The sequence below is a fragment of the Nelumbo lutea genome, chromosome 6 (genome assembly GCF_056320005.1).
Source record: "Nelumbo lutea isolate HS-2025 chromosome 6, American lotus-T2T, whole genome shotgun sequence".
Taxonomy (NCBI): Eukaryota; Viridiplantae; Streptophyta; class Magnoliopsida; order Proteales; family Nelumbonaceae; genus Nelumbo; species Nelumbo lutea.
The window spans coordinates 34,946,974-35,091,152 of NC_142689.1; the positions used below are offsets into that span (position 1 = coordinate 34,946,974).

Genomic DNA, 144,179 nt, shown 5'->3' on the forward strand with positions numbered 1-144,179 from the left:
GTAATTCTCATATATAGAAGCAAAACAGAACCATCTTTTCTCATTCCTTTTAATAAAACATTGAGTGGATACTCTAATATTTAATCTTTGGGTCTACTTAATAATCTCTAACCTCTTAAATGAGAAACATAGTTACAGAGAATCAAATGTAAAACACAATTGCAGAGAATCAAATGAGAGAGGGAAAAACAAAGAATGCCATATATCCATCCATCTATCTATCTATCTATCTATATATATATTATTCCAATTATATTGTAAATTTTTAATTTAATTTTATTATTTCATATATAAACAATTGTATACATCAAAATTCATATAAAATAAAATTTTAAGATTTTTTAATTTATTGCCTATTTTGTTAATTTACTTTAATTTTTAATTATTATTTTGATTTAAAAAAGTTATGCCTTTAATAGCTTGGCCCACAACCTGGCTTGGGCCTACTTGGGCTTGTACCATGGGTCATGTCGAGCTTGACCTTTGAAAGGTTTTGTGCCAAGCAATTATGACCCATCTAGGCCTGCATGTTGGTACGACATGTCCCGCTAAAGGATGGACAGTTTACAAAATCGTGTCGTACTAGCATGACATGGCCCACTTTACACCTCTAGGCAAGGAAAAACTATCTATAGGGTAGGCCTTATTTAGATCCATGAAATCAATACAGATCCACCATTTCCCATTAGCCTTTCTTACCATTACCATGTTAACTAGACAGTCGAGGTAGTGTACTTCCTAGATGAAATCATGAAATCAACTTTGAGGAGTTTGTCCATTTCCTCACTGACATCGGCCACAACAACAACCTTGCTATAGCCACCCTTGCCTTCACTATCTTGAGACTAGGTTGCACTTGTGACATCACCCTCGACCTCACTTCTTCTTGTACCCTCATCCTCAACACCAGCAAAGGGATTGAGTTTTCTTGTATCAAACTCAAGAACGATATACTTGCTCTTGGAAAATAGAGAACCCGTCAATGTATGATTTGCCACTATAGTCTGCTAGGTCATGTTTGTAGTAGTCAGAGGCCTAGCACTCTACCACTACATTGGCCTTAGCCTTGGCTACCTCTACCTTCACCTAATTGTTGAGCTCCTTCATGCACTATATCCTATTCTTGGCCTTAGAGTGACTCACCTTGACCATTACTAGTCTTTCCTCTTGAGTCATGAGCATTTCCTTCAAGAACTAGAACTCCCCCTGAGCTTTCCTTAGTGACTCCTAGAGTCATGCGTTCTCTTCTTGGTTCTCTGCTTGGAGGGTCTTGACATGCTCTCTTTCTTCCACAAGTTATGCTATCTTGGCCTTCATTTCCTCGACTACCTATCTCAAGGTTAGAACCCAACCACAAATCTCAACAATTGCCAAGAAGACCTGCATCAAAGAACTACCAACCATATGACTATTATGAAATAGAAGTAAAGGTCAAGATGGTCATACGACTTGTCCTTGGGCATAATACAACCTTCCACTACCTCCTAAGTGACCTTCTTGTTGAAAATGGTGTCTAATCTTCACAAACCACTCAAGGTGGTATATCAAGTAGTTAGAGAGTGACAGCTACTCATAGACCAGACTATAAATACCCTCAATAGAGCCTAAGGGTGAGGTAGTAGGTATTGGGGAGTGCGTTGTGGGGTGGTCATGGATGATCTTCCTTCTTGGCCAATAATCTCCTCGAACTGGTTCTCCCTCCTCGATCTTCGTCGCACTGCTTTTTCTTCTGAAGCCTTTTTGCTGCAGTTTTTGTGGAGGCCCTCCTGCTTGGAATGGTCTTATTTAATTATTGGGAAATTTCACCCTTGATCACCTTCTTCTTATCGGCCTCGATCTTGGCTACCTTTTTCTTCATTTCCACGATGCTAGCAACATTCTAATGGCTTCCGCCTCATCCCTTTTTGCCACCTTGATCTTGGCAGCCTTCATTTTTTTCATGGTTACCACCCTTTTCTTCTCAAAAAGATACATGTCTTCACAAATTAAACAAGTCGATGCCAAAGAAGATCACTTAGTGGAAAGAGATAAAAAAACCAAGGCACAAATATACGTAGATTGGTAGGACTAAGCAACGGGGAATTGTTCAATGGTGCCCTTTCCTAGTTGGATTTGGTTGATGAGCTTTTTCTCCTAGGTATTCAATGTTGGGCATAGCTTCTCAAACATGAGATTAAGCTTTCCCTACTCTATCCTCACAGACCAGCCTTTGGCACATGATACAAAGAAATATCAACTCTTCAGCCGTGGATAGAAGATAGAGAGCCATCCAGGATCTTCTTCCTGGATCAAGCCTTGAAATACCACCATCTCTTGGTAATTAGGTGGGTTCTAAGACAAAGTAGCACCCTACAAAGATTGAGGCTCAGCCAAGCACCTCGCTAGTGAGCTGTAGAAATGATTTAAACAACAAGCATAATGGAATTTGGAGATAGCTAGCTGATCATGATCATATAACAGTTTAAGATCTCGGGAATCAATGGATGGAAATGTACCTTAACTCAACTTGACATTGATGCTCAAATACACATGTCTCCCCCTCATTACCCATCTAGGATCTCTCCTTGGCCTAAGGTAACCTAACTGTTAACCGGTTAGAGATATAATATTGTTGGCATATCCTCAATAAATCTATGGTGAGAAACATGATAAGTAACTCCTTATCGTACCTTAAAAGATATGACAAAGCCTTAAAAGCAATAGATATCTTAAATGGGATGCCTTTTAAGGTTGTATTTAAGGCTCTCTTTGAGCTATAGATGGGAAAAATACTAATTTGGGTCATATCCGTGTTTGGGATGTGCTATAGAAACAAGAACATATAGCCCATGTGAAAGAATGTATAATCCCAAAATGGTGAGTTGTTATTTCTTTGGCTATCTAAAATGATAAAAAGGTTAGAAGTTTTATTGCTTATCCAATAGTACCAAAGTTGTGAAAATCCTAATTGCTAGATTTATGGAGGATGGCTATATTGAACCATGACACGTGGCATTTGAGAAAACCAAATCATAGTACCACTTCTTTGGGATGATCTGATCATACCAACATTTGACACAAAAGGAAGTGATGAAAATAATCCAATGCTAGAAACAGGAACACTCCACATGGATGAAGTCCCTATTGAACTAGTGGTCATCCCCGCTCGAGGTAAGGAATTTTTGGACTTCCTAGCTTTCATATTGTTACTTTGCTCGGAGCAGTACTATTCTCTCAACTGCTCGACCCGACCACCCATTATTTTCAATGACTTAAGTGTCAAAGTGCCTATCCAGGGAATAACTCATCGGGCCTCTGACTTTGTTCTTAGTTTCAGATCTTGCTACGCGACTTCATCCTTCTACCTCGGCTTCGTCTAGTTGGTAGGATTATCTGACTGCGACTTCAGTTCAAGAAACACCTTAGATCAAACAACATCAATATTCTAAAGTTAGGGATAGTAAAATAGCCTCTTTGGGTTAGATTCCATGAAGAATGAGTTAAACTTAATGCATAAAAAAAAAGGCTGGGGACCGAGTTGACTATTAGAGGAAATCAAATCCATTGGTTACAAATTAGTATTCCAAACTAAACTTGACTGAAAAGGTTAAGTTGTAACTAAAGATTTTACTTAAAAGAATGGCATTAACTATAAAGAGTCCTCCCTTGTTTAAAAAAACATTCATTAAGAGTAATAATGACACAAGTAGCTCATTTTGATATGGAGTTGTATCAAATAGATATAAAAATTGCATTCATGGTTACTTGTCTAAGAATGCTTATATGGTTCAAACAAAAGGTTTTGAGATTGAAGGTAAGGAATATTTAATTTGCAAATTAATGATACCTAATTTTGATAGAATAATTACCTCATATGGTTAAAAAAAATAAAGTTAATAAAAGTCAATGGAAGTAAGTTAACCTTTTTAGTTTTGGGTGTCAATGACATTTAACTTGTTGGTAGTGATATTGGCCTATTACATGAGATCAAATAATTTTTGTCTCAAAACCTAGAAATGAAGAATCATAGTGAAATATCGTTTGCATTGGCATTGAGATTCATTGAGATAGGTCTCGTGGGTATTTTGACTTATCACAAAGAACCTACATTGATAGAATTCTAAAAAGATTTGGCATGCAAAACTATAAAAATGGAAAGATGCCAATGGTCAAAAGGTTATAATTTTGTTAAATTCCAATGTTCAAGAAATGACCTAGAGTGGGATGAAATGAAAAATGCTCTCTATGCATCAATTATTGGGAGCTTAGTGTATGCTCAAGTTTGTACATGACTAGATGTTGTATTTTCCATTGGAATGCTAGGTAGATACCAAAGTGATCTAGGCATGGATCATTGGCAAGTGTCAAAGAAAGTTATGAGATGTTTATAAGTGAACAAGGATTATAGTATCACATATAGGAGGATGGGAAAACTTGAAGTGGTGTTTTTACTAGGAGGGCTGCCCCACCAACAATATTCATTTACAAAAAAGAAAAAAAAACCAATTGTTCTAGGTTGTGGGTAGCTTGATTAACATTTCTTGACACATTCAAATCTTAGATTATTCACATAGTTGGTAGGATGATTGCAAGCAACTGATTTTAGTGGGATTAGGGGTGAGCAAAGATTAGTTCTACTCAAAACCAAATGGGACTGATCTTGAATTGGCCCTACCCAATCTGTTATCGGATAGGGTTTGGTTCTATATCCCTAGAACTGATCCTCACCTAGGTTGGTTCTAGGGCTTGGAGGTTTTCCCTACCCTAACCAACCCAAAGAGCTAGCCTTGTGCGGTTGGCCTCAACCTTGATTGACCTTGTAATCAAACTTGGATTAAAATAAATCCCCAAATACTTTTAAGTATGTGAAGATTTTAAACCAAGTGATAAGGTTACAAAGTTGATGGTCTCACTTGACCATTGGTAGGGGTGGCAATTTTCCACCCAATCCACCCAATATCTAACCCACCCATTTACTTGGCGGGTTGGAAATGGGTTGATCACCCATTGGGTCAATTTAAATGGGTTGGATCAGATTGGGTTGTGGATAACCATTGGGTTAACCACTAAAGATATAAGTATTAATTCCTTAGCCTTTTTTTTTTAATTTTCTTCATTTGAATGAAATAATTTATAATTAATGCATTAATTTTCAATTAATTATTGACTAAAATTAGTTTTGTCTCGAATCAACACACTTCACCCAAATCGACATAAATCCAAATCAACTTGACCCGAGTCTGGTCCAACTCAACTTGGTCTAAATATGAACAGGCCCGATCACCTTGATTTGGTTCATTTGGGTTAGTCAGCCCAATTCGAACCCAACCCAACCCAGGGCAGGCCAATCTGGGTCAACCTGAACCCAAAATAGGGCAGGACGGGATGGTTTAGCCCAGACTCTAGTCTGGTCCGAGCCAAAACCCACACCCGCTTGCCTTGACTTGGGTTGGAACATTCGGTCTGACGTGTATCTGTACAACCCAACCTGAACCCGAACCTGCCTGATTTACTTCCATTGACCCGCTTCAGGCTAGTTGGTTCGGTCCCAAACCCGTGCACAAATCTGATATGAACTAATCCAAGTCACTCTACCATTGACTGAACTAGTCTAATGTGGTCCAATTGAACTGATCCGAACCCAAATGGTTCAACCACTCTTGATGTGATTATTTGGTCTGACCGGTTTGAACCTATGTGGTTCGGTCAAACATGAAACCCGAACACAATCAAATGGCTTCGCTGCTTTTGTAAAAATAGCATGCATTTAATGTGATTTGAACCTTCACCACTTGTATAAATAACAACTACTATTACCACCAAACTATGACCAACTTATTTGTCAAGTGCAAGTAAGTTTTTTGTTTTAAGTACATAAATATAAGTTTTAGGGTTTGCGAGGGCTGGATTGGGTCAAAGTAGGTTTAGGTTGAACCCAACCCATTTAATTTTATATAACTGGGTCATTAATGGGTTGGCGGGTTAGATGGGTTGGGTTGAAGCTCAACCCAAACCAAACCCAATCCAACCCACCCAATTGCCACCGCTACCATTTAGATATTAATTAAACTCATAATTTATCTTCAATTTAAGCTTTGAATGTGTATAATCAGTAATGTAAAAAGTTATATTTACCATATAATGATAAGTTTTGATCGTGTATATTATCGATAATGGTACCGAGATACAATTTGTAATTATATAATTAAGTATTTATAATTCTTAATATTTAAATAAAAACATAACATAACATATAGTAATATATTAAATTCAACAACATATATGTAGGTATCTAATTTGATTCTTAATGTAATAATGGAATGTATATTTTTAAAGAAAATGTTTCATAGGTAGGCCTTGGAAGTTGGAACTGACTTTGAACTGCCAAGCCTAGAAATGATATTGAATCAGATTTTGACAAGATAAATTCTAGTTCCAAAAACCTAGAAACTTAAAAACTGACCCCTATTAGGGTAGGTTTCAGGCTCACCTTGGAACCAAACCAAATTGAACTGATTTATGCTCACCCCTAAGTGATATAGAGCCATTTCCCTTGCAATTAATAGCCATGCATCCACTGAACCAAATTGAACTGATTTATGCTCACCCCTAAGTGATATAGAGACATTTCCCTTGCAATTAATAGCCATGCATCCACTGTCTTTCAGTGTGTGCATGCATTTATCCACTTCTCTTTCTTGGGCATGGTTTTCAAAACCGGACTGAACCGGACAGTCGGACTGGAAAAACCAGTAATCAGACACTTGACCGGTTCCGTTTTTCTCCAAAACTGTTGATTTTGGTTAGCCAATTGCTGAACCAGCCAGTTAACCGTTCGAATTGTTTGAACCGTTCAAATGGTTTTGATTATTTTTTTAATTTTTTAAATTTTTTTAAAATTATTTTTTTTTGTCAGAATGGGCCGACCATTCGAGTTGAATGATTGGACCGTTCTAACCAGTAACCGGACCCTGACCGGTTCGGTCACCGATTCAGTTTTAAAAACCATATTCTTGGGTACTGAAAAAAATGATAGATAAAAAAAATATATTAACTAACAAATGAAAAACAAACCATATAAAGATCAATACAACTAAGGGCTGCCTCACTAACAACATTCATTTGCAGAAGATATTTAACTGATTAGATTAACATTTTTTGACACATTTGAACCTAGCAGATTCTAGCTAGAGTACTATTTGTAAAAGCTAAATAGATCCAAGAACACTTGAAGTAAATAAGACCAAGACCCTAACGTATTCACACGTTTTTAGCATCGGACAAAATAGAGAAAAACTTTGAAAGCAGCTTAACTAATAGAAGTCATAAACCACGGACTCTGCAGCTTTAAGTACTGCAACTGTGTACTCACACCATGCATCCCCCTTCGTATAAATTGCCGTCACCTCCTAACGGTGTTGATAAGATGTTGAAATCCTAAATAAAATAAAAAGATATATACAGAAAGAGATAACTAAGAAAAGTGGTTGTAAGCCTGTAACAACACCTAATAAAGAAACATAAAAATAGAGATTGAGAGATGCGTGATGAATAGGAAAATAGGAAGAACAAGAATTGAAAAAGAAAATTATTAATTGTATTTACTAAAATTCTAAAAACTTAGGCAGAATGATGATTTAGTTCAGGGTTAGAATTTTTATATCCAAAATACAGTTGGGGTGAGTGTCAACTTGGAATTGATGCCAATTTACCGGCCCAATATAAATTTCTGAATTCCATTGTAGATTTAAAATGCCCACCTGTAAATTGACATCAATTCAAAAATTTATATTGGGCCGGTCCGTATTTTTCCGATCATGTATCCATTAAATTTTTGGTACGTGGTCGTATTTTGTATACATATCAGTTTAATGGGTTTTTTCTTTTAATGGTTATCTAAATGAGAAGTAAAATACACAAACTCCGATCATTTGTTAGATTATGCTATTTTTTGGCAGAAGCGATGTACGACGTGGAGCTTATTAAGTGGTGGGTCCTATTGCCTTTGTAGACTTGAAACTTGTCAAAGAGTATGTGTGATGGAATGTTCTTTGGAATTAAGTTTTATCTCTTGGGCCGTGACAGAGACCGTGTGTTCGTGAATCCATGGACTGCTAGGGTAATATGGTTATCCCCCATCATACCTTTGTAATGTAATGCATGCCGATTGCCATTCCTCCACTGGTTCAATGCACGAGGCTGCATTTGGAAGGGTTTTGGCCTTATTCACAATAGAATGTAGCGTTTTGTTTTATGTGGACAATCCCCGTCCATAAAATAGTATGGATAGAGATGGGCTATACTCCAGTTTATTATTTACAGGTTTTTTTTGTGAATGGGCCACATTATAGTATAGTCTGTATGAACAGTTTGTAAAAAAGATTCGATATAATGCACCTGTGTTACCCTCATTTTATTTAATATTTTAATTTATATTGAAATTCTTTTTTTTAAATTGTTTATTACTGAAGATAATATTATAATGACAAATATATTTGTTTTACATTTATTAGTAATTATATATTGCCATTTTATTTTATTCATTATTATTTTATATTAATATTCCAAATCACTTTGGCTTATATTATGGTTTTTTCATTCACAATTGATTGTATAAATTATCCTACAAATTGTATGTAAAATGTATAAAATCAATAGGTATGGTGTGGATTGCACGACACTTCGTGTGTAGACAATTTCTATCTACATAGTTTTGTCCATGGTTCAAAACAAATATAGATAGTGGTGTGGTGTGGACCGGTTCCTTCCATAGGGTGTGGTGTGCATTTGTCCACACCCACTAATTTTTTATCCACATTACAAAACACCCCTTTAGAAGTCACAAGTACTTAAAATAAGCCAAAAAAAAAAAAACGTTCGGTGAAAAAATATTACTAAAAGGGTAAATTACTAAAACTTCCTCTGGAATTTTTTATTGTTGTTGAAACCTCATCTGAAGTTTGGTAATTACAGTCACCTTCCATAAACTTTTTAACATAGTTGCAAATAGACCTCCTTTGTTTGAATCTCTTAAAAAGAAACATGAGAATGCCCATAATACCCTACAATTTAAAGCTGTAACTTTAAATTCTCCTTTTATTGTTTGCTGCTTATAAAGTTTGTATTGCTTTTTTCATGCCCTTTGTTAGAAATTTATAACAGAGGGGGTCTACATGCAACTATGTCAAAAAGTACAGATAGGTGATTGTAAGTACCAAACTTCAGGGGATTTCAACAATAATTAGAAACTTTAAGGGAGGTTTCAGCAATTTAGCCTCACCAAAAATCTGCAAACCATGTTTAGAATATGTAAATATAATGGGCTTCTAGCATTTTACATTTTAGAGAAGCCCTTTTACAATGAAAATGCCTATGTCATACCAAATGCTCAAAAATGATTATCTAATAAGCACTTATTTAGAAAATTATTTAAAAGCCTTGGTGTCAAACAACAATTCAGGCGTTGGGGGACGGCATGTTGATACATGACTTTTGGCACCTTGACCATTCAAGTGTAGAAACTTAGGCCATATTTGGTTCATTGCTCCGGGGCTCATTCTCTTAATTCTTGCTCATTTTAGGCAATAATGGACAAGAATGAATAACATAGTGTTTGGTTACAAAATTCTTGCCAAGGGCCACATTCTTTTTAGAATGAAAAATGCCCCGTAGCACAAAAATTGACTAGCATGTAGCATGAAAAATAATCATGCCCCATCTTGCTCATTTCATTCTTTGAAGAAACTCTACCTATAAAGTTGTTGCCATAGATGTTTACTTTTGCAAAAGCACTTTTATGAAATCATTTTTATAAAAGTACTTTTACGAAAGAACTTCTATAAAAGTATTTTTACATGAAATCACTTTTGCGAAAGCACTTTTGTGGAAGAGTTTTACTAAAGTACTTTTCTAAATTACTTTTTATGAAGTAATTTTATGAAAGAACTTTTATGAAAGTATTTTTACGAAAGCACTTTTGCGAAAGTAAAAGTACTTTTATGGAAGTGTTTTTACGAAAGCACTTTTATGAAAACACTTTTATAAAAGTACTTTTATGAAAGCACTTTTATAAAAGTACAAAAGCACTTTTATAAAAGCATTTTATGAAAGTACTTTTTTAAAAGTATAAAAGTGCTTTTACAAAAATACTTTTATAAAAGCACTTTTACAAAACACCTATGCCAATTGATAAACATTGACTATTGGAGACCTAGGCTGGCAGTTTGTGAATGCTGGCACAATTTTTGTTTTTTTTTTTTTTTCTTTGAAGAATGAAAATGAGCAACATAGAACACTTGTCAGTTTGAAAAAAAATTATTTTTAGGAAAAAAACGTGGTTTCAAAACCGGACCGGACGATCAGACCGAAAAACTAGGAACCAGTCAGGTGACCGGTTCTGTTTTTCTCCAAAACCATATTTTTCCTAAAAACCATTGATTTTGGCCAGCAAACTGCTGACCCGGGTGGCTAACCATTCGAACAGTTTTGACCGTTTTTTATTTTTTTATTTTTTTTATTTTTTATCTAAATGGGTCGACCGTTCGACCCGAGAATCGGACCCTTGACCGAGTCATTCTCCAGATCAGCTTTAAAAACCTTGGAAAAAGGTGTTTGGTTCATAGCAATATTTTCTCATTTTGCCTATTCTTACCCATTCTTTTCCATTTAAAAATTTCATCTTGGGTAAGAATGAGAAGGAATGAGAATTAAACCAAGCATGGCCTTAGAATATAGTTAGCAAGGAATCTGTTTGGGTCATGGTTGAGCTAACTCTAGGTGCCACATGGCCGCCCCGTCACCTTCCAATCACCACAGCCACGTCGGCACCGCACTACCATCTCTGTGGCATACATCGACTCTGTGACCACGGCAATGTTGTGCTACTTTTGTGTCCCCCACCTTATCCTCCCAGCCACGTCGATTCCACATCATGCGGATAAGCACGACCAAGAACAGGAGCGGATGGGGACAACTCCGCTGGGGATTATGACTCATCCTGAAGACCTCGGTGGTTAACCTCATCCCGGCAACCCTAGAAGCCTAATCCAATCAAGACAGGGACCTCCAACCATAAAAAGGTATCTCCCGCTCAAGGTAAGGGATTCCAACTGCTAGCACTCATACTGTTACTCTGCTCAGACCAGCACTATTCTCTAACTATTTGGCCCGACCGTCCACTACTCCCTACTAACTTGAGCGTCGGAGTATCTACCCGGGGATAACTCCTCGGGCCTCAGACATCTTCTCGCTCGCAGATTTCATTGCACGGCTTCATCCTTCCACTTCGGCTCCGCTCTGTTGGTAAGGATTATCTGAATATGACCTCAATTCTTGCACTACCTAGGATCGAACAACATCAAAATCCATATATACAATGCATGGGAACTATGATGTATGATAGGAAGTTGTATCAAAAAGAATTATGCTGGAAAGGATTCATATAAGACTAACATTTGACATTAGATTATGATCAAAGTGTGAAGTCCCTGATTTAATTTTTTCAAATTAAATGTTGAATTGGAGACAAAGTAGGCAACCAAATTAATTTATCTAATAAACTTTACGAAGAAGTTTAAAAAAACACCAGAAATCATTATCATAGACTACCTCCAATCGTAAACTGCTAAGGAGGTATTCGTTTTTTTTAACTAAAACGATTGCCAAATAGGAAAGTAAGTTGTTAGGAGAGAAATGGAGAAATTGATAAAAGGATTGATATACATATGGTATGTAGAGTCCGGATCTTCTGCCCACGAGAATCCTGTCTACCTTTATCGCAGCTATACATGAAGAACATCTCATCATCTACGACCTGCCATCAAAAACCTGCTTTATTGGTTACCATTTTTACGATCCCGATTGATTGGTTATAAGATTTTCCCTATATCATATCTTTCCAATATTATATTCGAGAGATGACATATCACTGGTGATTTTTATCATTTTTTAATATATACTTCTTTTGATAAAACCTAAAGAGGCTACACAAGACGGGGTTGGGGGATAGCACGTCCCCAAAAATAGAAAAACGAATAGAAAGAAGATGAGAAGGAAGATAAACTATACTAAAGCTAATGGAATCATCCATTACAGAAAATAGAACTTCATCACTTTTTTAAAATCTGGTTGTTTTTTCCTCCACTCTGGCCTTTTCATGTATTATTATCTCATAAATGTTCTTATTTTATGCATGCTTTAACTTACAAAATTTATCTTTCCATGAAAAAAAAAGGAAAAATGAAGAAATATATTGAAACTCTTGAAGAAATATTTGAATTTGTAGACATAATGTAGGCCGATAAAACATCCTAAATTTAAAGGTACATCACTATCAGTCACTACTGGTAATCACTATTCGACCCGATAGTTGTATGTGATAATTAATGATGCATGGTGCAAGAGGCTCCCATATTTCACAATCACCAGAAATTTATCAGTTGTGACATAACCATCCAACTTGTTCAATTAAAATAATAATAAAAAAAAATGATAAAGAACGATTTTCAGTACATTAGGTACTGAAATGTTTTATTTTATTACCCAGAAACAACGAATGGAGATTTTGCTAAATTTTAAATTTCACTGTAATTTTATATAATTAAAAATGATAAATATCCTCATCCTAAAATACCAATATCTACTCGTGCATTGACATCAATTCTGAGCTGGCACCTACCTCAACTGCAACTGTGGGGCTAAAAATTCTTAGGGTGTGCTGATGAACAGTTGTTCTCTCAAAATATTATATCAAAAACTGAAATTATAAAGCAAAGTATAACTACAATGGCCTCTACAATTGAATTGAAAGCTTGGGTTGATGGTGGGGAAAGGGGGAGAAATATGTTTCACCGACACTTTGTTTCATTAAAAATATTAAAAGTCAAAGATTCAAAATTGAATTGAAAAGTCATACCTCAATTGACGAGTTATTTAATAACATTTAGAAACAAAAATATACAATTTTCAGAAGAAAAATACAATGTTATGCATTCTTGTGAAAAATTATACCTACTTTTCCTTTCCTTTTCCTACCTTTTCTTTTAAATCAAACATGGCCTAATAAATATATGCTCAAGCATGAGCTCCATTACAGAGAAACCCTCTATTTGGGCTTGTCTATCAGAATCGGCTTCTGCCTACATCAAGAGTTATATTTCCTACTAACTCTAAGGCCTCGAATGATTTCTTACCACTTCAAATAATTTTCCCATTAAACTTTTTAATTAACACAAAACGGAAGCACTATTTCATCAAAAACACAAAATATGAAAGCAGAAATATAGTATATGAAACAAATACTATAGTGCTTTTGTACTTTCATACAAACAAGGCCTAAATCTATGTACTTAACAATTAGAGATGGTCAATTGATATCCCAAAAAACTAGGTGTGTAATTATATTAAACCTAAGGAACTAGGTTAGAGAAGGAAATTTTAATCCAAACCCATTTGACCCACCTGTTTAACTAGTGGATCAATATCAATCAAGTGACACATTTGGTGGGTTGGGTCACGAATACCCATAAGGTCAATGTATATTAGTCTGGTAAATGATACCTAAAAATTTGAGGCTCTGACATCCGATCCAATTATCTCAAATTCAGATGATGTGTTTATATAATTGGATCGGATCCGGAGTTGACTCCATCTGATCCGATTAACACCGGAAGCTGATTATATTATAATATTTATTGATTTTAATATATAAATTTTATATAATTATATTTAAAATTATAAAATATATATATAATTTTATATGTTATATTATATATAAATTTATATATATAATAAATTTAATATGTATATTTACATTAATTTATTATATATAAAAGTTGAAGTATTTAACTTTCCATAATCAGAGTTGGATGAAATCCAAATCCAATTTGAGTCCATTAGGATTCAAATTCGAATCCAAGGTCTTTAAGTCTAATCAGATTTTAGATTGAACTAGGATGCAAATTTTCCATAATCAGATCGGAGTCAGATTTTGCTAAATTCGATCCGAATCCAATCCAATTACAACCCTAATGTATACATTAGGTTTGAGGAGGAAAATGGGAAAAGGGGTAAAAGGGGTTTATGTTAAGGGTTCTAAATTTGATTCTCTGTTTTGTTCTCTCCATCCCTTCTATAGATCATAAATAGATGAACTCTCTCTCTCTCTCTCCCCGCCATCTAGGTAGAACCGTAGAAGTAGAACAAGAAAGAACCCAATTCTATCAGCAAACTGTTACAATCCATTTATCCCATGTTGGTAATATGGGATGCTAATTTGAAGTATCCCACATCGGTAGTATGAGATGTTGTGGGGTATATATGTGCTTGAATTCCCTCCCTCTAACGGTTAGCTTTTAGGGGTCAACTCTCTTAAGGCACGTAACAGACTTGGTTCCTGCTTCACCATTTGCTTAATTAGTTTCAATGAAAACATTTAGGCTATGTTTGGTTTGAAGGAAAAAGTAGGGAAACAAAGGAAAGGTAAGAAAACCTATACAAGATTTGTGAAGGTTTCCTTAACTTTCCTTTCCTTTTCCTACTTTTTTTCCTTTAAACCAAACATAACTTATGGTAAGCTCCTGAAACGGAAAGATTACCACCATGCAAAAGGCCTATTAGCATCTCAGTTAGCTCTGGTTAATTGATTCAAATCAAAAGGCAACGGTAGTCCTAATTCATTAAGGGCCCTTGAAGTTTCAAAGCCGCTGAATGAGATCTTTGAACACTTGGATCAGGAAATCTGTTACTTCGATTCATCTAACAGAGAGATGGCGATCCATAAATCCTGGATCTGAAGCAACCTTCTCAACCAAATCATAAGGTCCCATATCTCCCAATAGGAAGGGAGATATATATACGGAAAACCATTTGGTATAATCGTCACCATGCTTGTAAGATGTCTGAGCACTTTGAAGCCATTGTAGGAGCAAACAATTTGATTAAACTCGCTAGTCACCGAGGGAACCTAGACCGTGCTTCCTGTATTTTTTGTAGTGTTTTCTATAATTTTCATTGTTTTTATGATTTCTGTTGTTTTGTTTTGCAATCTATACAATTTCCTTTGTTTTTATTATTTATTTGCAATTTCTTGATTTTGTATAATTTTTTTTTTGTTTTTCTACAAATTTAATATATATATATATATATATATATATTGAATTTTTTGCCGTTTTTTTGTATTTTCAGTGTTTTTATATAATTTCCATTGTTTTTTTATATTTTCTAGAATATTTATCTTTTTTCATGTTTTCAGTTGAAATATATATTTTTCTGGGTTAACCGGTCATATGAATGGGTTAGGGTGGATCAAGGTCAATGTGCATTGTGACCCACTAACACTCAATAAATATAGCTGGGAATGGGTCAGTTGGGTCAATATGGGTGGATTATTGTACAACCAGCACTCAACCCAATCCAACCCACCCATTTGTCACTCCTAACCTAGGCACTCCATGGTATGGCCAGTGGGTCTCAACTCTTCAAACTGCACCCTACTTTATCTCCATCCAACGAATTCATACAAATTCGAAGATGTTCTCAATACACAGCTACAAAAGGCTACAGCCTACAAGAGCGGTGTGAGGACCAAATCTCAATTCTCGAATTCCTTGAGATATATAGTTAGTACACAGTACCAATTACTTCCACGCTTCTACAGTTTTATTAGTGTTTGGCCTGAATAATCGAACCAGCAAGCAATGGTACAACTCATGTCTCAAATGTTGAAGCAAGATCATATTGTATTTATAGGGAGTTGTATGTAACAAAAGAGACCGGATCTGCTCCTCACTCACGGCGCCTCACATGCACATCCTATGCATTGAGAACATCTACTGCACTTATATGTTATTATTTACAGGAGATCGGAATGAGGTGCTTTGTGTGAGCCTGCAGATATCTTTTCTTAATGTCTCAACCTGACTCAGCATCTCCTAGGAATAACATGTAAGAGGATGAAATATTCTCCATGTATGACTGCGATATTATATTGATAGAATGGGTAGAATTGTCATAGATAAATAATCTGGACTCCTTCAACTTATGCCGTTTTCAGTTTTTTAACGAATTGAAATCAGCCCCCACAAGATAATTTCCCGACATGTATTGAGAACATCTCCTGGTGATGCCTCATTATTTATTGTATATCACGTGGAGATGTTCTCAATACACACACGACGGGGATGTGCTGATTTCAACTCCTTTCTTACGAGCTTTTTCTACTATTTTCGATATAGCAGTTTGATGAAATTTAAAAATAATTTATCGAATGCCAGAAAAAACTTTAATATAATCATCTTATTCTATATTTCCCCATTTTAATAAATGGATCACTTCCTGAAGTTAATATTCTTAAATTTCCATAAATATATCAATTTTATTTTACTACTTTTTTAATCATCATATTTATATAAAATCATCCCATGTATTTTAAAATTAGGACTCAAATTTTGCATCCATTTTGACACTTCTAATTAACGGTTGAATGGTTCAATCCTCCGATTCGGTCCAGTTTTGTATTAAAAAATAAAAAGAAAATTCGATTCAAGTTCAACTATGAATTTATGATTGCCAAATAAATAATCAAGAAAATTACGTAATTGCACATCACAAGGTGGGACCACCAGCAAAAATTGGATATTGTGACTGAGAGAATTCACGGCACCCATAGAAACATGTCATGGACGGCTTTGATTGTTGTGTCGGGATACGTGGCTCATCCTTGGCCGACCAATGTTCTAGGGAGAAAGAACGTGTGATTGAACGTGCAAGTCACGTGCATGCCACGGTTTACTGAGTCTGTGAGAAAGCTGATCTTGAAGTGCTCTCACCTCCTTCACTCTCTCTCTCTCTTGCTAAAAGCTAAAGTTCCACCTTCTTAATAACTAGAGGCAGAAGTAAGACAAAGAAAATAAAAAAAAAAAGGTAAAAGGATCTCTTTCCATGTTTTTAACACCGACTTTTCTCCTTCTACATCTCTCTGTTTTTTAAGTTATCCTCAGAAATCCTCGCCCACTTCATTCGTAGCCTGCAAAGGGTATGTTCTTGTTCTGTTTGCCCTTCACAAAGTTCAACTCCGTTTATTGCCTCCAAAATCTCATTGGTAGTCTAAGTTCTCTGGCCTTCTGGGTATCTGGATAGATGCTGAATTCCAGCTTCATGTATGGTTTTTAATGAAAAATTCTTAAATGGGTGTCGTTCAATTGGTTTTTATGAGATTCTAATTTTAATATACACCATATATGAAGTATGAGCCATGTATGCTTCTTGCTGTTATTACTGGAAATTCAGTAATGGGAATTAACTACTCTTTAGTCGTATATTATGTGACTCTTTTCAGACAAGGCTCCTTGGTCTGTCACTGGATGTTCTGTAATGGGTTTATCTCTTTTTCTCTATTTGTTCTTCGTTTTGGTGGGTATTCTGTAATGCACGTAGTTACTTATTAGATTTCTTAGAATGTTTTCTCAGACCCCTTCTTCTATCTCTAAGAGCTTGTCAGTTTTCGTTTTTTTTTTTTTTCTCTTGTTCTTTTTGATTTTTACAGAAGTGGAGGGAATGGAAGGCAGAGTTTTATTTAGCTGTGCTTGAAGCTGCAATTTTTCAAAAGCTTGGAGAAAGGATTTTAAGTTGTCAGATAAGCAATGCCAGTTCCTCTCGCACCGTACCCGACGGCTCCAGTACCATTTACGCCTCCTAACGGTAGTTCCCCTGATTGCCTACTAATTTAGCCTCAGAACAATATCTGATTTCCATCCGTTTTTTTGGTTAATTCTTGGAATAATCCATTATCTCGTCCAAATATTCATTTTCCCAATGTAAATCTTTTATGGAAACAAGATTTCTCTCTTAAGATTTGGAGATTATTTGTGTTGGTGGGTTGTTATTTGGGAACCTTTCAATTCATGGAATTCTCAGAAGGTATTTGGAGTAAAATCCAATACTGGTCTCTGTTGGAGAGATTTTCTGATGTCAAGATGGTTTAGTGGAATTTACATAGTTATTGATGAATTATATGATCTGAACTAAAATTGAAGTATGGTTGTCAGTGTCTGGATGGCAATGGTGATGGTTGGTCATGTTCTGATCTCTTTTCATATTCCTGGCATGACTTGGATTGGATAATCCCTGTGCTATCTGTCTGCTGAAAGGAATACAATTGTAGCTTTCCTGCTTTTGCACCCATTCAAGTTTTTAATAGAACTTTAGGAACAAAAGGTGGAAAACATGTAGATCCTAGTCTAATATATACAAATCTGTGGTCACTCCCAGGTACACAGAGCCAACTTGTTTGTTCTGGCTGTCGAAATCTCCTCGTCTATCCAATTGGAGCAACCTCTGTATGTTGTGCTGTTTGCAATGCAGTTACAGTTGTTCCACCTCCTGGTATGCTTCTTTATTTTTTCTTCCATTGTTTTCATCTGGCACTGCATATTTTACCCATATGGGTATTACAAGGATTTCATTTTTCATGTTTCTTTTGAAGCTCAGCTTCTAACAATTGGTGTGGACATAGTAGTAACTATCTTCTGTATTGTGTTGGACTCTGAATAGGCACTGAAATGGCTCAGCTAGTCTGTGGAGGCTGCCATACCTTGTTGATGTACATTCGTGGAGCAACCAGTGTACAATGTTCTTGTTGTCACACTATCAACCTAGCCTTGGAAGGTATAAGACTCATGATGGTAAATGAAACCTCTGTAGTCTCCCTGTTTAACCAAATACGCACAGAATGAGGATCAGCTTGAATTTTGAATTTTCTTTTTTTTTTTTTTTTTTTTTTTGGGGGGGGGGGGGGGGGGGGAGAGTTGTAGTTTCTTATTTATGTATTGAATTTAGACTGATATAGGGCACACTAAAAGAAGCTGAAAATCAGTGCTAGGGACATTATACTCATTCAATATGTATTTTCTTGCAGCCAACCAGGTTGCACATGTTAACTGTGGTAACTGCCGAATGCTCTTGATGTACCAATATGGAGCACGCTCTGTGAAATGTGCAGTTTGCAATTTTGTGACTTCAATTGGGGTTAGTAAATTACTAATTTTGTTTAATACATGTCTCCAGAATTTCTGTAATATGCTGATGGATTATTTTGTTGCTTAGACTCATTGTACATACTCCTGTTAAGAGGATAATGTGGTTTCCAGTAAAGAACTAAAATGGAAGAAAAAAAAAATTGAAAATCATAGAGGCTTGCGACAAGCAAATGTCTTTAAAACATGTATAAAGCAGAAATAAATCAAACTACAAGAGTTTTTTGCTTGGGTCTCTTACTTTTGTATTTGTTTCTAATACCAACACAAAAACACAAAACCACTGTACTTCCTTTATTCAACAGGGCACCAACGGGCACTATCACTCCACTTCTTCTAGTTTCATCTTTTCAGTCTTTTCAGTTTTTTCAGTGAAGTCCAAATTATTGAATATTATCATCTTTATATATCAAGTAAATTCTTGCATCCAAATATATAACACATTCATACTTGTACTGTTATGTGCTACAATCCCATGTTGAGGTACTCACTAGGTATGTGTGTCTTCATTTGATAGTAATCACTGTGACAAGGCTTTCAAATCCTCTCCACTTAGATTGGAGAAAATCCTGTCATTTTGAAAGGATATCTTTCAAAATGCAAGTGCACTGATGAAGTTGTTTTAGGAAATAGGAAATAGCCATGTTAATTGATGTCAAAACGAAAAAAGAAAAGGAAACAAAGAAAGAAAGAGCCTCCATGTAGTATGTTGGTAGGATTCCACTCCAGTCCAGCAAGGGAGGATTGTGCTTATGGCCTCAGATAGATAAGAACAAATTTTATCATAATATGTTGGTTCTGTAACCTTTCGTCAACTCCCAACAAATTTTCCCCTTTCTTTTTTCTTTTTCTCCTGTGTGAGTGTAATCTTTTGTTATACAATAACATGAACTGGTCTAACAAAGAATGAGAGTACATGGTCACAGCACTCCCTTGCAACCTTCAATGAAACACAGGCACACCAGAAATTGAAATAGAAATTCATTTCACATGATGTTCTTGAATATTTTTTCAACTGTTGGCATGTTCATGCTTCATTGGGGGATCATAAGTGAGTCCTGCTATCACAGTTGCAGCGGTTGTGAACTCCTTGGAAACATATGATCTTGTTTGTGTTTTTGACATATCTACCAATTAACAATGCAGGCTTCACCAAGCACTACCGAGCAGAAGTTCAATAACTAAGACTCGAGCAATAAAGCCAGTAAATACAGACCTCTATGAGTTCATTCTTTCTTCGCACGGCATCTCATGTAATTGCTCTTATCAGCAAGTGGGCAATGTTCCTCCAAGCTGAATGTATAGAGTTCTTTTTCTTATTTGGCCTTGTATTGAATAAGCAGTTTTGGCATGTGTGAGTATTATCCTATGAGATGACTGCTAGGTTGTGAGTGTATTGGAAATTTTGGATATTAGTACTTGGTTTTCTTCTAATTTTATGTCTGTTCTGTATCAGTAACAATGATCATACATGCACTTCCAATATTTTCTGTTCTGTAACTGTAGAATGATCCACATGATAATAATAATAATAATAACATTTCTCAGACGTATTAAGAAAGACCAAAGGATCATCAACCTGAATGATGTGAAGAAGCTGCATATCTTCGGAGCTTAAAGCTCCCTAAATCTAGAGGATTTGGAGATGAATGTAATGACTGAGAACCTTCTGGTTACAGGTTGGTTGTGATACAGTAATTAAATCTGAGTCAAATGCTTCTTTACAATATGGGAAAGATGGCAGAACTAGTTCAATCAGAAAAGGATAACATTTAATAGATGATTTTCAAGCTTAGTATGGTAACAGAAATTTGGACAAATAAACCATTTTTCTTGTTCTTCCTGACTACCTCCAAAGAATACTGTATTTGTTGGTTTTGCATGCGTTTGAATCAGGTGGAATTTTGATTAAGAAAATCTCATTTTCAGAACCCATGAAATGAGAAGGCACACTTCTCTTCTTGGAGTCATCGGATGTGAACAGAGACTCGATTTTTTTTATCATAACGATAAATATCTGATTATTCAAATATATACATACGAGTCCTCCATAGCCAATCATACTCTTGGCACAATCTGTCACATTAAAGAAGAATCTAATTGATAAATGGAGAAAAATCTAATAATCCTTGCCCTATGAGTACCAGAGACTCAGTATGTCCAACTGCAATAAGTGCTGACTTTTCAGAACTGTAGTTTTCACTTCGGTAGACCCTTTTGTCATTCTGGCTTTAATCAATTTGTGTATCTTTTATATTCATGACATGGATGCCTAGCGAAGTTTGTTTTCCCTGCAAAATTGACATCCCACATGGGTGTCTTGATATTTTCAATTGTGAAATAAGCAAAAGCATCCAGTCTTGAGTAAGACTAGTAAGATGGCATCACCCACAAAAAGAAAATAGGAAAACCACTAATAACTTGGATAAACAACTTACAACGTAAGTATGACGTCACACCACGAAAGGAAGAAGAATAAAGGTTGTGTTCGGACGGGGTGAAGCCAAAATGCAGGAAAAGGATCGTGTGGTGCACTCTGGCATTCTACCTTCCGGTTCCAAAAAGTAGGTGGGTGAAATGGGAGTGAGAAGAATATAATTTGGGAACATCTACCTGGTCATTTACCAACTGAGAGGTAGTCCAGTTGGTGCGCTCGATGAATTGTCTCATTAGTGGTGCGGTTTTGAATCCCGTTATTATCATTTCAGTAAGAAAAAAGATATTGATGTAATGTTGTACTCTTCACTTGAAAAGAGTAACAACCCCTATGAGGGTGAAGACAGTGATTAATACAAAAAATAAAGGGAGAATTCATAGGCCCAAAGTACAATTGGGGTGAGTGCCAAATCGGAATTGATGCAAGTCGATATGGGTGCATAGAATATGGCTTTTTAACTTTTTGAATGTTTATAAATTTACAAGAAATTCAGAAATCTGCATTAGGTCTGTTCGTACTTTGTACAGATGCATTATATGGTGGGAATTGAGACCAAATCTGGACTTGCATTTTGCATAACCACTGAGGTTAGTCATTCCCATTATCCATGGAATTGCGGAACCCAAACATGAAAACACAACCAACAAGGAAAAAGAAACGCAGGTATGGAATTATTGCCACCTTTCTACTGTTAAGAAGGAATAATATGACTGTCGAGAAATGGCCGTTTAAGTTAAATCTTAGATGGAGTTTTGCTCCTCGTATAAGCAATCAGCTGTTCGTCTTGATGATTCCCAGTCTTCATCTTGTATAAGCAATCATCCACGGCCGAAGTCTTCAAATCCGTTTTACATTTTGATAATGTTATTTTTTTACAGCAATTGCTCCATGTACGAAGGATAAGACCGGGTGTACAAAAGTGACCACAGTGCCCCCACATCGCAGCACAAACCCAGATTCTCATATTCAAGTGGCTCCCCTAAAAGACATTCAGATGGCTGATAGCTTAACGATCCCTACAGCACAGACGCACTTAACGCCTAAACGACGACGCACAATGACGACACACACGGAACCATCATCGCGGCACAAAATTGATGGCTGTTCAGCGATCCGGTGCATGATACGCCTACCGTGAAAGGTGTGGGCCCTATCACCGAGCCTCTTGAATATAGCTATCTCCAAATTTTGCTCGCATGACAAACCACCAAAATGCTATATAACGACAATTAGGAATGGCAACCGGGTGGGGTGGGGACGGAGAGCCTCTCTCCATCCCTGTTAACGGGACAAGGTTATTCCCATCTTCGTCTGTACGGAGATCCTCATTCCTCGTGATTTTTTATAATGTTAATCATTTTATTTTTGTTTTTTATTTTTTTAAAGAATAAAAAATAATTAAAATTTACAATCTTATTAGAAACGATTCAAACATATTCAACCATATTTTTTAAAATATTAATATATAGATATATGTGTGCATATATAACGTATACATACATATATATATATATATATATAGTGGTGATCCTATGGGGTGAGAATCGGAGTCCCTATGGGTGGAGAGTACTCTCCCCATCCCCAAATGGAAAAAAATTGTCATCCCTAACAACAATACAATGGGATTTGAGTGCTACAATGCAGCTATTCAACCCGTATAAAAAGTTAAAAACTATGACAAATTATCAGCATATTGACATTTGAACCAAAACAACTAAGGCATGAGAAATTTCAGAAGCAAGACTGTAGCCAAACCCCTGTTCATGTTCGAACTCGAAGAAAAAGGCAAGAGCTTATCCTGGAATATCCACAATAACACGTGCAAAACCCTACTTGGAAGCTTCCTGCGTAAAATATAACTTCCGTTCTAGGAAAAGTCTCCTTTTTCTAATATGTAACTTCCTATTCCATTAAAGGTTCTCCTTTATAAATAGAGGAGACCCGAAACCCTCTACATAGATCCAATACCGATCTCTTGCGAGAATCCTATCTGACTGTGCCTCAAATATTTCAACTTCTGCAAATCCTCTACATAAACCCAAAACCTTTTACATTCCAAGGTTCTAACTATTGACACAGGTCAATACAGCGGTGCTTTTTTTATGTTTTATTTTTTATTTTTTAAATCGGTTAAGATGAATCAGTTTAAGTCTTAATTATCCTTTAAACCATAGTCTAACCCGATACAACCCCTGTAGAAATATATCGGAAAGCTATCAACATGATACATATCGACTGATACAGACCAATACGTATTGATACTTTTAATGTTGTTACATTCTTCTTCAGCTTCTGCAAACTCCACCTTTCTTCCTCTCTCTTCCTAAGGCCATCCATCAAAGAGGAAGACTTATACTGCCTCCCCACCTATAATCATTGTAGGTCGGTGGCTGTGTAAGAAATTTGGAAAACAATGACTTCTACCGAGTATATAGAAATAGACTTTGCAGGATAACGGTTGGATGAACCAGCTGACCTGACTGCTAACTCGAGTATACTGACATGGTTCAAAGAATTGGTACATATCATATGATACGTATCGGTTTGCACCGAAATGTTAAATACTTAAATATATGGATTTAGGGGCGCTCCATACGTTTAAAGTTTAAACATTAAAACCTTTTGTGCATATTTTTTTTTGAAAGGCTTTGGAAGGAGTACAAATACAAATATGTAGAATGTAAAATCTTATATTTTGTATTATTTTATATGTATTTGCACTATTCATACTCCTTCCAAACTGAGCCAAAAGGTTGGAGTCATTGCATTAAAAAGAAAAAGAAGAGTATCGATGATTTTAGTGGCTCAATACAAGGTTCAAAATATCGATACAGCTTTTTAGTGTTTTTTTTTATTTTATTTTCGCAACTGGTTCAGGGGAACTGATTTAGGCCACCTCCACATTCTGAACCGGTCAGACCCCCGATACACCCACTGTAAGGACATCAGATGGATCCTGAAATGATACGTATTGGTCGATACATGTCGATACTTTGAACCTTGGCTCGATACTTTAAAATTTAAACCATAAACCTTTAGATTGATGGTTAGTTGGTTACTCAAAGGAAATCATAACCAAATGATATCAGTATTGCTTGAGCCTTGAGTGTGAAATCAATGTATATAGGTGAGTCCATGCTACAGTTGCTTTATTGAAGTGGGTCTATGGCTCTATGCCTCTTTTACGTATGTATCACAGCCTGAGGCAAGGTTCAAAATATCGATATGCCCGATATACCGGTAGGGGCTTATGGGGCAAATCAATACACATTTTGACCCCTTTTTTATTTTTTTTTCGCAACTGATTCAGGGGGGCCAATTTAGGTCTCCTCTACCCCCTGAACCGGTGAGACCTCCGATACACCCACTGTAGGGACGTACCGGAGGAGCCCTGAAATGATACGTATCAGCCAATACTTTGAACCTTGGCCTGAGGGTCAATTGACATCATATCAGCTTGCAAAATTCTTCCAACCGCAAAAAAAAAATAATAATAAATAAATAAATAAGTGAAATAGAAGTCGACCCTATTTTTTACTTGTCACAATATAATGCTAAAAAGTCTATTAAAGACGGAAAGTATGGCCCATCTTATGTCTTACGAAGAGCAATGTTCGTCAGCAAAGCAGCATAATGGAGGAAATAACTAAAAATCAGCTTAAGAAAAAGTCACAGAATGGAGGGATAGCTGATAGCATAGCAGTCGAATGGAGGACAATAACTTGTATCAAATCCCTTGGTAGAAACCTACATTCCCGATTCCTATTCGATTAACCTAATTTTAAAGTTATTTGAAGGAAAAAAAGAAAAAAACAATGCCAGATGTGTAAGATTAGTACCTTCTTCATTCATCTTTGAGACAACAGGAACATGGATGTGAAATTAAACCTATTCAACTGACAAGTTCAAGCACTAGGCTAGTGCACAATAAATGTCACAATCAGCAAGGTCATGGGCAGCATTTGCACATTGAATCTCAAACCAAGTACCCTGCTTAATGGGCAATAACTGGTGAATCTAGCTTAAAGCTTTGCCACGGCAGAAGCAGGCAGGTTGAACCTAGCCGAGAGCTTTAAATCTTCCCAGTCCTCATCCTCCACCTTGGAGAAGTACTGATTCACCATATCATCACTGATAAACTCCAATCGAGAGGGTTCCCACTGAAAGAATAAAATATTAAAGGATTTTATTATAAACAGGAGTAACATATTTTTCAATTTATTCAAAATTAACTATCGAAAAAAAAAAAACAGAAACAAAGAAAGACCTTGGGGTTTTTGTCCTTGTCCAACAGTATCGCCCTGCACCCCTGCATTTGAACCATGGTATCCATTTTTAGAATGATTTATGAGAAGGCAAGAGAAACAATTTGTATCAAACTCCACAAACCTCAAAAAAATCCTTGCTGACATCTCGCCTTAAAACATGACAGCAAATCCTATATTCTCGAATAAGGCACTGACCAACACCTTGCAACCTTCCTTCTCTAATCTGGAATTGCAGGAAAGGAAGTAACTTGAGACGAATATTAGCATATATAAAATGATCCTTTATGCTTTGAACTGTCAGAACTTTTAAATTTGCATCCAATAAGAAAATAACAATCAGACCATTCACATGAATTCATACATGAAACTGTTATAATATGGATTAAATGATTCTTCTGTTACTTTTAGCAAAACAGTACAGTTCTACTATGTTATATCTAATCAGATCAAACTGACATTTAAATTAAAATTGATGAAACTATCTAGAGGATATGCATGACAATACCGATCTCAGAGAAATTTTAAGACTTGTCGGAGATGCCTTCTTCAGTGACTGAATTGTTTCAGATAACCACTTATCAGCACCAGTTGCAGCCTCTTCCTCCTACAAAAACCACATGAATCCACTTTGGCAATATCAAGAAACTTAGATCGCACCAAGCAGTGAAAGTGCAGGAAACAAAAACAACGGAAGGATGAAACAATCAATTAACATGACAAATGTAAAGGATATCAACAAACCACTTCATTAACTTACAAGAGCAGATAAAATTTCTTCAACCGTCCTTCTAGAGAAGCACCTCTCAATAATATCTTGTCTGTGACCAGGAAAAAACTGGTATTAGCTTCCAGAAAATGCAGAGAAAGGTCAACATAAGAAGATTTTGAAAACCATAGTAAAGATATGTCATAATTGTTGAAAGAAAAGTTATAAGATGTCTGACAAAGCCAAATTATTCTCTCCCTCCCTCCCCTCTTTAAATTGTTAAAATCACCCCTTCCTTTTTCTATCAGTGACAGTATTAAACTTTATGAATTGAAGGAAAACAATACAGAACAATTAGTTATGTGCCCTACACCCCCATCAAGTGTAGCCAATGTGGAGATTCTGTGACTTGGATGTATCTTATTAGTATAGTCTCTGTTGTACATTACTTGTATTCTTTATTCTTTTTTCTCTTTCATCCCTGTTTGGGTATTCTAGTAATTATCGTGGTTTTGAAAACTGGACCGGACCGAACAGTTGGACTGGTTGAACCGGGAACCAGTCATGGGTCTGGGTCCAGCTTTGGACCCCAAAACCATCCAACCCAGGTTTGGACCAGACGGTTGGACCATTTGACCTGGGAACTGGTGGCCAAAGAAGTTCCATTTTCAGTCCGGTTTTCAAAACCATGGTAATTATACATTTCTTTAAAATAAAGAGGGACCCCAAAACCATCCAAACCGGGAACCAAACAGTTGCACTGGTTGAACTAAGAACCAGTCTTGGGTCTGGGTCTGGTTTTGGACCCCAAAACCATCCAACCCGGGTTTGGACCAGACAGTTGGACCATTTGACCTGGGAACTGATGGCCAAAGAAGTTCCATTTTTAGTCCGGTTTTCAAAACCATGGTAATTATACATTTCTTTAAAATAAAGAGGAACCCCAAAACCATACAACCCGGGAACCGAACAGTTGGACTGGTTGAACCGGGAACGGTCATGGGTCTGGGTCCGGTTTTGGAACCATCCATCCCGGGTTTGGACCAGACAGTTGGACCATTTGACCTGGGAACCGGTGGCCAAAGAAGTTCCATTTTCAGTCCAGTTTTCAAAACCATGGTAATTATACATTTCTTTAAAATAAAGAGGGCTCTGTAGGATGGGGTTCGACTCATTCTGGATACCCCTGAATCTGTTTTAAGTTCTTTTCTCACTTTGGTAAGGAGGGTTTGCATGGTATCAGAGCAGGTCCTCTACCAGCTTATAATCTCAGTTTTTCATTCAAGATTGAAGGGTAATCTCGAGAAACTCAACATTTCTGTTTGAGCTCTCATTTGGAGTTCCTTTATGGGATGCTTCAATCAGCACAAAGTATCTCAGTTTTGCTGGTTTGGAGTTCCTTTGGAGTCCTTAAGAAGAGACACCTAACAGGTTGGTCAATCTCTTATTTCTCTCACTCGGCTAATCCAATCAACCTATAACCCCAGATTAGGAAATAATAACAAAGTTACAGATGCGTATAAATTCAGACACCATGTAACCAAGAATTTTATACCAGATTTACCTGTGGTAAGAGCTTGTTGCTTTCAGAGAAGGCTGCTCTGAAAATTCATTAATAATTGCAGAAACAACAGCTGGATCAGATGTCTTCACCTTGAACAATGCTTTTTCTAGCAAAGGCAATCTCTGTTTACTGATAGAAGACAAGTTACAAAAGCATTTTTTTTACATGAACACATGAGAGAGAGAGGGAGAGAGAGAGAGAGGCATCACAAGGTTGGTACTTGGTAAGTATCCCTGTTCTAATAAGGGTACTAAAACAGAGGGAGGTCATCTACAATGGAAAGCAGAAACCAAGGACCAGGTTCAATAATTGAAAGTTGATTCATCAAAAAATAATTGAAAGTTGAAACCAACTCAAATTTCTGGTACAGATTACATGGGGCTTTGTGAGAAAAAGTCTATGAGCACTTTAACCATGTAGATTTCATAATATCAAGCTAAGCATATAATATATAAGATTAGGCATGTATTCCCAACTATTAAAAATATCACAATAAAAAGTTTAGCAGTATAACCACATAACTAGTGGATCATCTAAAAATGAGGAGAAAGAGAGAGGCACACACAGGAGCTAAGCATTCAGATATGGAGTCTTGATATTAGGGGTATTTCGGTCATTTTACATAGTAATGTGGATTTCAGCCTATTAGTTGGAACTTTATGCATTATTGTATTGGTCTCTCTCAGTTTGAACTTTATCTATTGTAAATAAACCCTATTCGATTCTAGGATGAAGTAGAGAAGAAGAAAGGAAAGAGAAAGAAGAAGAAGAGTTTGGTCTGACTAGAAGAGAGGAAAAATCACCTCTCCCTAGCCGACCCACTTGTATTTATTCCAAATAATAGAGTTACAAGAAAGACCATATTGTCCCTCATAAGAGATGGGACACAACTTAAACTTAGATAAAATAGACCTTTCACTCTCAACCAGATAAACCAAAATGGCCAAAATACCCCTGATTCGAGTATTCTAACACTCCCCCTCAAGCTGGAGACTATATGTCATATAGTCCCAGCTTGTTACAAATATAATCTACTCTGCCCCGAGACAATCCCTTTGTAAAGAGATCTATCTGCCCACTGATTTCCTGAGCTCACATGAGATGTGGTTATCACTCCACTTACCACTTTCTCTCTTACGAAGTGACAATCAACCTCAATATGCTTAGTTCTCTCATGGAAGACTGGGTTGGAAGAGATGTGAACAGCAACTTGGTTATCACAGAATAGTTTCATGGGCTTATCAACTGAGAATCCCATCTCTTGTAGCAAGTTCTTCAACCATACTAGTTCACATGTGGTATGAGCCATAGCCCTGTATTCAGCTTCTGCACTACTCCTTGCCACCACTGTTTGTTTCTTACTCTTCCAAGTTACAAGATTGCCACCAAGGAAGGTACAATACCCTGTAGTTGATCTCCTGTCTGATATAGAACCAGCCCAATCAGCATCTGTGTACCCTACTATCTCAAGGGTCCCTCCACTTCGGTATAGAAAAACACGACCTAGAGCACCCTTCAGGTACCTAACAATCCTCATAACAGCTTCCCAATGAGGAACCCGAGGATGTTGCATAAACTGACTCACCATACTCACAGCAAATGATATATCTGGTTGAGTAATGGTCAAGTAGTTCAAATTTCCCACCAACCTCTTGTATCTTCCAGGATCATCAACTCTTCACCTGCATCAACACTCAACTTGGCATTGAGTTCCATAGGAGTCTCTGCTGGTTTAGCACCTAACAGCCCTATTTCTTCAAGTAGGTCAAGAACATATTTTCTCTGACATAAGTTAATTCCATGCTTTGACCTTGCAACTTCTATTCCCAGGAAATACTTCAGCTTACCAAATCTTTCGTATTGAAGTGGTCCTGTAAGAATTTCTTCAACCTGTCGATTCCGTTATTGTCACTCCCAGTTATGACAATATCATCCACATACACCACTAGCAAGATTTTCCCATCTTTTGAGTCATGGCTGAACACAGAATGGTCTACCTGACACTTTCATCCCAAAGGCTTTCACCACTTCACTGAACCAGCCAAACCAAGCACGTGGAGATTGTTTTAGTCCATAAATTGCCTTTTTGAGTCTACAAACCTTACCATCCTCCTCCTGAGCAACAAACCCTGGTGGTTGCTCCATATACACCTCCTCAATGAGATCACCATGTAGGAAGGCATTTTTTATCTCAAGTTGTACAAGAGGCCAACCATACATAGTAACTAATGAAATCAACATCCGAACTGAACCAATCTTAGCCACAAGAGAAAATGTCTCCATATAGTCCACACCATACAGCTGAGAATAGCCCTTGGCCACTAACCTCACCTTCAATCGCTCCACACTGCCATCAAGAAGATACTTCACTGTGTAGACCCACTTACACCCAATAGCATGCTTACCAGGAGGAAGAGCAGTGAGTTCCCACGTGTGATTGTGTCGTAGAGCAAAGAGTTCCTCTTCCATGGCTTGCCGCCACCCTGGGGAGGTAAGGGCTTCCTAGACAGTCTTGGGAATGGAAATAGATGAGAGTAATGATATAAAGTTGCGATGAGAAGCAGAAAGGTGAGCAGTTGAAACATAATTGGAAATAGGATGAGAAGTACAAGTACGTTTACCTTTCCGCAGAGCAATAGGAAGATCAAGATCTAGGGGAGAAGAAGTAGTAGCAGGATCTATCAACGAGGGCTGAATTGGAGGAAGGTCCGATGCACTTCTGCGGGTATACACTTGTGTGATTGGCGGCCTCTCAGTAGTAACCGGCATGGGATGTGAATCTGCAGCAGGAATAGGAGCCACGGGAAAGAGATCCGCAACAGGGACGGGAAGAGGAACTATGGAGGAAGGAGAAGAACCCACAGCATTTGAGAAAAATGGGACTGATTCAAAGAAGGTGACATTAGAGCACACAAATGACTTATGGAATTTAGGGTTATAGCACTTATACCCTTTCTGAGTCCTCAAGTAGCCAAGGAAGATACACTTAGTGGCTCATGCATCTAACTTGTCTAAACCAGGCCCCAAGTGTTAAACAAAACAAACACAGCCAAAGACTCTTGGGGTGAGAGGAAATGGAGACAAGGTGGAAAACAACACCGAGAAGGGGGATTAACTTCCAAGGATGGACATGGGCATCCGATTGATCAAAAAACAGAATGTGAGGACAGCATCACTCCAAAAATGCTGTGGGACATTCATATTGATCATCAAGGACCAAGCAGTTTCAAGGAGATGTCGATTTTTTCGTTCAACCACATCGTTCTGTTGTGGGGTGTAGGCACAAGAAGTTTGATGAATTATCCCATGGTGCTCTAGGTATTGCTGAAATGGTGATGAGTTGTACTCTTTGGCATTATCGGAGCGAAGAATTTTAATATGAACACCAAATTGAGTGCGCATTTCAACATAAAATTTTTGAAAAATAGAGAACAATTCACTATGGTCTTTCATAAGATAAATCCATGTCATTCTTGAAAAGTCATCAACAAAAATTACAAAATACTTATAGCCATTGTATGACATCACTTTGATTGGACCCCATAAATCAGAATGAACTAAAGAAAAAGGATTTGAGACACGACTATCAACTCTTGGACTAAATGAGACTCTATGATATTTTCCCAATTGACATGACTCACAATCTAAAGATGAGAGATGACTCAGGAAAGGGACCAGCAACTTCAGAGCCTTGAGAGAAGGATGACCAAGTCTGCAATGCCATTGAAGAGGAGTAAGAGACGACTAAAAAGCTATTGAAGGGCCACCACCATCAAGGTAATACAATCCACCTGCTTCATGCCCTCCACCAATCTTCGTCCCCGTCTTGAGATCTTGAAACACACAAGAAGGATAAAAGGTTACAGAACAATTAAGAGACTTGGTTAATCTACTAACAGGCATAAGGTTAAAGGGGAACTTGGGAACATAAAAAATAGATGATAAAGACGAGGAGAGATCAATATCACCAACACCACAAATGGGAGATGTAGAACCATTAGCAAGAGTAACTGTTTGAGATGTGGATGAGCGAGAAAGGGAAGAAAATACATCAGGAGTCCCGGACATATGGTCCAAGGCTCCGGAGTCGATGATCCAATGTGAGGCTTTGGAAGCTAAGCAAGCCATACCTGAATGGGCAAGGGTAGCGGTGTTCTGCTGAGATGTTTGAAGGAACTGCTCATATACTGCACGTGGTACACTCACCATTTCCTTCCCAGAAGCACCAGTAAATGTGGAGGTGGGGTCAGTTTATTGGCTTTCAGTAATTGTACCACTACCCTTAGTCATAGCATGGTTAGCCCAAGTGTTGGGTGGACCACATAAATCATAGCAGAAATGAACTGTGTCCCTCTAAACCACAGTGTGTACGCTTTCACTGGGCATTACTTCTTCCTTTACCACGACCTCCCCCTGAGTCTCGGCCTCCACTCCGACCACCAGCGCGGTTAAACATGTGACCACCACGGTTGCTTGGAAGTCCACTACAACCACCACCACTTCTATTTCCACGGCCACCCCCTTTAGTCACTACCAGACCAGATCTGTCTAAGAGAGAATAATGCTCTATAGATTCAATAGATGTCCTCTTAAGACAGGCAAAAACTTCTTCAAGTGAGGGAAGAGCAGATCCCCCCAATATTTGTGCTCTGACAGGCTCATACTCAGCCTTCAAACCCACAAGAAACTTTGTCACATCAAGTTGTTCACGTTGCTGGTGTTGGATTTGAACATCCGATGTTAGAGGATGATACACATTGAGCTCATTTCGGATATTCCTCAGACTTGCATGGTATTCCTCCAAGCTTTGACTTCCTTATTTCAGATTAAAGTATTCTTGATACAACTGATACACCCTAGTTGTATTGTCTTGTTCGGAGTATAGCTTCTTAGCATGATCCTAGATTTCTTTAGTTGTATCTAGGAACATAAAGTTCACACTAATCTTTGATTCCATGTTGTTCCATAGCCATGTCATTATTTGTGCATCTTCCTGTTCCCAGTCACTAAACCCCGGAGAATCAGAGGAAGGTTTCTCCTCTCTTACATGTTTTACCTTCCTCTTGGCCTTTAAGAACACATCCACAGATTTTTCCCATGGTACATAGTTCTCACCATTCAGCTTGATGGATGTCATTTGAACACTTAAGTAGTCTGGAGAAAGCATGGCACCTGTTTTATTGTCATTCCCATCTCCAATCAAAGGCATCTTAATTATTTCACCATCAAATATGCAACACAACCTCACACACTTTCACAAGACTTATCTTACTTACAACACCACCAACTCCAACTTCTTCAAATGCACATTGCACATCAAATACTAAGACTGAAATCACTCAGTCATCACATCAAACACCTGTTCTACACACTGCAGAACTGTTTACACACAAGGTCTAAGAGTTCACTTTTAAATATTCAGAATCATAGATATACCAATCAACACGACACAACCACCACCACACCACTGCTGTCGTGAACTTCAGAAGTCGACAATTCTTCTTTTAGCACACATATGAGGTAAAACGAAGAACAAGACTGATATGCATATCAGTCACTCCAAACCTCCACAACAAACAAATTTTGAAGCAAAACACAGCATTCACAGTCCCTTACTTGGGCAAAAGACAGCAGTGTTCATACCTGTCCACATACAGTCCTCTTCGTAAACTGAATAGAGGGTGTTTAGTACACCACTTCAACGACCACCACCACAACGACCGGAGGCATTCTCACCTCCAAGACCACAAAACGACAGCTCCTTTTCAGCCCCTTGTCAAACTTCCACTCAGGTCAGCCGAAGAATGAAGATGGCTGTAATAGTTGGCGGCGAACCCAGAAAAAAGACAGCAGCAAGAAAGAATGAGAAAAAAAAAAGAGAGCAAGATTTTACTGCTCTGATACCATGTAAATAAACCCTATTCGATTCTAGGTTGAAGTAGAGAAGAAGAAAGGAAAGAGAAAGAAGAAGAAGAAGAGTTCGGCCAGACTAGAAGAGAGGAAAAATCACCTCCCTAGCCGACCCACTTGCATTTATTCCAAATAATAGAGTTACAAGAAAGACCATATTGTCCCTCATAAGAGATGGGACACATAACTTAAACTTAGATAAAATAGACCTTTCACTCTCAACCAGATAAACCAAAATGACCAAAACACCCCTGATTCGAGTATTCTAACATCTATTATTATATTAGTTTAATTGTACCCAAAATTTCAAAGTCATTGATTAAGTAATTAGAAACTTGACTCTTTGATGTGATTGGTTGATTTTATACCCAATTAAAGAAAGTGCACTCTATTACAAGATGGATATAAATGTAGTAAAGGAAAGAAAGGTTCAAATCATTAGGAAGTTAGGTTTTCTTTTTAGGCAGTGAAGACTTCACAAGAAAAAAGCTTATGAGCTTGAACAATGAGAAAGACAGTATAGTTAGTAAAACTGTTAAGAATGGCAGAAGAACTCAAATGCAAAATGATTGACAAATTTATCATCTTTCTCAAACAGGAGGGTAAAGCCAGACAAAACATCTTTCTGTAAGTTTTGTAGTTCAGAAACTTAATTAACAGGGTTTAATTGAATCAGAAGTATACCATGGCAGAGACAAAGTGAGTTGCCAGACCACAAGCAAGCATTTCTGCCCCATCCAACCTGGCTCCTGTAAGACCGACATATTCCCCTGGCAAGAGTGATGAAAAGAAAATGAATGAATAACATAAGCTCATCAAAGACAATTTAAGTTTCATTTAAATGATAAGGAACCACATGCTCTCTTCCCAGAGAAAAAGAAATCAAGCAAGCACCTTAGACAATGAATTTCCTGGTTTAAAATGTCCTTAATTTCCCTAATATTTCCATGACATATTTCCATTTCCATGGGTAGCGACACGAAATTTTACTGGAATCAGCATTTCCATTTCAACTCATGCTATCATGAAGCTCTAAATCTTAGGGTTTACAGGGCAACTTCAGAATCTATTCTTTTGTCTATAACCTTAGTTTCTTAGCTTTGTTTAATGATTTGGAACAAGATAATGATTTAAAAAGGTGTGCCTATGCTTCTTTTATCATTTCATAAAATATCATTCTATATTCTGCATATTTTACAATGTTTCCACCATGTCTATAATTTTTACAATATTTCCATACGATATTTCTGACATTTCCAACATGTTGAACCTTGATGAATTTTTACAATCTTGGTTATATTTGGATAACCAAGATTTCCACCGACATAGACATTTTAAACCTTGATGAATTCCATCATTTCATTTAAATGAAAGAACACAGCATATAATGTCATTTTAAACATAAATTGATAGAGACAGCCAAACCTCCTGTCTAAACCCGAAGCAATAATTGAAAACCAAACTAAAACCTAGGTATAAATCCCTAGAAAGAGGTGCACCTGAAATAGAGTACAAGGAAAGAACCCATTTTATTCTTCATTCAAAGGCTTAGCTTAATGGCCACCTAAAAATACTAAACAAACATCTAAAATCTCAGTGGCATCATGGCATCAGTCCGCAAGAAATTTCATGGCATCAGACATGGCAACATATGTAAAAATCCTGTACTGATACTGCAGTCCTTACCTCCCTGCATTTCAGCTGTGGTGGCCCACAACTACAATTTTAGAAAATAACTCTGATTTAGATTTGATTACAGCAGATTGGGTAACTGGGCACCTTGTGTTGGTGGTCTGTTGTCTGGTAGGAAAGGAAGCATCACTTGAGATTCTAGTGGTCCAATCAACAGCAATAGATATTATCAAAGCTGAGGTAATAGCTCTTTTGTCCTGAGGGATGCCATCTTGAGAAAACCTGCATTAATACTGACGAGAGGGAGTTCGATAAACACCATCAAATGGGGTAAAGGATCCAGTAAAGGGCCCTGGAGGAAACTTTAATGCTCAATGAAATCAGGCAGACTTCGGGTCATAGTGACATACAAAACCAATTTAAGATGGTTAACCAAAGAGCATAATGATCTAGCAGACGGCTTATCGAGACCAGGAGTTAGTTGGGATAGAGCTCATAGGAAGTCAGACTATTTATATAGCTGTCTTGCTTGTACATAAAATATATTGGGAGTCTGCCACAGTTATCCATACGGTTAACTTGCTATATAGCTATATGCCAAATATCAATGTAATCAAATGGTTTCAACCATGTTTATATAGCTGTCTTGCTTGTTTGGATGATATAAATGATCCAGAAAGAAGCTACACATCACATGGTTAAAAGTACCAGTCTAGTTTTACCGTCTATTTCCTTTCCCACTTCCTTGTTCTGGCAAGTATAGCAGATCGTCATGAAAAATTACAAAATGGTTTTCTTCACATGGAACTGAAAATAATGCAGGGGCTGAAGAGTCAAATTTGGAATTTTCTGAAATTTTCTGTATTTTTGTATATTTGAACAGCATGGGTATTTGCGTCATTTTAACTAGTCCTGTGGGGGCCTGAGTTATAACATCTTGTTCTCTAAATTAGTACGGATTGTCTTTCAAATTTCAGTTTGTTTGCATTAGTAGATAGAAAGTTATTGTGTTTCTTGATGCACAAGACAAGGAGTGGCATTTTTGTAATTATGGTGAACAGTATTCTAGGTCACACAAGTCACTCTATAAATGCATGTATTCTCTTCTTTTTGAAGCTAATGAACGAGTGAAGATTTCTTTAGAACTCTTTTGCTGTATGGAGTGATTCCTACCAGTGTTTTAAAAGGCATGGGAGGCATACGCCTAGAGGCACGCCTCCAGGCCAATGATTTAAAAGGCGTGCCTGAGCGCTCAGGCAAGGCACATTTTAGGGTAGGCGCCTCCTCGCCTAGGTCCTAGGCACAGCCCATTCAAAAGGCACACGCCTGGTGCGCCTAGGTGTGCGCCTGGAGGCACGCCTCCAGGCCAATGATTTAAAAGGCGTGCCTGAGCGCTCAGGCAAGGCACATTTTAGGGTAGGCGCCTCCTCGCCTAGGTCCTAGGCACAGCCCATTCAAAAGGCACACGCCTGGTGCGCCTAGGTGTGCGCCTGGTGCACCTTGCACCTTAGCCCAGGCATGCGCCTTTTGAAAACCTGACACCATAGTTGTCAAGGCGACCGCCTAGGCGACAAGACGCCCTTTGAGGCTCGCCTCGCCTAATCGCCTAATAGTTTTCTACTTCCTACTATAAAATACTTTTTTATTTTGAGATTATAATTATAAAATAGACATTATTAAACTAAAATAATCACTTTATGTGTTTATATACTAATTTCTTTTTATTACTTTCTTATTTATTAGGGTTTAATCAACACAAACATTGCTAAATGTTGTATTGAACTCACAAAGACTTAAAAACCTGAACCAATAAGTAAGGAAGAACTAAAAACTTATCTAATCACCACATTTTCCTCCTCCATATATTCTTCTTCTTCTACTACTACTACTACTACCACTACTTTTTATTTTCTTCTTTTCCTATAACAAAAATAAGGGTTCAGCCCCTATATTTTTTTAATTCTATTTTCCTTCCTTTTCTTCTCATGAATGTTGATTTTCTATACTTTAATATGAAATTTATACTTTTCTTATGAAAATCATGAATAATTATTAAAGAAATATGGTTATGGTACCTAGGGAACTACCCTAGGATCTATGTTTCTAACATAAAAAATCTATCGCCTAGGTGCCCACCTAGGCAACTAGGCACCCCCAGTCACCTAGCCTCACCTTGGCACCTTGAAAACTATGCTTGACGCTTTTTCCTTTTTTTGAGTCTAGCGGTTGGGCCGTGGGCTCCACCCCCGAACCCCCGTGCCACGCCACTTGAGGCCAGCCCAAACAAGTCCACGTTAGGGTCTTAAATTCTGAGTTGAAGCTTCGAGAACCCCAATTTGGTAATGTTGTCCATTCATTCATCCTAATAAAATTTCTTAAAAGCAATTAAAACTATAAAATCATTATCTTTTGTGTGAAAACTCAAAATTTAAGACCCTAACATGGACTTGTTTAGGCTTGCCTCGATGGGCATGGCACAGAGGTGGCTCGTAGAATTAGGAATGTAATATGTCACATTAGCGACTTGATTTAATTGAGAAAAAAAGAGATTATGGGTTTTATATGCTTGAAAATGTTTTATATGTTTGATTTCATTTTTAAATTCTCATTTGAATATGCTTTACATATTATGTTAATGTATTTTAATTTTAGATAATAGGTTTTTTAAAACATTTATTTTAAACTTTAAGTTTATATTTTTATTAATACTATGTTTTATAATTTTTTGAATTTTTTGGCATTATTTTTGAATTTTTTGACTTTTTTATTTTTTAGCTTTTTTATTAATTGTGCGCCTTACCTCAAAAAGGCACATGCCTCGCCTTGCACCTCAAGCACAAAATGGCCCTTGCGCCTTTCGTTTTTAAAACACTACTCCAGGCGAGGCGCTCCCAAAACGCCCCAAGGCGTATGCCAGAGGCGCTGACATCTCTGAGGCGTACGCCTCAAGTGCAAAAAATAAGACCCCCCTTCCTCTTCATCCTCCTCCCCTTTCAAGTAATGTTATGCATATTTATTCTTCTTAATATAAAAGATTTTTATTAAAAATAAAGAAAAAATGAGATCCCCCCTTCCTCTTCATCCTCCTCCCCTTCCTCCTCCTAACCCCCTATAGAGAACATTAATGTGGTCCCCACTATGTTTGTTATGTGGTCCCCACTACTGTTAGTTTATTTATGTTAGTGGTAGTTGGTAGTTATTTTCAGTTTGCTATATTTCTTATTTCTGTGCTTATGTAAGCAGTAGGGTTAATTCTGGTTTTTTCCCCCTATTTTAACTATTAATAAAGTAGCTGAGTGGGGCGACAATTCATGTCATAACCCATACCCTTTTTGACTTCCTCCCTTCGTCCTCTCCTTCTTTTCTTCTATTTCTTCTTCTTCTTCTCTCATTCTCAAACCTTTTTCTCTGGTTTATTGTACATTATAACTAGGACTGATTTCAGTCCTGCTAGACAACTTGGTATCAAAGCCAACTTAGGACTTCTCATGTGAGTCTAATCAGGCCGACTACATGAGAACTTCCAAGGGTTGGAAGTTCCAACAGAGATAAGACCATCGACTGATTCTTGGAGGTTGCTAGCAATGTACAGCTGATGCCCAAGGGATCGTAGAGCCTTGGAGGGTGTCCAATGATCAGGAAGAATCAGACGAAGGGAAGAAACCTCAAGATTAGGGTTCAGACTGTGGTTTGGAAGTGGCGGCCAGATTTTTTCTGAGTAAGTTGTTGTTTGTTCTTGAGATTGACCTTAATAAAATTTTTTGAATAATCTGGGAGGTGCAACTAGGAGTTTCCTATTTTTCTTCTGATTTTTAGGGTTTCTTTCTTGACCTACGACCAGTTCTAGGTTTAAAACCATAAGTTTATGACGGTTGAAAAAGTTTGGAGGTGATAAGGAGAGGGATATGAAGAAAGATAAGAGAGAGCTAGTATCTGAACATTGCAAGAAACCAAAACAAACTAAAGACACGTGTTGGAAGTTGCATCCACATCTAGTTCCGGCAAAGCTCAGAAACAAATGGGGAAATGCCAATGTGGCTGTTACTACTGATGGTGCACCTTCATCTAGCACAAGAGCCACATCCCTGGACACCTTAGCTGTTGTCTAGGCTGTTCTGAATCAATTGGAGAGTGAATTTGGCAACTTAGCACCATTATCTCAGCCATCAGTCACAACATCCGCTACTCCCACTTCAGCATTTGCTCATTCAGGTACACGGGCTTCAGCATATCATGCCTCAGCCCCAGGTAACGCTGAACCTTGTTGGATGATAGATTCAGGTGCATCCGACCACATGACTGGCTTGTCCTCCTGTTTACTACTTATCACTTACCCTCTGGTAGAGACAAAGTGTCTATTGTTGATGGCTCCCTTGTTCCCATTTCTGGCAAGGGAGACATCAAATGGTCTAATGTCATTTCTTTGTCTTCAGTTTTACATGTTCCTAAACTTAGTACTAATTTGCTTTCAGTTAGTAGCATCACTAAAACCCAAAATTTTTCAGTGACATTTTTTCCTGATCGATGTGTTTTTCAGAATTTGGAGACAAGGAAGGTGATTGGGATTGGTCATGAGACGAATGGAATCTACCTGCTTGGAGAGAGCTCACATGGGGAAGATAGTGAAGTTGGGAGGTCTTTTGTTTCTCAATCTACTAGTAAGGTTATGCTTTGGCATAACAGATTAGGTCATTTATCTTTTAGGTCTTTGAAAAGTTTGTTTCCTAGTTTATTTGAGTCGGTCCAGATGTCCAATTTGAAATATGAAAGTTGTGAGCTTGCAAAGCATTGTAGAACGACCTATTCCTTGAGTAATAAAAGTAGTATTCCTTTTGAAATTGTGCATATTGATATTTAGAGAACTTTATCATATCACTGCTATGGGGGGATGCGAATATTTCTTGTTGTTTGTTGATGACTATACTCGTTTTTCATGGGTTTATCTTATGCATTCTTGAGATGAGGTTCCTACCTTAATCCGGACCTTTCATCGATAATTTTAACTCAATTTGGGGTCGAAATCAAAATTTTCAAATCCGATAATGTGAAAGAGTATTTTGCAAAACCATTAGCCTCATATTGCCTTGACCATGGGATTATCCATCAGAATACTTGTCCCCATACACCTCAGCAAAATAGGGTTGTTGAGAGGAAGAATAGACACGTATTGGAAGTGGCTAGAAGCATCATGTTTAACTCCAATGTGCCTATAAGTTTTTGGGGAGATGCCATTCATACAGCTGTGTATCTCATCAACCGAGTTCCTTCACGGGTTCTAAACATTAAAGTTCCATTCACCCTTTTATATCCTAATAAAGAGTTGTTTACTATTCCCCTTAAGACCTTTGGGTCTACCTACTTTGTTCAGTTCCTTGGACCTCATCATTCCAAATTTGATCCTAAAGCCACAAAATGCATTTTCCTTGGTTATACACAAATTCAAAAGGGATATTGCTGCTATGAACTTACTTCTGGGAGGAGGTTTGTTTCTATGGATGTCACTTTTTTTAGGATGTACCCTATTATCCTAGGGTTTCTTCTCAAGGGGAAAGTAGTGAGACTATGAGGTGGGGGTTCATTCATCAAAAATCCCATTACATGTCCCAATCGCTGAAGGGGAGTGTAGTGACGAGGGTTGTCAAAGGTGTTGGGATTTGAGAGTATATCACAGACGGTGGAGGCAGGTTGATTTTGGTCATCAACAGTCCAAGCCAGCTCCAATTCCCTCTACGAATCCAAATCCAAGTACCACAGTTCCTTCTCCCTCCATTGTAGATGAGATACCTTCCACTGTTGAACCTTCACCTCCATTGGATGACCTTGACCTTTCCATTGCAATCCGTGAAGGGAAACGCCATTGTACCTCATCTACAACTCATTGTATTTCCCAGTTCTTGTCTTATGATCATTTGTCTCCATCTTACAAGTCCTTTTTGGCATCCTTTGTTGCTATTCCCATTCCCAGAATAGTGCAGGAAGCCTTGTCAATACCTGAGTGGAAAGATGCAATGGTCACATTCTTTTTATTAAGAAAGTGGTTTCCTCCTTAACACTTCTTGTTGTATATGTGGATGATATTGTGGTGACAGGGTGTGATACCCGTGAGATTGACTCTCTTAAGCAACTCCTTCACCAGGAACTTGAGGTCAAAGACTTGGGAGAGCTACGATATTTCTTGGATATTGAGGTAGCACGGTCTAAACATCGGGTTTTTGTTTCCCAAAGAAAGTATGTTCTTGATCTATTGGAAGAAACAAGGAAGCTAGGTGTTAAACTTGCTGAAACACCTATTGAACAAAACCATAAGATCAATGCAGAAGGTGGAGAGCCCCTTGAAGATAAAGTTATGTTCCAACGGTTGGTTGGAAAACTTCTCTATCTTTGTCTCACACGACCAAACATCTCTTATGCAGTCAGTGTTGTTAGCTAGTATATGCATTCTCCTAGAACTAACTACTCACCTACTTATAGTTGAAAGGATACTGCCATATTTGAAGAGATGTCCAAGCAGAGGTATACTATTCAAAGATAATGGTCACATGAAAATAGAAATTTACACAGTTGCTGATTGGGCTGGATGTGTTGATGATAGGAGGTCTACCTCTGGGTATTGTGCTTTTGTAGGGGATAATCTTGTTCTTGGAGGAGTAAGAAACAAAATGTTGTTGCTCACTCCAGTGCTGAAGCTGAATATAGATCCATGGAAAATAGTATGGCTAAAGTGTTATGGTTGAAATCCCTATATGAGGAGTTGGGTATTACTTATGACAAGCCCCTAATGTATTGTGATAATCAGGCTGCTATTAACATTGCCCATAACCTGGTACAGTATGACAGAACTAAGCATATTGAAGTGGACCGACACTTTATCAAAGAGAGAGTTGCCTCCCAAGAAGTGTGTCTTCCATGTATCACTTCCAACATGCAACTTGCAGATTTCTTTACTAAGGCAGTTCCAAAGACAAAGTTAGAGGCAGATCTATGCAAGTTGGGAATGACAAACATCTATTCCCAACTTGAGGGGGATGTAGAGAACATTAATGTGGTCCCCACTACTGTTTGTTTATTTATGTTAGTGGTAGTTGGTAGTTATTTTCAGTTTGCTATATTTCTTATTTCTGTGCTTATATAATAAGCAGTAGGGGTAATTCTGGTTTTTTCCCCTATTTTAACTATTAATACAAATAGCCGAGTGGGGCGACAATTCATGTCATAACCCACACTCTTTTTGACTTCATCCCTTCATCTTCTCCTTCTTTTCTTCTATTTCTTCTTCTTCTCTCATTCCCAAACCTTTTTCTCTTGTTTATTGTACATTATAACTAGGACTGATTACAGTCCTACTAGACAACTCCCCCCTCCTCTCAAGGAGGCTTACATCTCCTTGTGTTTGGGAGGCTTACGCCCCTTGCATTCTGAACTACGTCTCACGCCTCTAGGTAGTGGAATGCCTTGCGTCACACCTCCACGTTTTAAAACATTGATTGCTATGAAGCCTAGAGTGATTCTAGGACCCCCTTGGAGCTATTCCTTGGGATTTCTCTCTCTATTTTCTCTTCTTTTACCCTTTCTCCTCTCTCTCTCCCATTTCTGTCTTCTAATAGTTTGTTCCAGCCCTACTGCATCAGAAAGATGAGTTTAAATTTCATTGAGTGCACTGAGATAAAGTGGGTTTAATAACATTAAGGGTTGTTTACAAGTATGGCATTTAAAGGATATCAAAACTTCACTTTTGGAGAAATTACATTGGAATTTCAGCAAGGAACCAAATATATTCTGTAGAAGAATCATCAATGCCAAATATGGGACAAGAAGCTCAGGTTCGAATCTGTTAGCGTAGGGGTATTTCTGTCTTTATACCTTGATTAATGTTGCTGATCTGTAATGTTGTGATGGAACAAGTGCTCTTAACTTAAGTAAGGGCACATAGGTCTTTTCAGTTATGTTTTAATAATAATATAAATACTTACTGGCCGACTGGGCGAAATCAAGTTGACTCTTTCAGTTCGAACCAGAATTCTCTCTCTCTCTCTCTCTCTCTCTCTCTCTCTCTCTCTCTCTCTCTCTCTCTCTCTCACCTTTTCTTCTTCTACATAAATGAACTCAGTCAGGCCGAACTCTAAGGCAGACCTGAATTCTATCATGGTATCAAAGCTTATTGAAGCTGCCTAGATTTCTGCTTGCCTAGGATTCATTCTCTGCACACTCTATCTAGGGTTTTCCTTTTTTTTTCTGTGTTCGATTGGAGATAAGGGAAAGGGCTGAAAAGGAGTGATCGCCCCCTTCCCTTGGAGGTCTCTATGCCTTAAGTCAGGTCGTATGTGGTTGGTTGCTGTGATTTCTGAGATCGCCCTCTCCTAATAGAGGAAGAATAGAGGGCCGAACTGTGTAGGCAGTGGTTGTTGTGTGTGCAGCGGCTGTTGTGCATGGACTACTTTCCTGCTCGTATGGGTGTTACTTCAGCGATAAGGTAAGAGATTTCAGTGCATGATATCTGTTATGGATTAAATAGGAGGTGTGTTTCTGACCATATGCTAGGGTTTCGGCCAGTAAGTGCTAGGGTTTATGCTGGTTTCTTTGTGCATTTTGAAGGAAGAGATATGATCATATAGTGATGAGATTTCAGGTAGTTGTAGGAGTAGGGTTTGTGGTGTGAGCACACGTTTCAGCAACAAGTGCTGAAATCAGTGTGAACAGGTGTGATCTAGAGTTTGTGGTGTAAAGAGCACACATTCCAGCAACAATTAGTGCTGCAATCAATGTGACAGGTGTGACCTAGTGGTGTGTATTGTGCAGATCTCAGTGATAATAGAATTCAGGAAGTGTGCAGAATCGGTGATAACATAATGGGAGACAATAATGATTATAAACCTAGTGTGATGGTGCCTACAGACTACCTGAATGTTCAGATGACCTCCATTAAATTAAATGGAGAGAATTATGTGCCTTGGGCTAAATCCGTTGAAGTCTTTCTGAAGGCAAAGAACAAGGTAAAACACATCAGAGAGGAGAAACCCTCCTCTGACTCTCACGAGTATGAAGACTGGGAGCAAGAGGATGCTCAGATCATCACATGGTTGTGGAACAGTATGGAACCCAGGATTAGTGTGAACTTCATGTTCCTTGATACTGCCAAAGATGTGTGGGACCATGTGAAGAAATTGTATTTGGGGCAGGACAATACAACCAGAGTTTATCAGCTTTATCAAGAGCCCATGTATACTTGCCATTATTCTAGCCCATAGCTTATCCTTCTCCATAGGAAACCTCCACAACCACTTCCCAAACAGAGTCATATTCCTTCTCCTAATACTCCCAAGCCCCAAACCACCACACGACTTACTCCTACACACTATTTCCCAGCTAACTCTATGATCGCTCTTCTCCTCTCCCGACTCCCACAAGAAATCTTTCATTATCTTCTCTAATCTTTAGCAATCTTCACTGGGATTTTAAACACCGACATGAAAAAGATGGGTAAGTTAACAAGCGTGGCCTTAATTAGTGTAATTCTCCCACCAAGAGAGAGGTAGTTCTTTTTCCAGGATACCAATCTTTTTTCAAACCTTTCCATCATCGGGTTCCAAAAACTCTCTTGGGATTATCACCTAATGGTAATCCTAAGTAGTTCAAAGGCCACCCCGAAACTTCACACCCCAGCACTTCAGCACTCTCCCTGATCTCTCCCTCCTCCAAATTCACCCCCACTACACAGCTTTTCCCAAGGTTAACCTTCAAATTGGACATTTGCTCAAACAGTTGTATCACCGACTTTAAGTTCCTGATAAACCTCACAGTATCGCCTTCACAAAACAGAATCGTGTCATCAGCAAACTGTAAGTGAGTGAGGGGGTTTCCACCCTCCCAACCCTCTAGCCTCTAATGAGCCCCCTAGAATTTGCTCTGTGAATCAGTTTCCCCAAAACCTCCGCAATTAGAATGAACAAGAAAGGAGAAAGGGGGTCTCCTTGTCTTATACCCCTACTGGTTGGAAAGAAATATACCACTGTCCCATTCACTAGCACTGAATAATGACAATTCCGGACACAACCCATGATCCGCTTACACCATCTAGCCCCAAACCCGAATTTAGTTAAAACTTTCCTCAAGAAATCCCAGTCCACCAAGTCATAAGCCTTTTCCAAGTCCAGCTTACAGACCACTCCCTTCTTCTTATCCCTCTTAAAGTTCTCCACACTCTCATTAGCAATTAAAATCTGATCTGTAATTTGTCTTCCACTCACAAAAGCTCCTTGATAGTGTGCAATGATATCTGACAGTACCTTCTTCAGCCTCAAAGACAACACTTTTGTAATGATCTTATACAAGCTGTTTGTAGGTTGTCAAGACTACTATTCAGTCTTGATCACTAAGAGATTTCAGGTTCGATGAGAAGAGAATGTGAAGATGTAGAGGAAAGAGTGGTGGAAGAGCAATAGAACACAGAATTTTGGGAGAAGAACAAAATGTCAATATTCCGCCGCCGCCACTTTAAGTTAATATATATAGGTTATGCTAGTTACATGAAAGGACATATCTGCCCTTGGTGTTTACATCATAACTGCTAACAAATAACAAACAATATAAAACTGAAACTATAGATAACAGAACAGAAAAATAACCATAGCTGTGACTAGCTACATTCTACCCTACGGACAGAGTGGGATCACAGTTGTGGGGCCCACATCACTGTTCTCTACACTCCCCCTCAAGTTGGGAGTATATGTTCATCATTCCCAACTTGGATAGATCCGCCTCTAGCTTCTTTCTTGATACGGCTTTAGTAAAAATGTCTGCTAGTTGCATACTGGATGTGATGTAAGGGAGGCATACTTCTTGAGATGGGACCCTCTCTCGCACAAAATGACGGTCAACTTCAATGTGTTTGGTTCTGTCATGTTGTACTAGATTATGTGCTATATTAATGGCAGCTTGATTATCACAGTACAGCATCAGGGGCTTCTCATACTCAATACCCAACTCCTCAAGTAGAGATCTTAGCCATAGGATTTCAGCCACTCCATTGGCCATGGACTTGTATTCTGCTTCAGCACTTGACCGGGAGACAACACTTTGTTTCTTACTTCTCCAGGAGACAAGGTTTCCTCCCACAAGGGCACAATATCCCGAGGTAGACCTTCTGTCATCAACACTCCCAGCCCAATCTACATCAGCATAAACCTCCACCTTCATGTGATTGTTGTTCTTGAAAAGTATGCCCCTACCTGGGCATCTCTTCAAGTAAGCTAAGATTCTTTCTGCCGCAAGAAAATGTGTGGTTCTAAGAGAATGCATGTACTAGCTGGCAACACTAACAGCATAGGTAATATCTGGCCAAGTGAAGCAGAGATATAGGAGCTTTCCTACCAATTGCTGGAACATAACTTTGTCTTGCAGAAGCTCCCCACTCTCGGCACTAATCATGTGATTCTGTTCAATTGGTGTATCTGCAGGCTTGACACCTAACTTTCCAGTTTCTGCCAATAGGTCAAGGACATATTTCCTCTAAGATATAAAGATCCCCTGTTTGGATCTAGCAACCTCAATACCCAAAAAATACCGAAGTACGCCAAGGTCCTCCACCTCAAATTCTTGGTGAAGAAGCTGTTTAAGAGACTCAATCTCATGGCTATCATTCCCTGTGACCACAATATCATCAACATATACTGCCAACAGTGTCAAAGAGGACTCCACCCTCTTGATGAATAGGGTATGATCTGACTGGGCCTGTACATATCCAAACTTCACAAGTGCTAGTCTGAATCTATCGAACCAAGCCCTAGGTGACTGTTTCAAACCATACAAAGCCTTGTTGAGCCGATAGACCTTCTTACCTACTTCTACATCATAGAATCCAGGAGGCAAACGCATGTAAACTTCTTCCTGCAGATCTCCATTCAGAAAGGCAATTTTCACGTCCATTTGGTATAAAGGCCAGGTGTGACTTGCTGCAAAAGACAAGAGAACTCGAATAGTAGTCATCTTGGCTACCAGTGCAAATGTCTCCAAGTAATCTATGCCATAAGTCTGTGTAAACCCTCTTGCAACTAACCGAGCTTTGTACCTCTCAATAAATCCATCTGCATTATGCTTCACCATAAATACCCATCTGCATTCAACAGGTTTCTTTCCTTTTGGCAAATCAACTACCTCCCAGGTGTTGTTCTTCAACAGAGCATCCATCTCAACTTGCATTGCATCTTTCCATTCAGGGACGGATAGGGCTTCTTGCATTGTTCTTGGAATAGGGACATTGGAAATTGAGCTAAGGTAGGACCTGTAGGTAGGAGATAGACGATCATAGGATAAAAAGTGGGAAATACAGTGGGTTGTGGATGTGGTACAATGTCGTTTCCCTTTACGGACTGCAATTGGAAGGTCAAGATCATCTGTAGGGGAAGTCTCTGTGGGCTCTGGGACTGAAGTATCTGGACCTGGAGTTGCAAATGAGATTGGAGCTGGTCTGGACTGCTGATGATCAGGATCAACCTGCCTGCACCGCATGTGATAAACCCTCAACTCCTGATCCCGCTAACCACCCTCACCATTGCAGCTTTCCCTCAACTCCTGATCCCTCTGACCACCCTCACCATTGCGGTTCTCATCACCCAATGGAATAGGTAAAGGAATTGCCCCACTCTCACTGCTCTCCCCCTGAAGACAAGAACTCAAACCCCCACTCTCACTACTCTCCCCCTGAGGGGCAACCCGAGGATAATAGGGTGTCCCCTCAAAGAAAGTGACATCCATGGAGACAAACTTCCTCTCGGAGACAGGATCATAACAACAATAACCCTTTTGAGTTTGTGCATAACCAAGGAAGATGCATTTGGAGGCTTTGGGTTCGAACTTGGAGGGATGGGGTCCGAGAAGCTGAACAAAGCAAGTGCAACTGAATGTCTTAAGCGGAATAGAAAACAAGTCCTTACGTGGGTGTAGAAGCGAAAAAGGAGATCGCATATCAAGAACCCTGGAAGGGACCCGATTAATAAGGTATACCGCCGTGAGGATAGCATCCCCCCAGAAGCGAATAGGGACATTGGAAGTAAACATGAGGCTTCTAGCCACTTCCAAAATGTGCCTATTCTTCCTCTCGGCAACTCCATTCTGCTGAGGTGTATGAGGGCAAGAGCTCTGGTGGATAACCCCATGATGAAGAAGATAAGATGTCAATGATTTGGCAAAGTATTCCTTTGCATTATCAGATCGAAGAACTTTGATCTTGGCATCAAACTGGGTTAGAATCATTTGGTGAAAATTTTGGGTCAGGGAAGGTACCTCATCTCGTGAACGCATGAGATAAACCCAAGAAAAACGGGTATGGTCATCAACAAATAACAAAAAATATCTGTACCCACCCATGGAAGGGATATGATAAGGCCTCCAAACGTCAGTATGCACAATATCAAAAGAATTATCACTCTTTTTATTACTCAATAAATAAGGCTTTCTACAATGCTTAGCAAACTCACAACTTTCATATTGTAGTTGAGACAACTCAATAGACTCAAATAAAGTAGGAAACAGACTCTATAAAAATCGAAAAGACAAATGACCTAATCGGTTATGCCAAAGCATAACCGGACTCACTCTGAGAAACAAAAGATAACTTCTCTACTGACTCTCTTTGACGGAACCGCTACCCGAGCAGATAGATCCCATTCGTCTCACGGCCAGTCCCAATCACCTTCTACGTCTCCAAGTCCTGAAAAACACATCGGTCAGGGAAGAAGGTTATTGAGCAGTTCATATGCTTGGTAATACTACTGACTGAAAGAAGGTTAGTATCAAGCTTAGGCACATGCAAAACAGATGATAGGAACATAGTATCTGAAAGTTTGATGTCACCCTTCCCAGAAATAGGAACCAGGGAGCCATCAGCAATAGATACCTTATCTCTACCAGAAGTCAAATGGTAAGTAGTAAATAGTGAAGGCAAGCTAGTCATGTGATCAAATGCACCTGAGTCTATTACCCAACAAGGCTCAGTAGTACCTGAAGCTGAGGCATGATAGACTCAAGCTCGAGTACCTGAATGGGCGAAGGCAGATGTGACAAGCACTGATGGAGGTTGTGGTGGCTGAGCTGAATTTCCAACCTCCTTTTCTAGCTGTATTAGGCAGCCCGAACTGCAGCTAAGTTCTTCAAAGATGTTCCTTTTGTGCCAGATGAGGATGCTGAATCAGTGTTCATGGCTACATGAGCAGTGCCCTTCTTGTTTCTTAACTTCGCAGGAACCAAGTGAGGATGCAGTTTCCAACATGTCTCTTTTGAATGTTTGGGTTTCTTACAATGTTTACATACTACATCCTTCTTGTCTTCCTTCCTCCTGTCCTTCTCTGAATCACCCCCTGATTTGGGTGTAGCCGCTACAAAGGCTGATACGGGTTGCATCATAACCTTCCTTCTGGTTTCTTCACTGTGTACAAATGAGTAGGCCTGAGAGAGAGTCACACTGTCTCTAGTCAAAATTTGATGCCTCACAATATCATATTTTGGGTTCAGTCCCGCCAGGAACTCAAACACTCTGTTTGTCTCAATGTGCTTTCTATGGGTCTTAGCATCTTTGGGACTCTCCCACTCAAGAGTCTCTAAGTGATCAATCTCATGCCACAAGGACTTCAAGGTAGAGAAGTAGACTGATACCGGTTTCTCTCCTTGTTTAAGGGTGTTCACTTCACATTTCAATTCATATGCTCTAGCAACATTAAGGCGTTGGGAGTAAGTTTCTTTCATAACATCCCATATCTCCTTGGCTGTCTTTGCCCACAAATAGTTCCAACTAATATGAGGCTGCATAGAATTACACAGCCATGTCATAACCAAGTAGTTTTCTTGCATCCACTTGGTATATGTCGGGTTTCCCTTGGAAGGTTCTTTCATATCTCCCAGAAGGTACCCTAATTTACCTCTTCCACCAATAGCCATCATGGCTGATTGGGCCCATTCCAAATAGTTTGATCCATTAAACTTTACGGTCGTAATCTTACCACCCATCTAAGAAACACCACCATAACTGATATTCCCAAGACTGCCTTCTGCCTGAATCTTAGACTCCATTTCTGTCAAGTCTCAAAAGCAGTACTTGAGTCACCAATCACAATCAAAACAGTATAGGCCTGATCTGTATTGTCGGTGTATGTGCACAAAATCGAAGTAATTCTGATCCAAAACCAACTAGCCAACACAGCAGTAGCTGTCCGTAGATCTCTAACCCCCTTAGAACTCTGAGAACAGCTTTAAAACAAAACGGATATGCTAGGGAAGTTAGGGTTTTAATCAGTCTTGAAAGGAAGCAATTCAGTCGCACAGTCCAAACTGTATAGATGAGCTTGCAGTAATAAGAAACCCTAGAATCTGATCAGACCTACCAATCAACTTAAGAGTACCTCTAGGTAGATCACAAGGTTCAGTCAACCACTAGGGCTTGCCGCAGATCACTTTCAAACCCTAGAGTAGAGAGAACACAGTTCGGTTCAGGGTTTGCTGTAAAACCCTAGGAAATCGAAGAGAGAAAGAGCTAGAATGGTTCGGCCTTCCCCTCCAGATAGGTCCAACCTATCTTCTCTGAAAGAACTTCTACTAAAAAAGTAACAACTTACAAGGAAAAATAGTTCGCTGCCTTCTAGGGTTACCTAAACCCTAGTCTTCTCTGATCCTTCCTGACCACCAACACTCTGCAACCCTAGCAAGTTTCCAACAGCTGCTAGTACTCATGTGGTCGGCGAACTCCTCCTCTTCAACTTTCAGTCCTAGGAGATTCTCATGTGGTCGGCTGGTATTAGACTCACATGGAAAACCCTAACTTGGCTTTGATACCATGTAGGTTGTCAAGACTGCTATTCAGTCTTGATCACTAAGAAATTTCAGGTTCGATGAGAAGAGAATGTGAAGAAGATGTAGAGGAAAGAGTGGTGGAAGAGCAATAGAACACAGAATTTTAAGAGAAGAACAGAATGTCAATATTCTGCCGCGCCACTTTAAGTTAATATATATAGGTTATGCTAGTTACATGAAAGGACATATCTACCCTTGGTGTTTACATCATAACTGCTAACAAATAACAAACAATATAAAACTGAAACTAGAGATAACAGAATAGAAAAATAACCACAGCTGTGACTAGCTACATTCTACCCTACAAATAGAGTGGGACCACAGATGTGGGGCCCACATCACTATTCTCTACACTGTTAACCAAGCTTATTGGCCTAAAATCCTTCGGGTGAGATGCATCTTTCTTTTTTGGAATTAAGGCTATAAATGTAGAGTTCACACCCGAATTGACAATCCCTCTCCTGAAAAACTCCTCAAACACCCGCAAGAGATCATCTTTCAAGATATCCCAACAATCCTGATAAAAAGCCATTGTGAACCCATCCGGCCTTGGAGATTTTGTTCTATCCATAGAAAACACAGCCTCCTTGATCTCTTCTAGATTAAAGCTTCTTTCCAACCTTCTCATGTTCTCCACCCCTACATCTGGCCAATCCAAACCTTCTACCCACACCCTTCTACTCACAGGCCTTCTTAGAATAGATTTGAAGTGCTCCACATAGGCCCTGGCAATCTCCTCTTGCTGTACTAACTCAACTCCATCTACTATCAATTTGGAAATAAAGTTCTTCCTTCCCCTACCATCTGCTAGAGAGTGGAAATACCTAGTGTTTCTATCTCCCTCTTACAACCATTTACACCAAGATTTTTGCCTCCAGCTAATTTCCTCCTTGTGCAGACAGTCCTCTAACTGTCTTCTCAATTCTCTCCTGAGATCATTGTCTTCCTCTCAAAATTCCCCTCTTTCCTCTTTAAAGTCAAAGCTTTCAATCTTCTTCATCAAGTCTCCCTTTCTTTCTTCTATCCTCCCGAACTCCATCAAATTCCACTCCTTAATTCTTGCTTTCAAGAATTGTAGTTTCTTATGGAATCTCATCCCCTCCCACTCCACCAGTGGGTTACACTCATGCCACCACTCCCTCACTTTGTTAGGAAACCCTGGATGAAGTAACCACATATTTTCAAATCTAAAGGGGGCAGGACTTCCACACCTTCTTTCCTCCTTAAATAACACTATGGGCCAGTGATCCGAGGTCACCCTTGGGAGAGCTCTAGAAGCCAAGGTTCCCCAATGTTCTTCCCAATCCAAAGAGAACAAGAATCTATCCAGCTTAGAGCAAATGGGTCTAGATTGGAGATTTGACCATGTAAATGCCTTATGTGCTAAGGGAATCTCTTCAAGCTCAAAGGCATCCACAAAACTATCAAACTTCCTCATGCTTTTTGTCACCCTCTGGTTAACCTTATTGGACTCCTCCGAGAATCTAATCACATTGAAATCCCCACCCATGCACCAAGGCCCATCCCACAACCCTCTAACATCAACCAGTTCCTCCCACAGCTCCTTTCTCTCTCTGTAGTCATTTGGTCCGTAAACATTTGTGAGCACCCACATATAATCATCCTCTTGCTACTTAAACTTCATGGAAACCGAGTACTTTCCGATCAACTCCTCCAGACCTTCAACCACATCCCTCTTCCACATTGTTACAATCCCTCCACAAGCACCCCACAATGGAGCCACCACCCAGCTAATCCCCCTGGCTTTCCATACACTCCTTGCTCACTTGTCATTAAACTCCATTCTCTTAGACTCTTGCAACAGCACAATGTCTAGGTTATACCGTCTTATTACCTCTTTTATTGTTGCTCTCTTCTTCGCACTCTCAATTCCCCTCACATTTCAACTAAGAATCTTCATTCCGCTTCATTCTTTTTTAAACCCCTTGCCACCTACCCACTACTTCCCCCTTTCCTTCTATCTCCTTTTACCTCGAGCTTCTTGTCTCCTACATCTCTCTTTAATCTCTCTACTTCACTCAACCTCCTCTTCTTTGTTATGATCTGCTTCTTCCTCTTCTGTAAACTTTCTTTCAACTCATTCAAATCTTCCAGCCTACAACCCAACTTCCCTACAAATTCTGCTATCATGTCTTCTCTCACTGATTCCTCCACCCCTACCCTTCTTACAGAATCCCCTTCATCTCTATCCACCTACCCTTCCTTCCTCTCCTCTAGTCCCACCTCTGTTCTTTCCTCTCCAACCTTCCTCCCTTTCAAGTTACCTCCCTCCTTCCCTGCTCTCTCCCCGTAATCCTCTCCATCTCTACCCTCATTCCTTTCCCTCCTCTCCACTAACCCCTCCTCTCTTCCTTCCTCCCCTTCCCTCCTCCTGATCAGCTTCCCTTCCACTTCCTTAAACACTCTTTTAATGATTTCCCACACTTTTCCACTCCTATACCTTTCTTCCCGCACCTTCCCACATTCCTCCATTCCCCTCTCCCCCTCCTCAGAGAACCCACCCACTAGCTCGGCTGCATATTCATGGGCTACAAGACATGGAACAGAAACGGAATCTGAAACCAAAGACATAGGAGACACATTAGTAGCACAAACCGAAATCACATGGTTACCTGGGACTGATAGACAAGCTAGAAAAGGACTGCTCACGGCCTCCCTCTCTTGTTCCGGAGGTTGGTAAACATTTATCTCCCTGAGTTGGTTGGGAAGTACTTTTGTCCTTTGGTCAACCTGGTGATCCTTCCACTCTACCCCTGGTTCACCCCTAGATGGCATATTCCTGCTCTGCTTCCGGTTCTCCCAGTTTGCTCCTTCTGATAAACCTTGCACACTCTGTGGTCTTGGGAATGAGATAAGCCGATTGCAGTCTTCACCCTGAAATAAGCTTACAATATTCCACCCATCCATGTCACCTCTAGCACAGCTACCTTCATCGTTTACACTGCCCACACTAGTGCCATCAACAGAAAGGTCCTCCGATTCATCATTGCCTTCACTGCACTGCACCTATCCTTCAATCTTCACTTCAGTTCTTCCCCTAACGAAACTTGGCTTCGGCCTCTCTGAGGAGCCTCGCGAGGGGTTAAGGTCCTTCAGACTTCGTCGGAAAACCCATTGTAAAGCTCGCTTCTTCTCTGGTTTCCGGCGCTGCGCGCATTCCCCCCCTTGTCTCGCGATTGGGGACAATGATAGACCGTTAATGTTGTCTATCTTAGTCGAAACCCCAGTCACGTGTTTCATTAAAGGCTCACACACCTTTTTAACAAACTGGGTCGGGCCCGCTAACCTGTTTGGGCCTTTAATAACACCACTAGCAGTCTACATGGGCTTTTGCTTTGGCCCATTCTTAAACACCCGCGAGCTCACGTGACTTTTAAGAAGGTCATGCACGTCCAACCCCAAGCTCGATTTGGTTTTATCAGGTCTAGGTTCAGTTCTTCCTTGGACCAACCCCTTTTCCTTGTTCAAAAAAGTCAGATTGGCGCCGGTTACAACCTGTGCAAAGGACCTACCACCCTCCAGACTGTTCACTGCTTCCACACGCGAGAATCCCACCCCTTGAATGCTACTCTTTTGTTTCTTCAGCATTTGTTTTTCCATTTTAGTGAAAGTGCTTTTCTTGTTTGGATCCTCCAACCCTTTCTTGCCACGTAGTTCTTCTTCTTCAACCTTCTCATCTCCCTCCCTACGAGCCTCTTTCCAGAGCACCGATTCAATGGATGAAGCCAGCCACACTGAGTAGCAATGTCCTTCAACTAGCACCTCTATCTTCTGAGGAATCTCCTCATGTTTTACTCCATTCAATAAAATGGAAGCTGAACAAAGGTCTCCCCAAAAGGCACCTCCTAGTGATCCTCCACACATCAAAGCAATGGCTTCAGCAGTTTCTTGCTTCCACAAGTGAAAGGGAAGACCTAAGAGACGCACCAGCACTCCATCTTCAACAAAGAAATCTTTGGAGCTTGATCCCAGACACCATCTTGATACTGTGAAGTTTCCAAGTTTAGCTTGGATATTTAAAGCCTCAACTTCTACTCTGTTCTCAAGCAGATCCAGAAAAGCCTTGTCCTTCTCAAAAGGTGTTAAAATAAATGTGTTCTTCAACTTTAAACTTGCTGTTAACAGATCTGCAACTTTTCTCCAGTCAAGAATGTGAGCTGAAGCTTTAACTATCAGTTTACTTTCCCAATCACCTCTCTGTATGTTTACTCCCATTCTGTATTTACCTGCCCCAGATATCACTAAAAGAGTCTCTTGCTTAATATTGCTCACCGTACTATTAGAACTGCTTATCTTCCTTTTTACTATTGCTTCTCTTTTAGCACCCATACGTTGCAGCAGTTCACATAAGGCCCCATGAACTGCCTTCCAGCCCCGACTCTTCCTTCCTTCTGGGAAGCAGATCATCTGCTTTCTACCCATGCCAAAAAATTCTGTCAAAGAAATAAAATGACCTTTAAGGTTTCTCTTACACTCTACAACAAACCTTCTTCCAGTTTCTGAGAGAAGCTCTTTCCAACTATTTTGTTTGCCTTTGTTACTTGCACCTTCCACAAACTCCTTGAGCCCTTCAATTACCCCCAAACCTTCTAACAGCACCATCCCTCTCTTTGCTTCCCTGATTTTCAAGCTCAGCTGACCCTTTAATCTCAGTTCCTCAAATAGGAGCTCCTTTGATTCAATCTTCAAAGCTTTTTTCCAACGGCCTACCTCCACAAATTCTCCCATCTCAGTTCCTCACCCTCGAACCCTCGAACCCTCTCACCATCAAAACTTTCAACACAGCCTAATTGGAAAAGTGGATCTGGAGATTTGGAGTGGAAGAAAACTGCTGGTGGAGGAAACTCATTGCATCCAAATATGGTCTTCAACCGAGGGGATGGACAACTACTATCAACTTGCCTTCATACGGATGCTCACTATGGAAAGCTATAATGAAAACACTTCCTAGTGTCCTAAAAGGAGTGAGTTTCAAGTTAGGAGATGGGGAAAGAATCCGCTTCTGGAAAGATAAATGGCTTGATGATGTATCTTTGGAAGAGAAATTTCCTCTGTTATTCTCAGTGGCTGAGGATAAAGAGGCAATGGTTGCTGACTCTTTCAAGTTAGTCCGAGGGGATGGACAACTACTATCAACTTGCCTTCATACGGATGCTCACTATGGAAAGCTATAATGAAAACACTTCCTAGTGTCCTAAAAGAAGTGAGTTTCAAGTTAGGAGATGGGGAAAGAATCCGCTTCTGGAAGGATAAATGGCTTGATGATGTATCTTTGGAAGAGAAATTTCCTCTGTTATTCTCAGTGGCTGAGGATAAAGAGGCAATGGTTGCTGACTCTTTCAAGTTAGTCCGAGGGGATGGACAACTACTATCAACTTGCCTTCATACGGATGCTCACTATGGAAAGCTATAATGAAAACACTTCCTAGTGTCCTAAAAGAAGTGAGTTTCAAGTTAGGAGATGGGGAAAGAATCCGCTTCTGGAAGGATCAATGGCTTGATGATGTATCTTTGGAAGAAAATTTTCCTCTGTTATTCTCAGTGGCTGAAGATAAAGAGGCAATGGTTGCTGACTCTTTCAAGTTAGTCCGAGGTGAAGAAGATTGAGAGGTAGATAATAACAGGATGCATTTCATTAATAGAGCTGTATCTAGTTTGAGTTGTATTTTGCATACTTGTTCATCAACGAACATTGTATTTCTTTGTAAACATTCTTGAGGTTTGAGTAAGGAAATCAAGAATTCAAGAGCAGGTGGTTATTATCAGTGTGGCTAGCACTGTATTTCTAGCTGAGGTTGCTGCAAGTACTTGTACAGAAAGGAGCAAAGCAGTGGCTATGAGTTCAAGTGAAGGGAAAAGCAGCAGTGAAGGTTTGGCTAGTACCTAGGAAACTAGTGGCTATAAGTCATTGAGTAAAGACAACAGAGCAGTGGTCGCAACTCATCAAGTGAAGTCTGCAAAGTGGTGGCTGCATCTAGTCCTTGTGTAGAAAGGGTGGAGGCATGGTTTAAAATGTCCCTAATTTCTCTAATATTTCCATGACATATTTCCATTTCCATGGGTAGCGACACGAAATTTTACTGGAATCAGCATTTCCTCAATGAACACTACCAACACTATGTGGAGTACAAGAATAGTTTCCACGACATACTTCCATTTCCACTTCCATGGGTAGTAACATGAAATTTTACTGGAATTGACATATTTCACATTGAACACTACCAATACTATGTGGAGTACAAGAGATAGTATTATAACATAAGTTGGTGACAATATTGTAGGTATGTGAAGTAGCAAGTTATTGTCCACCTAACTTATATGATTACCACTTTGAGATAACTCAATATTCATTTCAAATATGAAGTTAAATATTAGTTTTTTGTTTGTGTAATAGACTATTTAGTTAATCTATTACAACCATTTACATTTTAAATTTTGCTTTAACTCATTCTATTATGAAACTCTAAATCTTAAGGTTTATAGGGCAACTTTAGAACATATTCTTTTGTCTATAACCTTAGTTTCTTAGCTTTTTTAATGATTTAAAATAAGATAATAATTTAAAAAGGTGTCCCTAATTCCCTATGCTTCTTTTATCATTACATAAAATACCATTGTATATTTTACACATTTTACAATGTTTCCATCATATCTATAACTTTTACGATATTTCCGACATTTCCGACATGTTTCTTATATTTGGATGACCAACATTTCCACCGACATCGACATTTCAAACCTTGGGTGGAGGCATGGTGTAAAGGTTTGGTTGGTACCTGTGAAACTAGTTGAAATAGTGAAAATTCTCAAAGAAGTGCTTTGAGTGGATGTAGGTCAGATTGACCGAACCACTATAAATCAGTTGTCTCTTGTGCTCTCTCTCTTTCCTTTAAGTTTATTATTGCTATTGGTTTGATACAAGGCACAAACACACACACACTCCTATAACAGCCAGCCCTTGGTTTCTTAGACTGCTACCATTGAAATTTAGCTTGACAAAACCTACTTCCAGGGGTTTCCAAGCTGCAACTAGTTTGTCCCTAACCGTAGAACTTTCTTGCTACAGATTCCCAATTTCTCCAAATATCATCAAATAAAAATTCTGAAAATAGGTCTAAAGATTTAGCCCAATGTATAGCCCTATTTACTATACATTCCCACAGTACCTCACTCCTCTCCTTAACATTGGCGATTCTGTTATTCCTCTCTTCCCATAGCGTCCAAATCAAGGCAACCTGAGCACATCTCTACATAACTTTACATCTCCGCTTCGGCCAACTGAAGGTCGTAGGGTCAAAAAGGCTTTTAATCTGTAGGGACACATTCCACTTGTTACCAAAAAGACCAAAAATATTTTCCCAAATACCACAACAAAAGGGCAAGAGATTAGAAGGTGGTAAAAATTTTCTCTATTTTCTTTGCTAAGGTACACCAATTTGGGGAGAAACACAAATAAGGTCTTCTTTTTTGCAGAGCATCCAAAATGTTAATTTTACCATGAAAGACCTTCCAACAAAAAGCACCAACCTTGGGAGGAGGAATGGATTTGGACCAAATTTCTTTCACATGACAAGGCATGGATAGGAGTTTAATACAAAGAAGAGAAGAAAGAGGAACATGAAAACACTCCCTTAGGATGAGGAGTCCAAATACAACCATCTAGATTAGAAAAGTCCAGAAAAATAGAATCAAGGAGTTGTAGGAGTGAGGCTGCCCTATCAAACTCATGGTCTCTCAAATCCCTCCTTAGGCCCAAATTCCAACTGAACCAGGTCAACAAGGAAGATGACACAAAGCAATGTACAGGTTCTTTTTCGAACAAAGGGAGTACAAGGAAGATAAGAGATCTTTAAGGGTTGAATTGCCAATCCAAAGGTCCTCGCAAAAGAGAACTTTGTCTCCAAAGCAAACGGTATACCCAATAAGGCTTAGAAACTGAGGAAACACACCACAAATAGCCTTCCAAGGAGAAGCCATAGTAGCCCTCAAAGATTCCCCATCATCCTAGCCATTGCCTGCACTTCCATGAATACTACCAACTACCTCTTGCCACAGTCTTCCCTCTCCAAAAGACCATCTCCAAAGCCATTTACCTAGTAAGGATAAATTCTTCTTCCCTAAATTACAATACCTAGCCACCTAGGCCCCCTTGTTCTTTGCTCTTACACACTAAATCCCATTTATCAAGTGGTCCTTCAATCCTTCCCCAAACTCCTATAAGAAATCTCTCATCAATTTTTCTATTTTTTGCACTTCCCTCTATGGCATCTTAAAGATTGATAGGTAATAAATTGGAAATTTTTCTAAGGTGAATTTTATAAAGGTGATACCTCCCCCAAGATACATATAATCTTTTCCAAGATGCCAATCTCTTAGTACAATTCTCTACAATCCAAAACACGCTTTTCTTCGGATAACCTCCTAGAGACAAACCTACCTCATTGGCCAACAAGTAATAGAGTAACCTTGGGACTCTGCTACTACAATCAATGCTTAAGGATTGAAGCGTTTATTTCTACTTAGATACAAAGCATTTATAGAAAACTCATATTTGAATATTTAGTTAGAAATTAATTATTTAACTAATCTATACCTATTCACTTGTGTGCATTGATTGATTCAATCATCTGTCTTGTTGGCTATTCAAAGCAAAGGTTCTACAATTGCACAAACTCTTAAAGTGTGAGTTTTTGAGTGAGGTGAACATTTAGGGAACATCCCCATTTAGTGAATCCAAAAATAAGGGAAAGAAAGGGTTTACCCAATTCCCCCCCCCCCGGTCTTGGTTTAAATATCCAAGCAACAGATAATTGGTGCTTTATTTTGGCTTTTTCAAGTCATTCTAATAGAACACAAAAAGTAGCAAAACCTTGAATTGAACTCCTTCCATAAAACACAAAAAGACATGGGTACCACAACTTTGAGATTTTGTTTAAGTTAATAATAACTAGAGTTGATTACCCACTATTGCTTCTAACTAGAGAAGGACTCTATAACTTTGCCCCTTTATTTGCATTTGAACCATAAATTTATTTGTGTTAGTAGTCAAGTTCCAGGTAATTAAAACCTTGAATTGAACTCCTTCCATAAAACACAAAAAGACATGGGTACCACAACTTTGAGATTTTGTTTAAGCTAATAATAACTAGAGTTGATTACCCACTATTGCTTCTAACTAGAGAAGGACTATATAACTTTGCCCCTTTATTTGCATTTGAACCATAAATTTATTTGTGTTAGTAGTCAAGTTCCAGGTAATTAAAATGGATAAACTCTACTTAACAAGGACTGAACTAGAGAACCATATGTTGTCGTAGAAAGCAACAAATTCTAATTTATTAAAAGAATAATTGGACAATAGCCATTCAAAAACCATATATGAGTGAAGTAGGGGTAAATGAGCTCTACCAAAGAAGCCAGGGAGTCTAGATAAGAAATAAGAAGCTCCTACATCTGGAAATAGTCCTAGTGCTGTTTCTGGCATGGCAAAGACCTGCGAAAAGTAAATTGCAAGAGGACACATAAGATGAAAGTCTGATCACCATATTTTAGCATTGTAATCTTGTAATCATTGAGGGAAAAAAAGTATATTAAAAAAACAACTGGTAGCACATGCATATCTTCATTATTTATGATAAGTAGGCAAACTAAATAACCTTATACTATTAGGATATGAATCCTGAATGGTATGCAAATAGGAAAAGATAATACTCAGAACCATACAAGATCTAATAAAATATCCATAAGAGTGAGTAGTATAGATAATAATGAATCCACCCATATATCAACTGCTGAAAAATATGAAATAATTCCGATGGCTAATCAGCTAAATCAAATCAAAGAGCCTCGTATTTGCATTCATACCCTCAATTTAGAAAAGCACTCTCATACATTTCTTCCTTATCATGTTACATTTATGTGTGATTTGAAGGAAAATACCTAAGGGCTTTCCCTTTCTCTTGATGGAAAAGAGGATATTAAAATATGAAATAAAATTTAGAGACAGAAGAGGAAAATTAATTTCTTCATAGACAAAAAGAACTGGAAAAAAAAAATAGATGAATGAACTATCTAATCTCAAAATACAGATACATTCTTAAGACCCAAAATCTACACATGCACTCCAACACCATCAAACCTAACCCAGCTTCAGTTCCATCAAGCTACAAGAAGCACCATGGCCCATGACAATTTCAGAGCATAACTGAAAATACTTATTGGAATAACTAGTCTTTTTATCCCACTTCACACCCTACCTTTCCTTTACCAGAGTGACTGCAGCTCACAGCCTCCAATTCTTCTTCCCTCCTAGACATTGAAAACCAAATTTTTCTTTCTCAAAAGCTTCACAATTGCAGATACCAAGTGATGTTTTGTATTACATCAACTCTCTTCTCTTCATACACTAAGTTTCCTCATCATCAGACACTGGCTCCCTCATTCACCTAAGTGGTATCAACAGCACAAATAATGTTCCTCCATTGCACTTTAGGTAAAGATCATATCTCTTGCTAAAAACATGAACATTGAAATCTTTAATCACTGTAGAAACCCAGGTTCCCCGATTCAGCTATCCCTTTCCCTTTTAAAATGCTTCCAGTTTGCATCAAATAACTCCTTGACATGTATTCTTCAGTAAACATTTGAATTGAGAACCACTTCAACCACACCTTTTAGCCATAAGAGGTCCATCAAGAATCTGTCAGCCATCAATAAAAGCCCCTTAACGAGGAGAGATGATATACAAAAACACCCTTCTTGACCTATTAGCCAACACCTTAGAAATAACAACTTTCTTATTGGTAACACTAAAAATTTTGTTGATTTGAGAAAAGAACAATACTTACAATGAAAGGACTGACATAGGCTAGCAGATGCTACCTAACCCCATATCTGTTCTTGACCATTTGAAGCTAGGTAGTAACTCCCCATTACAACTGTTCCCTGGTGACCCCTTGTCTAGCAAGTGCATCAGCCACTGCATTGGCTGCTCTACGAGTCCATAACCATGTAACTCCTAGATCTGGAACAACTTGTTTAGTTTGTCTCAGATTATGCAAAATGCTGCTAGGTTCCTTAAGTTTCATTCTTTAACCATCCTATAACTGTTTTGGAGCCACCTTCTACCACTATGATATGCAGGTTCAGTCTTTAAAATATCTTTAGTCCTTGGAGGACAGCATATAGTTCAGCCTACCTATTGGTCCTGAGTAAAGATCAATGAAGGAACCTGAACTATCCCTAAGAATTCCCCCTATTCCTAACAGTCCTTGATTTCCAACAGTACACCATCAAAATTAAGCATTCCCTTCTTCCCAAAGAAACCAAAGAATAGTTACCATAATGCACCACCACATAATTTTTCCTCTCTTCTTCAATTGATAAATGAATGTTTGAAAATAGTTTCTATGTCTCTGCAGGGACGACCACCTTCAGCCACAAAACAAGAAAAGAAACACTTCCAAATTTTGAAAGCAAAATTGCAAGAGATTAGTAGATTCCTCACTTGCATCAAAAAGAGAACATTTGTGTGGCGAAATGTACCAGCTAGGCCTCCTTTTTTGCAATAATTCATAAGAGTTGATCTTTAAATGGTATGCTTCCCAACAAAGGCCCTAATTTTGAGTTGGACAGGCCCTGGCCGAATGAGCTTGGCTGGAAAAACCTGTGAGGAGGGGCCAGTAGCTAGGGGACTTAAAAAGAAGCACAAGAAAAAGAGCCCAAAGCAGACGACACATAGGAGCCAATCAAGAATGAACACCATCCAAGAGAAATATGTGTATACTCAAAATCCCCAATGCCAATCCTTATGCCTAGATTCCAAGAATGTCCCTGTCCAAGGTAAAAGGCAAAAAAAGGGTTGGGTTTATGCTTGAAGTTGAAAATGGAATAGGAAAACAGTATTTCAAAGGTTTATCCCCCCTCCCCCATCAAAGATCTTCCCAAAATTTAACTTTGTTTCCATGGGAGGAGTTGTAGACCGCACCTGCAATAATCTGAAATAAATTAGAAAATAGAAGATAGGAGGAAGGAAAGGGAAGAAGGAAGAGAGTAGTTTGAACCTCTCTCCTATCTCCCAAAGTTATCTTTTATTCTTTAATTGTATGTGAGCACAATTACATGAATACCTTTAGTAGGGCAGTCAGCACTAAAAACAATAATAAAAAAGAAGAAAACAGGCCCACTACTCATAAACATAACTAAATAAAAGAAAAAAACTAAGGTCCATTCAGCCCATCATCTCTACACTCCCCCCCCCAAGTTGAGCATAGATATCAATCATGCCCAGCTTGCTTACATGGTGTTGTAACTTTGCCTTAGGGACACCCTTGGTCAAAACATTTGCTAACTGTTGCTTTGAGGCAATGAAAGGAAGACAAAGTTCTCCAAAAGACAGCCTTTCTCTTATAAAATGCCAGTCTACTTCAATATGCTTTGTCCTATCATGCTGAATTGGATTGTAAACTATGTTAATTGCAGCCTGGTTATCACAGTAGAACATTAAGGGCTTATCATATGCAATACCAATCTCCTCTAGAAGTGACCTGAGCCATAACAACTCTGAAAATCCATATTCCATTGCCTTGTACTCTGCCTCAACTGAAGATCTGGCTATTACCGATAGCTTCTTCTCCAAGAGACAATGTTCCCCACAACCAGAGCACAATAGCCCAATTCATCCTTAATGAAATAGAAAAATGACCAAACTACCCTTGTACTGTCGATTCTAACATTCATAATGTCATCTACCAAGAAAGTTGAAAAGCTTTCCAAGGACTTGGCTCAATGAGCCACTCTGATAACAATGCACTATATTACTGCTTTTAGAGTTCTTTTTCTTTGAAAATTCAAGCATTTCTTTCCTCCCAAACTGTCCATAAAATTGCTGCTCTAGTACATTTCCACAGAATCCTCTGCCTTATCTTTAGTCACTTAAAAACAGAAGGTGCAAAGAGATCTGACATGCTAGAAGGATTCAACCACCTACAACCAAAAAGAAAAAGAAGCCAATTCTAAATATAAAAAACAAAAGGGTAGGAGATTAACAAGTGATAGCACGTCTCATCATTAGTTTTGGAAAGTAAACACCAAGAATGAGAAAGGCAAAGATTAGGTCTTCTTTTTTGTAGGCCACAAGTGTTAGTTTTCTCATGGAAAGCCTCCCAACAGAAAGCACCAACTCTCGAAAGGATCAGTCCACACCAAATCTCTTTCATAGGGAAAGAACATGGAGTTACAAGCTATTGTTGAACAAGAAAAAGAGCAAGAGGATGGAGTCCAAATCCTAGAGTCAAGTTTGAGGGGTTTCAAAAACAACCCATCAAGAATTTGAAGAAATCTAAGCACGTTTGGAAATTCAGACTCCCTAATAACTCAATGAAGCCCCAAGTCCCAATCAAAACCAGAATGTGAAGTTGAAAAGGCAATGAAAATTGACACAAATTCCCCTTTGAAAGAAGACAAAGCATAAAGTGATCGAAATTGATCCTTCAAATGTGATTGTCCTACCAAAAAATGTTCCCAAAGTTTTACATGATTACCGAAAAAACATAATACCCAATACAAGGAAGGAAGCTCGAAAGAATGGCATGGATAGCCTTCCAAGGGGTAGCTCGATTTGCCTTGGCAAGCACTTCAGCATTCCACCCATTGTCCACAAACTGAAAGGAAATTATCCTTACCTTCTGCAAATGTACATACATACATAAATTCATGGATGCATAGTTGCACATTTACATACATGTGTACATATATATGATATTTATAAATACAAATGTCAAAACAAGTCAGATTCAAGTTGCTCAAGGCCTCAATCCTAACCCTAACCTTAACTTCAAACCAAACTTTCTTGGTTTGGATTCAGGCAAACCTGGCCCAAGTTGCAGCCCTATCCAATATCAAAAAACTCCTCTTAACCATAATATGCAGAGCTAACCACCTCAAAGCATATGGCAAGGTGTCGATCAAATCATCCCAATTGCTCATGATTGATGTTAAGAAGATAAAATTATATTAGAATAGGAGGTTCCATTAAAAACTCTTTAATCAACTCTAGATTAATCTATTTAATGATTCCAACAAAAATTTAGGCACATGGGGTCATCTTTAAAAATATTTCTAGAGCTTCTAAAGACATCATTAGAAGAGACCCACAAACAGAACTTAGAAGCCTATAAAGATATAGACATCCTTATCCATTCTCTCCACCTAATTTTGAGGGCAATTGTTTGACGTCATTTAAATAGTGATACACCTTTCTATGTATAAAATTATGCAATTTTGATTCAATGCGAATAAAGTGCATCTTCTCTTACCAAATTTCTGCTTTTAATCAGGTCATGGAATAAAACCTGTACACTTAGATCAGCACCAAACAAAGGAATATACAAAATCATTTAAAAACACAAAAAAAAAATGAAGAAATATAATATTGTTGAATCAACAAAGGAGTGGTTGGTTTGTCATACAATATTTATGTGTAACCAGGAAATGCTGCTGTTAGTATGCTAACAATAAAACTAAACTAGGAAATGCTCCACCAAGGATAGCACAGAGTGCAATAAGTTAGAAATATATTCAATCATATTTCTGAAGAAAATCACTAATATTACCAGTAACCTCAAAAATGCCTCCTCACATCATATATGTCTATGTATATGTGTATGTTTCCACCAAGTTTTCTGTAAAGAGACTGGGCCGACTGGGCCGAATGGACCCTAACAGCCTCTTATGTGATACAATTTATTTTATCTTTTATTTTATGTTGATGGGCCTCACTTAACGGGCCTGTTATTTGTTCTTATTTTATTTTCTTTATGTAACTGCCAAGCTGGCCGCCCTCTTAAGGGTATACTTGTCATCATCAATTTGTTTTAGAAATCAATAAAAAAATAGGGTTAGAGGAGAAGGAAGACTAATTCGACTTCTTCTTCCCTTACCTCTTCTCTTCGACATACACAGCTCTTGCACTATCATTCAGATCTGATTTGTACGGTTAATCACTGATTTTAAACCTGATATTAGAGGACTGATTCTCATCTTGGTATCAGAGCGGGTTCAGTTCCTCTTTCTTCTTTTTTTCTTTTGTTCCTGTACACTCTAAAATCAAGAGAGTGTATGGAGAGATAGGTTCTCTATAGTATAGAGAATCACTTGCCTGGTTGGTAGAAGGGTTTGGAGAGTTTTGTTCTGGCCAGATTTTGCCAAGAAGTGATGTTGTCTTGCTGCTGCCCGAAACCCTAGCCGACTAGAGATTTTCGACTTACCAGGAAAGGTGAAGCTTGGGTGTGGCGCTCTATGCTTGGAAGGTGTCTTGTGACTGCTAAAGGAGGGCAGTTCAAGTTTGGAAGAGTTTGGGTTACTCTGGTAGGTGCGGTTGTGTCTTCTCTCTCCCGCTCATCTGCTGGACGGATGAGCAAAACCCTAGCTTTTCAAGCACCCAAGTTCTGGTTTGACTTCAAGTAAGTTTACATAGTCAAAATTTTCTATTCTTTGATTTCCGTTTGATTAATGGAGACATATGGAAGTGAGCTCAAGCAGGTGCCAGCTTCTGGACCTGCTCTAGTAGATTCTGTTTTGACAAGTGTCACCACAATTAAGCTACCTGCTCTAGTAGATTCCGTTTTGACGAGTGCTACCACAATTAAGCTAGATGGGACAAACTATCTTGCTTGGGCACAATCTATAAAAATCTATGTTTGTAGTAGAGGAAAACTCAGGTATCTCACAGGCAACAAGGTGAAACCCGAAGAGGCAGACCCTGAATTTGAAAGATGGATGCAAGAGAACTATACTGTTATAGGATGGTTAGTCAACTCTATGCAACCTCATATAAGCCAGCACTATCTCTGGATGTCTTCGGCTAAGAAGATATGGAACAGTGTAACTGAGACCTGAGCATACAAATTGAAAAGTGATGTGAAGAACCTGAGATAGGGGAGAAGAGTGTGCCAATCTACTACTCCATACTAAAGTCCCTATGGCAGGAAATTGATTTTATGGAAACAGTGGTATGGGAGAGTAAAAAGGATGCTGAAATGTATAGAAAGCTAGTGGAGAGAAATAGGGTGTTTAAGTTTCTCACTGGACTCAACCCTGAGTTTGATATTATCAGACAGAACATTTTGGCCAGGGATGAGGTTACTCTTTCACAGGCATATGCTATGATAAGTAGTGAGGAGAGTAGGCGGCAGGTGCAATTGCAGAGTCCATCTATAGAACATTTTGCACATGCGGGAATGAAACCGAAGGGCCCTACTAAGAAAAGAGAGCAGTTGTGTGAATATTGCAAGAAACCACGGCATACAAAGGACACCTACTGGAAGCTTCATCCTGAACTTCTTTCCGATAGGTTTAAGAACAATAATAACCCTAAGAAGGGCAGTCAGGTGGGAAAATCCAAGACTGCTAATGTTGCTACAGTGCCTGAGGGGGGAAGTAAGGAAAGTGAAGAAAAATCAACTATTGAGCAATTGGCTGCAATGAAGCTGGATTTTGAGAAGTATGGGAGGCTCCTAAATCACTTGGAAGCTACGGTTTCTTCAACTCACCCTTCCAACAGTACATCATCTTCATCGACTTTTGCTCACTCAGGTACATATGCCTCAGCAAATCATGCTTCAGCTTCGGGTAATCATAAACTCCCTTGGATTATAGATTCCGATGCATCAGACCATATGACCAGCCTATCTAACCTTTTTTGTTCATACCATATCCTCTCTCGGAAAGAGAAAATATCCCTGGCCGATGGGTCACTTGCCCCCATCTCTAGTAAAGGAGATACAAAGACCACTGACACCATGTTCTTATCTTCTGTTCTCCATGTTCCTAAGCTTAACACAAACCTTTTATCTGTTAGTAGCTTAACAAAATCCATGAACTGCAGCATAACCTTCTTTCCCACTCATTGTGTTTTTCAGGACCTGTAGTCTCAGAGGACGATTGGGAGTGGCCATGAAGCGAACGGAATATACTTGCTGGACACACCAGATCAAGCCTTGGGATCACCTCATGGAGTTGCTTTAGAGTCAGTTGTGTCAGAGTCTATTAACAAAATTTTGTCATGTCATTTTCGGTTAGGTCATTTGTCTTTTTCTGCTTTAAGTCGTCTGTTCCTAGATATGTTTAAAGGAGCGTCTTTATCTAGTTTTCATTGTGAATCAGGTGAGCTAGCAAAGCATTGTAGACATTCCTATTCAATCAGTAATAAAAGATCTTTTTCTCCTTTCCATATTGTTCACTCTGATGTGTGGAGACCATATCACATGCCAACCATGGGGGGCTACAGGTATTTTATCCTTTTTATTGATGATTATTCTCGTTATACTTGGGTTTATCTCATGAAATCCCGGGATGAAATACCAATCATTGTGAAAAATTTTCATGAACTCATCATCACCCAGTTTAATACCCGTATCAAAATGTTTTGCTCTGACAATGCTAAGGAGTATTTTGAGAAAACCCTCTCCACCTACCTTGAAACTTTTGTGGTTATTCGTCAAAGTTCTTGTTCCTACACTCCACAACAAAATGGGGTGACGGAAAGAAAGAATAGACATGTGGTCGAGGTTGCCAGATCCCTTTTATTTGTATCCCATGTTCCTGTAAGGTTTTGGGGAGATGTTGTTCATACTGCTACCTACCTAATCAACCGTATGCCCTCCAGGGTCCTTGGCTTTAAAACCCCCTTTAGTCTTCTCTTCCCAGATGAGGATCTCTTTTCTCTCCCTCTTCGTGTATTTGGGAGTACTTGTTATGTGCATATTCATAGTCACCAAAGGCATAAATTTGAACCTAAAGCTCATAAGTGCGTGCTTCTAGGATATGCCTCTACACAAAAGGGTTATTGTTGTTTTGATCCAGTTCATGGCACCCGCTTTGTATCTCGGAATGTCACCTTTGCAGAGTTGACTCATTTCTTTAGTGTACCTCCTGAGGGGGAGAAATCTAATGAACCCTTTGCTATGTCTCCAGTTGTTCCTCTTCCCATCCCTTGTGAGTCTGATCATGGGGTGTCCACCTCTTCCACTGAACCCACCCCTGATCCTCCTCTTGCTTCTGCTCCTACTCTCCAAAGGTGTTACCAAAGGCGGAGATTCAAACATATGCAGGTTGTTTCCACTCCTTCAGAAGAGCATCTGGCCACTCCCACAGTTCCTGAGGAAACAGGTCAGCCCCCTATCAGCCCACCTTCGACCGTCCCTGACCTTGACCTTCCTATTGCTCTTCACAAGGGCAAGCGGAAGTGTACAGCCCATTGCATCTCCAAACATTTATCTTACAGCCTTCTCTCTCCTTCCTACTACTCCTTTCTTGCTTCTGTCTCTTCACATGTGATACCCAGGTCTGTAGCAGAAGCATTGTCTCAACCTGAATGGAGGGATGCTATGATGACTGAACTTGAAGCATTACATAAGAACCATACCTGGGATGTTGTGGACTTGCCGGAAGGGAAGGAAGCAGTGGGGTGTAAATGGGTGTTTACCATTAAATATCACTCTGATGGCTCAGTTGAGAGGTATAAGGCTAGGTTGGTTGCCAAGGGTTACACCCAAATGTATGGCATTGACTATCTTGAGACATTTGCTCCTGTAGTTAAGATGACTTCAGTTAGGGTCTTGCTTTCTTTAGCAGCTACCTTTGACTGGCCCCTACACCAGTTTGATGTTAAAAATGCTTTCTTGAATGGAGATCTGCATGAAGAAGTTTATATGTCTCTAACTCCAGGAGTGTATGGAAAAAAAATGAAAAGCAAGGTGTGTAAACTACACAAATCCCTTTATGGTCTCAAACAATCTCCTCAGGCTTGGTTTGAGAGATATCGGGCTGCTCTTGTCTCCTTTGGCTACATTCAAACACAATCTGATCATACATTGTTCTTGAAGAGAAATGACTCTCTGGTGACCTTCTTGATTGTTTATGTTGATGATATTGTGGTCACGGGTAATGACATTGAAGAGGCCAGTAAACTAAAAGCATTTCTCCACTCTGAATTTGAAATTAAAGATTTGGGAGATCTTCGATATTTCTTGGGCATTGAAGTTGCTCGATCTAAGGATAGTATATTCATATCTCAACGCAAATATATCCTTGATCTTCTTGCTGACACTGGTAAACTTGGAGCTAAACCCATCACCACTCCCATTGATCCTAATCACAAGCTTTCTGCCACAGATGGTGCACCGTTGTTTGATATGGGAGTGTTTCAGAGACTACTTGGGAAGTTGTTATACCTTTGCATGACTCGGCCAGATATTTCCTATGCAGTAAGTGTTCTCAGTCAGTTTAGGCATTCTCTCAGAGATACTCATCTAGCTCCTGCAGAAAAGGTTCTGTGCTACTTGAAAGGTACTCCAGAGAAAGGTATTCTATTTGCTAAGCATGGTCACATGAAGCTAGAAGCCTTTACTGATACAGATTGGGCAAGATGTATTGATGACAGAAGGTCCACCTCTGGTTATTGTGCTCTGGTTGCTGGGAATATAGTGTCTTGGAGGAGTAAGAAACAATCAGTAGTTGCTAGATCCTCAGTTGAAGCAAAATACAAGGCAATGGCTCATGGTGTGTCAGAATTACTATGGCTACGATCCCTTCTAGAGGAACTAGGGGTGGACTACGAGCAACCAATGATGCTCTATTGTGACAACCAAGCTGCTATCAATATTGCACATAATCCGATTCAGTATGACAGAACTAAGCACATTGAGGTTGATAGGCATTTCATAAGGGAAAGAGTCTCTTCAGGAGAAGTCTGTTTACCATTTATCACATCAGAAGAGCAATTGGCTGATATCTTAACCAAGGGAGTTCCCAAGGGGAAATTGACACACTATATAAGCAAGCTGGGCATGATTGACATCTATGCTCAGCTTGAGGGGGAGTGTAAAGAGACTGGGCCGAATGGGCCCTAATAGCCTCTTATGTGATATCCTTTATTTTATCTTTTATTTTATGTTGATGGGCCTCACTTAATGGGCCTGTTATTTGTTCTTATTTTATTTTCTTTATGTAACTGCCAAGTTGGCCGCCCTCTTAAGGGTATACTTGTCATCATCAATTTGTTTTAAAAATCAATAAAAAAATAGGGTTAGAGGAGAAGGAAGACTAATTCGACTTCTTCTTCTCTTCGACATACACAGCTCTTGCACTATCATTCAGATCTGATTTGTACTGTTAATCACTAATTTTAAACCTGATATTAGAGGACTGATTCTCATCTTTTTCATTGGGGACTTGGACAGTAAATGGCATTTCTAAAATTCGTTTTTAACAGGTCAGATGACATTTGAGAGTTTAGATAATGAAAATATGAAATTGAGGGGGAGAAGTACCGAATTCTCTGTGGCAACACGAAATCTACCATGTATGGAAGCTCCAGCCCCACCACCAAAGACAATTCCATTAAGAACTGAAACCTTCAATCAGGTTTAATCATTTATTAATTATTACAGGACTGAATATCATTTCCATATAAAAATCTGAAATTTACTCAACAAATAACCTCCTAATAAGAAAATTGTATGGAACTCAAGAGGAAAATTAATCCAAAAAAAATTGCAAAAGAGAATCACCTGGGCCTTTCTGTATGTTGCCATAATGTAATTTAATGTAAACTCATTCCAGAAAAACTTTGCACCTAATTTCCAATTACCTGAGAATGTAAATTCACTATGAAGTAATATCAGCTCTTTTTTGGTAGCTAGATATTTCATACTCCAGAAAAAAATCTAGCCTTTTCAATAAGGGGTGATTGATGAGAACCATGATATGAATTGAAAGTAAAAGAAAGAAAAACAACAATCTAAAATGAACCACATATACCATAACCAAGTATTGTATCACATGTCAATAACAACCCCTAGAAATAAGAGAAATCCTATCTAGTCAAACAAGAATTTTTACCTTCATTAATATCCCTAGCCACAGCCGCAACATCACCACCAGCACAAAATGCTCTTCCTTCTCCCTGAAAACTATTGAAACATATTACTTATTGAAATACAGCAGGAAAACAAGTTTACTAACAACTATTACATGTCAAATATTACATTATCAGCACCACCCAGCCTGGGGCCTGGACCTGCACATATACTAGGTGAGGTATATTGTAGGTCTGTATTCTGTACTGTAGTGGTAGCCTTGTAGGTTAAATAATAAATATATTTTTTTATAATAATAAGAAAATTAATTAAACAAAAAAAAAACAGATACAATCCAGATCCAATAGGAGCCAAGATGGCACTTAACAATACAAAGCAAAAAAGAAACTCTTGTCTAGAATACATTAACTAAACCAGAAATTGAGAACTGATTACACATGTTGAATTTCCAACACACTCCAAAAACTCTCCCCCAAATCTGATCTACTGACTTAATCAAAAACTGGGAGCACCCTAACCCAATCTTCCACTAGCTTTCCCACCATAGCCACCAGAGTTTCAGAGCTTTTAGCTTTTTCTTCGGTTCTATTTCTTTCATTCCACAGGAGCCAACATACACCAAAGGGGATGCAGCTCCTAACTATCCTTGCTTTCCTGCTTCCTTCAAAACATGGCCAGGAAGAAAATATTTCTGCTATAGACCTTGACTGAAACACTCTTTGCCCGAAAAGAGAGGTGTAGAGTTTCCAAATGGCTTGTGCAACCTTACAAGAGAAGAACAAATGGGAAACAGTCTCTTCATCCGAGTAGCACAAAACACAAACACTTGCCAAGGAGAAACACCTACGTTTTAGGTGGTCAGCTGTTTAGAACACTATCCAAGGCCACCAACCATTCAAAAGATTCCACTCTAGGTGGAACAGGGTTCCCCCAAACTCCCCCTACCTGATTTGAAACAAGCTGTTTCTTCACCATCGCCAAGTAGAATGATTTCACATTGAATACCCCGTTCCTGCACTCTTTCCACCACAGCCCATCCCTCAAGGAGGGTGATACCTCAACCTCCAGTAATTTTCCCAGTAGCTGAATGCAATCCTCCAATTCTAGATCCAACAATGGTCTTCTGAATTTGGGGCACCAAAGAATCTGATCTCCCCTCATTTCAAAGCACCTATCAACTGTTATGTGATGCTCAGTCAACCTGTACAACTTTGGGCATTCCTCACATAACTTCCCTACATCCCCACATCACACCATTCATCCTTCCAAAATCTTATCCTTGACCCATCCCCCAATTTGAACCTGACTGCAGCTTTGAATTCTTATCGAACTGCAATATCTCTTGAAAGCTGAAATGCTGTAGCCGAAGCAGTAGAAGAGAGGAGAAGACCAAGAGATGCTGAGAATGTCGAACTGTATGACCCAATCGACAGTACTATTATTTATATTAGAGTACAGTACAATGTTATAGGAAATGACTGGAATGCCCTTGATTAGTGATGGGACACCCAGACAATTTAAAACACTAAACAAACTTAGACCCATTAACACAGGCCCAGTACATAACAACTTAAACTCAAATACAGGCTAATAAGAACTCTAATCAGCCAAACCATCAATACATGAAAACCTTCAACCTCCCCCTCAAGCTAAGCATGGATGTCAATCATGTTTAGCTTGCCAAGAAGGTCCATGAACTTTGTTGCAGCCAACCCTTTAGTCAATACATCTGCAATTTGCATCTCAGATGGAGTATAAAGAATGCAGAGTTCTCCCGAGACTATACTCTCTCTAACAAAATGTCGATCAATCTCAATATGTTTTGTCATGTCATGTTGCACAGGGTTATTTGCAATGTTGATGGCAGCCTTGTTGTTACAATACGGTCTGAGAGGACCCTCAGCTTTAATGCCAAGCTCATTAAGAAGGGTCCTGAGCCATAGGAGTTCATCAACCCCATGAGCCATAGCTCGATATTCTACTTCCGCACTTGATCTAGCAACTACATTCTGCTTCATACTGTGCCGTGACCAAGTTTCCCCCCACAAGTGTACAATATCCTAAAGTTGATTTTTTGTCCCCAACAGAACCAGCCCAATTTGCATCAGTATAAGCTTCAATTTCAATTCTATTGTTTTTCCTGAATAGAATTCCCTTTCCTAGGCAAGTCTTCAAGTACCTGAGAATCCTTTCAACTGCTTTCATATGAGGGATCTTTGGAGAGTGCATGAATTGACTGACAACATGCATAGCATAAGCAATATCTGGCCGAGGAGAGATAAGTATATCAGCTTCCCTACCAATTTTTGGCATCTCTCTCTATCACAGTAGTCCTCTCCTACTGATTCCTATAGGCCATGGTTCTGTTCTATTGGAGTATCTACTGGCCTACACCCTATCATGCTTGTTTCCTCTAGGAGGTCAAGAACATACTTCCGTTGACATATGTAGATTCCTTCTCTTGACCTAGCAACTTCAATCCCAAGAAAATATCTCAAATGACCCAAGTCTTTGATCTCAAATTCCGAAGCTAAAAACCCCTTCAGTCTTTTTATCTCTTCCAAGTCATTCCCGGAAATCACCATATCATCCACATAAACAATGAGTGTCGTGAGTTTGCTATCCTGTCTCCTTATGAACAAGGTATGGTCTGCACCGCTCTGAGTGTACCCCACTTTCTTCATGGCCCCACAAAGCCTCTCAAACCATGCACGAGGAGACTGCTTCAAACCATATAATGCTTTCCTCGGTTTACACACCTTTCTACCAAAGTCATAGCCTGGTGGAGGTTCCATAAATACCTCTTCATGAAGGTCACCATTTAGGAAGGCATTCTTCACATCCAGCTGATGAAGTTCCCATGAAAAATTTGTTGCTAGTGACAATAGAACCCGAATTGTGTTGAGCTTTACTACTGTAGCAAAGGTTTCTTTGTAGTCAATTCCTTCTTTTTTAGTAAATCCCTTTGCCACAAGTCTGGCCTTGTACCTTTCAATGGACCCCACTTGCACCCAACAGTGCTCTTCCCCTCTGGCAAATCCACTAATTCCCAAGTTATTGCTTTCATTAGGGCTTTCATCTCTTCATACATAGCTTCTTTCCACCTTGGATCAGACACGGCCTCTAAGTACCTAGAAGGAACACGTACAGAGGAAAGAGCAAACACAAAAGAGTGATAGGCAGGGGATAAATGTGAGTAAGAAACAAAATCAGCAATGGGGTGCAGGGTGGTACAAGAACGGATAGGCTTACGAGAGCAATAGGAAGATTCAAATCAGAAATATATGAGTTGGAATTACCTTGGATTGCAAAGACAGATTGATCCGAGTCCAAATGGTTGTTGTCGTGAGGTTGAGGGCCCTTTTTCCTTTTGTTGTATGTGAGTATCTCTTTACGTTGCCTACTGGAGCCTTCAGGGACATCTACAGCATCAGGGGAGGTAACCGGCATAGTGGGAACCTCACTAGGTTGACCCAGGATGCCACAACTAGGTGTAGAAGAAGAGGATGGAAGGCCCAAGGCAGATAGGGGAACAAAAAAGGAGGGAGAACAAGAATCCTCTTCCATCCCACTAGTCTCCCCCTGAAGAGGATTCTGAGAAGACTGAAAATAGGGTTGAGACTCAAAAAAGACCACATCTCTGGTGACATACTTTCTCTTGGAGACAGGATCATAACACTTGTACCCCTTTTGTGTAGGAGAGTACCCCAAAAATATTCCCTTCGTAGCCTTAGGATCCAGCTTGGTCTTCTTTGGATCCTTCACATGTATGAAACATATACAACCAAAGACCCGTGGAGAAAGAGGAAAATCTGGAAGAGTGGGACACAAAACAGAGAAAGGGGTTTTCATACCCAACACCTTAGATGGCATCTGATTTATCAGATATGATGCAGTAAGTACAGCTTGAGACTAGTATTTCTTGGGAACTTTGTGCTGGAATAGTAAGGCTCGAGCTGTCTCCAATAGATGTCTATTCTTGCGCTCAGCAACCCCATTCTGCTGAGGGGTATTAGCACAGGATGATTGATGTAACATGCCAGCATCTTCCATGAATAAGTTCAAGGATTTTTCAAACTATTCAACAGCATTATCTAACCAGAATTTCTTAATCTTCTTATCAAACTGTGTTTTGATCATCTTGCAAAATGCCATATTTATCCATGGTACTTCATCCCATCCTTTTAACAGGTAGATCCATGTGCATCAAGAATAATGGTCAATAAAACTGATAAAGTAACGGAAGCCATCAATGGAAACAATGGGTGAAGGTCCCCAAACATCAGAATGAACCAAATCAAAATGAGCTCGAATTTCATTACCGAAAATTGGATAAATAGTTCTACATTGTTTTGACATTTGACATACTTCACAGATTAAACTCTGACTTGAAATGCCCTTAAACAATTCGGGAAACAACATTTCTAATGAAGAGAAAGACAAATGACCTAGCCTAGAATGCCACAGATGCAACCTAGCTATTGACTCCACACTCTCCGGACTACTAGCAGTAGATGCTTGTAAGGTTGAACCGATGTCTGCATCAAAATAGTAGAGGCCTCCATACTCATGACCGCTCTCAACCGTTCTCCTCGTCAATTTGTCCTGAAAGACACAATGAGTAGGAAAAAATGTTATACTACAGTTCAAATTTTTGGTAAGTTTTAAAACAGACAAGATTTGAGGTAAGACTGGAACATGTAGAATTGATTTAAGAGAGAGGTCCTTGCTTAGGTCAACCACCCCCTTTCCAGAAATGGTGGAGAAAGACCCGTCAGCATCTCTCATTTTATCCTGACCAGACAACAAATGATATGAAGAGAATAAGGAGGACATATGTGTCATGTGGTCAGTTGCACCGGAATCAATAACCCAAGAAGTAGAGTCAATAGAGCTAGTTGCACTAAAGGCAAAGACTGTACCTGATCTGGTAAGAGAGGTGTAAGCAAAAGAATTATTCCTTAGACGGGCTAATGCCCGGCTAAAGACCTCTACCTCACTAGCAGTGAAGCCCAAAGCACCAGCTCCAGAGGAATCAGCAACCTGCCCCATAGGAGAAGAAGACACTGTTGGTATATTCTGAGTTGTCACCATTGTTGCTGGTGACAAGATTCCCACTTGTCACATGACCCTTCTATTGCTTCTTGTCCTTTCTCAATGCAGCTGGCTTCAGGTGAGGATACACGACCCAACACTTTTCTTTTACATGTCTCTCACCACCACAATGAGTGCACTTAAGGTGCTTCTTGTCTGGATGTTTGTTTCCCTTAGTAGAGACCAGGGCTGAATGTTCTCCAAATTGTTCAGTTGGTTGAGTCTGAGAGTCAACTTGCATCTCCTTTCTCCTGACTTCTTCATTCCTCACCAGATAATAAACATGGTGTAACTCGGGCAGTTCATCTCTCCCTAGAATTTGTGACCTTATACCCTCATACACTGGGTCCAAGCCAGCCAAGAACTTAAAGGCTCTGCTCTCTTCAATCTGCTTATCATGCCTCTCCTTGTCCCTGCCATTTTCCCAATCCAATATCAAGTGATGGTGAAGTTCTTCCTAAAGACCTTCCAAAGTTGCAAAGTACGTTGCAACTGTCATATCCCCTTGCCTTAAAGCAGCAATGTCTTGATTCAATTTGTAGATTCTAGCATTGTTTTTCTTCTGTCCATAGGTCTTAGACACCTTTTCCCAAATCTTGGTTGCTGTAGGAAAGTGATGAACAGTCTTGGCAACCCGAGAAGTCATAGAGGCAAGCAACCAGGACATAACTGTGGCATTCTCCTTGCGCCACACAACATACTCTGCACTGCCAACCTCAAGTTCCTTCTTGTTCCCATCTAAGTAGCCTTGAGATCACGAGAAGTAATAAAAAGCATTGCAGAAACGGACCACTCCCTGAAGTTGTATTCATCCAGCAGTACACTTGTAATCTGCAAGCTGTGCAGATTAGGGTTTTCCAGATTTGAAGACCTTGCAGCAGGTCTGTTATCTCTAGAAGAAACCTCTCCGAATATTGAAGACATCTTAACTGCAGCCTCATTGTAGATGACACTGTTTAAGACTAGCTGAAGAGATCACAGTGTTGGAAAAGAGACTAGTTGCAGAATTGAAGAAGGTTCTGACAGCTCGCAACACTGTTTCAGACTTGCCGAGACTGTCACAGTTCTGAAGCAGTTCAGTTACAGCAGCAAATGAGGTGTTCTGGGCTGGTAACCGACCTGAAACTGAGGGCTCTCCACCACTGTGCTATGCAGACTTCACTTGATCTTCGAGTACTGCAACTGTAAAGAGAGTTCTCCCCCTTACGGCCAATACTAGGACTGCTAACTACTAGGTCTGTCCTATACAGACCTCTCTTAGTAGCCAAATAGCTACTAACTACCAGAAACAGTCTAGTAGGACATCAGCTTCTGGGTCTTACTTCCCTTGCGCCCTACAACCAAGGGAAACCCTAGGTTCGAACCTTGTGTTGTTCTCCTACAACCCTAGGATTTCACGGCAGCAACCCAGATAAAAAAAGAAAAGAAAGATAGCAAGAGAGAGGAGATGGCATCGGCTGTAACCAGGAAGGTGCTTAATGCTCTGATACCATGAAAGCTGAAATGCTGTAGCCGAAGCAGTAGAAGAGAGGAGAAGACCAAGAGATGCTGAGAATGTCGAATTGTATGACCCAGTCGACAGTACTATTATTTATATTAGAGTACAGTACAATGTTACAGGAAATGACTGGAATGCCCCTGATTAGTGATGGGACACCCAGACAATTTAAAATACTAAGCAAACTTAGGCCCATTAGCACAGGCGCAGTACATAACAACTTAAACTCAAATACAGGCTAATAAGAACTCTTACCAGCCAAACCATCAATATATAAAAACCTTCAACCTAACATCCCTTTCCAAACAAACACTCACCCCGTACGACCTGGAAACCTCCCTTGACTCCCACCCAAACCTCACTAGCCCATACTTCCCAACTACAAACCTCCTCCACAGAGACTCCCTCTCCCTCTCTAGCCCAAACCTCTATAACCACTTACCCAAGAGAGCCTTGTTGAAGATTTTGACCCTCCTAATACCCAAGCCACCACTTCTTTTTGTCCTACACACCTTGTCTCACCTCACCAGATGAAACTTCTTTTCTCCCCCAGTCCCTTCCCACAAAAAATCCCTCTGAAGTTTCTCAATTCTTTCCACAATCTTTCCTGGAATCTTCAGCAAAGATAGATACCAAGTCAGTAAACTAGTTAGCACACTTCTAACTAGTGCAATTCTTGCTTTCCAACCCTCCAATCTCTTCTCTGCTCTCCCAATTACTGGTCTCCAAACCTCGGTTGCTGAGACTTTCAACTCTACCAGAAAACCCAAGGAAAGGCAACTCCCCAACTTGGCATTACAAAACTGCAGCAAACTGACCCATCTCCTCCCTCCTTATTTCCCCCACCCCAACCAGCAAGCTCTTGGACAGATTTACCTTCAATCCTGTGAGCGTCTCTAAATTTGCCAAAATGGCTCTAAGGCTCAACACCTGAATGCCTGATCCACTAAAGCTTCCAAGAAAATTAGAGCATCGTCAGCACAATGGAGGTTTGAAATGCTAGGACCCTCCACCCCCACTTTGAAGCCTTCAATCCAACCCTGCTGAATGGCCTTAACCATGAGCAAGTTCAGCACTTCCAGGACTAACACAAACAACAGTGGTGAGATTGGATCCCCTTGTCAGAGACCTCTAGAAGCATGAAAGAATTTCGAAGAGACTGTATTAATAAGTAATGAGGAGACAGATGAGACACATGCAAACATCCAACTTCTCCACCTCTCCCCAAACCTCATTAACCTTTGCATATCTTCCAAAATAAAAATAAAATAAAACTACTCCACATGATTGTACGCTTTCTCAACGTCAATTTTACAAACCAGCCCCATTCACTGGCCACCAACACCCCATCCAAGATTTACCTACCTTCCACAAAAGCCATTTGGGCTTCTCCTATCACTTCATGAATTACTCCCTCTAGCCTCCAAGATAACACCTTGGACAGAAGTTTATAAGGGCTGCTAATCAGACTAATTGGTCTGAAATCTTTTATGTCCACTGCATCATCCTTCTTTTGAATTAGTGTAATGAAAGCTGCATTAAGTCTTTTGTCCAAGATTTTTGAATCACAGAACTCCTTTATCATCTGAGTGAAACCTTCCTCCAAAAAACTCCACCCAGCCTTAATAAAATTGAAGTTGAAGCTATCCAGCCCTGGTGCTTTTTCCCCATTTATCTTTTTAAGAGCTTCTCTGATTTCTACAATCCTAACCTCCATCTCCAACCAATTTGCAGAAAAATTACTTAATTTTTTTGGTTCCAACCCCCCAAGAGCCACCCAACTCTACCCTCTCTCCCTGTAAAGACCTTTGTAAAACACCATGATCTTCCTTCGAATCCCCTCCCAAAGTTTCCAGTAACTCATCTCCTACCTTGACTCTTGTGATCAGATTTCTTCTCTTTCTTGCACTTGCAAACACGTGAAAATATGTTGTATTCTTATCCCCTCTTTGAGCCAAAAGGCCCTCAGTTTCTGTCTCCAACTTATTTCTTCCTTTAGAATGATCCTTTCCAATTCCCCCTTCAGTCACTCTCTCTCCCTTTGGGCCTCCCTAGTAAATATCCCTTCTTCCAGCCTGTCTAGCATCCTTTTATTAATAATTACATAACAGAAACTAAAAGATAAAAGAGGTTTGAACTTCAAGTTTTCAAATCATCTTCCTAGGTCTAGGGATTTCTAGTTTCTACATTGTTTACTCTCTCAGCAACTCAATCTCTCTTCACCATTCTACTTTGGGGGTTTGTGGCATCTTTAACAATTCATCTTCGAACTTCAACATTGAAGCCTGAAGGTTCTTTTCTCCTCATTTCACTTCTTTGACCTTCCAAGTTCCAAGGAGAAGAACAGGAGGCACTCTTACAAAGACTATTGCTCCATGCCTGCACCGTAAGAACATCTTGGCTCAACAGTTTGGATCAGATGTTCAGTACTACAGTAATGAAAGTGAATTAAAGTACCTCAAATAAGACACTGATGTTGAAAATTAGAGCTTCTGGATTGGATTCGACAATGATCCATCTCCCATCATTCAGTAGCTGCAGTCCTCTAACTTGATCTTGATACAAAATTGTGAGAAAGTCATTGCCTGTATGTGGCATCAACCCAAAGATCTCAGCAGAGATCAGGCATGGAGGATATCTATTCAACCAAAGATAAAAAGTGCTAGGCAACCAATTTTCCACAAAGAAATTGGACTTAACACCCAAATTCTCTGCTAGCATTGCTGTTATACTTTGAACCATGCTGCATTTGCTTTCTCTACTTTTTTGGTAGATAAGGCTGTATTTGGTTTGATAGAAAAAAGCCACCACCAACACCATCCTCACCCACTATACAGAGAGTGAGAGAAGTTTGAGGGAAGCCTCTAGGTGTGAGTGTGAGATGAAGTACTTCATCTTCTTCGTTTCTGCAGACTAAATAGGGATGGCAATTTTGTAGGAATTTTTGGGTACCCAACCCCAATAGGACCCATTTATCAAAATCCTACAGGGTTTGGAATGGATTTGGGATTTTCGATTAAAACCCTTAAGGGTTTGAGACAGGTTTGGGTTTTATCCCTAGGGAAACCCTATTATATCTAACATAGGTACCCACTCTCATTACTTGATTATAAACCCGTGAATGTTTTGAAGGTAAATAAAATTCAAATTAAATAAGCAAAGGAAAAAGGATTACAAAAGGTGATAAGGCATCACCCTACCCCAAAAAACAACCAAACCACCCCAAAAGAAAAACAAAACAGACCCAACAGGACTCTCACAAGCAACCACAGGCAAAGCCCAAAAGAAAGCCCCTGACAAGCCCCCTAATACATAAAAACAAAACCCCTTCACTTCCCCTTCCCAAACAGAAAAACAAAATTCAATCACTTTAGCCCTTCATCAAATGAAACACTAACCCCTTTTTTTCTCTTCATGACTCTTTTTGTCTTCTTCACCCTCTTGTAAACTCCAACCCCAAATAAGCCTCTCCTCAATCTAGCAAAAACCTGTGTATATATTATTAAGTATAGGAAAATCTATGATGCCAGGAAGACATGATGTTGGAAGAGCTTTGACCAATCAAACCCCCCCCATCAATTTTAATAAAAAGCATCTAATTTGTCACCACGTTTATGATACCAGTTGATTGATTATAAGGTCTTCACCCTCTTGTTAACTCCAACCCCAGATAAGCCTCTCCTCAATCTAGCAAAAACCTGTGTATGTATTATAAAGTATGGGAAAATCTATGATGCCGGGAAGACATGATGTTGGAAGAGCTTTGACTCAAAACCCCCCATCAATTTTAATATAAAGCATATGATTTGTTACCACTTTTATGATACCAGTTGGTTGATTATAAGTTCTTCTGGTATCATAGTAAAACCCTAATAAATATATATCATATGTTTTATAAGAATTAAATATGGTTAAGAGATGATTCAAATACTTCCCCTTGTGTCTCATTATAGATATCTTCACCACTAGCTTACGACACCATTTTTGCTTAAGAGGGACATTACATTTCACTTACCTGATAATGGGTTTGGGACAGGACGGTTTTAATGGGTATAGGACAAAATGGGTTTGGGAAATTGGGAGGAAAAATTAAATAGGTTTGGGATCAAGGGTGCTTAGACGGGTTTGGGAATGGGAAGGGCAATTTTCACGGGTACTCTACCCATTGCCATCCTTAGACCTAAAACCTCTTCTCTGAAGGAGAGGGCTCAGCAATAACAAAAACAGAAACAGCAATTGGATACTCTTTTCCTTCTAGATGCTATCTATTGCAAGGAGTGTAGGAAGAAGAAGAGGGAGATTTAGACAAAGAAAGAACCAAGATCAGTGATAAAGATGGAACAAACCCATCTCTTTTCCCTCTTTTCTTATTGGAACAAGAACTCTTTTTGGAAGATGAAAAATTCCTCACTTTTTTCCCAGAGAAAATATGGGAGAAACCAAAAAGATGATGTTGGTTTGTAGCAGAATCGTGCAGACAGGCCCGGATGTCTGGCCCAGCCCAGCCTGGCCCTGTAGAGACAGGGATAATGAGGGCTAAATTGTAATTTTACTTTCTTGTTGTAACATTCATTTTCTATATTTTACTCTGTACATCACTTATTGTACTATAAGGACAAGTGTCCTTTTACATTTTTTTTTTTGATAAATGAATGATAATTTATTCATAATAATCATAATGAAATTACAAAACAGCCTGCCCAAGGAGAGACACGAACTGGTACCTCTCCTCAACAACAGCAATGTACTACATCAGACTAGGAGTTGAGAGTTTACAGAGCTGCCCAGAATAAATGTTCCCTTGAAACCCCTTGCTTAGCTAACCTATCCGCTATGGTATTAGCTGTTCTACCCACCCATTGATAATTAACAGTCATGTTCCTTGAAAACCAATTAGCTTTCCTCATAATATCCCTGTAGCGCCAAAAACCTGAAGCTGGATTTTTTAACCAACCCACAACGACTTTGGAGTCTCCTTCAATAAGCAAATTCTGAACTCCTAACTGGTCTACAATCTGAATACCTTGTACCACCGCTAGAAGCTCAGCTCTAATAGAGTCTCCTATACCCACGGGGCCTGAGAATAAAGCTAATAAATTACTATCTTTATCTCTCAGCACCCCTCCTATCCCTGATGGACCTGGATTCCCTTGGCTGCTACCATCAAATTCAGCTTTCTCCAGCCTTCAAAAGGAGGCACCCACACAGCTGGTATCCTGTTCTTCCTGTTACTGCTACTAGCCACAGCTGTCCAGTTCCTCCAAATGTCATCAAAGGAATATATTTTAAAGGAATCCAATGAACTCAGCCAATGGATTGCTCTTGTCAAAATGCAATCCTTTACATTCTGAAAATTTCTCTCCTTCTCCTGGAAAATCCTCACATTTCTTTCTTCCCAAATTGTCCACGAAGCAGCAGCTCTAATGCACCTCCACATTGTTTTACCAATTTTTGTGGGCCACACAAAAAGGAAGGGCCAAAGAGCTGATCTACGGCTGTGGTCAAATTCCACCTGCATCCAAACAAGGCAAAGATCCAACCCCAAATAGCAAGAAAAAGAACAGGTTAAAAGTGAGAGCAATCCTCACCACTAGCCCTGCAAAGTACACACCAATTAGGAGACAGACACATAGAAGGCCTTCTCTTCTGCAATAAGTCTGAAGTGTTAATTTTCCTATAGAACACCTCCTAGTAGAAAATAATAATTTTAGGAGGTACAGGTTTAGACCAAATCTCCTTATCTGGGAAACCCAATTGTCCCGAGGGAGAGCAAAGGGGCTTAAAGAAGGAGGCACACGTGAAGTAACCTGTTGGATTAGGGGACCAAAGTCTCACATCAGATCTGAGAGGGTCCAGAAAAACACTTCCAAGTAGTGACAAAGGGTCTAAAACACAAGAGAGTTCATGATCCCTCAAGCCCCTACGAAACCCAAAGTCCCAATTCAGAGGATGGAGAAATAGATGTTGGAAGAAAGTGAGAGATTGCTCTATCCTTGTAGCAAGAAAGGGAATAGAGAGAAGGGAAACTGTCCTTAAGGGCAGAATTGCCCACCCAGGTGTCTTCCCAAAACAAAACAGAAGTACCAGAATTGACATCATACCTGATACAGTTGAGGAAAATAGGGAGAATACTCTGAATTGCTTTCCAAGGAGTTGCCAGCGTGGCTCAACGTGATACACCAGCATCCCATCCATTTCCCAAGCTTCCATGTATACTATCTAGCACCTCATGCCATAGTCTCTCCAGTTCTAAGTTCCCCAGACCCAACCCACCCTCCTCTTTCCTCCTACACACTATTCCCCAATTTATTAAGTGATCCTTTTTTTTTCCTCCCCTAGCTCCTAAAGAAAATTTCTCATTAATTTCTTCAATTTCTTGGCCTCCCTAACAGGAATCCTGAACACAAAGCTTTCAATAATGTTACTCTATCCCCTAAGGAAATATAGTTCCTTTTCCACGAGGCTAACCTTTTCTCAAACTTTTCCAAAACCGGGGCCCAAAAGGTGCTCTCCTTAGGGTTGGCTCCTAGAGGTAGACCTAGATACCGTAAGGGCCAAGAGGATATGGGACAACCTAGACACTCAGCCACAAACTCAATAGTCCTCTCATCCAAATTCACACCCACCACACAGTTCTTTTCCATGTTTATTTTAAGATTTGGTACTCTCTCAAAGTGCTTTATCAAAGATTTGAGATTACTTACTGTTCCCCTACCCCTTCACAAAAGATTGTTAGGTCATCAGCAAATTGTAAGTGGGTCACCCTAATCCTGTTCCTTCCTATCCTCCAACCTCTCACTGCTCCTTCCACGTCTGCCTTAGAGATCAAACTACCGAAAACATCTGCAACTAGGGTAAAGAGGAAGGGGGAAAGGGGGTCACCTTGCCTTAACCCTTTAAAAGTTGGGAAGGAATCCTTGACTACCCCATTAACCAAGACTGAAAAATGGCAAGAACCTATGCAGCCCTTTATCCAATTACACCATCTAAATCCAAACCCACAACACCCTAGGACCTCTAATAAGAAACTCCAATCCGCATAATCATAGGTCTTTTCTAAATCCAGTTTACAAAAACCTTGCTTTCCGAACTTTCTCATATCCTCCACACACTCATTAGCTATTAGGATCTGATCCGTTATTTGTCTCCCTTGCACGAATGCTCCTTGGGCTTGACTAACGATGGAGGGAAACACTACTTTAATCCTCAAAGATAACACTTTAGCCAGGATTTTGTAAATACTAGTCACCAAACTGATCGGCCTAAAATATTTAGGATTTTTTTCTTCTTTCTTCTTAGGGACTAGGGCTATGAAAGTAGTGTTAACTCTAAGGCTTACTTTGTTAGTATCCTCAAATTCCTTGAACACAGCACAAAGGTCTTCTCTTACCACATTCCAGCAGTCTTGATAAAAAGCCATGGTGAAGCCATCTGGCCTAGGGGCTTTGGATCTGTCCATAGAAAACACTACATGCCTGATTTCCTCTTCTTCAAAGCTTCTCTAGCCAAATTCCTTGCTCTTCAGACAACCAGAGCCAATCTAGACCTTCCAGCCTTAGTCTATTATTCAATGGCTTCCCTGCAATTGATTTAAAGTGATCCACCAACACTTTCGCTATCTCATCTTGATATGTGACTTCCTCTCCATGCACTTCTAATTTGGCCACAGTTTTTTCTTCTCCTCCCATTAGCCGACGCATGGAAAAATTTTGTATTTCCGTCCCCTTCTTTGATCCATTTGTGTCTTGACTTTTGCCTCCAGGAATCTCCTCTCTAAGAAGAATTTCTTCCAATTCCTTTTTTAAGCTTATTCTCAAATTCCTTTCTTGCTCATTCATAGTTCTTTGGGATTCTTTGGAGTCTAGATCATCAATCCTAGACATCAAAATATTCTTTTGATCCTCTATCCTTCAAAAATGCTCCTGATTCCACTCTTTGATCCTGGCTGTCAATCTCTTCAACTTTTTGTGGAACCTTACCCCTTTCCACTTTACCCCTCTCAAGTCTTCATTCAACCACTCACCAACCTTTCGTTCAAAGTCCGGATGAGTCAGCCACATGGTAGTGTGGTCGACTCATTAGACACACCCCAAATCTGCTGTCTTTTCTCTAGTACGAACTGCACTGACATGGTATCAAAGCAGGTTCGATTCTCTTAGTTTTGATTTCACACTTTCTCCTATATTCAGCATCAGTTTGGATCTATCTCTGTACCTTTTCAGACTGGCATATGCTTCTTTCTGGACTGTTCTGTTCAAGACAAGAAATATAGATCTCCTGGACCAGGGTGCCACCCAGATTAGTATTTTGGGGTTTTCTTTCAAGTATCTGATCCATTTACTCTAAAACTCTAGATCTGGTGTTGCCCTAGATTGTTCCTTCAGCCTTAAAGTTTTGGTGAAGATTGGAGTTGATCTTCTAGGGTTTTGATCTCTCCCTTTGTTCAGTTCATCGGTGAACCTTACTTTTTTTGGACACTGAACAGATTTTTTCTGGTTTTCAGCCTATTAGAGATTGTTTTCTTCCTCTTATTTCTTATTATGGCATCTGAAAGAGGTGATGTACTTCCTATCAAGTTCGACAGAACCAACTATGCCTTATGGCAGTTCCATCTTCAGTTTTATGTTGAGGGAAAGGGGTTGTGGAGCTATATTGATGGCAGTGTTTTAAAAGGCATGGGAGGCATATGCCTAGAGGCGCACTGACACCTCTGAGGCATATGCCTCAAGTGCAAGAGGTTTCCGCCTCATACTTCTTCTTTTTTCATGAGGCATCCGCCTCATGCACACGTCATATAAAAAGACAGGAAAAAAAAAGGAAAAAAAAATTGAAGGAAACGAAACGAAAGGAAAAGAAAGGGAAGGGAAAGAAAAAGAAAGAAAGAGAAGAAAAAAAAAAAAAGAGAAAAAGAAAGAAAAAAAGGAAAGGGATGAAATGATAAGGGGAAAGAAAGTGGGCCAGGGCGGAGCCCCCGGACTCCCTTGGCAAGGGGGGGACCTTTGCTCCCAGCCCCTTTTCTATGCAGCCCAATTTGGTTTTTTGTGTTAAGCTCACTCATTCGCCAATGCTTTAACAAGACCCCCCTTTCAACTAGTGCTATGCATCTTCATTCTTCTTAATATAAAAGATTTTTATTAAAGAAAAGAAAAAGGGGATCCTCCTTCCTTCTCATCCCCCTCCTCTTAAGGAGGCTTATGCCTCTTACGTTTTGAATTACACCTCACGCCTCTAGGTAGTGGAACGCTTCACGTCATGCCTCCGCATTTTAAAACATTTATCAAACCACCACTATGCTTGAAGCAACTGATGCAAAAGGGCTGCAGACCTAGAAGATTAACAATGCCCAGATTGCACCCTAGATCCTAAGCTCAGTCACTACAGATGTTGCTATCTGTATGAGGGGTCTCCGAACAGCCAAGGAGATGTACGGATACCTAGAAAAGGTTTATTAACAGTCTAACATCTCACGGCAATATTAGATTGAAACTGAGATATTTTCCTACAATCAGGGTGAAAGGAAACTTCAAGAATACTATGCGGGATTTGTCAATCTTGGACAGAGTATGAGCTTATTCACATTAGTGAAATGTCCTCTACTTGATGCATCAAGACATTGAGGGAACACTTTGATAGAAGTAATGCATTTTTTATACATCTCCAACCTGAGTATGAGGTAATAAGATCAAACATTCTATATAGAGGCATTGTACCATCTCTTAATACTATTTTGGGTGAATTACATAGAGAGGAAACCAGGATAATCACTCAATCAACTTTGAATGCAAAGAATGATGGAGTAGAGGTTGTACTTTTAGCAACAAATAAGTCCATACCAAAGGACTTATCTGATGTGCAGTGTTACAAATGCAAAGAGTTTAGTCATGTGGTATCCCATTGTAGGAAGAAGAATACCTGTACTTGGTGCAAGAAATTTGGATGCATTATCACTGAATGCCCCAAGACCACCTAAAGGAAATCAATCTGGTGGCAGAAAGAATCATCACAAGGCTTATCCAACTTTGGTTGAGGGATCAAATGATGCTTCATCTTCCACATCTCAGATCAAGAATGGGACTACAAATTTTATGATTGAAGAGAAAATTCAGCAACTGATGTCCTCGGCAATTTCTTCTGCATTCTCTGCTTTCAGCTTGTCTCATAAGTGCACCTACTATTGTGCCTCTCCTAGTCATCTCTAGATCATAGATTCGGGAACTTCGAATCATATGACGGGGGATACATTGTTATAGCTAATGGTGAAAAACTTGATATTGTAGGTTGTAATGATTTTACCTTATCTACCTCTTATTCTTCCCCCCTTCAAGTTACTATAAACCTTATTTGTTCCTAGACTTACCACCAATTTAATATCTGTTGGCCAACTTGTTGAAAATGATCATATAGTCACCTTCTCACATGATGGTTGTTTAATACAAGACCAATGCACTAGGGAGGTGAAGGGGAAGGGGCGTAGATTGGGGTAGCTATTCACCGCAAGATCATCAATACTATCATCCTTCCCCTACCATTTCCCAAAAAATGAAAAGAATCTGGTGTTACCATCCCCTTCCTTTAACCACCTAGACCTTGATTTCTATCTCCAACTTATTTCTTCTATCCCCAAAATTTCTGCCAATTCCTATTTGAGCTTCCATCTTTCTTCCCTCTCTTCCACTTTCATTCTTCTTTCTGCTTCTAAACCATCAAGTTCCTCAACCCTTCAAACAATCTCATTCTTTCTTTCCTCAATTTTTCCAAACACTTCTTTATTCCATTCCCTGATTCTAGATTACTTGATGAAGATTACTAGTAATTATTAGTAAAGATTATTTCTAGTTACTATGAAAATTACAAAACTAACCTATGATTCGGGTCTTACTAAAAAATCTATCACCTATGCATCTAGGCATTCCCTTGTCAACTAGTGTCGTCTTAGAGAACTTGACAACTATGGTTAATAATGTACCCATGCTGTACCAAGGTAACATAGCAACATATGCTGACAAAAGCAATTGCACACGATCAAGAATAAAAGCTTAAATTTAGCAACATATGCTGACAAAAGCAATTACACACAATCAAGACAAGTGCTATTTTTATTTTTTGATAAGTGACAAGTAGAATTTATTCATCAAGTAACTGAAAAAAAAAAAAGAATATGTCAAACGGGCCCCAAAGGAATAAGAGGCCAAGTACAAAGCTAAAGCTAAACAAAAAGAAAGACTAACAAATTACAAATTACAGACTGGCCCTGGACAACACCACTCTAGATGATCCTTTAACATTCCTGCTCTTGCCAATGTGTCAGCCATCGAATTGGCATTTCTAGATATCCAGTTGAATGAGGTGTTCAAGGGATCCCTTAGGGAGAGTGCCTGTGTTACCAAAGGCCATGTAGGTGCTTAAATTTCCATGCAGAAAGCATGGTGATGTAATATTGCAGGAACTTCACCACCTCCATTGAGTACAGAACCACACAGGCATCTAATCAAGTAATTATAGATTCATGGATAAATGCACAGTCATGCAGTCTTGCCAAAATTTCACCTATTTAACATTCTAAAGATGATAATAGAACTTCTTTTATCTTTTTATTCATTTAGGTCTGTGGTGGAAACATACCTTCAGTATAACCAACTTAACATTAGAATCCTCTTCATAAGTAATAAAGAGTTCCAGCAATTGAGAAACCTAAAAAATCAAAACAAAGTTTCACATATCTCAACCTAAAACTTGCATGTTAGATCAAGTTGGGTAATAAACTCAAGCAATGGATTTTAAGTGATGGGTAAGGGTAGGGATTGGGAAAAAACATTATATGAGAAGTGCTGTGATATATTGAGCAAGAGAAATCTTTGGAACTGATAAACATGCTTAGAAGCACAAACGCATGAAGAAGAATTAGCCAGTTAACCAAGTAAGAAACAATCATGAAATGTTGTAGCATACAAATGCTTAGAAAGTGAACAACTGTCAAGCATAGTTGTCAAGGTCTATAAGAAATTTTGGGCAGTAATGGAGCTCCTTGTTGCCTAGAAGATGCCTAGACAATAGGGTTCTACAAAGAAAAAACTAAATTCTAGGGTAGTCCCCTAGTTTTATAAACCAGTAAGCATACATATAAATTGGAGAGATAGAAATGCTCTTTACTAATAACATTAATTTTCCTCTCAAAACATAGCAACCCATTAGCATTTTAAATCTAGTGATTTCAAAATTTCAAAGAAACATTATGACATAATAAGAAGTTAATAAATCATTATAACTCTGCCACTGATAGAGTAAGCTTGTTTTACATTGCCGGTCCCAAGTGCAAATAAAGGAGGGTTGTGTCAGGTGGGCAGACAACATTAAAACTTTTGGCAAACTCTTATAAACATTGATCCTACATAATGAAGTAATTTCATGTCAAAAAATTATTAGGTATTAGCAACTAAAAATGGCTATAATTTAATACTAACAAAAATTTTAAGTGTGTGTGTTACATCTTACATGCTAGACGAATACACCAAAAGCCTTAAGACTGTTGGAACGTGTTAAACCAATTAGCCAAACACTATAACATTTAGGACCATAACATACCACCATGATTCCATAGTCGATGTCTTAGCGACTTCACTATGAGTAGCTGTCACTCTAGTAGAAGGTAGCTGTCACTCTGCTCCAGATAGCCCTTTCCATGGAAGCTTTCACTCTGCTCTAGATAGCCCTTCTCCCACATAGCTCTCTTCGTGATTCGAACTTGGGACATGGTGGTAGGCTCTCATACCATTTGTTACGTGCTTGACATATACCAAAGCCTTAAAACTGTTGGAACGTGTTAAGCAAAGAACTTTAACATTTAGGACCATAACAAAGAGAGAGTAATGAAAAGGGGAAGGAACAAAAGGCAAAGCCTTTCTTCTATTTAATGTAAGGAGGATATATATAATTATATATATATATATAGATATATATTGATATAGAGAGAGAGAGAGAGAGAGAGAATAACTATAGAAAAATGAAAAGAAAGAAAGAAAGAAAAACCTCCTTTATCCTTCTTTTTTTTTCTATTCATAAAACCCTTGAATATTTTGCCAATAGTAAAACTCTTAAACAATGCATAGGTAATATAAATATATATGATGGGATGTATTAAAATACATGGTAATAAGATGTAGCATGGTAATATAATAGGGCACCCGCTTTGTGATTTTTGCCACCTAGGAGGGGTGCCTAGATGGGTTTCTTTTTTATATAAATCATGGTGTTCAGATCAGGCACCCTTGGGGCCTATACAATGCTTTGACAACTATGATATCATGTATAATGGCTGAAGACATGAATAAGAAACAACATGCATGTAAAGAAAATTTTCCAGAATCAAGCTTTCCAAATGAACAACAAACATGCATATTGGGATAGAATATGAATCAAATTGAGATATCAAAGTTTGCACCCCTACTTCTGAGATATTATTTCAGAGGAATCTGAGATCACTAAATTATTATACGGAACCAAAGCAGGTTCCACATTACTATCTAGAGTCCTACCAAAGCAGGTTCCTCAGAGGAATCTGTTTCATAAAGCAAAGCCCATCTTATAAACCCTATACAAAATTCTCTCTCTTTTTAATTATGTGCCTGGTGCACCAATTGTAGCATATTCCTCATGCACAATACACTTGCCCACCCAATAAGGTTAACAAACTGCTCATGGATAACTGAGCCATGCTAACAACAAAAAAATAGCTTCTTTTGAAATCTTTAGTCTTTAAGTAGAGTTGGTCTCAATAGACCAGCTCTAGGCCAGGGTCCATATATGGTCTTATCAGGTTGAGGCCAACTATGACATGGGTGCTACCAGGTTTGTCACATCAAATAATCACTAATCAGTACAAATTGAATATTTGAAATTAATAAATTCTACTGAAAGGCACTAAAATCCAAACTTCACCACATGCATACAGCTAAGAATAGAAGGAAAAAATGGATTTATTTTCTTCCCTCCTATAAATTAATTATTGAGTACTCACCAACTGGTCCTATTCCTAATAGGTTCCCAATTAGATCATATTCCTAATAGGTTCCCAATTAGATCATATTCCTAATAGTTCCAAATCTATGGATCTGTGCAGCAAAAAAAAAATAACAAAAAATCTACAGATCTGAAATGCACCAGATTATGATCAGGTCCAAGTTGTGAGGACCCAAAAATTTCAGGAACCCATTGCTATCCCTAATTTTAGAGGATCCCTAGGTCTTCTAGCTTCAAATTTGCAGACCTTCTTCTAGTCACCTCAGTCAAAATCATATCATCAGCAACAGCAACAACATACACTATTTGGCATCAGTATCACTATACATGTGCCTAGTCAACTCATCCTTAACTAATATAAGAAGATATAATGAATTCATTGCCAATATCTAAATGAAGGTCTACTGTAATTGGTGATTTACATACATATCCAGCAATTGTCTCGCGGGCAGTTACTATTTGTATACATAACCTACTTGTTTCAAAATATCCAGCTGCAGTTCCTCTCTTTCTAAAAACCACTAAATTATCTTTTTATGGAACTTTATTGTACATGTCAAGAAAGACAGTATAAGTCTTCCCTCTTCTGTCCACACCTCTCATCAACCAAGACCTGATTCTGACATCATTATTTTATAGTCTTATCTTACTATGTCCACCAAGGAAAAATGTAATTATTTTCCATACTAGGATTCAGCACATTGAATGCAAATTTGGTAGATCATAACAGTAATACAACCAACTCTTTAGGCCAAATGTACAGCAATGATATAGTTTTGCAGGAAAACCATTGGCAACACTAAAATTTTTTATAGTAAAAATAAAAATGTTATTAAGAAAAAAAAAAGAAAATGGGTACAATCACTGGTGACAAGACATCACCAACCCATAAACTCCAAACATCATCTACTCCACTTCCAAATCAACCACCCACACCCCCCAAAAGACTCAAAGAAGAACTATGAAAAAAATCCACCACCAAACAAATCCCAATAAAATACAACCTTCAAATCCCCAGCCAAAGAATGCAAAATCAACCATTTATAACTAAAACTTCCAAAACTGTTAGACTTTGATGCAGTAGATATAAATCAACCTCCAATTCCCAATATAAACCCATACCATTTCTGCAAACTGGTCAAAAGAAGCCCACAGAAATCACTATCCATCCTACTTGTTAGACTTTGGTGCAGTAGATATAATATTTTCTTTGATGAATCAGTAGATATAATATTTTTATTCTCATTTTCTTCTAGTACTATAAACACTTTTCCTGCATGTTCTTCACCTTCTAAGACGAAGAGTTTTAGTTTATTTCCCACCTCGACCTCTTTATGAACCACAATATTGATGTCCACTTTCTTGGCTACATTATGCACTTGATCAACTATTGCTTAATCACTTCCAAATTCCTCCCCCACATTCTTCCTGACTATAAAATCCGCAGTTGATGTCTTGTTGTGCTTCTAAAAAGCTATTATGTGATGGAAGACTCAAGCAAGCTTTAGGAGATTCAAAGCAATAAACTTTCATTCAAGAAAATATGCAATTCAAACAAAAAGGAAAAAACATTTCAATGGAGTAAACTTAAGAAAGAGAATAAGTAGTGCATACAAAGGATGATAAATCTCTATAAGAAAGTTAGCAGGTCTTACAAATTCAAGAGCATGTTTTATTTGCATTCAAGTGGCAACTAATAAGAAGTTGGTAGTATTCTATATCAAGGTCAATTAGAAACAAAAGAAAATCTAGTATACCATTTGAAATGAGAGAGCATTCAATTGTCGGGGCCTATTCAGGATTATTGTCCTAGCACAGGAGTGCTCTTCAACCAAAACCTGTGAATCCAATAGAGAATGTTATGAGAATACCATGCAAATTTCTTGAAGTAAACATCATAACAAATGGTAGAGAAGCAGACCAACTTCCAAGAAATATTCACAATATGCATGTAGTATGTAGCATAATCCAATAAGACTATTACCTAACACCATTAGAATTCAACTTCTCTTATGGAAGCTTACTTAAAATTATTATAATGGACATATAGCATTTGGGGGTGCTCACGGTTCGGTTAACCAAACCATGGGCCCTTTTTATAAACTGAAACCCCAGTCTTTCAGTTTTTGGGAAACCGAAAACCAAAACCAAACCAAACCGAAACCAATCGGTTAACCAGTTGACAGGTTCAGTTCTTCAGCTTTTGCGGTTTTTTTGAATTTATAATATATATATATAGATAGATATATATATATTATCAATAAGTATATAATTGTTTAATATAAATACTAGAAACATATGCAATAAATTATATTATAAATATATATAATGCATATATTTATATATAATATAGAATATATAAATATATATACCAGTTGGTTTGGCTAATCGCCGGTTTTTCATATTGGTTAACCAATATTATTTTATATTATATATAAATAAGGTTACAAGTTAGGTAAATTTAAATTCATACCTTACTGACCCGTGGGATTGGGAGCATGTATTTAAAGGGTGCCAAGTGTTGAAAAGATACAACTGAACATATTGATCAAAAAAAAAGATACAAGTGAACACATTTGGAACATACTTAAAATTTCTGTTTTCTTTTGATAAGTAATTAGAGTACTTGGTAAGATACAGTTAATCAAACAGAGAGGGGTCAAGAAGCATATACAAGAGCTTTACGAGGTTAAAGAGATTCGAACCATGTCTAGAATATATTTATAGAAACCTTTACGCATCTTTTTTTCTCTTTTTCTTTTTTTGGTTCCGTGGGGCTACACAATCAGCGGGTAGCCCATCACCCAGCATAAACCTTCACACATCGAAAACAGAACAAAAAACGCTTTATCATAAAATCAGTTGAAGATAATAAAATAAGCTATGTTTCCATTTTCAGAAAACGACACCACATCAGCACCATGTAGAAAAAAACGGTGCTCCAGGAAACAGCCTCTGTTTGGAACCCTTTTTCCATTGAAAACGGTGCTCCAAGCCACGCCTTAAAAATCGGGAAGGCATGGCTGCCAAATTTCCTGGATTATTGTACTATCAGGGAAGAAAGGCATGACACGTAGAAGTGAGTAGAAGTGCAGAAAACGTTTAGTGGGGCATTGATACCAAACAGAAACTTTCTGTTGATCCAGAAAACGTCCTGGCAGCAACGATTCCAAACAAAACGGTGCTCTAAGCCACACATCGGCAGCACCGTTTTCTCAATAACATCGATGCCAAACATATACTAAACTAGCAATAACAACAAGCAGAAACCTTAACCTTTGGTCTTTGATTAGAGCATCCACCGGTCCTCGGTTTATCTTATTTCTTTTCCTGGCTCGCCTATGACTTTCTAATTTTCAAACATTAGGAATACCCACCAAAATGATTAAACACCAAAGCAAAATTTAATTACGCAATAAGGTATTGAGAGAGACAGAGGGAAAAGAGGGAAAAAACAGTCAAACAGTATTGAGAGAGAGAGTTTTCCGGGTTTCAATCTAATTGCAGAAGTTCCCACAATCAGATCGTTCATGAGACTGAGAATGAGCATTAGAATATCTAACAAACAATGAAATTTCAACTCCATTTAAGTAATGCAAAAAACAAATTAGGAGAACGTAATGATCGATGAAGAACCATTGGAAGAGAAATACCTGACCAGTATTGCCACTAACTGACTGAACAGCCATGCTTGCTCGATGAATCTCTGTGAGAAATTAAGAGGACCCAACTCCTTTAAGTATAGTGCAAGCAAGAGTTCTTTCGAGCTTCGACCCGATATAGGAGACAAGACGACGTTTATATATCTTGCGATGCGAGCTCAGTGGCGTCAATAATACTTGCGGCAGTTTAGAAGAGTCCGGTTTCCATTTCAAGCTTCGAATGCACGATGCACAAACCACCGAGAACGGATCATGCACTGTGAACATCTTCCGTACTTATAACTTATTATTCACGGCAGATGTTCCCAATGCACGGTGGTGGATGTGCTTGTGAGGCGCCCATGTGTGAGTAGCAGATCCTATTTTGGATGTTGAATTCGGATTTACTCATCACACCATCCACACAGACTTTTCTTGCCATGGATCGGGAGCATCCAATTACTTATATGTTTTTTTCGGTAAAGTAAAGGTGAGTTACACAAGCGTGGAGTATCTCTTCCCCAAAAATCACACCAACAAATGAACTCGAGAGGCCTAGGAAGCACCGGAAGGGAATTGCTAATAGGAGAATCAAAGTCAAGAGCATGTTTCACCAACTAATCAATTGCCTAGTTAGCTTCACAAAAGGCATGAGAGAAAGACACACCATAGTCCAGCAACTCCACCACTCTAAAGCACACATCAATGATAGTCTAAAGTCTCTAAGGTGGGTCAAGCGTCTTGTTGAGGCAAGAAATGACGATGAGCGAGTCACCCTCAATGTAAATGGATTGATCTCTGAAGTTAAAAGTCATATTGATGGATTCCCAAGCAAACCACGTCTTATCAAGATTTATCGATGCCTCCCCGATAGGACAAGCTTTCACATCCAAGACCTCCCCGAGGGAGTTCTTGGCAATACACACAACAGCACAACACCCCTCACTATTACGGGAAGCATCAGAATTGATTTTGATAACCCCCGGTTTTGGGTTCCTCCAATAAACTGAGTTCCAAACTTTTTTATCAATCTTGTCCCTTGCTGCGTTGGTACAAATCTCTAGTTGGTTGAAGAAGGACTGAGCTTTATCAATGATCCCAACCATATTGATGTTTTTGTTATTAAAAATTTTCTCATTTCTATTCTTCCACAAGAACCAAAGAATAATGCTTGCTTTTTCTCTACTTAAATGAGTTACATGGTTGTTAGTCATGATCAAGTTGGACCACCAACTATTAATAGAAATTTCATTGTCCATTTGGTTTGCAATGTCCTGGCCCACTAATCTCCAAACATGTTTTGCAGTCATGCAATTTTTGAAAATGTGATTGATGTTCTCGTCATCTCCACAAAAGTTACATGCCTCACTTATGGTCATACCCCTCTTCCTAAGGAGGTCTTTGGACGGTAGTTTATGATTAAGGAGCAAAAACATAAAGATTTTTATCTTAAGGGGGATGGGGGACATTGAGTCTCCAAATAGTGTTTAGAAAGCCTCTGTGTTGTACTTGCATATTATCCCTAACACAAGCTTCTTTGAACACTGATTTTATAGTGAAATTCCCCATAGGGTCAAGTTTCCAAACAACTTCATCTTCTTTTGAATTTGAAGGGATATCGCTTTAATCTTGTTCCAAATCGGATTTGGGACCATTTTGAATATTGGATATTCCTTCCAAATCATTCTATCATGATCAATATAGTGACTAACTTTGAGAAATTAATATTTTTATTGACGGAAGATATTTCTAATGTAAGAATACAAGAGGCTATGAATACGGTGTGAGGACCAAATGCGATTTCAACGCAGGCACTTTCCCACATGACAGTGTTTACAATTTGTCGTTAGCGAGTCCGGATTAGGGGTGTTAATGAAAAAAATGAAAAATCGAAAAAACAAATTGGAAATGCGGTTAACCAAACTGATCAATTCATTTTCCTATGATATTTTTGAAAAACCGAAGGACCAATTTAGTTTTTGGTTAACCTACAAAAAACTGACAGTTAATCGAACTGATCGGTATATATATTTATATGTATATTATATATATTTAATATATGCCACATATTTTCTATATATTATATATCATTTATTATTTATAATATAATATTATACATATATTATATAATATATATTATAAGTATAAAAATCCGAAGAACCGAACCAACCAAAAACCAAAACCGGCAGACCGGTTAATTGGTGGTACCGGTTCAATTTGCAAAAACTGCCCATCATTCGGTTAACCGAACTGTAGACACCCCTATTCCGGATCTGCTTCTCAATGAGCACTCTTCACACCGAACCCCAAAAATTTTGACAGTTTTGGTTGTTTGGGGCAAACAACCAATATTCTAGGGTGTAAACGGATCTAATTCCAATCGAATGAACCAATATCCGAATTCAAATTGGTTAGAAAATTTGATATCTAACAGGTATTGAAAATTAATATTGGAATTTGATTAAATATTTGAATATTTAATTTGATTCAAATTTGACCAATTAATTAATAAATATATAACATAAATATTTGAATTATTTATATAATTTTATTATATATATAACATTGAAATATTTTATATATTATGTATAAGAATTAAATTATTGGTCAAAATTGGATATTTATCGAATCGAATCAAGTCATACCCAAATTCGATCCGATTAACTAATATGAATAAAATATCCGAATTCAACCGATTATGATATTCGAATTATGCGAATTTAATTCGATTATTTCAAATCTCGATTTTGAAATCAGTTTTTCGAATACCATTGACACCCCTACTATTGAGAACATTAATGCCACGTTACCATTAAAGTAGGGTAAAATAGTAATTACATTTTATTTACTTTTGACCAAAATGATAGACATGGGAGTGATTGGGTGAATATGTCCAGCCAATAAGCGCTCTCAACAGCATAGGTGGTTGGCCCTCCCAACAGCTAAAGTTGTCTCCACCAACCCATTAAAATGGAAATGTCTGATGTGGCATCTAGCTTTTTTTTTCTCCTTTTTTTATTTTTGATTTTTTTTTTAATTCTACATAATTTCACATCATCTTTAAGTTTTCATCTTTCATCATTAATTCTCTTATATTTCTCATTAACTTCTTTTAATTATCTCTCTTCGTTAATCATGGTATTAACAATCTTCATTAATCATTAATTTCTTAGTTTGCCATACCCCCACTTTTTGGCTTATCCTTCAACTTTTCATAAAATATTATATATTATAAAGTATATTATTCTATTTTAATGAGTTGTCATCAAGTGTGGAAACTTGAAAATGTCCTTTTTTTTGTTAAATTCATCTAAAAGTCCTAATATTTTATGCCTTTAAATTGGGGTGGGTTCAGGGTTGGGGTTAGGGGTGGACAAATACCACCCCCGATCACTAGTCACCATAATTTTGGGTTTCCTCAAAACTAGTCAATAGTTAAAAACCCCGCTCCAGTGGTGGATCATAAGGGTGTCAATGGACCGGTTTTGGATTGGACCCCATCCATTTCAAAATCAATTTGGACAATTTGGACGGACCAACAAGACATATTGGATTGGATCAATCCAGTCCAAAATATTTATTAGATTGGATTGGACCCAGTCCATTTGTAATAAATCTATATTGGATTGGGTTGGATTAAGACAATACCTAGTCCACTGGTATAAAATAAAAATATAGGTGTTAATGGATCGTATTTGGGTTGAAACCAATCTAAATCAAAATGAATTTGAATAGATTGGATGGTCCAAAATATTCATGGGTTGGATTGGACCTGGTCCATTTGTAAACATTGGACTGGATCAGATTGGACCAAATCCAATCCAATTGACACCCCTAGTGGATGAGATTGCCACCTCTACCTAGGTAATAGAATTCTCTCTCTCTCTCTCTCTCTCTCTCTCTCTCTCTCTCTCTCTCTCTCTCTCTCTCTCTCTCTCTCTCTCTCCTAGCAAACAGATGGGAGGATGACAAGTCTAGGCATTTAAATTGTTAGGATGTCAACAATTGGTGGGACTCACTCATAATTGATTATTTTTCTAATATGGCATGGAGCAAAAAATCAAACATTCAAAAAAAAAAAGAAGATAGCATACCCTCCCTAGTTTGAGTGAGTGTGTGTGTTTGTATAAATTCTTAGTTGGGAAGTTGGGAATTGTGTGATACATAGGCTTTGTTAGGTGGAATTGAAGCAAAAAGAGCCCTCTATGTTCAATCCAATCATTATTTTTGCATGATTTAACTATTTATGATATTTTTTATTAACTAAATTTTTAACTTTTTTGTTTGTTGGTCGGCCCCAAGCCAGAATTGAAGTGTTGGGCCCAATTTTGACATTGAAATTTGTGGGCCTAATTTGGGGATAACTTGGGTCAGACTAAAATGATCATCCCTAAGCAAATTGTGCTTGTTTTATTATCCATTTTTTTCAAAGAAAAACATAAGAAAAATTCAAAATAAAATAAAAAATAGTAAATGAGTTTTAAGCAATTTAATGGAGTTATTAAGAGGAGAGAGAATTAGTGGAATGAGTTATTAGAGGAAAGAGAGTTAATGCAATGATTAATGAAGAGCGATAATCAAAAGAAGTTAACGAGAAAAAGAAGAGAATTAATAATGAAAGAGGAAAACTTAAAGGTGATGTAGAATTATGTAGAATTTTAAAAAATCAAAAATCAAGAAAAGGAGAAAAAAGATAGATGCCACATCGGACAATTCCATTTTTCAAAGTCTCTTGAGGTGAACTAGGAAAAAAAAGGCCTCACCTCAATATCCACAGGCCTCACCAGCAAACGCTTACACCTCGAGTTATTTGAGCCAAAGGCCTCAAAATGTGTAAGCCTTGGACATCAACCATTTGGCATATTAACCTTGAATACAAGGTTTACCATCTATTAGTAGGAAAAGTAAAGCAAAATGAAAACAGGGAAGGCATTACGTCATCTGAAAGTGTCGACAATGAGGATTATAATGATGGATTGAAGCAATGAGGTTTGGAAAATGTTAGGATTGAAAGGATCTTGGTCTCAAGTGATTGATGATGGGTGGTCCATGGAATATGGCTACTTTGAAGTTGGTAATCATAGGCCTTGTTCGCTTTTCAGTAAGTTATTTACCTAGGTAAATGCAGTTATTTGGGTAAGTTTTTCATGTGAAACTTACCCGAATAAGTGCATTTACCCATGTTCTTTTATTTCTCATGTAAATAAGGCAATGACCAATTTAGCCATAAAAACCCATTATTAAAAGGGGCATTTTTGTCCCATTCAAGTGTTGGCAACTTTCCATTAGGTGAGAAAGTTATTTACCCACCTAGGAGATGGGTATCACTTACCCCGGTAAGTGGTACCCAAGAAAATAATCTTTCCCTATTCCCACATAAATCTGAAAAAAGAGCACGTGATTCTTGATCAATGGGAACCAAAATCCCATTGAGTCTCTTTCTTCTTCAATTGCAAGGAAACCAAGTAGAGCACAATAACTTTCTTTCTTTAATTGCAAAAAACCTTATCCCTTTCTTATTTAGCCAATGGTGGAATCTACTTAGGGGAAGTCTCTCAATAACGCCCTAGTCTCTTAGTGCAATAGGAGACTGAGACATTTGGAAGAGATTTTATTGGCCAAGTTTCTAAAGACTTTGCTTTTCTCTCACCCTTTTAGTCGTTACCTTAGATAAACCATAAGACAAACATAAACAATGGAGGTAAAAGTTCAAATGATTGAGGACCAAACTTAATTATATTTATACTTGTAGGAGATATAAGAGTCATAGTAGAATACAAGTATTGAAGATAATATAGGTGACAAGAGATAAGTTATACAAGTAAATTAGTACGACTAGCTCCTAGGCCACTTGAACCTTGCTGTCCCCCGGTATAGAAATGGAATTACTTGTATCTCTTTGACTCAAAAACTACCCATATCTCTCCAACTAGGCCCAAACTACAGATGTTGCACTTAACTCTAAAGAAGTTGTTGTAGGTGGTGCAAATAAGTCACCAGTTATTACCATATAAGCATTTCCCTTCTTGTTTCTAAGTCAAATTGGTATAAGATGCGGAAAAACTTTTAACAAGTATCCCTAGTATGCTTAGGCTTCTCATAGTAGTCGCAATTAAACAAGTTCATGGGCCAGGTAGCCTGATGGCCCGGCCCGCACCCCGGTCGGGCTTGGTCATGTAATTAGGCCCGCGGGCCTGACCTCGGGCCTAACACAGTAAGCTTGATTGTGTTACGGGCCGGGCTCGGGATTTGTCAAAAAAGCCTAGCCTGAGCCCGGCCCAACCTGACTCAGCATTATATATTTTATAAAATACATAATATTTATTTTATATATTATATAAAATATATAAATAATATAATATTTATTGAAATATATATATTTATAATTTAATATATACATTTTTGTTTATTTTTTCTTTATAATTTCTCTCTCATTCTCTCTCTCTATTCAGCCACTTCAGCAGTAGTAACAACATGGGCTAAATTTCGGGCTCGAGCTCAAGTTGTAGGCCCGATGGTCGGGCCGAGCTGGGCTCGAGCTTGGGCCTTAGAAAAATCTGTTAATACAGAGTGAAAGCCCGGTCCGAGCCCGGCCCAGCCCGGCCCAAGAACAGGTCTAGTCACAAATCAAATCCTTCTTGTTATTTCAATAGCTTCAACAATTTGAACCAGTAGAGAGTGAAAGAGGAGGAGAAGAAGAAAAATAAAAAAGAACCAAACAAACTTAGTAGCCTCAACCCTACCAGTCGATCATAATATGGATTAGGGGTTCTAATTAGTGCACAATGACTAAACTACCCCCACTTAAGTATGGGATAGGATGTCTACAGAAGTAATATTAGAACTACCACATAAGCATATAACTTAAACACAATGAAAAGACTAATCTACCCTTATTCGGCTAACTCTAACATTCCCTCTCAAGATGAAGAGTATATGTCATATAATCCCAACTTGTTATATAAATAGTTCACTCTCCCTGAGCTCAAACCTTTTGTAAACAAAATTGCCCATTGATCACCTGAGCCCACATAAAGATTGACTGCCACTTTATCAAGTTAGCATTATTTTGAATTTATATTCAATTAGGACATAAGGATTTTAATGGATTCTATTTTGGAGTTTTTTCTTATATTATGATTTTCTTCTAATAGGATTCTATTATGGAGTGTTTTCAGATTAGGAGTAGGAGCCATGAGGGTGTATGCCTATATAAAGAGTACCTAGGGAAGGCTAAGATAGTTTTTGATGTTTAATTTTCTCTTAATTATTCAGTGAAGAATTCTTCTTCCTGATAGTTCAATTTTTGCTCTTTTCTAAGAAGCTTTTCTCAATGTGTTTCATTTTTGTACTATGCCAGTTTCTCAGCCATACTAATTCACATGTAGTGTGTGCCATGGCTCTGTACTCGGCTTCAGCACTACTCCTTGCCACAATGGTCCACTTCTCACTCTTCCAGGTCACCAGATTTCCTCTAAGGAATGTGCAATAACCTATAGTACATCTTCTATCCGACACTGAGCTTGCCCAATCTACATCTGTATACCTAAATGCCTCAAGTCTTCTTCCTGGTTTGTATATAATAACCCATTGCTTAGAGATCCCTTCAGGTACCTTACAATTCTAAGAAATGCATCTTAGTGAGGTATCCGAGGATTTTGCATATATTGGCTCACCACACTAACAACAAAGGAGATGTCTGGTCTTGTGATAATCAAATAGTTCAACTTCCCTACTAATCGTCTATATCTTCCAAGATCATCAAATATTTCACCTGTATCCCTGCTCAATTTTTGTTCCATGAGAGTTTCAATCGGTTTTGCACCTAACAGTCATGTTTCATTCAACAGATCAATGACATATTTTCTTTGGCACAGGTTTACACCTTGTTTTGATCTGGCAACTTTTATACCCAAGAAATACTTCAACTTCTCAAGGTCTTTTGTTTGAAAATGGTCTTGCAGAAATGCCTTTGGCTTATCAATCTCCAATTTGTCACTGCCAGTTATGATAGTATTATCCACATAGACTACTAATAAAATCTTTTTCACTTAAAAATCATAGTTGAACATTGAGAAATCAACCTGACATTATTTCATTCCAAAATTCTTCACTACTTCACTAAACTTCCCAAACCAAGCACAACGATATTGTTTCAACCCATAAATTGCCTTTTTCAGTCTACACTCACTACCAGGGAAATTAAGACATGGACTGAACCTATCTTTGCCATTGGAGAGAAGGTCTCCATATAATCCACTCCATACAACTAAGAATAATCTTTAGCAACAAATTGGGCATTCAAACGCCCCACACTACCATCCATAAAGTATTTAACAATATACACCCATTTACAACCCACAACATGCTTACCTGGAGGAAAAGTAGTGAGTTCCCACGTGGGACTTTGTTAAAGAGCAGAAAGTTCCTCTTCCATTATTGACACCACCTGATGAAGTAAGGGCCTCCTGGACATCCTTAGGTATAGATGTAGATGACAATAGAGAAACAAACATGCAATGTGAAGCGGAAAGGTGAGAAACTAAAATAAAATTGGAAATGGTATGTAAGGTACAACTACGTTTATCTTTCAGTAAAGAAATGATAAGATCAAGCTATGAAGGTTCTAGGACAGGAGCAATAATAGGATCCGCAGATAAGGTAGAAGTCGGAGGAGGTGCTGGTGTTTGTCAATGAGTATACACGTGCCAAATCGATGGTCGTTAGGGGTGAGAATTCGGTTTGTTCGATCAAAAATGGAATCGAACAAACGGAACTTTTAAAAACCGATTACTATTTTTGCAAACCAAACTGAAACCAAACTTATTTAAAACCAAACAAACTGAACCAAAATTTTGTTTCGGTTATTTTGGTTGGTTCAGTTGTAATCGAATACATTGGTTGTGTGTGCTAACTTGGTGATTTCCTACAAAAATACTCTTATCTATTCTAGGGTCGGGATGCCATCATGCCAATATAGGGATCATTGCAACTATTATTTAAAACATCTGGTCACAAATATAAATTTTAGCCTACAGAACATATACAAACATAATGACTGATAAAAAAAAAATATACAAGCATAAGTACCTGATATCCTTCAAACTACCTAAGCTTAAGTTCCCAGTTCCTAGTTCCCAAAACTGTAACAATTCTGAGCAAACAATGCTTCAGCTACCCAATAAAACCTTGTCTGGTGTCCCATTCAATGGAACATGTATTAGTTAAATCATGGGTCCTCAAATCAAATCTCACAATCTCAGCCCATTTTCGTTTCGATCTGCACTTAGCCCTTCTATTCCCTTCAACATGCAAATTGTAACAACCAACATATAACTTCTTAAAAAGAGGAATTAGATATCTATGACTCCATTGTACATGGTATACACCAAGGATCTGTACACTGATAATGCAAAAAAAAATATCATGCAAAGTACAGCCTACCATCTATTTGTCTACATGAATGTAGTCTTTAATTGGTGTTTTAACTATAAAAAGTCTTGACCCATTTCATCAAAGGATTCCTATATAAACCCATTTTTCCTCCATCACATTGTTTCATATTTGTTACTTACCCTTATACAACTCATAAACTTGGAGAAGGCAAGTGATGTGGTTGTAACTATGCCATTGAAATAAGGCCATTTGCTTTTTATACCATTGGAATACAACATCTTCCTTTAAAATCCTAAAATTTCAACATACTTGTATCTAAATACATCAAATATCATAGCACTAGGAACCTTGATAAATTCTCCTACACTACAATGGGTCTTGGACTGAAACGAAATGCAATATTTTATGGAATCAGGCTCAATTTTACATTCCTAACTAGTAATACTTCCAAGGCCCGAAAATCAATCTAGTTTCATTTCAATCAATGGCTTCAAAATAACGAAATGCATGCCAAAGACAAGAAACATGATGGGAGAGACTAGAATTTTATCAAAGCTAACGAGTGAAAGACAGAGAGAGACCTTAGCTTCCCTAGTAAGGCGATCATTACTGTCACTGACAAAAATGTTAAGCACAAGTTTTTGCACCTTAATCTCTCTCGTCAGATTGGATTGCTTCTTTTCTGATGCCTGAAATTACAAAACATAGAATGATTCCTACAAGATAAAATAGGACAGATGGAGGGAATAAGCAACGGGAGGGAAATAGAGGATTTGTTACCATCTTGATCACTCTGACCCTTTCCCCTCTCACTGATTTTGCCCGAGGGCACAGTTGAAAAGTAACAACTGTTGCCAATCTAGAGTCTCTTCTCTCAAAGCCTTTTTAAGAAATAAAAATCCATAATGAAGTTGAGATGGAAACTGAAAATTCATAACCAAAGCAAACATGACTAGTCATGGAACTAACTAGTCAAACCCGTGGAACTACAAAGTCATTGGATAAATCATAAAATACCACATGTATGTGAATAGCCAAACTGAGCCTAAATGAAGCTGAAAACATTTTCCCCTTGTGCAATAACAATAGAGAAACACGACAACATATCTGTTTTTCAATGCCAATATGCAAAAGCCATATGGCTAACAACCCAAATTGGAATTGACCCAGATGAACTTGAAAACATGCACTTAAGTCACTTTGTCTCAAAATGGATGAGAAATGTGAAGTCAAGTTCTTTGTTTTACTCTTTTTAGTTCATCAAAATGTACCTGAATTTACTGTAAACCACTAGTAAGTGGAAAATGGCTAGTTGGCTACACTATAACAAAAAATAAATAAATAAATAAAAATAAGAATAGGACTATAGGAAGAATCCTGCAATAATAGGTCTTGAATCTTGAATCAAATTTCAATCACTATTGGTTCTGATATAACTGCAACCTTTGGTAAATTTGAAAATTGAGGAAGAAAATTAGAAAACCCCATTTACAAATTACAAAAGTTAAGAAATTATCAAGAGAAAAATTATAAATGATATAAAACTTAAATCGAAATGATTGTTACTATTCTCAAGTTTATTAAGCTCCTCTAAGTCTTCTTCAACATTAATGGCATATTGTGATGATCGGATCCAATCTTGAGCATATACAAGTGCTTTTGCTATTTTAATAGTCAAAGAATTCCTAAATGCATCAAGCACTCGTCCTCCGGTGCTAAAAGTAAACTCTTAAGCAACTGTAGAGATAAGAACTGACAACACATCCCAAGCCATTTGTGAAAGGATGGGAAATCTGGGACAATTAACCTTCCACCATCCTATGATATCAAAGTCATCATTTCCCTCTTCAGTGTCTTCATTTAAGTACCTACCCAACTTTGATTTGCTATCTGCCCCTCCATTATTTGACTTATACTTTTTAAACCGAGACATTTCCAACATCTTCATTGTGATGGTTGCTCACCCTCTGTTTTGCTTGAAGTTGAAATTTGGGGTTTATTACTAATATGCCCACTTTGAGGTGCAATCAAATTCTTGTATTCACTGTACAAATCATAAACAACATCCTTAACATTTTTCACAATCTCTTCACCCTTGGTACCTTAATATATATCAGTAAGGGCAAACTCCACATATTCTAATTTATGACGAGGGTCTAAAATAGCAGCAACATAAATAAGTTTATTCATCTTGTCAATGTTTCCCCAGTACTTGTCATACTTTCTTTTCATCCTCTCCACCATCTCCTTTAATTCTCTACTTCCGCTACCTCCCCATTCTCGTAAAAGGCAATCAACTGAATAAATTTCTTAAAAAAAGTTGTTAAATGTGACATATAAGGAGCCTGAAATTCACAACGTGAGATCATAAAAATGTTGTAGAAATAATATTAGCCTCCTAACACATGCCAAATCAAAACCAGTAGGAACACCATCCCTCATCTCAAGTTAAATTTTAAAATAAGGATCATGATCCTCAAACCTTTCAAAGGCTCTTTCAAACTTTTGAGTCGCCTCCAACATTAAATAGGTAGAGTTCCACCTAGTACTCACATCTAAACACAATAAACTCTTACTCTGGATTTTATTCAATCTCAATAAACTCCTTAAACTTTTGCAACCTTGCTAGAGACTGTCTCACAAGCCTCACTATTCCTCAAACACGATTAATAGATTCACTCATCTCTTTGAAACTATCATTCACTACCAAATTTATAGTGTGTGGAATACATCTCATGTGAAACAATTTCCCATCTAAAATACTAGTTCCCCAATTAGCAATTTTATTCCTTAAAAATGCAACCACAACATCATTTGAACTAGCATTATCAACTTTGATGAAAAAAAACTTTATCAACTCCCCATTCAAGTAAACATTTTTACATTGCCTTACCAATAGCCTCCCCTTTGTGACTAAAAATTGGACCAAAATTAAGAATTTTTTATTCAATTTCTAGTCATTATCAATAAAGTGGGCTATTAAACACATGTAATTAATTCTTTGCAAGGAAGACCATGTGTCAGTTGTAAAACAAACCCTTTGGCACGAATTTTTAACAAAATTTTCAACTTCAACTTTTCATCTAAGTACAGTTGATAACAATCCCGAGCAACAGTCCATTTAGATGGAATACGAATCATTGGACGAGAAAGTGTCATAAATTTCTTAAAGCCCTCACCATCCACAAACTTGAATGGGAGCTCATCAATAATGACCATAGGGGTAAACCCCTTCCTATTAGCCTCCTGATCAAATTTCTAACAACTAAGACCAAGGGGGTTCATATTCTCACCATCTCCCTCATTTGAGTTCAAGTGCAAATTCAATTTTGCTTGTTTCATGTCTTGGTTATAAGGGTTCTTGCATATATTCATATGATTTCTTAGTGAGCCAATCCTTTTTATTTTAGGGTCACAACAAAATTCCCTATCACATTAGTTACATTTAGCCTTCGGTTCATCATTATCTAAAACAAACTTAGAAAAGTGTTCCCATACTTCTGACCTTGGTTGTATGGCTTTTGTCTTTCCTTTAGCGATTGCACTTGTAGTATTTTTCAAACTAGTTTGACTTGAGAGTTTGGGATACGAACTCACATCTGCTATACTAGTCGGTGTATCTCTTGTTTGATGTAACATCTACAAAGAAAAAATAAATTATAAATAAATAAACAAATGAAACTAATCACATAATATCACACTTAAAAGTCAAAAAAAGGAATGAGTTAGTTAACATTGCAGGATGAAACTATTGAAGCCATGGTTAAAAGTAAAAACAACCAAAGCCAAGACCAAGTAAGTTAAGTCCAAACTCCAAACCCCCTATTAAAATAAAAAATAATAATGTATAAGAGATATGATGTTTATTAGCATGATAATAAACATGGCAGATCTAGGAATTCAACTCATAATTTTTGAATTATCAAGATGAGAATTTTAAGAAAGAATCTACATAACAAAGTTTTGTAGTTTTCAATGACAACTAGACCTTACGTATATATATGTTGAATCCTAGCTTCGTAAGGAGTGGATTCCAAGTTATTCTTGAAGTTAGTCCATTTCTTGGTTACTACATATGTATGGATTAAGTAGGAGCCCCAACCAGAGAATGTTGAACCATAATGATACTTGTTGTTATCATAGGTTTGATTTTATAGTTACTATAGGACCAAGATGCATTTGTGTAGGACTAACTTTCAAACTAAAACCAAAGATTGAAATAGAGGATCTGTAAAAAAAATGGTAGGGAGAGAGGGAGAAAGGGGAGTGGCTGGAAGCATATTACCACATCTCTGTAATACTTAGGAAAGGTTGAGATTGAATTCAGCTACTTGTAATGCAGTTAAAGCATATTACCAATTAGCATTATCAATGCAAACCAAATGATGGAGAGCATTATCAACTAGCATTAAAACAGAGGATCTGTAAAAGCATATTACCACATCATTACTACTTCTAGTTTTGACTTCTTAGTATATATTGCAATCACTAATTTCAGTAATTTGTTCTATTATATATACATATCACCAACAGTAATCTACTCTACAGGTCACCATTGCAATTGGGGAAGCCGAGCAAGTAACAAAGTGGAAAAAGAAAAAAAGAACTACTAATCTACCACTACCAGATTGAAGAGTGGACAAAGAGAAGACAAAACTATATAAAAATAACAAGGGGGATTGGTCAATGACCAATAAAAGGTGAAAAAGAAAAATAACAAAAAAAAATATTGTACCTGAGTTGCAGAGTCGTCATCGTCGCCCGTCGGAGTATCTTTCCGGCATTACCGTTGTTGCTGGTGAGTTGTGTGGTGGTGCCAAAGCCAAACTGCTAATCTTCCAGTGCCTGACCGAAGAGAGGATGAAGAAGCAAAGAGCGGAAGAGTAAGATAGTTTAGTCAGAGTCAGTAAGTATTCAGAAGTGAAGTCAAGAACAAGAAGAATTTACGAAGAGGAAGACAAAGACTCGAGGGTTTTGGCTTTTGGCCTAATCGCTAATGTAATTAGATAATTACTTATTTACCCCTAAATAGCATAACCGAAACCGAAAACCGATCCTAATAAAACCGTATTTAAAAACTAAACTGAACTGAACCGTTTACCCGAACTAATCAAACCAATCAAGCCAAAACCAAAATTTTAGTCCAGTTATTTGGTTTCAACTGAACTATGGTCACCCCTAGTGGTCGTTCAGTTGGAATCTGCACTTGAGGAGATGAAGGTTCAGCCCCAACTGGAATAACCAAAATGAGATCATGGACTAGAAGAGGGAGAGGAAGCAAAGGTGGAGATAATGATACTTCAGGTCTTGAGAAGAATGGGATGTACTAAAAAAACGCGACATTAGGAAAGGCATAGAACTTTCGAGTAATGGGAATGTAACACTTATACCCTTTCTGGGACCAAGAGTAGCCAAGAAAGATACACTTAATAGAACGTGCATCTAACTTGTCTAAACCAAGACTCAGATTGTGAACAAGGGACACACAGCCAACGACCTGGGTGTTAATGGAAAGGGAGACAAGGTGGAGAACAAAATAGAAAAGGGAGACTGAGCATGAAGGACGAAAGAGGGCATCCGATTAATAAGGAAACAAGCATTAAGAACAACATCACTCCAAAATTGTTTAGGAACACTCATATGTGAAGAATAGACCGAGCAGTTTCAAGGAAATGATAGTTCTTTTGCTCAGCCACCCCATTTTGTTGAGGGGTGGATGCACATGAAGTCTAATTAATGATGCCATGTTGTTCTAAATACTGTTGAAAGGAAGTAAAAAAGTATTCACGACCATTATCTGAATGAAGGACTTTGATTGGAACACCAAATTGTGTACGTATTTCAGCATGAAATTTTTGAAAAATGGAAAATAATTCACTCTTTTCTTTTATTAAATAAATCAACGTCATTATTGAACAATTATCAATAAAAGTAAAAAATATTTGTAACCATTATAAGACTTTATTTTAATCCAACCCAAGCATTTGAATGAACTAAAGCAAAAGGACTCAACATACGACTATCAACTCTAGAACTGAAGGAAACCCAATGGTGTTTCAACAAATGACTCAAAGACGGAACCAGTATCTTGAGTGCCTTCAGATATGGATGTCCCAGTAGAAAATGCCATTATAGAGGAGTGAGGGAAGTTTGAAGTGCAACTGACGATCCACCATCATCAAGATAATACAGTCCACTAGCCTCAGGCCCTCCACCAATCTTCTTCCCCATCTTGAGATTCTGAAAAACACAAAATGAAGGAAAAAATGTAATAGAGCAATTAAGGGTCTTAATTAATTTACTAACTAACATAAGATTGAATGGAAATTTAGGTACATATAGAAACAAATGATAAAGAAAGAGAAATCGTGTCAACATTACTAACACCACATATGGGAGAAGAGGACTTGTTGGCAAGGGTAACAGTTTGAGATGTGAAAGTTTCAGAGTGGGAAGAGAACACACATAGAATCCCAGTCATGTGATCAGAGGCTTCAGTGTCAATCATCCTGGGAGAGGGTTTGGATGCCAGACAAGCTATACCTGGGTCTGCAAGGGTATCTATATAATGTTGTGAAGTAGCCTGGAGGAACCTCTAATACTCATCTCACTGTATACTCATCATCTCCTTCCTGGAAATAGATGTAGATGTAGAAGCTGTTAGATCTGTCTATTGGTTATCACTAACATCAACCCCACCAGCTACTGCATGATTAGCCCATGTAGATGGGTGGACCATGGAGGTCATAACAAAAATTCACAGAATGTCCTTCCCAGCCATAGTGGGTACACTTCCTAGTAAAGGTACATTTTCTTTTACCACGACCTCCCCCTGAGTTACGACCACCATCACAGCCAAATATGAAATCACCATGACCTCATCGAGATGCATGTCCTCCCCCTCTAGAACCACGTCTACCTCCTTTGGCTACCACAAATACTGATCTGTTAGACGGTGTGGTACTCTTTGTGGATCCCAAACAAATCCTGCGAAGCTGTGCAAATACTTCATCAAGTGTAGGAAGAGAAAAGCCTCCTAATATTTGGGCTCCAACTGGTTCATACTCTGATTTCAATTCCACTAAGAACCTAGTGACATCTAGTTGCTCCCTCTATTCTTGCTAAACCTTAACATCTGGAGTTAGGGGATGATAGACATTGAGCTCATTTATAAATTTTTTCATACTGAGATAGTACTCTCATAGGGTTTTATTCCTTTGTTGCATATCAATACTCCTGATAGAGTTGATATACCCTCGTAGTATTATCCTGTCCAGAATAAAGCTTTTTGGCATGTTCCCATATGTCCTTAGTTGTATCTAAGAACATAAAAGTTGGCACTTTTTGGATTCCATTCTATTCCACAACCATGTCATGATTTGGGCATCTTTGTGTTCCCAATCATCAAACCATGAAGATTTAGCTTATGGTTTATCTTCTTTCACGTGTTTCACTTTCCTCTTTGCCTTGAGAAAAACTTTCACTGACTTTGCTCATGGCACACAATTCACACCATTAAGTTTAATTGAAGTCATCCGCACACCCAGATAATTGGAGGGAATCATCACTCCAGGTTTTTTTATCACTACAACCATCTCCAATTGCTGCCATTATGTCCTCCCAATGCTACTTCTAATGCTGAATCCTTAGTCACCAACTGAGTACTGTTGTCAAGAGCTTGATGTTTCCGACACTACAACAGTCTCCAAACACAGATAATAGGTTCACAACCAGTCACAATCACCACCATTATGTAAACTACCATTCAAATTAAGAGCATAATGTTTCAGACATGCTTGACTACCATTTCAGATTAAAAAAATGTAAACTAGCATTCAGACAGCAATGACAAGTTAGAATATGGATGTAGACTATTCGGCCACTCCTTTTAACACAAAAAACACAGACTTTTGTTCTTGTTCACACCACTACTAATTACTCAGAAACATAAATCACAATGATAGTAACTCAACAACTCAACTAACCACAAATAAACACCCTCTTGAAACTGCTCAATAGAGGGTGAACATCACAAACACCACCACACGACCAAAGTTGTCACACATGGTGATAGCATATTGAACTGATGGCCTAGGACTGCCACACCTTCCTAACACTTGAAATGGGGATTGCAGTAGTCCTAAAAAAATAGAACTTGTTGTAGTAACTAAACTGAGTACCTTAGATTTCGCAACCCAAAAGAATGAGAAATCACAGAATATGAACCTTGGTGTTGCGGCCTTCTTCTCCTTCATTTAGCGCTCTGATACCATGTTATTTCAATAGCTTCAACAATTCGAATCAGTAGAGAAAAGAAGAAGAAGAAGAACCAGTCGGACTTGGTAGCCTCAACTCTACCAGTCGACTATAATTTGGATTAGGGGTTCTAATTAGTGCACAATGACTAAACCGCCCCCACTTAAGTATGGGATAGGATGTCTACAGAAGTAATATTAGAACTACTGCATAACTACCACCCTAATCTACCCTTTTTCGGCTAACTCTAACACTTCTTGTCCTCCCTCCTACTATAACTACCGCCCTTATCCCCACCAGGCTTATATTTCACTATATAAACTATAACAGATTACTCAACGCTTAGGTTCTTCAACATAACATTTCTCCTAGTCTCTTCTCCAAACGCAAAAGCATATGCCTAGGAGAAATTACACTATCACGAGAAAGAACATGTTATTGTGCAATACCATATTTTGGATTGAGTCTTTGTAGAAACTTTAACACTATATTCTTCTCTACTTCCTTCTGGTAAGTAGTTGCATGTTTACTACTCTCCCAAGCCACAGTCTCCAAATAGTCTATCTCCAACCACAAGGTTTTGAACGTTAAAAAATAAACTATAATATATTATGAGGTAACATGGAATTGCATAGCCAAGTCATCACCATTTAATTCTCTTACACCTATCAGAAAGAGTTGGTCTCAAGTTTGTTCTCTTCATCAATTATATACCCTAATTTTCCACAAACACTAATTGCTATTTTGTTTGATTGTGTCCATTCTAAATAATTTGTACCATCCAACTTAATTGTAGTGATGTTTCCTGCCTCAAAAGGACCACTGATACCTCCTACATCAAGTTCCATTTCACCAATAAACTTAGACTCACCTCCACTATCCTCTATAATTATTACAACAATTTAGAAATTCAATTGAGGACAAGAAAAAAATATATTGATCATCTTTAAAGCCTTAAAAGAAAACTTCTATTACCTAAAAACCTTTACCTAGAGAGATTCTTGGCTTCTCAGGAGCTCATAGAAACAAGAGAAAACACTGTTGCTCTCTCTAGAGACCTAAAAAAACACCAGAAATTGAACCACCCTTTCACAAAACACCAAGAAATCTAATAAACCCTAAGCGTCCCTTCCTAGGTCAAAATAATGAGTCCTACAATCAAGACTCTTCCTCCTCCAATTCTTCCTGATTTGACATAAGGGGTTTCAAATCAACAAAAAAAAAATCCAAGAATTCATCAATTTTGAACTCTTCAACAAACTCTCTGATTCACCATACAATCAATTGATCTATGGTTGCATGGTGGAAGACAGCATTCCCTTAAACTAAAACTCTCCATTACTTGTAGCAAAAAAGACTAAGCCACCAAATCATATGCCTTTTCCAAATCCAACTTGCATACCAACCCTTTTCTCCCACCTCTTCTCATATCCTCCACACTTAATGGCAATTAAAATCTAATTAGTTATTTACTTATCCTTTAGAAAAGCACATTGGTTTTGGGAGATAATAAAAGGAAGATCTCTCTAATTCTTTGCAAGAGCACCTTGGCAATGATATTGTATAGACTTTTAACCAAACTAATAGGTATGAACTCCTTTGGGTGATTTACATCATAGTTTTTTAGAATTAAAGCAATAAAGTATGATTTGCACCACACTTTTTTGAACAGATGGGGATTTTTTTTTTGTATGAATGGTTTATCTTTGTTAGATCCAAAACCCTATTTTAAATTTTAATCCACCAAAGAAGAAAAGGGAAAGAACAACCTAGCCGCCTCATTGATCAAATTCAATTGCTTCCACCTAAATTTTCATTGTCTAAGCCACTAAGCATCAAATAGTATCACTATGGGTGAATTGAAAAAGATGTTGAGATCATAATTGGATGGGTACAAAATCTCATGAATAATAGAAACTTTACCTTGTATTACAATATGAACTTGTACACTATTGAACAAAATAGGAGTCAAAATCATGTGAAATGAATAGCGCTACTAAAAGTTGTATTACAAGAATCTAAATGAGGACTGGGTGAATGGATTTCATGCTTTCTCTACTTTGCCTTACTTCTCTTCTTACTTTTAGGGTTTTTCTTTTTGCTTTCAACTATGGTGACATTGCTCTTGTTACTTTACCGGATAGAGGTGGGTTCTTAGTCTTTTTGTTTATAATAGATAGGGGTGATTTAGGTGATAATAGCTTGCAACATCTTGAACATCTTTTTGTTTAGGTGATAAATTCTCTTGAAAAACCATTTGAATTGGTCTAGCTAAGCCCCAATCTTTTCATTTACATGGACGATAAGGGTGGCTTCTAAAGATAGAAGATGACACTATTTGAAGGGTAAAAGGATCATTTTACTTAAATCTATTTAATATAATGGGCTGAAGTTATCTTTAAGCCCATTTCTAGAACTTGGATTTGTCTAAGTCAATATAGTATGTTTAAATCTTTATATTAATTCTAAATGGTTCAACTATGATACCAAAAATGCTTACAACCATATCATAAAAAAAGTGACCAATGTTGTTTTATCAAAATTCAGAGGATGCTTTGATTGAACAAAGCTCTTCCATTACCATACCTTTTAAATATCATAGTTTTTCGCTAATATGAAAGGTGAAAAGATGGATATCTTAAGCATGTTAACCAATCAGATGGAACTTATTAGGGGTGGGCAATTAATGGGTAAGTTCTACCTAAAACCTAATAGAACTGGCCTCAAACTGACCTTGATCTACCCAATATGTTATAGAGTAAGGTCTGGTTACAAATTTTAGAAACCGACCCATACCCATGCGGGTTCCAAGGACTAGGGTCTAGGGGTTTACCCTACCTGAACCAACCTTGATTGGTCTTAATGGAACTGAACTTGTCTTGAAATAAACCCCAAAATACTTTTGAAGATGTAAAGATTTGTATCCAAGTGATCATGTTTATAAAGGCCATGGTCTCACTTGACCATTGAGTTACTTAAGTGATTTGATCATTTATTTTCATTTTAATATTTGGATGTATATAATAAGTAATGTAAAAGTTAAAATTTACAAAATTTAATTAGGGAAATTATCGTATTAGTACCATGTACTTAGGGCCTAGTGTCACTTTGATCCTTGAACTTGAAAATATGCTAATTCAGTACATAAACTTCCAAAATGTGTCAATTTAGTACCTATCGTTAAACAATCATCAGTTATGTGTATCACATGACATCATGTGTGGTTCAAGTCTTTAAACATGTCAAAATTACCCTCGGAAACAAAACATGTTCATCGTCTTCTTCCTCAACATAGGTAAGTTTTGGGCAACTAGAACGTTCAAATGAAAAAAGAGGAGAATAAAAATAAAATGAATGATGTGGATTCCAAACAAGCGCCTAACTCGGTGTAGATTTCTACTCCCACTCTCATGAGATCAAGGTGGAATCCTAGAGTAGCTCTTAATCCAGGTTTCGGAAAACCTTTGAAAACTCCACTTGATCTCTCCATGTAAACCCTAACAGTGGAAATGCACTTGGTCTCTCCATATAAATCCTCATGAGATAAAGGGTCTAGGAATAATCTGGGTTTGAAACCAAATGGTATATGGTTTGGAAAAACACAATACCAATGCATCGGTTAAATTGTAAATGCGTTAGCTTTTTAAGGTTATTTCTCCAAATTAAATCCGTTTGTTGAGCTTTTCTATGGATTTGTTCCCAAAGTGTGATGTATTTTCATTAATACAAGTAGAAGTTGCCACGGATGAGGTTTACTCACAGGTCTCCCTACTTCTTGAAAACTGAGGTAGATTTTCTTTTGTTACTTTCTCCCTTGCTTGTAAATGATATTTCAATTTACTTTGTTCAATTTCTGTATCATTTTGCTCAAATTGTGATCTTCTGTATTGAAAATCAAATTGAATCCAAATGGGCTCTTGCCTTCTTTGATTTTGTCCGAAGTAGTAGATCAATCTAATGTTACCCAGGTTAGACCGATCGATCTTGATTTCAGAACTCATGACATGTCTTAACTATATCTTTATAGTTATGTCATCTTTCTATCTTATTGACAATTTTATCTTCAATACATTCATTCAGTTGGACATAGACATGGTTAGAACAAAAGAATAGACTCTTGAATTTGAAAAGAGTCTCATCACTCGATCATTACTGTTGGATTTCTCTGAAAAATTAGAAATATCTAATTCCTCAGAATGCTCATCTATATTAACATACCAAGACGACTCTTCAGTTTGGTCTCTTCAGGCTAACACAAGTAGTATTGAAGAAGACGACGAAGGTGAAGACATCTAGGAAGAAGATGACGTTGAAGAAGAAAAAAAAAGATTACAATGGAGAGGAAGAAGAAGATGGAGAGATAGGATCATTTGTGGATGGACTCTACGAAGGGTTGAGCAAGAAGAATGTGAAGGAGAAGAAAAGGCCAAAGTTTACATGGAAGCTTATTCAATTTGTTTACAACAGCAATGACAAGATAGAAAGAGGAGGAGGTTACAAAGATGAGTTTTTTGCAGTTCTTTTTCTTTCTCGTTTGGTAGTATTCTGAATAATTTTCTCCTGGAAGAGCTTTGATCTTTGTTTTCCTTCATTTTTTGGGTTTTTTTTTCTGGTAGTATTCTAAATAATTTTCCTTTGCATTCTTTCGTTAAGTGTATAATTTCATTAGAGTTATGACATAAAAATTAGACTGAAATGAAAAAATTGATAGTTGATTCTGATTTGAGCAAATGGACAAATGGTTGATAAAGAAAATTTGATGGAACCTGAAGGGCATTTATCTCTTCTTACATGCCACTTAACGGTAGGTACTAAACTGACACATTTTGAAAGTGTAGGCATTGGATTGACACATTTTAAAGTTCAGGGACCAAAGACACTAAGGGCCTATTCGTTTGTTCTGAAGTTTGGCATTTGAAAGGGCAATAATTACGTTAAGAGGTATATTGGTATTGGTGAACTTTTCTTTCCTCTAAACTCTGAATGCAGAGAATGATGTTCGGAATTCTGAATTCTGAAAATTATCAAATATCCATTTTGACAACATAAATGAGAGTTTTTGTTTGTGTTTTGGGGGTATCATTGGAAAACAAAAAGTTGTATGATTACACTTTAAGAGATAAGAGATAGGAGAAAACAAACAACAATTTTTCTCTTAAATTTAAAAGATTCCTCTTAAGAGATAATAGTTAAGAGGAAACAAACAGTCCCTAAGCCCAAAGTATAGGGTACTATTATGGAATTTTCCCTTTAAATTATAATGATAAGTTTTAAACCATATATTAACTTATTATATTAAATTGCTCAATTTAATCAATAAAGATAAGATAAGTTTTAAACTATCTATTATATTTATTGAAAATCAAGTTTTTAAAGAACATGTTTCATTCTCTTTTTTGATTGGAGAGATTAAAGAAAGAGCAAGTTATACAAATAGACCTTGGAACCGACTCTAGAACCACCAAGACTAAAATTGACCTTGAAAATGACCTTCACATGATAGGTTCCGGTTCAATAAAACCTGGAACTAACCCCTATAGGGTACGTTCCAAGTTCTTCCATGAAACTGAACCAACCCAATCCATGCTCACCCCTAAAACTTATCAAAATTGATGAAGAAAATTTTGATTTTTTTTATAGATAGTGAATTTCTATTGGTGAAAATTCTTTAGTTACCATGTCTTTCAAACATCATATAGATTTCCCCAAGATCTAATTAATCCCCAAGGCTTAGTTTGGAAGCAGTACAAATGAAGATATGTACAGCGTAAATACATACAAAATAATACAAAATATAAGGTTTTGCACTCTACATATTTGCATTTGTACTCCTTCCAAACTCAGCTCAAAGCAATCTAACTATCTAATATAAAGATCACTGAGACATTTAGGGGTGCAAATGGATCGGATCATGATCCGATCCTGTCGAATTCAGATCACCCCTTATCCGATCCAATAAATGGTATATATTTATTTATGTAAATATATACAATACATATATATGTTATTTATTTATTTTTAAATATTATTTATATTGTATTTTTATAAATTTGTTATATTATCATTTTTTTTATAAAAAGCATGTATATACATGATGAAAATAATTAAAAAATACTTATATTTTTTGTTTTTCTTTATTTAAATTTGTATATTTTAATTTTCTTTTAATAATATATTAATTTTTAAACTAGAAGTCGGATCGGATCAGATCCGATGATCTGACTTACTGGTAGGATTCTAATTCAAATTGAGGCCTATCAACAGTGTTAGTTCGAATTCACATATACCCTGATTCAAATCCGATTCGATCTGTTTGCATCGGACTCATGTTCTGGATCCTGGGACATTGGGGCTCATGTTTTGGATAACTCACTCATTCAGTCCGGATCCGGTACGTTTAGGCTTGAAGTCCACTTAGTGACACATCTAAACTTCTGATATTAGATAAGGTCTGCTCCTTACAAACTGCACCTCACAGGACATATCGGCCTTGAGATGTTATTGAATGTAATAACATCTCCTACTTGTAAATTTTTAATGGGTTTCTAGAAGATGAGGGCAACTTTTTGCCCTTAATATCAACACAAATAATATTTTTATATAATAACTAAAATAATGTAGCTTTTTTGAAAAAAAAATATCAAGAAAGGGCATTGTTGTTCGTCTTCCTCTGTAAATGGAACATGGTTTCTCCATCGCCACATCCATCTAAACTAACGTGGTAGGTTAAGGTCACCTACGAAAACTATGACCGGATCCTTAGGAACAACCATGTTAGGTAAAATCATAAGTGGCACAATGGATGTCTTCTTGCTTCTTTAGTCAAAGTGACATCAACAACCTAAAATCCCAGCAAACCTCAAACCATAACTCTCTCTCTCTCTCTCTCTCTCTCTCTCCCTCCCTCCCTCCGAAACTTATTTTTGTAACTATAATGGTTCCAATTGCTCCAATGGAGATTGCAACGAAGCAAAAGGAATTCATTTACTAGTCAAGTGATCATGCTTCTACTACCCAACTCGCCCAAGTTTGTCTTCGCCTTCCTTGGTGCGTCTTACCACGATGCCACCAACACAATAGCGAATTCCTTCTACACCTTGTAGGATATCGCCAAACAAGCCAAATACTTGAATACGGCCGTCGGTTTGCTTTTTGGGACGTGAAGAACATTTGTAGTTATTATTTGGCCAGAATCTTATGATCCATTCACATTAATACGAGGTAAAGGAGGAACACAAGCAATAATGCCCTTTTTTAATATTTTTCCAAAAAACTATCATATTTTGATTATTATATAAAAATATTATTTTTATGGATATTAAGGGCAAAGAGTTGCCCTTATCTGCTAGAAACCCATTTTTAATTCATGCGGAAATGTCCCAATGCACGAGATGCACGGCTGATACGTGAAGTGAGGTCGGTGTGAGGCGCGGCTGGTAAGGAGCAGACCCGAATTCTAATCAAATGGGTAACCGGAATGAATAAAACAGGAAAAAGTAAACAAATCCTTGTGTTCTCTGTTCATCTCATTTGAGGCCTTCTCTACTCTCTACAAAATTATTAGTTGAAGAACCTCCAACTCTCCAAGAAGTGGGATCTCATTTTCTAAAACCATGACGAGAATTGAAAATTAGTCTTCAAATCTAAGCAGTCGGACCAGTACCTGACGGGCAGGTTCAGCAGCTCCAGACTGAACTCTGGAGTGTTACGCTTACGCCTCTTTAATGAGTTTTTTTTTTTTTTTTTTTTCTCGCAAAAATGGCGGTTTTTTCAATTTTCTTTTCTTGTTCCCTAATTGGTATTTTGGTTTCTCGTGATCAAATCTTTTGTTCGAGCATTACAGAGAAAGCTCATTGTACAGGCGTGAAACTCACTTTTCAACCAATTCTTGTTCCATTCGATGGGTCTTGCGAGTTATAGTAACTAATAACCCATGATTTGATGCAGTGGGATAAATCAAGTGAGTTTTGTAATGGTGATCAGACTCGACAAAATTTGTATCTGATCAGTGATCACAAAACCAACCGGATCAAGAAAGGAAATGAATAGACTTGATGTAGAAGAAAAGCCCAAACGGACGATCAAAATTCACAGAGCAGCTAATTCAGAAACGGTTTATTGATTCAATGTCAGTCAAAGAATTCGTAACATCTCCAAGATCATCAACTGTAATGAATGGACACTAAAAGCGAAAACAGAAAGAAACACACAATCACGAAACTCTTGACCAAGTTCTGCTACAACCACCATCCTCGAACATCAAAAGCAAAGAATGTAGGAAAAAACCCAGATCGCAAGAGCTCAACAACATTCAAGAATCCCTCCTGAGACTTGATGGCGATGCACCCACAAAAAACCCAGATCGCAAGAGCTCAACAACATTCAAGAATCCCTCCTGAGACTTGACGACGATGCACCCACAATAGAAACTGCTTATGAACCTCGTTTGCTTCTTCCTCTTCTTCTCTTTCTTCTCCTTCCTCTTCCTCTTCTTGGTCCTTGTCAAAATCATCGTTGTCATTTTCAGAAAAAACATCGTCGTTCTCAATACTCTCATTGTTCTCTTGGTCTTGCTCATCAACAGTACCACCACAATCGCCTTTGGCCTCTTGCTTTTCTTCTCCTTCATCTGCAACTCCATTAATGCCGAGTCGGTAGAGTTCTTTACCGAGAAATTCTTCTGGCGTCTGAGTGAAGAAGGAAAACCCATAGCTCCAATTTTCTTCCTTTAGTTTGTCTTCTTGTTCTTCTTCTCCTTCTTCATCTCCAACTCCACTGATGAGTGCGTAGAGTTCTTTCCCCACAAATTCTTCAGGTGTCTGATTGAAGAAACAATCCTCATAACTCGCACCTTCACCAAAGAAAAAGAAAGCCATGGCTGCCGACCCAAAATCTCTCTTTCTCTTCTTTATTCTCTGTAACAATGTCTGGTGAAACGAGATTGATACCTCAAGAACGCTCGATATATGTTTTCGAACTTCCCAACTGAATGTCCATAGTTTCTTGAAATGCAAAGATTACAATGGATGTGGCACGAGCTGTGTCGAAGAGGATGAACCACAGATGTATGATATCAGTCTTTATTTTCTAATAAGGTCCTTTCGGCCCATTTATAGTCAGAGACTCACATCGATGGATCAATTTTGAGCCGTTTGCATCTGAGTTAGGCCCATAACAGGCCCACATACGTACCATGCGAACAGCCGGTAGGACCTTCTAACCTTATAACTAGTCATATCAAAAACGAATTCGGATCAGTCGAACGCTTTAGCTCTTTAGCGGGCTGTGAACCAAAGATGCGGGCCCCGTGTATTTACTGCAGTGGAACCTTATCGTTGATTTCACAACCCGCTGAATAGTCAAGGTTCAGCTAAACCTTGTTCATAAAAAACTCAGGGCTCCCTTCATCTCAACTCTCACTTTCTCAACTAGTTTTCAAGGACCGCTTTGATTTGCAGGAATAGGGGTCTGGAATCGAAATTGGAATGGGCCATTCTATCCTAACTGTTTGACTGAATGAAATCTGAATCTTATTTCTATTCCTTATAGAATGTAATTCCTTCATTTGTGTGAACTAGTAGTAAGTGCATACGTTGGCAATTCTACATGATAATAATAATAGTAATAATATATTAATTTTTTTCTATAAAATTTATGTATTTTTTATTTTTCTGCTTTTATATTTTATATTCTTTATTATTAATTTGATGCAAATTGCAAAATCCAAATCTGATTATATAAATACCTCACCCAAATATGTGATAACCGGATCGAGTTGTAAATTTTCAAGTATCATTGACAGACCTACCTGATTGGCTAGACTTTTCTTATTATAGTGTTTTCTCTTTTTGGTGTATCTTTTTTTTTTTTGTTCATTTATCAAAAAATTATAAGATTTACATAGAGGGAATTGAACGAGGTGAAAAGTAGTAATTCAATTTACAATTTAAATCTTACAATTAAATAGGGACTAAATTCAAAATCAGTATTTTAGTCAAAAGAAAGTTCCACAATCTTATTCATAATTTTAATAGTATTATAAATATAGAATTATAGATGTGCCCAATTTTTCTACAATTTCTTTTTGTATTTTTGTGTAAAAATAATTCTAATATATCACACCTATTTTTGTTTAATATGATAAACATATGATATTATACATTCAATGATTTTTTTGCAAAATTTATGTATTTTTATATTTTATTAATTTTTGTTATTTGTTTATGGCATTAAAGGTTAACATATTTAACCCAAAAGTTGAAATATTTATTATTAATTTTTATATTTCATTTTTGGTTAGTTCTAAATTATGTGCTTCATTTTCATTATCAATAAAATATTTATTTTTTATTATACTTATTTTTAACTTAATTAATAAAGATATCATAAATGTGTCTAATTTTTATATTTTGTTGTAATTTTCTATATTTACTTCTATTTTAAAAATTTTATTACCTAAATATGACTTTGTAGGTAGATTGATCAATTTGGTTGGGATGGTTGAATTGCTTAGCCACCACTTGGATAAAAAAATGGTTTTGTTTTTTACTAAGTTTTAAAATATATGGTATTATATTATTAAAAATATTAACATAGATCTAATTAATAGAATTTATTAGTAAAAAATAAAAACTATAGGATTTAATAAAAGAAAGTGGGATTTAATACTTTAAATATAAGACTTAATGAGAGGGGGTTAAATGAGGTGGAAAATAATAATTGAAGTTACATTTTCAACCCCTACAATTAGAGATGAATTAAATGCACAAATATAGGCATTTTAGTGCCATTAAAGTTGGCATTAAAATGACTTTTATACCCTTTAGTAGATAAAGAAATAGAGGTAATTTTAGTCCAGAAAAAGTTTCACATTGCATCCACACTTTTATATATAGTATAGATTTGTGTATTAGTTAAATCCTTTGTATTAGAGCTTTGATGTCAGGTCAATTATCTCCTCTCACTTTGATTCGTCAATGGTTCTTTCTACCACATTGTGCAATGGGAATGTGTAATCCTCTATCACTAATTCTACTACTACCACATTGCATCCATACTTTTATTATTTATTTATGGCACTAAAGGTTAACATGTTTGACCCAAAATTTTAACTATTGATCTTTGCCAAATAGTAAAATAATTTCATTTTGGTCAGTTCTAAATTATGTATTTCATTTTCATTTTCAATAAAAATAATTCTTGTTTATTAAACTTTTTTTTTTTTTAATTTGATTAATAAAACTATCATAAATGTGTCTACTTTTTCTCTACATTTTTTTTATAAGTTTCAATATTTATTTATATTTTAAAAATTTTATTCCCTAACTATGACTTAATAGGTTGATCAATTTGATTTGGAGGGTAAAATTGCTTAGCCAACACTTGTATTAAAAATGATTTTGTTTCTAAGTGAGTTTTGAAATATATGGGTTTATATTGTTAAAATTATTCACATAGATCTAATTTAATAAGAGAAAATGAGAACTAATAATTTAAGTATAAGACTTAGGTGGCGTTCGATATTGTGTTCACCTTGTGGATGGACCATTTTGGTCCACACCATGAGATGAACTCCCTGTTGGTTGGTCATGGACGAGACCAGTCCACACTATATCGTTGACCAACCCTTTCCGCAGTCTAAAATCTCGGACACACATATATCTCGTGGATGTGGCTGGTCAATAGCATTTCCACACTATTTTGATATAATACATTTCTTCTATATACTTATCTTTCTTTTAACTTTTACATTTTAAAATAATATTTTTTTAATTTTAAAATTTTAATGTTTTATCAATAAAATAATATTTTTTAATATTAATTCTAGCACAAGCCCAATGGTGCTCCTTCTGCACTCTTTTTATTTATTTAAATATTAGTATTGTAAAGTTTTATCAATAAAATAATATTTTATTAATGTTTACTTTTTTTTACTTTTAAATTGTTTTACTATCATTTTTATTAAAATTAATATTTATTGGTTAATATTAATCTATCGATGCCTTTTTCAATATATTTATCATATAAAATACAAAAACTAGACATTTATGGTCGACTGTATATGCGATACACTAAATCAAAAGTGTGGTATGGACTCTAGTCCACACCACGACTACAGAACGACACTATGGGTGTGGACCGGTCCAATCCGCATAGTCTATCCATCATTCAGAATAACTGTGGATTGTGGTGTGGTGTGGATTCGTCCCTACTATAGGGTGTGGTGTGGACCAATCCACACCCACCAATTTCTCATCCACACTACATAATACCCCGCTAATGAAAAGGGGTTAAATAAGTTGGAAAGTAAAGATTGAAGTTACATTTTCAACCCTTACCATTAGAGATATACTAAATACACAATTATGGGCATTTTAATAGCCATTAAAGCTGAAAGAAAATGAATTTTATACCATTTCACAAATAAAGAAATAGAGGGTAATTTTAGTCCAAAAAAAGTTTCACATTGCATTCACACTTTTATATATAGTATAGATTTAAATAGAGGGAATTGAATGAAATGAAAAATAGTAGTTCAATTTACAATTTAAACCTTACAATTAAATAGGGATTAAATTAAAAAATAAGTATTTTAGTTTATGTTTTAAAAATCGGACCAAATCGGACGATCAAACCGTTTAGGCCCGAGAACTGGTTAGGTCATCCATTCTGTTTTGGCCCTGAACCGCCATTTTACAAAAAAAATGAAATGGTCAAAGAACTGCTAATCCAAACAGTTTAGTTGTTAAAATGTTTGACCCAGTTAACGGTTCTCGGGTTACTTTCAAACTAATTCCAAATTTATATTTATTTTAAAAATATAAATTAGAAAATAAAAAATGATAAATGAAACTTTCATATCTCCAAATCTTGTTCGATTATTTCAAATGACCAAAATTAAATAGGGTATTTAGTTATTCCAATTTGATTTTGAGTTTTCTCATTTCTATGATTCTTCTTAAGTTGAAACAACAAAAAATCATTTCTATGATTTTGATGCAAAAGATGAGAGATCAAACACCGATCTTATATTAAAATCTAAGATACACTAATGATGCAAATGATCTAGGATTTGAGAGAGATTTAAAGAGATGAGAGAGATGTAAGAAGAGAGCAAGTGTTGTTGTAGCGACGGTTGAACTGTTGACTTGAAAACCGAAATCCAAAGCGGTTCCGTTTTTGTGTCAATTTTTAAAACATTGATTTTAGTCAAAAGAAAGTTCCACAATCTTATTAATATTTTTAAAAATAGTGTAAATATAGAATTATAGATGTCTTAATTTTTTTCTATATTTGTTTTATATTTTAGTATATAAATAATTCCAATATGTCACACTTACTTTTTGTTTAATATGATAATTAATTAATATTATACATGTGCCTAAATGTTCTTTTTGCAACACTTGTGTATTTTTTTTTCATTTTTTCATTTTTATTATTTATTTATGACACTAACATTTGACCCAAAAGTTGAACTATTGATCTTTGCCAAATAGTAAAATAATTTTATTTTGGTCATTTCTAAAGTAGTATGTATTTCATTTTCATTATCAATAAAAATAATTCTTTTTATTCCACTTACTTTTTAATTTGATTAATAAAAATATCATAAATGTGTCTAATTTTTTCTATATTTTTTTAATTTTCTATATTTATTTATATTTTAAAATTTTATTACCTAACTATGACTTCGTAGGTTTATCAATTTGAATCAAATAGTTGAATTGCTTAGCCATCACTTAGATAAATAATTTTTTTGGGGAATTTCCCATCTCAGAAGGAGCTTTCCAAAGAAATAGATTAGTAGCCACATTAGCAGCGCTTGGCATGATTTTAGGCGCGGCATATTCCCTTTGCTATATAATCATGCGGTTTCTGAAAATTTAAACCCCGATTTAGCCTATTTTAAAATATATGAGTTTATATTATTACAAATATTGGGATAGATCTAATTAGTATCATTTATTGGTGAAAAATAATTTAAATATAGGATTGAATAAGAGAAAATGAGAGTTAATACCTTTTAAGTACAAGATTTAATTAGAGGGGATTAAATAAGGTGGAAAATAATAATTGAAATTACATTTTCAATCCTTACAATTAAAGATAGATTAAATGCACAAATGTGACTATTATAATAGTCATTAAAGTTATAATAAATTGACTTTTATACCCTTTAAAAAAAATAAAAGATAATTTTAGTCCAAAAAAATTACACACTATATTCACACTTTTATATATAATATAGATATAGATGGCCATTCCCTCTCTTCTTGGGGATAAAATCTCATCCCATTCCAATTTCTTTTTCCTGTGCCAAACAAACTATGAGAATAAACTATTTCAATTTTAAATATTTCAACTGTGAACCAAATATACCTTAATTAATTTTTGCACATTAATTAAGCCGAATCAAGCAAAAAATAACTAATAATTTTGCTATTTTTTTCAACGGTCAACGAAGAATAATTTTTTTCGAGATTCAAATTACCTGAGTGTAACTCGTAATTCAGTAATTGGATTGGCATGAAGCTTAGTTTGATTGATGGGTTTGATTCGGACAATTCAGTTTTAAAAAGGAAAGAAAATATAAAATCTCGAAAGTTGAAATTAAAGTGAATGAAAGTTTTACGTCAGAAGGGATTGGGACTCGGACATCTCTCATCGCTACTCCCGCCTGCCATGGTCTTCCACTAATTCATGCTCCGTCTCTGACCAGTAAATCACCCCTTTTCTTGGACATTCAACGTTTAAGTGCATGACATGTGTTAGCTAAATACCTTGTCTCAAGACCGGTTCGATCATTTCTATATAAAATAATTGACTAATTGTCCGTCTCTGTAAGTCTAATATCTTATCCGATCTTCAGCGTTGGAATTGTTGCAGCAAGACAAAGAAGTCCAAATGCAGGCCGTGAAGGAGAAGCTCAGCGACATGAACGCTTTGCGCAAGGCCAAAGCCGAAGCCAAGGCAGAAGAGAAGGTATATCCCATTTTTTATTCTCTTCTTCTTTGCTTTTAATTGTTACTGTAGAGAGAATAATTAATATATAGTTTAGGCTAAGTACCCCATGCTTCTCATGCATTTTGCTTGTTTGGTGGTGGGTGCCTGTGAAATTGCAGGCGGAGAAGGAACTGGCAAGGAACCGAGTGGAGATGGCGCACGAGTTGAGGAAGGCAAAGGAGGCAGAAGCTGAGATGCAGCTTCATGCATCCAAGGCCGGACAGAAGGCCGAGGCGGAGACCACAAAGCGCTTGTCCGGCTCCCGGTCCAAGTCCCAGCCGTAGCTCATACATGCAAGAACCCATTATTGGCCGGTGGCCGACGTTGTTGCTGTGCTGATGATATCCATTTATCTGGATGGCCCCGCTAACACTGACGCGGTCACTCCCACAAATAAATTCCTGTAGATTACTGTGTTTTCTGATCATGGGTGGTTGTTATCTCTCCGGCATCGGAGTGGTGCGACATTGGAAGTGTACATGTAGTTGCATCTGTGGTTATATATGGAAGTAAATTAATTCCTTAATCCTTATAGCTAGCCAGGTGGCTACGACTCTATGAATCTGTGTTGTGTAGTGAATGTGCATCACGTTTCTTTCAATGATTTAAATCATTTAACCATATGCGTACTGGATTGGAATTTGGAATTAATATTGATGAGATATTATTAAAGCCCGTCCAGACAAAGAAAGATTTGGAGAAAAAGACCACATCCTCATTAACGTCAAGGAAAAATAACAGAAACCCAACACAACTTAGCATCCATCCAAGAAAGAGACAGGGATACGGTACCGACAAATTATTAAGACCGCCTTGAGTTTTCATTTTTCAACACAGAAGATGAATGAATTAGCCGTGACCACGTTTTGGCGTGGCGCTAGGCGGAGGTAGTAAGATTTGCATGCCAGACGCGTGGCAAATGTCGTGGCAATGCTTCAAGACTCACAGAAGCAGAGAAGAGATCGAGACCCCAAACTTCCCATATAAAAGAGATCTAGAACGAGAGAAAATTAATTAAGAGTACTGCTGTAGATCGACGAAGGAGATCAGATCCTCTTTTGGTAGTTGACAAGATCTAGTAAAGGAGATAATATGCAGGCAGCCAAGGAGAAGCTCAGTAACATGGCCAGTGCTGCAAAAGAGCGCGCCTGTATCTACAAAGCAAAGGCTGAAGAGAAGGTGATATATATGATTTGGTGTGTGTGGGTGTGTGGGTTATCTGTGTTTTGTTAAGCACTGCACTTGATTAGCTTTTTTTGTTTTCTCAGGTAGAGAAGGCCGCAGCGAGGACTAAAGAAGAGAAGGAGATAGCCCGAGAGCGGAGGAAGGCTAAAGAGGCACAAGCCAAGATGGAGTTGCACCAAGAAAAGGCTAAGCACAAGGAGGAGAGATTGAATGCAGAGCCACACACACATCATCATGTAGAAAACGTTCCAGTTCCAGCAGCATCTGTTTACGATAATCAGCATGTACACCGTCCAATATTTGGCACAGCGGCACCCTCCACGGGGATCAATAAGGCCACTGCTCTGACTTATCCCTTGGCAAAGGACCCTCCGGCTGCTAATGGGAATTACATATAGATGTCCTGTGATCCTATATACCAAATTAATCAAACTATATATATACTTTGTCTTTTTGCTTGTTTAGCACATTAGAGAGAGAGAGAAAGAGATGGTGGAGAATATTTGGAAGCTGGTCGGGGTGGTGTTTGGCATTGATTAATTCTTCTTTCAAAGAGAACAGACAGAGGCACTTTATGAGTGTTAGTGTCTCTACTCTATCAGTGCTCCACGTCACATGACTCGAGTACATATAGCTAGACTACTCGAGTACATATGGTAAGTGTCTCTACTGTACTGTAGAATTGAAATTCAGAAGCAGTTCAGATAATTGTAGATGTCAATACATACATACAGTAAATCGAATGCAATTGAAAAGATCCATCCCTACATTTTTCCGTATTTGAACAATGGGGATATAACTTAAGCACAGTCCTTTTTCCGGGGAACTCATTACGTATTCATGGACCCTTACTTGTATCTTCCAACAAAATGTTTTATATCTACCCTCCAATAAAATTAAATTCTCGATACTGTAATTTGGCTCGAGTGACAATTTGGTTCTCAACTTTTAAAATGATACAATAATTCAGTAACCGAAACAATGTCATAGGCTATTTTAGTCAGAAAAATTTATTATTAAATATATATATAAGTATGTATGTAATAATATATATAATTGGATTGGACTCAAATTGGGCTCGAACATTGAAAATCCAAACCCTCGTTGGATCGATGGTTGAGTTCACCCAAATTGCAGCTCTAATTTGCAAATAAATTTGAAAAAAAAAAACATAGTGCAAACCTTAAATAAATTTGTTATAGGTTTTCATATAAATTTGAAAAAAAGTGGTTTGTCCGTAGAAATTGTGTATTGACAACTGTGTCATCAATAAATATACAATTAAGTACCGCTTCCCCTCCCTCGAAGGATACGATAGACCAACTGATCTACCCTCCCTCGACGATAGACCAACAGGGAAAGAGGGTAATTAGATAAGAATGCATGGTTGTTTGAGATGAATTATGACTCTAGAGGATAATCTCGCCAGAGTTACAGTTCATGCAAGAATATAGGATAATCCGTGCAAAGGTGACGTGAGTATGTAGGGTTTTAACTCGCTACAGTTCATGCAAGGATATAGGATAATCCGTGCAAAGGTGACGTGAGTATGTGGGGTTTTAACTCGCCCCCTCAAAGTGATGCCGTGGTAGTCATGGAGAGCTTGTCATGGAGGAAGGAGAAGCTGCGAACGTGCAGAGGTTTGGTAAAGACATAGAGGAATCTGATCTCAAGGAGGCGACGATGAATTTTGTCCCGAACAAAGTGATAATTCAACTCAACTTGCAAGAGTGTTGGACGGGATTGGAAGCAAGGGAGAATTTGAATCCATACCAGTTCGGCTGCAAAGATGGCGAGAGATCTGTACTTCGCTTCAGTGCTGGATCTGGAGATAGTGGATTGTTTGTTAAAGGACCAAAGATATGAGGTTGGGCCCAGTAGATGCAATAGCCGCCATGAGACCATCCCAGTAGATTCAATAGCCGCCATGAGACCATCGGTCATCAAGCGAACCAGCCCAATCCGAATCACTATAGCCATGAAGCTGAATCAAGGGAGAGCAACGAATATGAAGTCCAAGGGTGTATGTGTGCTTGAACGTAGGATACGCTTGACAACAGCCCAATGGTTAACCATGGGCTTGGACATAAATTGAGCCACCTTGTTCACAGAGAGAAAGCCAGGTCTGGTCGAGTCACGGTCAAGTACTGTAGAACACCAATAGTGCTTTGATACAACGTTGGATCATCAAAGATGTCAGGTTCAGTAGAAACCGCCATCGAAGTGGTGCACGGTTTAGCATCTATCATGTGAGTGCCGTGAAAGAGATCCAAGGCATACATGGACTGAGAGAGAATCATGCCATTGGCGGTAGGCCAAGATTCAAGCCCAAGAACGAAATGCAAAGGCCCAAGGCCCCATAGAGAGAATTAAGAGGCAAGGGATTGAATGAACTGATCAACAAGAGCGGGGCTGGAGCCAATGATGATGATATCATCAACATAAATGAGCACTAAAGTAACGTCACGAGGAGTGATGAATGAACAGTGAAGCATCAGCCTTGGACTCAATGAAGTCATGAGTAACTAAAAAATTGTGTAGCCGAGTAAACCAGGCTTGTGGAGCCTGCCATAAGTGTTGGATTTTAATCTCATAAGAGATTAAATCCAATGGGTTTGATTGGTCAATTACATGAGAATTGCACCTGCACACTTGGTTGAAAAATCAGTTTTCTCTTACAAAAACCCAGTTTTGAACTTGTCCTACATTGGAAAATTATAAATTTGGTTTTCAGTTTTTCAATAGGACCTGCCTTACACTCCTTAGAATTAGTAGAGGAAAGTATGGGGATTCGATACCGTGCAACGCACGCGCGTGTGTGCGACGCAATGAGGCTCTTTAGAGGCGCACTTTGCTCGCACCCGCGTGGCTCGTGATGGACGGCTTTGGTTGTGGTGCATTGATGACCGTTGATCACCGTTGATGAGATCAACAGTCACATTCGATCGGGTGTGATCAAGAGGCACTATTCAAAATTAACAATCACCAACTGTTAACTACTTTTTAAACAGTCACAATGTTTGAAATTGTGACTGTTCAAGGTGCCTTCTCTAAACCAACACCTACCTTTTCTTCATACCTCTTCACAAATTATTTAAGGAGCATGAATCAGACTCCAAAACACACAATTTCAAAATTCACTCTCTCTCTCTCTCTCAGTCCGGTCAGCTACAGTCTCACAAAAGGTTTCTCTGGAGACTCTTCAACTTTGTTGGTTGCAGATTTTCGCCCAAGGCTCTGTTGTATCCTATGAACAAATTTGCCTATAACCCAACAGCAAACTCAGTAAAACTGAGTAGGGGCAAATAACGTTCTAAAGACAGTGTCTTCAGACGCGCCTCAAAGCTTTTCCTCCAAAGTTATAGTGACCCCTTATTCTCCAACAATTTTAGAACGTTATTCTGCAATGGAGGCAGAAGCAAGCATAACTTCGATTAAGATGATGAACCAAGATTTTGTTCAACTATACCAGTTCAATGGAGCAAATTTTAGCCGATGGCAAGATAAGATGATCTTCTTTCTGACCACACTGAAGCTATACTATCTGCTGGACCCGAATCTGCAATCACTTCTTGAACCCACTAACAAAGACTTAGAGAAACTAAAGAAGGAAAGAGCAAAACGAGAAGATGACTCACTTCTGTGCTGAGGACACATACTGAATGCTTTATCAGACCGGCTTTACAACTTATACAAGGAACTTACATTTCCAAAAGAAATCTGAAGGCCCTGGAATTCAAATACAAGGTGCAAGAAGCAGGTACGAATAAGTATCTTATTGCAGAATACTTTGACTTCACCATGAACGACCATAAACCCATACTGGAGCAAGTTAATGAACTACAGGTGATAGTCAATAAAATTCGATCCCTTAACATCATCCTTCTTAAATCTTTCCAAGTGGGAGCAATCATTGCCAAACTTCCACCCTCTTGGAAGGATTACAGGAAGAAGCTTCTGCACAAGACTGAAAAACTTACCTTGGAGCAAATTTAGCAACACCTTCGTATTGAAGAAAGAGTCTTGAATTGGAGACAGTAGGGATAAGACCTTGATCGGTATGCTGAACTCTAAGGTCAATTTTGTGGAAAATGGATCGAAGAAGACTAATCCTGCATTACAAATAAAGAAGAAGGATGGGAACTTCAAGAAGAGCAACAATAAGAAAGTATCATGCTATGTTTGTGGAAAGAATGGGCATTATGCCCGAGTCTGCCGACATCGGAAATGCAGAACCAAGTCTACAAACATGGTAGAAGACAATCTCGTGGCCATGATTACTGAAGTCAACATGGCAGAATCGTCTTCTGGATGGTGGTTTGATTCAGGCACCACAGTCCATGTTTGCAAGGACAAGTCCTTGTTCAAGACATATGAAAAAGTGATTGATGGCCAAGAGGTACAGATGGGAAACCAAGCATGTGCCAAAGTTGCTGGAATAGGCATCATAGAGTTGAACTTCACCTCGGGAAAAACACTGACTCTCCTGAATGTTCTCCATGTTCCTGACATTAGAAAGAACTTGGTTTCAGTAAATCTTGTTTGTAAGAGGGGATTCAAATTTGTCTTTGAATCCGACAAACTAATCCTATCCAAGAATGGGATGTTTGTTGGAAATGGATATGGTTGTAATGGTATGTTCAAATTAAGTATTAATGAAGGAAAAGTTTTTGCTTATATTGTTGATTCTTTCTCTTTATGGCATGATAGATTAGCACACTTGAATTTTAAATCCATAAAGAACATGAGCAAACTAGGTATAATTGCTTACAGTAATGAATCAACTGAAAAATGTGAAATATGTGTAAATTCTAAAATGTCTAAGAAACATTTCCCTAGTGAGAGAAATTCTCAACTTCTAAAACTAATCCATTCTGACATCTGTGAACTCAATGGTGTATTAACTAGAGGAGGTAAGAGATACTTCATAACATTTATAGATGACTTTTCTAGGTACACCTATTTCTACCTTATGAGAACTAAGGATGAAGCATTTGACATGTTTAAACTATATAAGACTAAAGTTGAAAATCAACTAGAAAAGAAAATTAAAATCCTTAGAAGTGATAGGGGTGTTGAATACTTTACTGGTCTGCTACAGTCTCACAAAAGGTTTCTCTGGAGACTCATCAACTTTGCTGGTTGCAGATTCTCGCCCAAGACTTTGTTGAATCCTGTGAACGATTTTGCCTATAACCCAACAGCAAACTCAATAAAACTGAGTGAGGGCAAATAACGTTCTAAAGACAGTATCTTCAGATGCACCTCGGAGCTTCTCCTCCAAAGTTACAGTGACCCCTTATTCTCCAACAGTAAGCCGTAGAGAGAGTGTTGTAATCGACAGACATGATCGGGGTAGGATGGATGCTGAAAACCAGGTGGCTAATTCATTTATACTTCCTCGGTTAAGTAGCCATGAAGAAAAGCGTTGTTGACGTCCAACTGACGGATGGACCAGGACTTGGATGTGGCAATGGAGAGAACCAACCTAATTATGCTAGGCTTAACAACCAGACTGAAAGTATCTGAAAAGTCAATCCCCTCTTGCTGGTGATACTCTTTGGCAACGAGATGTGCTTTGTATCGTTCAATGGTACCTTCAGTGCAGCGCTTAATTTTGAACACCCAATGGCATCCCACAATATTTTTGTCTTGTGGCAGAGGAACAAGAAACTAGGTTTGGTTCTGAACCAGCGCAGAGAAGATATTCATGGCATCATGCCACTTCAGATCACACACGACTTGAGTAAAGGAAGTGGACTCAATGTCAGTGGTGACCGAAGTGAGAGCATACCTGGGATTTGGTATGAAGACCCCAGAATTGGAGCAGGTTTGCATTCCATGAGTAGGAACAAAAGTAGAGGGAGAGGAGGCCATCGGATCCGGATCTGGAAGTGCAAGAGGAGTGATGGTGCTACTGGACTGCATCATGGAAGACTCAAGGGAGTCCACAGGAGAGTGGGACAAGGGAGAAGGAGAATGGACCAGTGAGGAGACTGTAGAGGGTTGGGAGATGAGTGGTGCTGCAGTCGTAGGTAGCTGATGGCACGGGGCCAGAACTGGTGGCAGACCCAATAGAGAGGGCATGTCTTGAGAGCATGAAGTCGTGCTATGTGGAAAGGAGCCATTGCTGTAAGAAAAGGATGCCTCATCGAAGATAACATCATCATAAATGTAGAGACGACCAATAGATTTGTGCAAGCAAAGATAACCCTTGTGACGAGAGCTGTATCCGAGTAAAGTGCAGCGAAGAGTATGGAAATCAAACTTGTTGCGGTTGTAGGGACGCAGGTTGGGGTAGCAATCACAACCAAAAACTTGAAAGTGACAATAATCCAGGGGACGTCCAAAGAGCAGCTCGTATGGAGACTTGTGGCCAAGAAACGGGGTCAAAAGGCGGTTGATTAGCAAAACCGATGTGGCAAAGGCTTCACTCTAGAACTGTTGAGGAAGTTTGGCATTGTTGAGGAGTGTCAGACCGGTATCAACAATATAGCAGTGTTTACGCTCGGCAACACCATTTTGAGCGTGAGTGTGTGGACAACTACAGCGGTGGATGATACTGTGTTCTTGTAAATAAGCACGAAAGTTACGGTATTTGCCCCGTGTGTAAGGTTTTGAAGGGCCTATTCAATTGTTTTTCAATCATGGTCCGAAAACGAATAAAAGTATACAATGCTTCAGATTTCTTATGCAAAGGAAAAATCCAAGTAAATCTAGTAAAAGCATCAATAAATTCAATGTAGTAACGGTGGCCATTATTGGAGGGCACAGGAGAAGGCCCCCATAAATCATAATAGACAATATCTAAAGGAGCAGACACACTAATTGATGAAGGTCGATGAGACATTCCACAAACACAAGAAGAGCAAAAATCTGAGACAGACTTGGAGTCAACTGGTAGGTGGTGCTGCTGAACAATCTGTTGAACTACACAGTGTTGAGGATGTCCAAGACGTCAATGGCACCTGTCGACAATAGTACGTACCCCAGCATGGCCACAAGTCCTTTGTTCGAGCTACGGGAAGATACAGAGAGCTGATAGAGGCTGTCTTTAATCAGCCCTTAAAGGATTGTGTCCCCCAAATTTTGTCCTTTACAACAAAATCAGAATCATCAAATTCAAAAAGGACATTATTGTCTTGGCAAAACTAACGAACAGATATCAGATTTTTGGTGATATTAGGTACATGAAGAATATTTTTTAAGTGCAATTTACAGAAGAGGTATGAAGAGAATTATGTCCAATATGTTTGATGTCCAAACCTGTCCCGTTACCTATGGCTATCTTGTCATTGCCATTGTAATCATATCGAAGAGAGAGATTGCCAAGATCAACGGTAAGATGATTCATGGCACCAGTGTCGAGGTACCAATCGTCATCAGATGATTCCAGGGTATTGGAGGCAACGAGGGCCTTAGACGGTGGATTACCTCTGGATGCCTGAAAAGTGAGATCAAAGCGGTGGAAGCAAGAGAGTGCAGAATGGCCAACCTTGCCGCAGACCTGGCAAGTGACCTTTGGTTTAGATGGAGTGGTGTTATTGTAACGCCCCTTACCTCTGCCACTGCGACCACCCCGGTGAGAGTTGGGTGGATGAGCTCCTGGCTTATGAACGACTAAGTTGGAAGAGAGTTGAGTGTCAGTGAGAGTAGAGTGTTGGCGGTTGAGGCAAAGCTCAAACTGATGGAGGAGACTACGAAGTTCTTCGAGAGAGAGAGGGTCATGTTTGGTGGTGATGGTAGTGATGAGTGGATCATAGTCTAGTCCAGACCTCCCCTGGTGTAGAGGAAGATGTCATTGGACGAGAGACCTTGGCCGACGGCTTCAAGGGCATCTGTGTAGCCTTTGACCTGTTGGAGATAGTCGGCCATCGACTTGGAGCCTTTGTGGAGATGATGAAGGTCATTTTTAAGTTGCATGATCCTGGCTCGTGAGGGAGAAGCATATATACGAGTCAGGGTCATCCATGCATCTTCTACAGCCAACTACTCGAGCAAGAGATCCTTCAGTGAGTCGCAAGCAACCAGCTAAGCAAGAGCTTGTCTTCGATCTGCCATGAGGTGAACGTTGGGTTCACGGTTTTGACACCGGCGATGTCTGTCGTATCACCGAGGAACTGAGGGGGACATTGGGAAAAGCCATCGAGATATCCGAACAGGCCCAATCCTTCTAGCATAGGTTGGTACTGGGCCTTCCACAACAGGTAGTTGTGCTTATCTAGTTTGACAGAAATTAAATTGGCAAAATTGCCGAAGAGGGAAGGGAAGGGAGAAGAGAAGGAGGAAGAGAGTGAAGATGAGTTGGCGGCCATGGCTCTAATACCAAGTGAAAGAGGATAATTAGATAAGAATGGTTCAATGTATTACTGATTGATCAGGGGTTTAAATACAAGGCTGTTGGTTTACAGGATAAGTACATTAGTTAGGATAACTCCATTTCAAGTAGAGTTTGAGATGAACTATGACTCTAGAGGATAATCTCCCTAGAGGATAACAATTATCAAGCGTTACAGTCCATGCAAGGATATAGGATAATCCATGCAAAGGTGACGTGAGTACATGGGGTTCTAACTTGGACTTAGTATATGCATGTTTGGTCTCGATGCTGCAGGTGCTTTTGATGTGTGGGTTGGAAGTACCGTTTCCTGAGAAAATAGTGTTTTTTTTTTGTTTGGAAATGTTGTTGTCAGGTAAAATGTTTCCTGGAGCATGTTTCAAAAAACGTTTTTAGCATTGGTATCTATTATCCAATGCCACATCATGTTCCTGTCACTGCCACCTCATATCCCTGTTGCCAGCAACGAGCTGTAGTTCCAGGAAATGCCAAATTAGACATTGCTCTAAACCACGTCTTCCCGATTTCTAAAGCGTGGCTTAAAATACCGTTTTTATGAAAAAAAAAAAGATTCCAAACTTAAGGGTAAGTGTAGTCTACGATAGTCGATAGGGGACTGAAGTTCCGATGGGATGGATACTTCCTTGCCAATGGGGTTTGCAATGACAACCATCATGCCTCTTATTAGGTGATTGCAACCATCAAACTTAAGGATAGGTTTCAATAACGGTCAAACGCTTGAAGGGTGTTTCAACAGTTTACCCTTATCTTACATGGAGGTAAATTCTACAACGATAATAAGGTCTGGACAAAATGTAAGACGCGTTTAACAGTGATGATCTTATGCGTCCGTTGCACTATATTGCAAAAGACTTGATTGAATAACCGTGACGATAAGCACATTTTTCTAAACAAGGACCAATGAAAAAGTAAGTAAACTTTAATATGATTAATTGGGATCTGAAGTGAACGTAAAGCTAATATTTGTGAATGCACCATAGTTGAACTCCTAATAAAGGCCATTATTCTTTTGGCATTGATAAGAAGCTATTTGGTATTTTCCTATGCACTGTTTCATTCATTGTCACTGATAGCTCCATGGTTTTTAAAATCGGACCGGACCGAACGGTTGGATCGGAAAAATCGGGAATCAGTTATATTACCAATTCTGTTTTTCATTAAAACCAGATTTTTGCTAAAAAATGCTAATTTGGTCAATAACCGCCGACCTAAGTAGTTGAACCGTTCGAACCATTAATTCAATGATTTTGACCTTTTTTTTTGTTAGAACAGGCCCACCATTCGATTAGAATAGTTGAACCGTTCAACCCAGGAACCAAACCTCTAACCGACTTATTATCCGGGTCGGTTTTAAAAACATTGGATAGCCCTATATCTAGGATTTGGGCCTCCTAGTTTTGAAGAATAATATGGAGGGGAAGTGACAATTTGATAACGCTGAATCGGGCTCTAAAGTCTAAAAAACCTAATTTTCAGACTTCGGTCTTGTTTGAGATGCTACTTAAACAAGATCTAAATCAAAAACTCAAATCAATTTTGTTAAGTTGGTGGCCCATCACGGAACATGGTCAGACACGTTTCAAATGTGGGTCATTTACTAGTTTGTCATCCAAACTTTAAACAAGTTATATGAGGTACCCCTCACATAAATAGGTGATATTTCTACCATCATTTTGGAGTACATTCATCATTTTTTTATTCTTCATTTATCCTATACATTTTATCATACCATTTGCCTCATTCAACTTCCCCATTTTGGTTTTTGCATACAACTAGAGCCTTAGATTCACCACCCCATTTGGGAACAGGTATGTTTTACTACTCTTCCTTATTTTTTCCTATTCCATTCATCCTTTTGATTTTCCTTTTCATTGTTTCTCCATTTTTTCCAATTTTTTAATCCTTAAAAGACATTTTGAAGTAATTTTTTGCTATTTTAAATTTTTAATACTATTTTAATAATTTTTAAGTAATTATTTATTGTTTTTTAATTGTCTTTAATAATAATTAACCATCCTGTTAATATTTTTATGAAAGTTGTCTTGGGCTATCAAATCCAATCATATTTTTCAACGTTATCAAACTCCACCTAAGATTACAAATAATAATAATAATAATAATAATAATAATAATAATAATAATAATAATAATAATAATAATAATAATAATAATAATAATAATAATAATGATGATGATGATGATGATGATGAGCATATGAAACAACTTCAAACATTTTATTAATAGAAGGCATATTTATATTATGTGTGGTATATCTTAGTTTTGAAAAACATAGTTTAGTAAAACCATAAGGTATATTTAAGTAATAACCCAATAATATATATTGAGGAAACTAAAAGATGGCCCTACATAACACAAATAGACCACCTGTTAATAAATTGTTTATATATACCCATTTTTTTTCATAATCCCATTTTTTATGAAAAAATGGATAAATGCACTTATTTGTCGGTTTATACATCGGTCGGTTTCAGTTTGTAAGTTTTCAAATTTTGAATATTTGAATCTACTCAATTTATTTTTACCATTTCCTTAGTCCTTGTTCATTTACAATTTTACAAGCTATCTGGATAAATGCACTTATTACATAAGTAAATTCACTTAACCATATTCTCCCAAGTTAGTATTCCAAGATTCCCATACATATTTACCGATAAACGAATGAGGCCTGAATTGAAACTATGGGTTTTGGGCTCTTTTCATTTGAATAATTAAATTTGAATCCATTTAATTCATTCATCAATAAATGATATTTATGTCCCAGTTTCATTTACCACTCATGTTGTATTCTCTCTAATTTCTGTATAAAGAAATAATGAAGAGACAAATTTCAAGAATTGGCATCCAACTGAATTAGAAAGATAATTGGGTTATTGTCAGTGTCTCAAGATGTTATGAGTTTTAATGTGTTTTCTTTTGAATGATTTTCTGCTCCTAATTTTGAAGTTTGAGAGAGTCATCAAACTCTCTTGTTCTTGAATGGGTTATCTACATTTGTTGCATAAACTTCATTATATACATCACATAATGTCACATATGAATAGATTGTTATGAAATACTAACAGACTAATGATAGGGGAGACTAAAAAATCTTATTTCCTCCCTTCACCGCCCATAGCAACCGATCCAGAAACCTCTACCTTTCCTCCCTACGTTGTCTATGAGCTAATCGAACCAAGCATCTGGTGTTGCAGCGGTGAATGTTTATGGTTGGATGTTCAGAATGGGTAGCCTTACAGTCTCTTCCATTATTTTTAGGGAGCATTCTTTTTCTAGATTTTGAGAGGGAAGAAAATTGGTCAATAGAATTTTGATTCTCATTAACCAAAAATCTCATTTTCTTTTTTCATATTCATGCGGGATGAGGAAAAATTTATTTTCCTGGGTATCACTTACCTAGGTAGATAAATAACTTTTTCACCTTGAAAAAAAGTTACCAACAATTAAATAGGACAAAAATGTTCCTTGTAATAATGAATTTTTATGGATAAAATGATCATTGTCTTGTTTGCATAGGAAATAAAAGAACATGAATTAATGCATTTACCCAAATAAACATTCCCTAAGAAAAACCTACCTCGGTAAGTGCATTTACCCGGTTACCAAAAGGATGGTTGAATGGTCAACAAGGAATATAAGTAGTTTTGCAAACACGAGGATATATTCAAGTAGCTTCTTAAAAGTTAAAACCACAGGTATATACAAATAACTATCCCTAAATAAATAGACAAAAAAATATATTAAGTAGTAGGATTGTCGAGATAAAGCCATTAGTAGGTTCCTCGTGTCTGTGACATGAAAATGAAATGCTTGCAGCATAAAATAAAACGCATGAAAAACATTCACAAAATTGAACCCTTGATTAAGTAAATTAAACACGGACTGGGTCCACAATTTCTTTCAAAATGATTAAAATTACAAAATTATTCGTAAAGAATAATTAGAGACATTTGTTATCCACACAAATTTGATGACAATCCACTCCCACACAAAAGGCTGAATTACTTCTCCAGACTCCATACTTCAGTTTCTCTAAACCCACTGCAATCTTCCCTGGAACTCCACAGCCTGGTGGATTCTTCCATCAGTTACAGCTTGATTTCTCACCTTAGCCGGACGAGTGTTATGCTTCACCCCAAACCTTGGCAATGTTCTGTGATCATCCACAACAGACGAAAACTCTGGTGAGACTTCATCCAAGAACTCATCTGCCACGTCCCCATCTTCATCTATCCTTAGGCACCTTGCGTACCACCTCAAGCCCTGCCAATGAAACCAAAAATAAGTATCAATCAACAAAGAAAGGAATAAGAAACAGAAATTATTCACTTGTCAATATTTTTAGCCCAGCCTCCATCCATCTGTGAACTCCCATTTTGAATCTAAATATATCAGTCATAGACTACAAAGGTAGGCCTAGTAGAATATCATTAAGTTCATTTAATACTCAATTCAACTTTCTTGTAGGCTCTGTACGAAAGGTCTCTAATTTTCCACAAGTAAATTTTCATACAGAGATTGTCCTCCATCTTGCAACACTATATTTCTCAATATCCAGGTTGGTTTTCCAAGTAAAACACCAGAAAAATTAACATTGTGTGTTCATTTTCCTATGGAATATCATTTTCCAAGGAAATAATTTGTTTCCCTTCATTTCAGGCCCGAACAAATGTAGCCTAAAACTTAAAATTAATGTTTGAGGTATCATACCCCACAATTGGTAATTCAATTTCTCCAACATTCTACATATATTCATAAAACCATAAGAAAGCATCTTAAATATTGATATTATCTTTCAGTGGTACAATAACAATAAGATTGCATAATTCCTTCTTGTATGAACAGAATAGTACTATTTATTGTATTGTAATTTTTTTTGCAAAGGATAAGGTAATAGGTATCATATATTAGAGAAGAAAAGGAAGAAAGTATACAAGAGGTATACAATAAGAAGCCAGCCTGGCAACTTCCAAAACACCACTCCCAACCTGAGCGCACTCGCTCAAAGACCACAGACAACAAAACAAAACAACCACAAGAGAGTAACTAATCCAAAACCTCTAACAAGCCTAGACCCAAAGGCCAAAAAAACACAACCCCAAACAACCATGTCCAGGCTGGAGGACAGCTGCTCTAGCTGGCTGAGTTGTTTCTGCCTCTGCCTCTTCTTCCCCTCCCCCTGGTGCTGCGTACCCCCTCAGGACGGAGGAGTGAAAGCCGGTAAGTCATAACAATCCATTAGAAACTTGGATTTTCTGCTCCCGGACGGACGCAACGAAGAAGCAGAAGAGGAATCCGACCATGAGCTTTCTGTCTCCACATCTGTACCCGTTTCTGAATATAAATTGGATTGTAAATTTTAATACTCATCTTTTACAAATTGTTTAATATGGGAGTATTGGCTAGATCAATATATAGTTTTCAAGGTGCCAAGGTGAGGCTAGGCGAC

The 144,179-nt window shown here is 38.0% G+C and overlaps 4 protein-coding genes across 11 annotated transcripts in view; 2 read left to right on the plus strand and 2 right to left on the minus strand.

Annotated features, from left to right (window-relative positions):
• Positions 1-16,797: 16,797 nt before the first annotated feature.
• On the plus strand, positions 16,798-20,506 carry LOL1 (lsd one like 1). Of its 4 annotated transcripts, XM_088952413.1 has the most exons (7): positions 16,994-17,135; positions 17,315-17,388; positions 17,522-17,676; positions 18,247-18,360; positions 18,529-18,642; positions 18,893-19,002; positions 20,157-20,506. In XM_088952413.1, exons 3-7 carry the CDS (start codon positions 17,619-17,621, stop codon positions 20,193-20,195), a joined length of 435 nt encoding a protein of 144 aa, XP_088808539.1. In that variant the 5' UTR covers positions 16,994-17,135; positions 17,315-17,388; positions 17,522-17,618; the 3' UTR covers positions 20,196-20,506. The 4 variants fall into 4 exon arrangements, with proteins under 4 accessions (XP_088808538.1, XP_088808536.1, XP_088808537.1 ...); XM_088952412.1 differs by lacking the exons at positions 16,994-17,135; positions 17,315-17,388 and adding an exon at positions 16,798-16,899; XM_088952410.1 differs by lacking the exon at positions 17,315-17,388 and having other exon boundaries at positions 16,868-17,011.
• A 4,599-nt stretch (positions 20,507-25,105) lies between these two features.
• On the minus strand, positions 25,106-96,783 carry LOC148848502 (3-hydroxyisobutyryl-CoA hydrolase 1-like). 4 transcript variants are annotated; one of them, XM_088951615.1, is made up of 15 exons: positions 96,526-96,783; positions 94,630-94,710; positions 91,439-91,663; positions 90,479-90,547; positions 72,287-72,350; positions 71,956-72,035; positions 71,716-71,799; positions 60,794-60,878; positions 34,580-34,665; positions 27,986-28,107; positions 26,473-26,533; positions 26,221-26,319; positions 25,837-25,938; positions 25,715-25,756; positions 25,106-25,607 (listed from the first exon to the last, which is right to left on the minus strand). In XM_088951615.1, the coding sequence occupies exons 3-15, from the start codon at positions 91,442-91,444 to the stop codon at positions 25,470-25,472; spliced, it is 1,038 nt and encodes a 345-aa protein (XP_088807741.1). In that variant the 5' UTR covers positions 91,445-91,663; positions 94,630-94,710; positions 96,526-96,783; the 3' UTR covers positions 25,106-25,469. The 4 variants fall into 4 exon arrangements, with proteins under 4 accessions (XP_088807741.1, XP_088807740.1, XP_088807742.1 ...); XM_088951614.1 differs by lacking the exon at positions 91,439-91,663 and adding an exon at positions 95,578-95,687 and having other exon boundaries at positions 96,526-96,781; XM_088951616.1 differs by lacking the exon at positions 96,526-96,783 and adding an exon at positions 95,578-95,607.
• A 32,160-nt stretch (positions 96,784-128,943) lies between these two features.
• Positions 128,944-131,131, plus strand: LOC148848503 (uncharacterized). The gene is made up of 3 exons (XM_088951371.1): positions 128,944-129,147; positions 129,288-130,347; positions 130,437-131,131. Exons 2-3 carry the CDS (start codon positions 130,261-130,263, stop codon positions 130,749-130,751), a joined length of 402 nt encoding a protein of 133 aa, XP_088807497.1. The 5' UTR covers positions 128,944-129,147; positions 129,288-130,260; the 3' UTR covers positions 130,752-131,131.
• Positions 131,132-142,571: 11,440 nt separating this feature from the next.
• LOC148848504 (uncharacterized) overlaps positions 142,572-144,179 on the minus strand; it is an 18,353-nt gene continuing 16,745 nt past the window's right edge. For both annotated transcript variants that reach the window (XM_088951230.1, XM_088951229.1), the window contains one exon: positions 142,572-142,993. In XM_088951230.1, the coding sequence (XP_088807356.1) occupies positions 142,763-142,993 (231 nt within the window). In that variant the 3' untranslated portion in view covers positions 142,572-142,762. The remainder of the gene's footprint in view (positions 142,994-144,179) is intronic.

Excerpts from the sequence above, each read along its gene's own strand:
- LOC148848502 (XM_088951613.1), bottom strand. The coding sequence starts at position 96,561 with ATGGCTGTTCAGTCAGTTAGTGGCAATACTGGTCAG. Across the intron at positions 72,036-72,286 it reads GGCTAGGGATATTAATGAAG|GTAATTGGAAATTAGGTGCA; the intron begins GTAAAAATTCTT and ends TTACATTCTCAG. Across the intron at positions 28,108-34,579 it reads CTCACTTTGTCTCTGCCATG|AGATTGCCTTTGCTAGAAAA; the intron begins GTATACTTCTGA and ends ATCAGTAAACAG.
- LOL1 (XM_088952412.1), top strand. The coding sequence starts at position 17,619 with ATGCCAGTTCCTCTCGCACCGTACCCGACGGCTCCAGTACCATTTACG. Across the intron at positions 17,677-18,246 it reads ACCATTTACGCCTCCTAACG|GTACACAGAGCCAACTTGTT; the intron begins GTAGTTCCCCTG and ends GGTCACTCCCAG. Across the intron at positions 18,361-18,528 it reads TACAGTTGTTCCACCTCCTG|GCACTGAAATGGCTCAGCTA; the intron begins GTATGCTTCTTT and ends GACTCTGAATAG.
- LOC148848503 (XM_088951371.1), top strand. The coding sequence starts at position 130,261 with ATGCAGGCAGCCAAGGAGAAGCTCAGTAACATGGCCAGTGCTGCAAAA. Across the intron at positions 130,348-130,436 it reads AAGCAAAGGCTGAAGAGAAG|GTAGAGAAGGCCGCAGCGAG; the intron begins GTGATATATATG and ends TTGTTTTCTCAG.